Below are 128,458 nucleotides of genomic sequence, written 5' to 3'. Positions count from 1 at the left end.
CAGATTTGCTGAGCAATCAATCACATATTTGCTAAATGTCAGGAAAGATTGAGAAGTAGACATGTAATATGGCTTAATATTTCAAACGAAAGTAATAATAAATGTAAACCAATTTATTTGTATACTATATAGTTCAAATGTAAGAAAAATGATAAACTAGACGGGAAAAAAATTGTAACTAAATTCATTTTAAAGTATACTATTTTTTGTTCACACAGTCGAATAATTTTTTAAAAATCATTAGTGGAAGTGAGATTTTATATGTGATAAAAAAATAATGAGAGAACGTAGATCAAAGTATGTAAACTTTTAAAATAACTTCTTTTTTCTCTGTGGTAGTAGAATAGATTGTACGAAACTTTCAGCAAAAACTTTTTTTTTTTTTTTCGACAAAACATTACTCAAACACAACTTTTTTTCTTGGAAACATTAATCCGCAGGGTAATATATACTCTGATCCCGTAAACGTGATTACTAAAAATTTATATTTGGACACACAATGGAAACTATAATTCTAATTTGAAAATTAATAACAAATAACCTGAACAAGAATAAATTATTTAGAAATATTATGATCTTAATAGTAAATAATATTTAAGTTTGTACTTTTAAAATCATTTAAGATACATATATATAAGGATATATGATATATAAAGGAAAAAAGAGGGACCAAGTTTGCAATACTAATTACAGATTTATATTCTTATATCCAGCAATAAATTAGAATAATAGCAAATTAATAATGTTATTTCACTTAAAATTTTAATTTCCACTTTTATATATAATAGCAAAGGGTCAGTTTAAATCTAACGGATGAGATTATTTTTGTTATCACATCTAACGGTTTAGATTTATTAATGATCTGAAAAGTTGCAAGCTTTTAATCTAAGAGTTGTGTTTCTTCGTCGTATCCTCCGATACCTATGTTCGCACCTGCTAGTTTCACACCTTTTTATTTTACACATTTTTGTTTATATAAAGTTGCAAAATTTTGATCGAACAATTGTGTTTCTTCGTCATACCCACAGCTTTCAATGTTCGCACCTATTAGTTTTTTCACACCTTTTTTTTACACCTCTTTGTTTATATTATAGACTTTTATGGACTTCTAAACAAGTTTTGAGTTATTGATTTTCTGAGTATTATTTCAAGCTTATGAATTAATAAAAAAAAATCAAAGAATCGTTTTTTTGTATTGATTCATTCATCTTCGTTAAAATTTAGAATGTTTTATTTATTAACATGCATCATTCATCTCTTCAATGTATTTTTTATTGGGTTTGTCACTTGGGTTATATATAGATTTATGGTATCTAACAGAGGTTGGTTAAAATATAAACCTATGATTTTAGAACAAAGTTAAAATGAAATTCATCTTCGTTAAAATTTGGAATATTTTATTTATTGACCCTCATCGTTCATCTCTTCACGATATTTTTTATTAGGTTTGTCACTTAGATTATATATAGATTTATCATGTATGGTATAAATATAAACCTATGTATAAACCTATGATTTTAGAATAAAGTTGAAGTGAAACTCCAACTTTACGTATAAAATTATGATTTTAGAACGGTTAGATATCAATCAAAATTTGCTTTATTTCTCTAACCTTTGGACGGAAAATATTGTTTAAATAAATATGTGAGTTGTCTTTACACCTTAAAATTGATATTGTGTTTTATATAATATTAGCAATTGATCCGCGCTACGTGCGGGAGTTAGATGAAGGTGTATTTCGGGTTTTTTTTTGTATATTATTTTTTGGTTATGTAAATTCATCTTTATTTCTGTTTTTGTATTTGATTTGGGTGTTTATGTTGTTTGTTGCATATTTTTTTTAAAAAAGTAGGTTTGGCAGTAAGTATAATTTTGAAACGACCGACATTTTCTTTTTTTTTGCAAATAATAAATAATAATATAATATAATAAATAACTACAACTAGTGGTCCCATACCCACTAGCCACCTAACTACAATCACAACCAACAGTGGAAAACAATAATCATAATGTCACAAAATTCAATAATCAAATAGCAGAAATCATAGAACCAGCAACCTAGCAATGTTCTAGTGACTCAACTCTAGCAACCTAGCAAGTCAGACAACATCAAACCGAGTCCCTAGAACATCAACCTCTTCATTGCCTTGATTCCACGATCACACTTTGCCTTTACCTGCACCACAAACACATATTGTAATGCATGAGTATTTTATAAACACTCAGTAAGGCAATCCTCCCATCTACTGGGCTATACACACAAGCAATAGAGTATCAATAACCAACACACAACAATCAACAAACGACAAGTAACAAACCAGGACCCAGCATCGACCGACGCCAACATGCATTGACCGATTCCAAATGGGGAAGCATCGATCGACACAGAAGCTGCATCGACCGATGCAAGTGTAACTTGCATCGACCGATACCCAATCCGCATCCTACTCCTGAGCCAACCGCACCCTACTCGGAAGATCTGCTCTATCTACTGCTTCCAAACCCAACGGTTCCTGTGAAACAGCACACAGACTCAAAGCACTGATCTCCCCTGCCAGAGACTCCATCTCCTACTCCTGAGCCGAAGCTACCCTCTTCCGACTCAGAGCGTCTGCAACCGTGTTAGCCTTACCAGGATGATAGGCTATCTCCAAATCATAATCCGCCACAAGCTCCATCCACCGCCTCTGTCTCAAATTCAGCTCAGGCTGAGTGAATATATACTTCAGGCTCTTATGATCTGTAAACACATGTAACTTTGCACCATAAAGATAAGATCTCCAAATCTTCAGGGCAAAAACTACAACACCCATCTCCAAATCATGAGTAGGATAGTTGCCTTCATGCACCCGCAACTGCCGCGATGCGTAGGCAATCACCTTCCCATGCTGCATCAGAACACACCCCAAACCAACTCTTGATGCATCCGTATAAACCATATAGGGTTCTCTCTGCTCAGGCAAAGCCAACACTGGCGCAGTAGTCAACATCTCCTTCAGGCTTGCAAAGCCTTCCCCACACTCTTCCGACCAGACAAAAGGAACATCCTTCCCTGTCAACTTAGTCATCAGACGTACTCTGCTCGCAAACCCCTGCACAAATCTCCTGTAGTATCCTGCCAATCCAAGGAAACTCCTGATCTCTGTGGCATTCTGCGGTCTAGACCAATCTCTGATAGCCTGAATCTTCTCTGGATCTACAGAAACCCCCTCTACAGAAACAATGTGACCCAGAAAGCCCATCTCACGCTGCTAAAAACTATACTTGCTCAACTTGGCAAACAACTTCTGCTCCCGCGGCTTCTCCATAACTGCCCTCAAATGCACTACATGCTCCTCAGGACTCTTAGAATAAACCAGGATATCGTCGATGAAAATGATGACAGACACATTCAGAAACTCCTGAAACACGCTGTTCATCAATCTCATTAATGCTGCTGGCGCGTTAGTCAACCCGAAAGGCATCACCACAAACTCATAGTGCCCATACCTCATTCTGAAAGCAGTCTTCCTCACATCTGCCTCATCTATCGGTATTTGATGATAACTCGATGCCAGATCTACCTTGGAGAACCAAGTAGCACCCCTCAACTGATCCAACAACTCATCGATCCTAGGAAGAGGGTACTCATTCTTCACAGTGACCCGGTTCAAACCCCGATAATCAATACACAACCTGAAACTCCCATCCTTCTATTTAACAAACAACACCGGCGCTCTCCACGGTGATACATTAGAACGTATGAATCCCTTGCTCCATAAATTCTCTAGTTACTTCCTCAGTTCAACTAAACAAATACTCAAGTATGCCGACATCAACTCACCGCCACCTGAATATCAACCCTCTTGTTCCTCCAAGAACCTCTAGTAACTTGCCAGTTAGGGAAACTTCCACAAGTTAGCTTATTCCTTCCGCTTGGCAATTCTCCACAGCAAATCATCAATACGAACGTAATAAAACAAACAAGTACCATACGTTCGCATATTCTGATTCACCGCTTCAAATGCTTTGCAGGCCGCTAACTCAAACCACTTGACTTATTCCCTCCAACAAGCTTACCAAAACCTTGAATCTAGCAACCCTGTCCATCTCCAATGAACTTCATCCAACATCGTCGCAACAATTAGTTTATCCTCCCATGAAGGCTTCTCGTGAGCTTATGTACCTGGCAACCATGCCCTTGCCGGCTCATATCTGCTGCAGCTCTCCTTCCCGGGACTCCAGCACCACCGGCCACTCAATCCTGGCACATCAGCCACACATTCTTGACCGCTCCGGCCATAAAACCCTAGCCCACCGGCCAACATAATCTTACAATCCAAGATTAAACCATCATCACTCTCGAGGTCTACATTTCGTCGTTATGTTCATACTCACGTTCTATACATTGCTTGCTCCCAACTCTTCCTCTCTTAGGTCGCAACCTTTGAGCCATACCGATCTCACTCTCATACCAGCGTCTTCGAGTTATACCGTCTCACTCTTGGACCACAATCCTCAAGATCTCGGTATCAGGGGAACTACTCATCCCCTCAGGGGAACATCATCCCCTCTGCCACTCTCGGAGCCCTGTCCATGCACCTGGCAACCATGCCCTTGCCGGCTCATATCTGCTGCAGCTCTCCTTCCCGGGACTCCAGCACCACCGGCCACTCAATCCTGGCACATCAGCCACACATTCTTGACCGCTCCGGCCATAAAACCCTAGCCCACCGGCCAACATAATCCTCCAGCTCTTACCATAAGGTGGAAAGTCCTCAACATCTGCAGCCCTCGGCTGCACCCCGCCACATGCGGTACAACTGGAGCCTGCACTGGTACCCCTCTCGGTAACCGCTCTAACAGCACGTCAATAGATCCGCCAAGCAATCATCTTGACCCTGGGCTCCACCTGCTGCAACCCCACACCTAGGTTCCCAGCACCCCCGACATGCTCACCGGCTAACCCCCTCTGGTCCCTCCTGATACGCTTGCGACTCTCTGATGTACCTCCTCGTGGAACTCTGGACCACACACTCGCTGGCCTCGTGACCCGCCCGACAATGACCACGACCACGACCAACAACTCAAACACCTTAACCACTGATCTTTCAAAAACAGAGGCTAACAAGCATAAACAAATCAATACCACACAAAGAAACATAACGATAACTCACCGTGGAATCTCATTGAAGGCTCGAAGAGAATGTTCTAGGACCCCATTCCACATACAATTGACTAACTCACATAATCAATCAAGACATGCAATCCCAAACATCACAACAGACACCTAGTGAACCCAAACCTAGAACCGTAAGGGCTCTGATACCAAAATGAAACGACCGACCTTTTTTCTTTTTTTGCAAATAATAAATAATAAATAATAATATAATATAATATATAACTACAACTAGTGGTCCCATATCCACTAGCCACCTAACCACAATCACAACTAACAGCGGAAAACAATACCAATAAATATCCAATAATAACCAAATAATAACCAATAATCATAATGTCACGATATTCAATAATAAATAATAATATAATATAATAAATAACTACAACTAGTGGTCCCATATCCACTAGCCACCTAACCACAATCACAACCAGCAGCGGAAAACAATACCAATAAATATCCAATAATAACCAATAATCATAATGTCACAATATTCAATAATCAAATAGCAGAAATCATAGAACCAGCAATCTAGCAATGTTCTAATGACTCAACTCTAGCAACCTAGCAAGCCAGACAACATCAAAGCGAGTCCCTAAAACATCCTTCTCTTCATTGCCTTGATTCCATGATCACACTTTGCCTTTACCTGCACCACAAACACATATTGTAATGCATGAGTATTTTATAAACACTCAGTAAGGCAATCCTCCCATCTACTGGGCTATACACACAAGCAATAGAGTATCAATAACCAACACACAACAATCAACAAACAACAAGTAACAAACCAGGACCCAGCATCGACCGACGCCAACATGCATCGACCGTTGCCAAATGGGGAAGCATCGATCGACACAGAAGCTGCATCGACCGATGCAAGTGTAACTTGCATCGACCGATACCCAATCCGCATCGACCGACGCATGCTCGACGTAACACAAAAACCCTAGAGTTTTACGCACCGTCCTCGCACTTGCATCGATCGACGAAGTTATGCATCGATCGATGCAACGTCGAGCATCGTGTTTTCCCCGAAGCTTCTCGCCGGATCTTTGTTCCTACAACCACAAAACACGATTCCCAAGCCACAAGAAAGCTTCCTAACGTCCATAGCAACGATCTAACAAGTCTAACATCACACAACAAACAGATTAAAGAGCTCTCTAGCTTAGATAAGGCATGGTCATGTACTTACCTTTGCCACAGAAGAATCTGAACCTCAAAAAACCAAGAACAAGCTCCTAGGAACCTCCTACAACGATCCCAGCTACATATCTCACCAAGAAATGCCACAAATCTCCAGAAATCACCAAGAACGCTCAAGAACGGTTTTCTCTCTTTTCTTTCTCTCAAAATCGGCTACCCACGACTAATGAGACAAAAGAACGATTCCAGGGTTTTCTTTTCCCCTTTGCCCAAAACGCAGCGTTTGACTTAAGTCAAAACGCACAAAATTGAGCCAGCATCGACCGATGCTCCAACTGCATCGATCGATACACATCCCAAACCGGGATTTCCGGTTCACAGATGTTACAAAATTTGAGATTATCTTATGTGTTTTTTAAATGTTTTTTTAAATAATTATGATGAGAAGTTAACATTGTATACTTAAAGTTGTTGTTTTGTTGTAGTTGTTAGTTGTGATTAATGTATTATTATTTGTCATTTTGTCATTGTCTAGTATTTGGCCTGTGCTTAGTGCATGAGTTTAATTAGGGTGTGAGATGTGTTTTTTTGGTGGATATTTATAAAGTGTTTTATTATTTTCTCTTTATATATTGGTTGCTATTTTTTTGGTGGTTTTGTTTCTTTTTTAAATGGTAATTTTGGCTTTCTTGCTTGTTTTTCTTGCATTAAGTACAATCTACTCTGTAGTTTTACATTTTTATTTTATATTAGTTATGTTTATTTTAAAATTTGGTTTTGTTTTTCAGTTATTTAAATTGCATATTTGTAGATTATGATGTATAAGTTCATTTCTGGATGTAATTGTATTTTTTTCCTGTTATCCGTTTGTTTTTTTTGTGATTGTGTTGTAAAGTTTGTAAGTTAGTAATATTTTGTAAGGTTATATATATATATATATTTTGCATTGATTGGACCCAAACATCCGTTTAAGCCTTTAAAAGTAGTGGTGTTTTGGGTCTAGATCAGGTTTTATTGATTTGAGGATGTATTTGTCCTTTTGGGAAATAGCCCGTGTCTTGTAGTTGTGTTTTTTCATCTTTGTCGTCTACCGGTTGTTGGACGGAATGGTGTGTATCAATATTTCGATCTTAAGGATAGTAGTAGGCTTGTAGATCTTATTTTGATGGGCGTTCTTCTTTTTAAAGCATTCATTGTGTCGATATAGAAAACTTTAATTTTTTTTGGCGTCTTTGGGAAGATTTTGTCTTGGCTTTGCATCGGTGGTGGATAATTGGTGCTCCCCTGGTTAGTTCGTTGACCGTCTGTGTTAATTGGTTAGTTGTATTTAGGATTATTTTTTATTGTTTATTTTTTATGTAAATTTGGTTTTTCTTTTTATTACGGGGCTCGTTAGTTTGGTTTGTTTGTTATTTATTAGTGTTTTTTCAGTTTTAAATGGTTTTTTTTTGGATTAAGTATAATCTATTGAATAGTTTGGTTTTAAATTTCTCTGAGATTGGGTTTATTTACAAAAATTGGTTGTGTTTAGGTTTAGTCTTATTTGAAATTTTTGTTTGTATAGTATAAGTTGATGTGTGGCTGTAGACATTAATGCTACATATTTTAATATTTTGTCATACATTTTTTGGATTTTTTATTGCATTATCCGATACGTTGTTGTAATCTGTCGTAAGTTTATTTTGGTTTGGCAATTAATTGTGTAAGGATTGTTTGTGAATGGTTTAGTGATTGTGTTATTTGGATATGGTTTAGTGATTGTGTTAACCAATTTGTTTGGTTTAGCATTATAAAGTTTATTAAAACTGTGATTTCAAAAAGTTCACATCGTTCAGAAATGTTTCAGGTGGCGCGGCTCCGGCGACTCCGTCCACATCTTTTATGTCTCCCAATTCATGCAGATGATCTTTCCTCTCCGGAGCTCAAAGACCTTCAAGCCTCTCGCATATCTCGATCTCAAAGGAGGCAAATGGTACTCACACATCTAACTCATTTTACATTTGCTTCTCTACTGAAATCGGATCCGTAATTTTGAAATTCCGGTCTTGAAACCAGTGATTGTAGTGTTTTCTGATTCAAAAAATCTTTAATTTGAAAAGTTTGGTAATTGTAGAATGAGTGGATTCCATGAGGTTGAGCTCAAAGTTCGTGACTATGAATTGGATATGTTTGGTGTTGTGAACAATGTTGTTTATGCAAACATGTTGGACGGTTAGTTTTAATGTTGCTGCTTTATATTGTTGAGAGACTGTTCATACACTTGTGGATTTAGTTTTCAGTATTGGAACATCTTGCCACTAAGTTTAGATTCTTGTTTGTAAATTATTAGTCGCTTCAAATTGTGTTGTTAAATTAGAGTTTTAGAATACCTTATTGACAGACTTTGTCAATGCATTATCCTAGTTTATTCCTTTTTTGCGTCTTAAATAATCTAATTGGAACATTGTGAATGTGGTTGAATAAGTGTGACAATATCTTGCTATAAAATTGAATAGTTTAATTCAGTTGTCATGTTGTTGCTTCAGATTGTGTCAAAGAGAAGTTTCAGATGTTATGCTTGACAGAATCTGGAATACATGATCAAAGTTATTTTTTTTTATGAAACGTGTTAAACAGATAATGAAGGTGGAGAGAGACGTTTGAAGTGGCAGAGAGGATTAGTGGAGAATAATTTGTTTTAGGGTAACTAAAACATGTGTTAATAATAATTTGGATCTTTAAAGTGATTTGGCCCAAAAGATTAGAAAATGTTTAGTGGGTAAATTAGAAAAAATTGGCCTAATTAAAAAGAAGGAGTTGCTGATGTGGCAGCACTAGGAGTGAGTAAAGGTAACTTTATATATATAGAATGTGTTTTTATTTATTTTTGACAACTTACATTGCCAATGCTTACATTTTGGACGGTTAGATAAAAAATGTTTTTGGCATTGCTTGTGTTCTTATAATCTTATGTTAAATTTGGTTAAACAACTTATCAATATTGTTTATATAATATTGCAATGCCAATGTCATCAAACGGATAATATTTTGTTTTTTTCATTTTTTTTTGTTGTATTGTTAATTGCATGATATCTTTGTTAGAGTAACTATTTTATCAAGTCCGGTGAAGTTTTTTTATTTTCGTTACCAATCAGTCATGATGATATGTAGTGATGATAGAGATATCAATATGTCAAAAAAAATTTAGTTGCCTACTATTATGAATAGATTTAAATTTCAAGCTTGTAATAAGTTTTTTTTTAATGTAAGACTTCCATTGGATATAAGACCATCATTATCGGTCATACTTATAAAAATGTATTAAGAATAAATTAGGATTAAATTTTAAGACATCCTATGATTTGAGGATGTAAAATGTCTCTGCCTAGACATTATTTCTTCTGTTCAAACATCTAAAGACACCATTATTTATTTTTTTATTTTTATTTTTAAAGACATTTATAGTAGATGACCAGTGGAGATGCTCTAAATGATCCAGGTTAGTTACCATTAATTTGTAAGACAAGTTTGTTTGAAATTTAGATTTAATTTAATTTCTTTTACTTTCTGGCTGCCAAACATTTTCATAATATATAGAAGCGTTTCAAATGAGCATGGAAATAGAGAGTGCCAAAGAAAAAAAATAGACGTATTCGTAAATTGTAGCATATTCTTTCTCCTTGATGTTGCTTTTGGCATTGCTTGTGTTCCTATAATCTTATGTTAAATTTGGTTGATTGTGTAGAGTTGTCTTATTAGTTTTATGGGATTAATGATTCACTGTGTTTGAAATATATGTTATGGAAAAAATAGTAAGGCTTTGTATCAAAAAAAGTTTATTAGATTTATCTAAAAGGAAAAAACATGAATCTTCTCTATTCATTAATGGGCGGTAGCTAGAAGTTTATTTCATATTTCCAATGGTAGCTTTGTTTTTCAAATAAAGCAAAAGAATGGTAATGTTAGGAGTCAAAAATAGCGGTTTGGAAATGTTGAATTCTTTTGAGTTTTGACTCTATAGGAACATCAATATTAGTTGAAATGCCAACTGACAAATAATACCATTAGAGGGACAAAAATGAAAAGAGAAAAATTAAAGAAAATAAATTCGTAAATTGAAATTAAAAAGTGTTACAGTTAGAGAATTATAATCGTTTTCATTCAAAAAAGTTGTTTAATAATATTAGTCATATTTCAAGTCTTTATGTTCATCTGCGGCAACGCACGAATCGACTTCATAGTATATATTAATATATATATATATATATATATAGAAAAATGTAAAAGAAAAAGCATAATTATTGTCTATGTTCTAGCAGCGACTACCTTGGCTTTGGCAAGATTCCAAAAACGAAAATTTCACCAAAAAGGAAACAAAAGCTTGCTAGCCACGCCTCTATCTCTCTTTTAAGGTAAGAGAAGATATATGGTGGAGAGAGTGAGAGACTCCACAATAATTTTTGGTTTCTTGGTGTTGTTATCTGCAATAATGTCTCGGCTTTTCTCCAAGCTCTCTACCCTCGTACGCTCTTGCTTGCTTTCTGGCTTTTTGTTCAATTTTCTAATCTCTTTTGCTTGTATTTTCTTAGATTATATGGTTTCGTTTCTAATTTTTGTACTTTAGATTAGATAGATAAGGATCGGAGGGTAACGAGGGTTTGAGATTTAGATCTATTCTTTAGAGATTTGAGAATTGACGTTTATGTTTGCTTAAACTTGGCAGATTCACAAGAGGAGCGTTCGTTCGTTTTCATCCTCCACGACCGGCCCATGTGCTTCGATTGCCTGCATTGTAAAACCCTCACCGGACGGCGGCCTCCTCGGACATCTCCTGTTATTCAACATAGGAGCTTCCAAGTTAGTCAGTACGGACAGCTCATTTCCCATTGAGCTTTTTGACGGGAAGTTGGTAGGAGCTTCGCATGGATGGGGACTTTTCTCCGATAGAAGAGATCGGTCGGTACTTATCAGCGACTTCCTAAACCCTTACGCTTCCAAGTCAAAACCAGAGATCATTCACCTACCTTTTTTCACTGCAATGTGCAATGGCCAAACCGAAGTCGTGTGCAACGTGGCCATGTCCTCTTCTCCTCCTGATCAAGACGACCAAGATTGGGTCGTTGGCATCAAGTTCTTGGGTAGACAGCTGAGTCTCTGCAGGCCCCGTCGTGACCTGCGTTGGACTAACATCCTAGCACCTTTTGAGTCATGGGATAGCTCAAAACTTATGTATTCCAAGAAAGACCAAAGGTTCTATTTGCTTGCTCCTGGAGGCAACTACTTATGCTCCTGGGATCTCAACTTTAAGGAAGACAAGAAGCCTAAGTTCCATGAGTTGGTGTTGCACAACCTTCCCGACATGCCACGTTCTCACTGGAAGCAATTGGATTCCTACTGCAGGGAGGATCATTGGGTGGAGTCACCTTCCGGTGAAAGTTTCCTTGTCAAATGGTAAGCTAAGTATAGTTTTTAGATATTATTATTACGGAATTTTCTGAAACAAAAAAACTAAACACCCATTTGGCTTGTAACGTGTATGCAGGTTCTGTGAATACTCCCCTAAAAACTCAAGTAAATGGTGCAAGTCACCGATAGTAATGGTGTTCAGAGAGGAAGAGACAAAAGATGGAAGGAAAAACATGCGTTACACAGACGACATTGGAGATCTGTGCATTTTCATTTCAAAGGGAGAGGATTTCTGCGTCAAGGCGAGCTCTTGCCCTGGTCTCCACGCTAACTCCATCTGTTTGCATGGCCGTGTGTTTGCAACGGTCAATCTCACGGAAAGAACCTATGGCTGCTACGAATATCCTCAAGGCACACCAAGCAGGATTCCTTATTCACCCTACTGGCTTCCTCCGTTTTCTCCTTAGCCCTCTGTTTGCTTCATTGAATCATTGGTGATTGGTCTTGTGGTGTCGTTGGTTCTGTCAAGTTTAATTTGAAGACTTCATTTGGTATTTGGTGTCACATGTAGTATATCTGATGTCACTTGTCTTACATTTCATATCCTCTTTTTAGCCTGTTTGTTCCCCAACTTTTTTATGTCCTTGAATTTGATATCTCTTGTGAAGCCCCAGCCGAGATTACTCAACCTTATCAAGTTTAAACTTATATATACTGTATATATAAATGGAATTTACTTAAGGTGTCCATGACTCCATGGCTCATATAAGCACTAAAATTAAATTGAATCAAAAGACGCAAAGACACGGAGACTACAATTAAGATCATAGTGAACTTGAAAGTAGGAGAGACAATATAATCAGAAATATGTTGAAGAAGTTGAATCACACATTCTTTCATGGCCCTGGATTCTCTGATTGCACAATTCTATCTTAACCCCAAAACAAAGATTCATCAGAAGCATGTCAGGATTAATATATATTCCAATAAATGCAACTTAAAGATATTAATATCCACGTTATTACAGCATAGAGAACACCATTTTGACCGAGACAGAAAATAATACAGTTTCTATGACTGGTTGAATACTTTCATTGCATATGGATTTTTTCTTTAAACTCTTTTGTAACTGCCACACCCCAAATTTATACTGTCCTCACCACATTGAATTTAATGTTTCGTATTGTCATGTCTTAACGAGTCTCATAAGAGTCCTAATTATACATTACAGTTATGTTTATAATCAGTTCGAATCAACACTAGCTAGACCACATATGTTAGTTTTAGATAACTGGTGTATGAAAAATATATGGTTCAGTCAGAATTTATGGTTTATGTACTTGTTGTATATTGTTCCGTCAACAAAGTTATTACAATCTTTTGTAACAACTGTGAGTGGGCCTCGGTAAAGAGTACCGAGTACGTATGGGTAAAAACGAAAAAAAATATATAGAAAAAAATGTATAAGAAATCATTGCTCTGTTCTAGCAGCGACTGCCTTGGCCTTGGCAAGATTCCAAAAACGAAAGTTTCACAAAAAAAGAAAGAAATAAAACTTGCTACCCACGCTTATATATCTCTCTCTTTTAAGGTAAGTGAAGATATACGGTAGAGACTCCACAAATACATCAACTTTTTAATTTTGGTTTTTCTTGGTGTTTGTTATTTGCAATAATGTTTCGGCTTCTCTCCAAGCTCTCCCCCCACGTAAGATCTTCCTTGCTTTTTGTTTAATTTTCTAATTTACTTTGCTTTTACTTTCTACCTTTGTCTACTACATAGATAAGGAATTGAGGATCGGAGGGTTGAGATATAGATCTATTCTTTAGATTAGAAAATTGAGGATTTACTTTTATTTTTTGCTTAAACATGGCAGATTCACAAGAGGAGCGTTCGTTCGTTTTCATCTTCCACGACCGGTCCGTATTTGTCGCTTAGTGTCCGTGCAGGACCACCGTCGGAAGGCGTCTGCAACGGACAAGTAGATTTGTACGACCCTGCGAAACAAGAGTTACTCAAGCTTACGGACAAAGCTATTCCAGAAGAAATCGTTACAGCCAAATGGATCGGAGTTTCCAAAGGATGGGGAGTTCACTCTGACCCACAAGAGCGTTGTGTACTCCTCACCGACTTTTTGAACCCATGGAATTGCAAACCAAACCCCAAACTCTTGACTCTGCCTCCGCTTAACCCTCTGCTCGCTTGCCAAACTGATGTGATCTGGAACGTGGCAATGTCCTGTTGTCCTGATGACGATGAGGACTGGGTTGTTGGCATCAAGTCCTTGGGTGACCAGATCAGTTTCTGTAGGCCCCGTCGTGACTTGCGTTGGACTAAGTTCCAGACCCCTTATGACTACTTTCCAACCTCGAATCTGACGTATTCCAAGAGAGATCAAAAGTTCTACTTGCCTGGTCCTGGAGGCCATCACTTGTTATCCTACGATCTCCACTTCGACAAAGCCGGCCAGCCTGAGTTCCATGAGTTGCAGTTCCGAAACTTTCCAGAGTCGTTCAAGTATGACTCGGAGATCTCGGAGCTGTTTCCTTCTTCTTGTAGGACAGAACGCTTTGTGGAGTCACCCTCCGGAGATGAACGTTTCCTCGTCAAATGGTATATTATACTCTATTGCTACTACCATATGAATTACATATACATTATTGCTGATTTGCTCGATCGTTGGTTTTTGTATGCAGGTACGCCAAGGGATGTTTGGCTAATTATTCGAGTAGAATAACATATGAAACGCAGCGCTTCATGGTGTTTAGAGAAGAGGAAACTATAGAAGGAAGATTCATGTGTTACACTGATGACATTGGAGATTTGTGCATCTTTGTTTCAAAGAGCGAGGCTTTTTGCGTCCCCGCAAGCTCTTTTCCTGGCCTTAAGCCAAACTCCATCTATTTTGTTGGCTTTGGCTTAGGCATTTACGATCTCACCACCAGAGATGTCTCTACTTTTCATGCTCCCAGACGTGCACTGAATCATATTGTGCAACCTTACTGGTTTCCTCCATCTTCTAGCTAGTTCTAGGATTAATTAGATTGCTTTGTTTGCTTCGGTTTTACTCTCTCTCTCTCTCTCTCGACTTGCTGAGATCTAAATATCTGTCATCTATATATGTTCCCTTTTGACTGTATTAAGTTTGTTATGATCAATGGAATAGTTCTTCTATAAACATTCTTTACATACACAAATAACACAATTCACTTCATTTGTTTATACCTGAAACAATTCTTGTTAGCCACCAAACCATCTTTCTTATTTACAGTTGTATTGAATGCGGAAAAAGTACCACCTTCATAAACTATATGGCTGTCACGTGTTTAACCATCCCAATTCCCAACTACAACTATACATGTATTTGAGCAAAAGAAAAAAAAGACAAACAATACATATGATTAACTCGGATAAGCAAAGAATATAAAGGGAAACAAAATCATTAGTCATTACTAAATCGTGATAAGAAATATAATTAAAATATCAATTTCTTTCAAACTCTAACACTTCATGCTGATTCTGCTACGAGGAGAACCGACTTTTCTAGTTTAAACTAGATTTTAACCCGCGATACACCGCGTATATATAATTTTATTATTATTGATATTTTATATTGTATTTATTTGTTAAATATTGGATGTTTTGTTAATAGATTATAACTAATTTTTCGGCTGTTTATACGGTAAAATATTTATACTAATTTTTTAATCCGTAATATACTTCATGACCATTTGTTTGTTATATTTAGTTTGTTTTGTTTAGTGTTTGAGATTCTGTTTTGATTTTTAATTATTATAACCAAAAAAGTAAGGGATCTAAATACATAATAAGTTATTATACGCTATGATTAAGTCACATTGTTCCTAATTATTTACTTATTTTACACAATTTTAGTTAAATCAACTTGATTTTATATGTCAAATATTCTAATATTAATATTGTTAAAAATAATTAAATGAGGATTTAACCCGTGTTAGCATAAATTTAATGATATTTTATTAATTCAAACATGTTCTCTTTACAGCTCATCTACTATATAACCATATCATATTGTATTTAAAACTTTTTTAATTGTACATATTCGTAAAATTTTAAAATTTTATTAAGTTTATATATGTTAATTATAATATTTAAATAAATGTGAATCAAAATTATTCTTATGTTAATAATCAAAGCTCACAGATATTGGAAAACAAAATGATTCAGAGATAGAAAGTGTGGTTAAATATATCATTATGTTTCCATATTGATTTTGCTGTAATTTTTTTTAGTTAGAATGGAATGTAAAAATTTTAGTAAACAAAATCTGAAATAATGCTATTTTTGAAAGTTTTTGAGGGGTTAATGTTGTAAATAAAAATTTAAATAAGGAAAACTAAAAGAGCATAACACAAAATTTACTTAAAAATGTTAATATAGACAGGGATCGATCTCTTTTGTTGTTACAAAAAAAAAATAGTTATCTTTTTAAGTAAGTAGATTTTGATTATAGGATTAAAATATTAAGTTTTAAAGGGATAGAATTTAAGATTTCTAGATTAGTACTTAACATAAAACTTTAAAATTTAGTTTTTAGAATTTGTCAAAGGTCTAGAATTTGGAGTTCAGGTTTTTAAATTAAAATTACCTTGTTAGTATAAAAGATAAAAGTTTTCCTAAATTTTGGTCTAGTAATGTAGACTCTTTACATAATTCTCTCATAATGATAAGTACTTATATCGGACTAATAAGTCCAAGATGTTGTTAATTTGGATTTAAGTTTAATTGAAAAATGAATTTTACAAATGCAACAAAAGTAACATAAGATGAAAAGAATAACCACTAAAAGTTTTTGCTTCTTACATGGTTTAAAAAATTATATGGATTTTGACATAGATTCTCTGATTATATAATTTGGAAACGGCAGAAAATATAATTTAAGAACCGCTAAGCATTCATTAGTTTTTTTGTTTAATTTCATTCATGTCTTAAGAATTAATACATTCATTCAGATGTCCACATCACACCCATAAAAGGATTCATGTACATGTTGTGATATTGCATCAGAGAACATATTTTGTACAAATGATCTAACGATTTATTGTTGTCTTTTGTTGAACCATAATTATCCTAACTCACACTACAAGATTAATTGGTATCCAAAACTTTCACACTTGCAATTGTTGAACTTTCATTGTCACGATGTCTCTCGAGAGCCCCAAAGCAGCTGCAACAGCTCTTGCAATATCAGATCAGATAAAACATAACATACGAAAATATCAGATCAGATAAAACATAACATACGAAAATATCAGCGGTGTCTGCTCGAGTGTGTCTTCACTTCTTGCCTTTTCCTTTCCCTCCAGTCTCCTTGTTCTGGCCACCGCTGCTGCTGCTTGGAGGAGAAGAGGGAGAGTTGCTGCCGTCTTTAGAAGGAGGAGAAGCGGTGAGATTGGGGCGTTGATGTTCTTCCACCATTAGTTCACCCTCCATATTAGTTTCTTCCTCGTACGTATCAAGAAACTCTCTGTAGGCTATTATCATTGCACTCGCTTTGACCACATAATATTTCGTACGTGTCAAAACTGGAGGCTGTCTCTTTACACCTTTTGGAGGAGGAGGCATAGGAGTGAGAACTTCGTGAATGAACTGAGCAGACACCCAACGGTTGTGTAATGGCACCAACGTCACGACATCTCTGGAGAGCCCCAAAGCTACGGCAGCAGCTCTTGCAATCTCAAGCACCATGCATTGACCTGAGACATATTGTTTCTCTTAGACCATTTGGTTGACGATGTTTCGGAATATAGCTACATTAGCTGCTCTCACCACCCTCATCACATTCATCCTTTCAACACCCATGTTTACAAAATGATAGAAATAAGAGCAAGCCTAAGAGTAAGTGGTTGTGTTGGGTGTGTTTGGACTTTGTTAGAAGAATAAGGTTTTTTATAATGGTCACTGACCTACATGTTTGTAATCAATCTTTCACATATATGTTTAAACATAGTCATCATTGTTTCGGAGAGAGCTTCAAACTAAAAGGATTCAATTCCAGAAAAAAATTGAATAAGTTATACATTTTGCTATATAGACTATAGAGTATGAGAGACAAGAGAGGAAAATCACACACTAAGGGCTTGATTGAAACAACATATACTAGAGCATTAGCATTATGAAGCATTAGCATTAAAGTGCATAAGCTGTATGCTCTGATTAATATAACACATTTAGTTGATTGGTATTAATTAAAAAAAAAATTTTAATGTGTTTCATTAAAAAAATTAATTATCACTCAGTGCTATATAATTTTTTAAAATAGATTTTACATTTAATAAATTTTATAATTGTTATAGATATAAATGTGTAATTTAATAATTTTTAATTATATATATTTATAATGTTACACATTAATTACAAATAATTAATATATATTATATTTTTTATAAAAGTTTATACCTATATTTAAATTTTTAATTTCAATAACTTTTTCAAATATATAATATAACACATTAAACTAAAATAAAACAATAATATATATTATAAATGTTATATCCACATTAATATATTAATGTATTAAATAAGTTATTGTATTATTTTAAATAATAACATTAATTAGTTTCTCATATATATTATCTTATAACAAATAAATTTATCTTTTATAAAATCATAATTTCTATTTTTACAAAATAAATTAATTATTTAAAATTATTTTAATATATATTAATATTTTAGAGTTAAATGTTTGGGAAATACTTCAAGTGAAAGCATATAGGAAGAGACCATATGAGAGTATCTGCAGCTTTTAAATGTTCAAGCTCTTCTAATAAATGTTGATTGGATGATAAAATTAAAAAAACTTCTTTGCTCTTCCAGTCAATACCTAAAAATTGACTCATTTAAAATTAGGGAATTTGACAAACAAAACAATGCCACGTGAGAGAAATCACTACTCATGATTCCCAGTTTTATAGCGGTTCTTTCAATTACTTATACACAAACCTATTTTGATCGATAGATACGGCCCATTTCAAACAAGGCGGTCATTTGATTTTGACCAATATACGTTGTATACAATTTGTAAACAGAACATTCGACTAATTTTTTAATATAATTTTTAACTATGTATTGTCAAAAAAAAATTAATATAATTTTTGAATGTATTGTCAAGAACTTAACCAACAATGAACACATAACCACAAAACATTTTTTTTTTTTGTTAAATCATAACCACAAAACATAGTTCATACTATTTTACTATTTTGTTATATAAATCTGTTTATAGGACGGATTATCGCTCACTGTATATAAATAGATAAGAACATCGGTTTAGAAATTAAATGTATTGTGTTCATATATAATGGTACATCAGGTTCATAATCGCTCTTGAGATGAATCAAATACTATGTATGTGTTTTCTATTAAGAGTACTTCCCTAATCAGTAAAAAAAGAACACGAAAAACATAATTTCACTTGGATTGATTACTCAAAAAATAACAAAAAACACTATTGTCGTAAATGTTGATGGTGATAAGGTGAAGAAGCTTGAATTCGAATTTTCCGTTTATGAAGAAAATTTTGGAGAGATCTTTTCATTGACGCCTTCGGATTTGGAGGAAGCTGGTAATGATTATGATGAAATTGGGTCGACTTGTTTGGAAAATCCGACCCGTTTATTGAGGACGACTTCTCTTCCATATCTCTGTTCGCCATCGATATTATGGATTTAGCCTGCATTCATTTACATAAAACATTAGTCATTACAAATTCACCGAATAATTTCATTAAAAATCATATGAATGTGTATATAATGTATAAACACATACCTGAAGATGGGTAACATCCGAAGAAACAAACATTTTTCCGTTGTAGAAAATTGTTATTCTCTGAGATTCTTCCTTTGGTTGTGCTTGATCTCGTGAGATGCTTGATTCTATCACACTTCAAATCCAATAATTGTGTAAAACTAATCAGAATATATAATGTATTAATAAATTCTGATTTCTGAGAGTGCTAACAAAAAAAATCAAAATTTAAAGAGAGCGAGAGAGACTTACGAGGTATCATCAGAAGAATCAGAATCATAAGTAGAAGAGGGAAAAAGACGAAGTTCCAAGTCGCAAGTTTGCTGCATCGTCTTCATGTCGCAAGTAAGATGATGATAATTTTGTGTTGATCTGGATTGAGATAGATATATAAAGTGTATTTATAATATATGTTGTGTTTGTTTTGTGATGATGAGAGAAAGAGAGGACACGGAAGAGACGGTGGGAAACAGAACACGGATTTTATAACGGCGGATTCTTAGGATAGATTGACAGACAGACAGAACACAACTTCTTCTATCTAATTCTCTCACGTGGAAAATGCTTTTCCTATTTTTTTTTTTTTAGTTTGTACAACTTTTAAGGTTTTGGGATTTTTTAAAGACAAACAAAAAAAAAAGTGAAAGCTCTAGTTCCGTTTTTGTTTAATGCTTTATCGCAAATTTCTTCTTTTTATTATTTTCTTTTTCAAATAATCAATACTTATAATTCAGTCCATGTGCTTGACTTTAGTGTTTTTTGGTTAAACTATAAACTTATTTTTTTGTAGTATTTGGTTATTTATTTATTAATTAACTGGTGTACTATTGTGCGACCTAATTTTTTCCTTGGTTTGTGTAAGTGTCGACGGTGGAGTCACTCACAGCCACCACCGCCACCGGTGTGTATATTATAATGCATATATATTTTCTGACTTATTTCAGGCGGCGTGGCGTATCTCTTTATTTAATACAGTAGTATCTGCGATCATTGCTCACGCACTAATTAAAAAATTTTGGCGGTGTTCTTAACATAATCTTTTTTGATTGAAATTAAGTTAATTGGTCCATAAAAAACGTGTGTAAAAATACTTCAATTCCTAGTTATTCGTTAAATGTAAACATCTGTGCCGGAATGTAACGTTCCAAATCCAAGGCTCCAAGCCCTTAAATCGAAAAAGCGAGTATTTTGGGAAGTTACAATTTTTTTTTCTATATTAGTTAAATTCATTTTAGACTTCAATAATATAGAATCATATTTGCATGTTTTTCTCTTTGTAAAATAAACGTCCAAAACTTTTTACTGTATGACATTTTCGTATCTAACTTTTTCGTACCTAACTTATTTGAGTCAATATTAATAATCTTCATTAAGGCACGTGTTTGTGTCTCTATCATCCCTTATCCTTTCCATATATTCTTGTTTGATTCTCCTGCAAGTTTTTAATTCTACGTCAGTTTGTTCATGGCTATGAAATAAGTCGTAAGGATTCGTACATGGAAAAATAGAAGAAGCACATTAGCAGAGTTAAGCGGGATTGATGATCTTATTGATCAATGATCAATTTGGAAAGACTATATGTTACAGAGTCTTTAAAATTTGGAAAAAGTAAATTTAACTAAACAAAAAACTACGTAACATATTAGGAGATTTACATATTTATATCTCAATATTTTATCTTCAGCTTGACAGTGAAAAGCGCAAAAGTCCAAACGTGATAGACGATCATACGTTGTTTTGTAAATACGTCCGCGAACTGAGACATGAACCAACCGTATTGCTGATTTTATCATAACAAACGAAATTGTAATTTATTTGCCGTCAAAAAAGTAACTAATGTTTTTTTTTTCTTTACCTTCTGCGGCCGTAGACATAAAACTAATTAAACACGTGTGTCGTGAGCAGCTGGTCATGAGATATATTATATCAACGACCTTAAACCTTGTTGGTTACCTAAGCACCATTCAATTGATTCAAAATTTGACAAAATATCGTTTACTTTTCACAAAATAATCTTATTACGTGCCTATAAAGCAAGCAGTTGACGGAAACAAGTCAAAAAAATAATCATCGATATTCAAAATAAAATTAGTCAAATTGATAATCTTCATTAAAGCACATGTTTGTGTCTCAATCCCTTCTCCTTTCGGTATTTTCTTCTGCAAGTTTTTAATTATACGTCCTTAATTATTCCACGGCTATGAAATAAGTGGTAAGGATTCGTGCAGTACTGGATTCGTGACAAAAAAAAAGAGCACATTGTCAGAGTTAAGCGGAATTGTACGTATTTAATTATTGATCAATGAACAATAATACACATACAAGAGTTAGATGTTAAACACCCTACCAAAATAAAGAGTTAGATGTTAAAAAGACTTTTAAAATTGGAAAAAGGAAATTTAACTTAACACAAAATTAACATATTAGGAGATTTACATATTTATAGCTCAATTTTTTATCTTCAGGTCGAACAGTGAAAAATGCAAAAGTCCAACGTAATATAGAGTGTTTGAAATTGAACTTGCCTAAAACTTTTGTAAATACGTCGTCCGCAAACTGAGACATGACACGATCATATACGTTGTTTTGATTAGAATATATCAGTCTCCATACACCATATTAGTAAATATATATCAATATATGCATAGAAACGCATGAAACCAGAAACCGTATTGGTGATTTTATCATAAACAAACGAATTTCTAATTTTATTTGCCGCCAAAAAAGTAACTGACATTTTTTTTTGTTTTCTTTACTTTCTGCGGCGTAACATAAAGTAAAACCAATTAAACACGTGCCTCATGAGATATATTATATCAACCACATTAAACCTTGTTGGTTACCTAAGCACCATTCAATTGATTCACAATTTGATAAATATCGTTTACTTTTCACAAAATAATCTTATTACGTGCCTATAAAGCAAGTAGTCGACGAAAACAAGTAAAAAAATAATCATCGATATTCAAAATAGTCAAATGATAATTTTTTCATTATAGACAAAACTATAATTTATTTGTTGTCAAAAAAGTAAATAACGTTTGTTTTTCTTTTACTTTTGCGGCCGTGAACATAAAACTTAAAACACGTGTGTCATGAGAAGTATGATATCGACGACCTTAAACCTTGTTGGTTTACCTACGCACCACTCGATTGATCCACAATTTGATAAATAGTCTTATTACGTGCCTCCAAAGTAAAGTAGTCGACGGATTAATTAGTACTATTAAGTGTGCTGACATACCGACAATATAAAAAACAAAAGCACGTTGAAAAAAAAAAATCATCGATATTCAGAATAAGTTAGTCAAATGATATATACAATATATCTCTACTTCTGCAAACGAACAAAACATGTGGTTGGTGTTGTGCAAAGCAACAACTTGTCGACATATACTAAATCCAGAAGTATCTCACATCAGTATCACAAATTGACATGAAGTTTGCAATTTGGCACGCTTTGACTCCGTTGGAATACATCATTATCTCGGTCTGATGTTATCTTAAAACGTTCATTTATGTGGCTGAGTTGTTTTTTCTTTTTATTTTTCTTTTCTTGCTCTATAAAATATTTTTCAGAATTAAAGATGAAAATTTTACTAAAAGAATTAAACACAAAAACTCATTAAAAAAACAAAACAAGAACTGGAGATTGAGTTCTGTTTTACTATATGCACGGGAATATCGGTTCAATATGAAGTGTTAGCTTTAATGAAGTACCAGAAAGATCAAGGACTGGGATGTAAATAAAAAAAGATCAGTTGATCAGAGCAGCCACGGAAAGAATGGAGCATCTATAATTTAGTTTATTTTGACAATCTTGTTAATAATGGGTCCAAAGTTTGTTGGCAAAATAAATAAATCCAAAATATACATCAAAAACTCATTTATAGTAATGAAACTTTAGAGGACAACAACCACAAAAACTCATTTAAAAAATAAATTAAGAAATCCTCTCTATCAAAATACTAGTTATCAAAATATATAGCAGCCATTTAAACTCTTTGATGACCCAGAAGAAAATACACATGAAACTACTATCTCAACCTAGTTAGTAAAACAATTTTTTTAGAACTAATTAAGGGTAAAAGATTATCATAATCGATATGGTTAAAGTAAAACCATCGATATACTTTAAAGTGCAGATTTATTCTCAGATTGTAAACACATAAAGATTAGGATTTTAGGAGATGGGAAGAAGTATCACAAACAAATCAATGAATAATGCAACGTTTAGTTTCTATCTATCAACAAGGTTCTCAATTGTTTTAGAAAAACCAAAGTCTAAACAAGTCAACTCAAACTTGAAACTAGAGATTTTCAAAACCAATCCTACCATTCGATGAATGATCGTAAATTCCAATCTCTGATGATCTGCTAGCCCCTAAATCAAAGGAGAAATTTGGTGATTCCACTGAACAATCTCTAAAACCATATATAGCCTGAAAAGAATCTGACTCATTAGCAAAGTTAGAAACCAAAAAACAGGGTGTGAAAGAACATAATTTGTTGTCATTTTCAGGTATGAATAGAGTTGGTGTAAAGAGCAGCTTAGTGTGAATTCAGTGTTTTGAACATTTCCAGAAAAGAGTAAACACACAAACTAGGCAAATGAAAAGGAATGGTGTGTTTTAATGAATACCTTAAGAGTGTGTGTGTGTGTGTGTATGTATGTATTCATGACCAAGGCCAATTAGCATCTCGCCACGCAAAGCGACATCCTCCAAAACTACTACTACAATTGTCCGCATTTGACCCATCTAACCCACGGCAACGAAGTTCTTGATCACGTTTCTCTGAATCCTCTCTGTATGATGGGTTCGAGTATCTCGGGTGTTGGATAAAAGGTACATTCTTCCACCACAGTTTAAGTGCCTTAAAAACAACAAGAAAAAATGACACATGTGAAACTCAAGCTATCAAGTTGACCAACGTTTTGAATATATGTGCTTCAAGATTTGAGTATATGTTCACTTACATGCCAATAGATCCATACCGCAACCTTATGAGGCATCAACCAGAAGAAAAGTGCAGGATCAGACACTAGTGTTGTCGGTATTCTTTTCGCCTTTAATGTGGCAGAGAAATAGTTACCGAGATGAGGATGCTTCGATTCAATGGAGACAGATAACTCCTCTCCAGGTTCATTAGCTCTGATTTTCCAGTTCCCAAGCATATCCTGAAAAGGTTATGTAACTTCACTTTTAAGAACCGTTTGATCAATCACTCAAACTGATATAATAAGAGAAAAAACATACCATGAAAGGACTGACTTGTAATGATTTAGCAACCAAGTCAGATTCAGGTTCGAATACAAATGTCACTCGTTCCCCCCATGGCGTATTTGTAACCTACAAAACCCCTCTTAAATCATATCAATAGAGAGACAGTAATACCACAAAGCCAATACAACAAGTAAGTGACTACACATTTTCTTCTTCATAAACATATTTGTACATATAGCAGATTTAGTCAGAACTCTGAAACAGTGAAGAAGTTCATCCCATATCCAGATTAGGTACCATCACGATAGATCATATATATATTAGTTCATAACATGTATCAACACAGACTAGTGTTTTCTTACAGATATGTCAGCTACCACAGAATGGGTGAATCAGACAAGAGTGAGAAACTGAGAGACAAATCAAGAAACAAAGCAGGACAAAACATATCTATTATATATATATATATATATATATATATATGTACCTGAGCAATGCATTTAGTCAAGCGCTTACTCGACCCATCCAAGTCGTAGCAGTAATACAAACTCAATGGGTTTTGTTCATAACCAACGCTTGGTGGTATTGTCAATAGATAACTACATACAAAATTACAGATTCATCAACATTACTTCTTCTATCACAATTACATTCTCTGAAATGATAAAAAGATTCACAACAAGAGTGTTTCAGACCAAAACACACAAACCTTAAGAACCAAACTGAGATTTTAAAACCCAAATCTTACAATTTAACTAACTCATTCTGAGTCTATCTGAAAATGAGATTAATCCTTTTGTGGACGATTCAACAAATTTTGAAACTTACATAGGCCCGGTGGTGCGAGAAACACGGCGAGCTTCATCGGCGGAGAGATGATCCGGAGGCGTGGTGATAGCTTCATCGAGGTCGAAGAGAGCGTAACGAACAGAGTAACGGAACGAGTGGCGTACAGGACGGAGACGGTCGTGCCATACGGTGCCTTGGTAGAAAGAGACATTGGGATCTACGGCGAAGCGTGAGGGGAAGAGACGGTGGAGAAGGAAGCGAAATGGGAGGAGAAGAGAGAGTAAGAACGAAGTGAGTGAAGAGTAGAGGATCGAACAGAGGAGATAAAGCAATTCCATATCTCTACGATACCCTTTCAATGTCTGAGATAGAGAGAAGAAGAAGATAGACCAAAAGACAAAAAGAGATTTAAAAAAAAAAAGTTTATAATAATAATTAATCGAAGATGCACCCATTAGGGCATCCTTAATGGGAGAACTTTTTTTTGTGTTCTTAAATTAAATATATTGTGAAAATAATCTAAGATCAGTTGTTAAGATCATAGGTTAAAAAAATGGGGGAACTAATTTTGGTGTTCTTAGAATAAATATATAATAATATAATATTGTTAAACATTTTACAAAGATGTAATTTATTATTAACTATAGACCAAAACTTGAATGTGAACAAAGATACAAACCAAATTCAATGATCCTTGGACAAAAAAAAAAAGCTAAACTTGAGATACATATCGAGTTGCAGAGTGAACATTCCAAAAAGCTAGTTTTGCCAATTCAATGAGATTAGACCAAGAGATATCAATGATGCAGCAGCATCACTTCTTGTCTTCTACTTTTCTCAGCTGCAAAACACCATTAAACCAGACATAAAGGTTCAGTAACAGACCTGAAAACTCTACGCATAAAGAAATGCTATTGATGCAAACACAAATAGCACAAAACAGGATTAAAACAGCAATCTCAGTCGAAAGATGGTGATCTAGTGATTATAATAATCATTGTATAATCATTCAATTTGGACAGAATTTCATCATTGATTGCATATAACAAAAGGATCTCAAAACGAAAACACAAGAAAGAGAGGTCAGATGGTAGTGCATGTCATATTATCAACACTGTATTTCTGATTTGCAGACGTATGGAAATTGTATCCTCATTCCTCCGATAAAAACCAAAACTTTGAATCAAATTCACAAAATTGAAAACACAAAAACAATGAATTTAGATCAGAAAATATGGCAAATCATTCACTCTGCCGAAGCAGATCAGACTGGGTGTCACAAAACATTAATGCCATCTCATCATCTCCATCAAAAAAGCTTTAAAACACGATTAAAACCTCACCACCAAGGCTTTTTGCAGCATCCTTTAAGCTCCCAGAGAAGTATTGTTGGAGTACATTTAAGCTCACATTCTTCTCTGTACTGCTTTTCTTCTTCTCTGATCTTTTTGTTCCGCTAATATCCTAAAAGCACAGCAGCAATATCATAAAGTGCCAAAGCTACGAGAAGAATCCAAGTAGTCCATTCAGGCAATAACGTGAAGAAGTAAGCAACCAAAACACCAATCCAAACCAAGTAGCCTTGAGTGACCAAAATCGAAAACTTGGACATGAACACAGCGAAGACACCAACGACGGAGAAATTGAATAAAAGTATCAGAAACGTGATGCAATCAATCGGGAATCTAAAACGATCGATCAATAAAACTAAGATTTCTCCACCTAAGTTCCCTAAAACGATGAAAGCTGAGAAACCCATGTAAAATTTCAAGAATTTAACACATCTGAGGTAAAAGAGAAGGACGAGAACGAACGTTGCAACAGTGATTGCAGCGACGAAGACGAGTGAATTCAAAAAGGCACCTACGAATTTGTCCCATGAGGAATCCGAATCGCTCTCCGAGTAAGCAGCGGTGGCTATGGAGGAGAAAGAGGCGGAGGAGGAAGAAGAAGGGTCGGAGTTTAGGATACAAACAAGTAGAACAACGGTGAACATACAAATCGAGACAGGTGTGAGGATTGCGATGAGTTCTTCGCCTAGATTCGATTTCGAAGGGAATGAGAGAAATGAAAATTTTTCGTTCTCTCCAAATTTTTTCGACCAATCAGAACGCAGGAAAAAAATAAGAACGGTCCATAGATCAGTTCTATCTGAAGATCATTTTTTTTGCTCTAAGCACACTGTTTCGTTTTTTTATAATATTATTGGCTAAGAACATGGTAATTGTTATCCCGTTAAGGATGGCCTTAACGTTTTTTATCAGTGTATTAAATTATTAATACGAATTATGGGTATTAATAATCTTCGCTTAGCTGGCTATTTGCGTGGACGATAATAAACTGCACATTTTGTATTGCATTATAATTTTTATAATGTTTTTAAGTTTATCGAGTTATTGTCAACTTTTATAATTTTTTTTGTTCTCTAATTTCATTTTGTATTGATTGATCTTATTAATACATCCTTATTTGAAGGACTTAGTTAACTTAAAATTCAGAAAACAATTGGACTGAAAGTGAGTTCGCCCTAGCCCCTTTTTCTCTCTGGCACAACCACCGAGATCCGCTCTCTCGGCGGCGCCGAACCCGATCGGCGTCGCTGGGACTTGGTTTCTTCACCTCCTGTGCTTCCTCGTCCTTTGTAGTTCACTTGTTTTCCGTTTCAGTCCTCACAGAGATATGCTGAGAGTTCAGATCTCATCTCCGCCGCTGCATCAGCTTCAACCATCCCCTCCGTCTCCGCATCTGGCTACTCCCCTCGGTGAATCCTTTACATCGAGCCCTCACCGCTTTGGTATTCATCGAGAGATCCTCCAGGGTCCCCCTAGGCTCGGCCTCCGTCTATCTCACCATCCCTTTAAGCCGTCAAATTCCACATCTTACCGCTCCTTGGATCCAAATCCTCTCACCAAGTACTTTGCTTGGCTGCAGCGGGACGGAAGCTCTGTATTGACGCCGGCACCGGTGAACCTTTTGACGAAGAAATCCCCTTCCTTGGTGGCCTCTGCTTCTCTCTCGGTAATCCTCTTTCCCAGGTTTATTCCCCATTCTTATACTCAAACCCTGGAAGATAGTTTACTTAGGTTAAACTATGGTACATCCCTGACCTGGTACCAAATCCGACCCCATTTCGTGAAAGACATAGTCCGTTCAATCCTGTTAGTTCTGATGGTGTCTATTGGATCAAGTCGAGTCCATCTCGGTAACAGAACATCTGAACTCTCTAGGTTGACGGAAACCCATTTGTGTCAAGACCAGTGTGTACCCGGGTTTGGTCGAAGCTCTACTCTGTCCCACCCTAAGCAAACCTTGGTTAGTTTAGTTGTTTCATTAGTCCGAAGACAGCTTCTGAACATTAAACCACCACTGTTACTAGTTTGGCTCAAGAGTCTTTTGAAAACCTCTTTAATCGCGTACACTAGGGATGATCCCGCTATTGGAGTTTATTTGGTGCAGCTTGGCATTATGATCCCAACTCTATGGAGTGGGGGTTACCGATGCTTCACCAACTCTCTACCTATACCCCACCATATTCCAAAGATCTTTAAACCGCAACTCAACTACTTTATGAAGCCCTTGCATAATTCCTTGAAGACTAGTGGCATTATGACCCTCTCTCCAAGGAGGAGTTACCACAACCTCTCCAAGTTCCCCCCTATCAACCTTGGACCATCAACTACACCTGTAGTAACCGGTTATCAGAGTATCAGCTCCCCTGCTCGACCCTTTGGCAACACAGCTTTGCCATTCTCTTTTCCGCCAAGTCTTCAAATCTGCAAGACAGTGGCTCCCTACTCCTTTGACTTGTTCAAGGAGTCTGCATCGGTTGGTCTTGATCTCACAGGTTCCATGCTGCTTTCTAGCATATGGCTCATAGCTCTCAAGCTCTTATCCTCCAATGCTCCTATATATCCTTGTACTTGTATTGTTTTATGTTTTGTTTTAGCTTACCCTCTGTTGTACCCCAAACAATCCTGGCCTTGTATGTTATTTTCTATCTAATGGAATGATAACACCTCTTTGATCAAAAAAAAAAAAAAAAAAAAAAGTTAACTTAAAATTCAGGAACTAGGTTTCGAATTTAATCGTTACTTTTATTTTTAATCTAAAGTATTATTTTTTTACTTTTAATTTATTTTATTTTGGTTTGTTTTTGAAAATAGATGGTTTGGCCTCAGTTTAGAGCTTAAACCGATATAACCCAGATACATGGAGATTTAGGTTTCAAACTTTTGATTCATGGAGACATAGGTTTCAAACTTTTTTATCGGAGATATCTAGATCGTGGTCAAAGTTTGGGCTCTATCTAGCTAGATATGATAGTTCTTAGGGGGAAATAGCTCGTTTTCCCTTTATTTAAGAGAATACCACAACAACATTTTTCTATGGGAAAATATCATAGGGTCCACGTTTTTTTGGAGTAAAAAGACATAATCACCATTTTTTGTTTTAGTGTTAGATAGAAAGAGTGAAAGATTTGGTGTGATTTTTTTAAAATAGCATGTAATATTTATATTTTACATGTTATATTGAACTAAATAACGTTTGATTGTAAACCTAAACCGACAAATAATCTTGTTTTAATTGTAAAATCTAAACCTTGACCATCTCATTTGTGAACTCAAACCGACATAATTTCATTATAAATGTAAAATCTAAACCCTAACCATCTCATTTGTGAACCCAAACCGACATATAGTTTTGTTCTAATTGTAAAATCTAAACCCTTGGTGAGATTCCCAATACTCCTGGGTTCGAATCCCCATGGCTGCAAACACCTTAAGTGGGCACCGCAGAAAAATTTAACATTGGGCTATGCGGCCTCGAGAAACCACTCTTGCTGCCTTCGGGACGCACGCCAAGCCTTCGGGCTAGTGGGCTAGTTAGGGCCCACTGGGCTTTGGATACCTGGATTATCAAAAAAAATATATATATATATAAACCCTAACCATCTCATTTGTGAATCCAAACCGACATATTAATTCGTTCTAATTGTAAAATCTAAACCCTAACCATCTTATTTGTGAACCTAAACCGACATATAATTTCATTCTAATTGTAAAATTTAAATCTTAAACATTTCATTTGTGAACCCAAACTGACATAGAATGTCGTTCAAAAAACAAAAATGACATGATATTTAAAAAAATAACATGTAATATATATAATGGGTATAAGAGTAATTGTATATGAAAAGAGAAAATACACTGTGTGTCCTATGGTAGTTTTTTAATTACTTTTGATTTTTGTGGTATCTAGTGCATATTCCTTAAATAGTTTAGCCGATGAACTATGAAGATTCTGAACCAAATACTCTACTTCCCATAAAAATCTTAACAGATTCATACTATTAGCCCTAACCTGAGTACCGTGGCCTCTCTCTATCTCGGAAAAGTCAGAGTCGGTGGCCGCAGTCGCAGAATCGCAATTGAGAGTTTGGACATTTCTTGCGCAGCCGCCAGAAAGTAGAAGTGTAAAGCAAAGAACCGCGCAAACAACAACGCAAATTATAGTCTTCATCGCCGTTCCGCTGGTGTTAATCTTATTAATCAGCTTTCGAACTATTTATCGTTTTCCCGGCAGTCTAAAAACCTTCTTAGATTTCTTCCACCGTCTGGAAAGTTTTTTGGTTATTGCATTCAATAAATTGTCAAGAAAGTTGAATGCAATGACCGCATAAAATACAACTACAAATCTTGCTATCCAGTTACTTTTTAATGGTTTTAGTATCAGAGATGAATTTCCTGTTTAGTTGCAACCTCTTTTCGAAGTTTGTTTGCATGTGTACCTACTACCTATGATAATCAATAAATAAAAAAAACTGAATGTCATTTAATTTGTGACGGGTTTCGTGACTATTGGTACTACTAATCAAACTGTATTATGATTTGGCCGCTTCATTTGATGTGCTTCACCGTCGTTTAAATCAACAAAAATCTCAATGTAGTGTTAATGTATAATTCGGGTTCCGGGTGGTTAGGCGAACCCGAATTAATATTAATCCCAGTGTTACTCTGCAAGCTAGTTCATTAATATAATGTTTTAATGTTTCTACATTGTTCTCAAAATTAAAGTATATATTCATTTTATTTTAATTGATGATCATACGTTCTTTTAGAGCAAATATAAGTATTATTTTTAACAGAAGAATAAACATTGAACTAGTTTTAAATGATCTTCGATTCTTTAACTATTGGAGCTATAAAAAAATTTTAGAAAGACAAAATTATTTATATTTCTGAAGATATATCTCATAATATAATTATTATATTATAATACGTTGTAAATTAATATGTTATTAAATTAATTTCGAAAATATGTAGGGGATAATATATATCAATTTAAAAAAAAATATTATTGATTTTTGAATTTATAGGAGCAAAATTATTGTATATAAATAAATTCAATAGCAGTGACAGTTTTATGTAAATTTTTGGAATACTAAAGACCAGTAATAAATTTGGGTAAAGAGTTCTCTAAATGCGACACATCAACATTTTCTCCAATATGCTTCTCTATTAATATATAGGAGATTTGAAAGATATGTAAAATTATTTATTTGATAATTTTGAACTCTATGTTTTTTTAGCTTTATTTGTTTTATCAGTTTACATTTCTTTATTTTTTGTTTTAATTGCTAAAAACATAAATACATTGTATAAAACACTCTAAATTTCCAAAATAATCGTATAAAAATTGAAAAATATATAAAAAAATAATAATAATTGAGGACCACTCTTAAAATGACATATTGCTAACTAATTAAAATTAAATATTTGAATTCATTTAATTAATTATTTGAAAATTTTAACATAATTCAGACATATTTATATAAATGAACATGTTTACATATTTAATTTTACAAAATCAATCATTACTTCATAAAAAACCAAAATTTATCAAATTAATAACCTTATTTCTTAGACATATTACTACTCAGTCAATCAATAAGAAGATTACCAATCAATCTCAAATTTGAATACAACTAAACAGAAAATTATCACACATTTCATTTATAACTCACTTCTAATATATATTAATAATAATGAATATATATATATATATGTATTTTTCATAGAGGCAGATTGTTAATAAATACTATCGTTTTATAAAAAAACATATTTTATATTAAAAACTAAAGTTATTAAACATTTTGGCAATTATAATAAATTATATATACAATTAATTTAATATTAAATGTACTTACGACTTATTTTCTCCGCACAATGAATGTACTTACTACTTGTAAAGGAAAAACAAATAATTATGAGTGAAAAAAATACAAGAAATTTTTAAAATCAAGAGATGAGACAATCTAAGACTCTATTAAAAAGATTTAAAAAACTTTATTTTTAAGAAAAATCCATAACCTTTTAGTTAATTCAATAATCCTTTACAAAAATTCATTCTTATAATATATGTTTAGTAGTTTTTAAAAAATACTCGCAAACGGTTGGTTATTAAAAATTTGGATCAATTGAAATATTCATATAAATGAATGAAAACAATGTTTTCTAAGTAACTTAAACATAATTGCAATTACATGAGTGGTAAATGATTGCAAAGTTTATCCGAGTCATGTGATCATAAATATTAAATATACCAAATGTTGCAATGGTTCAATTAAACGGTTAGGATAATTTCTTCAATATATTTTAATATATAAATAATTTATGAAGAATTATACTCAGAGACCAAATATAATTAAATATTACAACGATTCATAAAATAAATCAAAATTTCAATAGATTTCTTATAGTAATGAGGAGCCATTTTAACAATTTAGAGAGTAGAAACTGATATTAAAAATCATCGATTCATCATATTATGAAAAAAATTATGTTAAAAAAAGTTTGAAAATTTCTCAAAAGAAGAACAAATATATATATATATATATATATATATATATATATATATATATATATATATATATATATTTCTAAAGACATGTATATTTGAACTAAAATGAAAGTTTGAAAATTTCTCAAAAGAAAAGCAACATATTATGTGAATATTTGAATAAACACAATTGTTTGTAAAAATCACAACTGTATATATATAGGAGACACAATTCTACAATGAACATATGTAACTATATATACTTTTTTTTTTAATTACAACATATTTTTTTATGAAAAAGTACGACGAGAAATCACAAGTTGTTGACATTTATTCAAATTGCTATTATTATATAGATTAGGTTATAAAATAATCTTTGTCTTGCTACGGTGTGTGGATGATACCAATTAACAAACCGCATATTTATATTGCATTCGAATATGATTTAAATAGTTTTGAGAGGCATGCATGTGTGAGGTTATTAACCGATCGGAGATTGAAAACAAATAGAACACTTTTGCGTATCTTTGATGTTTGATTGAAAATAGAAAGTAAAAGAGAGACGAAAGAACGACACCAACGATTTAACGAGTTCACGCTCCTTAACCAGAAACGCTACGTCTCGCCGGAAATGATACTCCGGAATCCACTAGATACTTGTGATCACCGTTTCTGTTACAATGCTCTCAAGCTTTCTCTCTCTACTCTCTCTCTAATCAAATCTCTCTAACCTCTCTGTAACTAACTCTCAGATACAGAGATGAAGATAAGAACGAGATCAAGAGATTAAAACCGCAAAGACCTTATAGCTCCCATTGACTTCGACGACTTCAACAGCTTTAGTCTTCCGTCTCACGTGTAGCTCACGTGCATCACTTGAAAGCTATCCCTGAGCTAACCCTCTCTTTTACCGAGAGTCTTCTTCACACTTAGATACAATTCTGAAGTAACCATAAGAACCATACTTACAAATCTCCACCTCGGTTCGAATGGTCTTCTGTATCACTTCTTCTAGTACTTGGATTCCCCTCTGGTTCCTGAGTCCACCCTCAGTCTTCTGATACTCGGAGCATTTGAAGTGCTCCCTCCAGTGTATCCACTGAAACAACCTTGGTGAAAATATCAGCTGGATTACATTCACCTGCAATCTTTATCACCTTCACAATACCTTCATTAATGATATCTCTGATGAAATGCAACCTGATATCAATATGTTTTGTCCTCTCGTGGTGCACCGAATTCTTCGATAATGCAATCGCACTCTGCGAGTCACTGTGCACCTCCACATACTTCTGCGGAAACCCGAGTTCTTCAGCCAACCCTTTTGACCGTATAGCTTCTTTCACCGCTTCAGTGAGAGCCATATACTCGGCTTCAGTTGAAGACAAAGCTACTACTTTCTGAAGTCTTGGCTTCCAAACAATAGAGTTTCCTCCTGCTGTAAACACATATCCAGTAGTGGACCTGCGACTATTGCCATCACCAGCATGATCTGCATCGCAGTATCCCCTTAACAAGAAATCTCCTTGCTTCCTGAAACATAACTTCATCTTTTCAGTGCCCCTCATATACCTCAAGACCCACTTAGCCGCCTGCCAATGATCCTTGAGTGGTCTACTCATGAATCTACTAATCACCCCAACAGGATGTGCAAGGTCTGGCCTCGTGCCTATCATAGAGTACATAATACTACCAACAGTATTTGCATAAGGCACCACTTTCATCCTCTCAAACTGTTCTTCCAATTCCTTATCAGTTGCTGCTCGAAGATTGAAATGAGCACCCAAAGGAGTCGCGACTGACTTGGCTTTATCCATCCCAAAAGTTTTAAGAACTTTCTTAACATAACTCTCTTGAGACAGAGTCAAGGTTCCTGCAACCCTATCTCTTTCAATTTCCATTCCAAGAATCTTTTTAGCTTCTCCTGAATCTTTCATCTCAAACTCCTGACTTAGCAACCTCTTTAATTCCTCTACATGACTCTTGTTCTCAGAAGCTATCAGCATGTCGTCTACGTATAAGAGTAAGTAGATACGACTTCCATCTTTAAATTTCTTCCAATAGAAAAAGCTATCATAAGAACTTCGTTCATAGTCTATTCCCTTCATGAACTCATCAAACCTAAGATTCCACTGCCTAGGAGACTGTTTCAACCCATACAGTGATCGCTTCAGAAAACATACCTGCTCCGAGTGAGCCTCATCAACAAAACCTTCTGGCTGAGCCATCATTATTTCCTCATCAAGATAGCCATGTAAAAAAGCTGTCTTCACATCCATTTGCTGCAACTCCATATTAAAATGCACCACCATAGACAACAGATACCTGATGGAAACATGTTTAACCACTGATGAAAATATTTCTGTATAATCAATACCTTCGGTTTGAGAGTAACCCTTTGCCACTAGTCTAGCTTTGAATCTAGGAGCTTCCACTCCAGGAATTCCTGGTTTCCTCGTGTAAATCCATCTGCAACCTACGACCTTAGCTCCTTTTGGCTTATCTCCTAGATCCCATGTTCGGTTCTTCTTCATCGAGGACATTTCCTCCTTCATTGCATCATTACACTTATCCCAATCCGGATCAAGCAGAGCTTCCTTATATGAACCAGGTTTAGACCTTCCTCCATCTTCTGTATAATAAGCAAATCCCACCATATGCGAGTCAGAATACTTCTTATTAGCCTTGATAGCTCTTCTCCCTCGATCTCTTACGAGTTGATAGTCACTTAAGTCTTCTGACTCTGAATCTTCACCTTCCTCCTCACCTTGAGTACTACCTGAACCAAAGGGATTTGATGGAGTCTCATGCTCCTGTGCGCGTGAAGCTCCACTTTGATCAACACTCTCGTGTGTGACTCCACCTTGATCTAACTCATTTTCCTTCAAACCCAAATTCTCCAAATCAACCTCGGTAATATCCTGCTGTTGAACTTTGTCATGATCTTTGTACATTACCTCTTCTCTGAAAATCACATTCCTGCTTATAACACATTTACCTTCATCTGGTAACCAAACCTTATACCCCTTCACTCCTTCAGGATAACTTGTAAAGAATCCCTTCTTTGCTCGTGGATTCAGTTTTCCCTGGTCAGTATGTATATAAGCAAGACACCCAAATCTCCTTAGTCCACTTAAATCTGGTAGATCTGATGTCCATCTCTCCTCTGGTAAGTCAAAGTCAATAGCAGTTGAGGGTGATCTATTGATCAAATAAACTGCAGTCGAAGCTGCTTCTGCCCAGAATTTATTCTCAAGGCCATTTTCGCTCAACATACTGCGAACCTTGTCCAGAATGGTTCGATTTAACCTCTCAGCCACACCGTTCTGCTGGGGTGTGTAAGCAACCGTCCTATGTCGAACTATACCTTCATCTCTGCAAAACTTGTCGAAATACTGATTACAATACTCCAACCCATTATCTGTTCTGAGCTTCTTTACTTTTTTCCCAGACTGAACCTCCACCATTTTCTTCCAGTCGACAAACTTCTCAAATGCTTCGTCTTTCCGTTTCAAGAAATATATCCACACCTTTCTCGAGTAATCATCAATAAAAGAGATGAAATACTGACAGTTACCGAGTGAGGGAGGGTTGTGTGGTGAACCCCATAAGTCTGAACGCACATACGGCAGCTTTTTCTTAGACACATGTTGAGCTTGAGTGAAACTCACCCTATGATTCTTACCAAATACACAGTCCTCACAGAATTTAAGCTCCTTGACCATTTCCCTGTCCAAACAACCTTTCTTAACTAGTACTTCAAGGCCCTTCTGGCTCATGTGCCCCATTCTGCTATGCCACAAAGCAGTTTCATCTTTCAGAGGCTCAGATACATGAGACTCTGGTATCTCTGCTTTTCCTTGCAGAATATACAATGTGCTTCGCTTCAGACCTCTGAGCAATGTAGAACAACCAATGATTATCTTCAGAACTCCATTCTGTGACTTAAACCAACATCCTTTGTCCTCCAAGGTTCCTAAAGAGATCAAGTTTCGAGACATGGACGGCATATATCTCACATCCGTAAGAATAACAGATGTTCCATCTGAGTTTCGTATCTTAACACTACCAACACCTTTAACCTGAGATACGGTGTTGTTCCCCATCTTTACATACCCGGATGTTATCTCCTTGAAGTCTGAAAATAACTCTCTCCTTGGTGTCATGTGAAATGAGCACCCAGTGTCTAAAATCCATTCCTCAGTTTTATCCCCTGTAGCACACAAACTCTCTTCCACCGCCATTAAAACCATTGCGGGGTCACGATCAGGAACAGATTTAGATACTCCGGCTTCTCTTTTATCCGTGTTCTGAGTCTTGTTCTTGTTCCGTTCAATCCACTTGAAACATTGTTTCTTGAAATGTCCCTCTTTACCGCATATCCAGCAAACTCTCTTTCCATCTTTTGACTTGGACCTTGATCTACCTCTCCCTTTACCAGCCTGACCATTATATTTCTCTTCTGATCTTCCCCTAGCAAAATGTCCTTCTCCTATAGTCTTGCTATTCTGAGCCACTTGCCTCTCCTTATCCCTTGCAGCTACCATAACATCATCCAACCTTAACTTCTCCCTACCCGTGCTATACTTCAGTGTTTCAACTAAACTATCGAATCTTGCAGGTAAGGAACTCAACAGAATAATAGCTTGTACTTCATCTGATACCTCGATCTGCAAGTGATTGAGATCCGCTACAATCTTGAGAAAATCATCAATGTTGTCATCGATCTTCTTATTCTCCTGCATCTTGAATGTATAAAAGTTCAACTGAGAATAAACTCGATGTGGCAAGGAAGTTGGCTTAAACATCTTCTCTAATGTCGACCACGCTTCAGCTGTAGTATCGCATAGCTCGATGTTCCTCAAGACTTTATCCGCAATGTTTAGAAAGATTACGTTCTTTGCTTTATCGCACCTCTCCAACCTTGCCGCTTCATCAAATTCACGCTTTTTCTTCTTCTCAGGATCTTGTTCTTCCTCCTCCGTGAGTGGCGGAGATGGAGCTTTCTCCACCAGTACATCCTTTAACCCGATCACACTTAGATGAGCTCTAATCCTCGTCTTCCACAAAGAGAAGTCTCCCGAACCATCAAACACTGCAATCGGAACCCCAGACATCTTCAATCCGATCGTGCTTCGCCAAAACCCAGGCTCTCATACCAATTTGTGAGGTTATTAACCGATCGGAGATTGAAAACAAATAGAACACTTCTGCGTATCTTCGATGTTTGATTGAAAATAGAAAGTAAAAGAAAGACGAAAGAACGACACCAACGATTTAACGAGTTCACGCTCCTTAAACGGAAACGCTACGTCTCGCCGGAGATGATACTCCGGAATCTACTAGATACTTGTGATCACCGTTTCTGTTACAATGCTCTCAAGCTTTCTCTCTCTACTCTCTCTCTCTAATCAAATCTCTCTAACCTCTCTGTAACTAACTCTCAGATACAGAGATGAAGATAAGAACGAGATCAAGAGATTAAAACCGCAAAGACCTTATAGCTCTCGTTGACTTCGACGACTTCAACAGCTTTAGTCTTCCGTCTCACGTGTAGCTCACGTGCATCACTTGAAAGCTATCCCTGAGCTAACCCTCTCTTTTACCGAGAGTCTTCTTCACACTTAGATACAATTCTAAAGTAACCATAAGAACCATACTTACAGCATGTAATATATATTGTTCGTTTTCAATGTTATATTTTTGAACCAATTACAAACCGAAACATGCATGATGGCTAAGATTTTTCGCCGTAGACACAGCCAAAACTTAAAGACCCGTAAGGCTCAACTAAGTCATAGATCAATAGCTTCAACCTATGGCCGTGCCTATGTGTATTAAAATGAAATATTCGCCTACGGCCTTACATTTTTGTAAGAAACCTAAAGGCAGTCAGATGCATATTTTTATTTTATAAGAGTAGAGAGACTTAATGAGGATTTGCAAAATGGTAGCTAAACTAAACATATAGAAATAAATTAGGATGACTACACACTAATCTCTTCACCTCTTCTTAATTGGAATATAAGTAATTTAAGTTTTACATTTTGCTTCCTTCTGTTTATTATATAAAACCTAATAAAAACAAATGCATAATCAATTGATAAGTATACATTATATTATTATTCTTTCATAATAAATGGTTTCATCTAGTATTATTATTCTTTCATAATAAACATTATATTATTTAAAATTAACGAATGATGCACCTATAGTTATTATAGATTAAAATCAGTTTGAAATTCTAGATTTGTATTTTCAATTTTAGAAACAATATGTTCTATAATTAATATTTTTTAATATTTTAGTATTTATTTGTAAGATAATGAGATTAGTTTTTTAAGACATATTTTTCGTACCGCCTCCGGCTTCTATATCTCTAAGCACGGCTCTGCTTCAACCTTTTCTCTTACCTCGTTCATATTTCCAGGCCTCTAGTCTATATATATATATATATATAAATACATGAACACGAGTCCACATTGGTAAGCAAAATAAGAGGAAATATAAAGATGAGATCTTATATAGTCTCTTGCATGCTTTTCTTTCTCCTTGCTCTTCTTGTGTTTCCACATATAGATAAAGTCCATGGCGCACAAATGGAAATCCGTAAGCTTAGTGAGTATTTTGTTTTTCCTTTTGTCTTTAAATATTCGTAACTTATTACTGTTTTAGTTAATTACTAGATTTTAACCCGCGGTATACCGCGTACATATAGTTTTATTATTATTTATATTTTATATTCTATTTGTTTGTTAAATATTGGATGTTTTATAAATAGAAAAATAACCTAATTTTCCGGTCGCTTGTGCGACTAAATGTTTATATTAGTTTTTTAACCTGTAATATACTATATGACCATTTGTTTATTATATTTAGTTTGTTTTGCTTAGTGTTTGAGATTTTATTTCGATTTTTAATTATTATAATAAAAATAAGGGATCTAAATACATAATAAGTCATTTATATGATGTGATTAAGTCATATTTTTCCTAATGAATTAGTTATTTTACACAATCTTAGGTAAAACAAATTGATTTTATATGTCAGATATTATAATATTTATAGTGTTGAAAAATAATAAAATGAAGATTTAACCCGTGTTAACACATATTTAATAATATTTTATTAATTCCAACATGTCCTTTTTATAACCATATTATATGTATTTTAATTTTTTTTTTAATTTTACATATTCATAATATTTTAAATTTTATTAAATATATATATATATATATATATTATATTTAAATAATTAGGAATCAAAATTCTTCTTACGTTAAGAATTAAAACTCACAGGTTTGGAAAATAAAATAAAAAATATATCATAGTTTATGTCTCTATATAATATTGATTGCTGTTTTTTATTTTTGGTTGGAATGAAATGTAAAATATTTAGGAAACAAAATCTGAAATGATATTATTTTGGAAAGTTTTAGGGATTAAATTTGTAAATACGTTTTTTAATACATATAATTTCAAGGGTAAAACACCAAATGTACTTAAAAAATGTTAATATAGATTTAGGAAACAAAATCTTTCGTGATACTATTTTTGGAAATTTTTGAGGGGTTAATGTTGTAAATTAAAATTTAAATAAGTAAAACTAAAAGGGCATAACACAAAATGTACTTAAAAAATGTTAATGTAGATTAGGCTTTCCTTAGTCAAACTTGACTAGCTATGTTTATGTAGGTTGTTTTTTAAGTTAGGTTTTATTGAGGGTGCTTAATAATTCTCCTGACATTTGTTTAGTTTTTTCTTAATTAAAATTAAATAAAGAAGAAGAAAATAACAAAAGTAAAACAGACTCTCGAACATAGAACGATTTTATACAATTTTAAATGCTTTTATTTTATAATAAATCAAATCATTTTAAATCTTTTTAAGAAATGTATAAATCTATATACTTATTTAAGCAACCCTTTAAACAAATAACCTTACTCCATGTAAAATATTACACAAAATACCACTGTATTTTAATACAAAATATAACAACAGAATCTTAATATTAATTTGTTGTAACCTGAAAAATGGTTATCCATAAAAATAGTAATTATTAATTTATTAGATTACAAGAAATTATTAATAAAATAATTTCGAAATTATTTAATAAAATAATAATAATATTATTTTAAAATTATGTAATAAAATAATTAAACATATTCTATTTATTGTTTCAGAAATCTTAGGAAACAATAACAAACTATTTAGAAAATTATAAAACTTAAATTTATTTATAAAACTAAGATTAAATAGTTACATATCTAATTATTTAATAATAACAAATATATATTAAAATTAGGATACAACATTGTTCATATTTTTAAAATATATCTATATACTTATCTAAGCTATGTTGTTAAAAATTTAACCAGTTCTGATGTGACATATTACAAAAATGCTATTATATTTTAATTATTCTAATAACTAATAGAAGAAAAGTTTAGATTTGTTTACAAAATAATAAAACTCTATTTATTGTTTCATAAATCTTAGAAAATAATAACAAACTATTTAATTGGCTAAAACTTAATTGTTTATACACAATATTCACTATATAAACAATACTAAGTGTATCATATTGATAATATACATAACCTAATTGTAATTTTCACCTATAAAATTAATATACAACATGTTATACCAATAACTTCCATTTGTAAATTTGGTATATTAAGATCTCTAAACACGATCACATCAATTTGTAATACCAAATCACGGATCAATACATGTTTTGTTGGATTTTTTTGGCTTTACCGAATGTATAATTAACTAATTTGATATTGCACCAAACCAAAATAGTAGTACCAACTACGGGTCGAAATCAGAGTATGACCTTAAGTAAATTAAATATATGATTTTATAAAATGTATAGAATTAATAAATTTTCTACTATTATTTTGTAACAAACAAATCTAAATTTACATAAATATTTCCTCACGCTGGTAACATTATTCTACAAAATATTAACGTGTATTTATGAGTCGGGTAATAAAATGGGTAATGAGACGGGTAACGAGGCGCTCAAAAATTAAATCAATATCCAATACTCGATCATTATTCATGGATAATATAATTATTATACCCTTCACTCGACCCTAAAGTTGCGGGTACCTTTTTTGGGACAGATACAAACCGAAAAATGGATCCAATATGGGTATCGGTAGTAGTTTCCATGCCTACCTATTAGTAGTTTAATATGAATCAAAATTCACCATATAGTACTATATTATATAACATGTAAATGAATGATACAACATAAACATAATATTAACAAATAACAAAATAAAAAAAATTCTACGCGCTACCAGCGCGAGTTATTATCTAGTTTGGGTTTTATAGGTTTAGCCGGAAAAAAACGTAGTTATACCATAATCTGATTTGATATTAACTTTCGTTTATCCAGATCGAATAGATAGATAGACAGATCTCACTAGAATTACCAAACCTTGACACTCTAATAAGTAATATGTGTAAACTGTTTTAATTGGTGATATGGTGGTGCAGAAGAGACAAATCATGTTGATCAAGTGACGGTCGTCAAGGCCATATAACTATTCCGAAGGGTTTTCGGCCTTTTCGACCTTTTCGGCCACACAAGAACCCTTTCAACTGTCCAATCATTTATGCCACATGTAGGTCTCCCCCACCACCCCAAATAGTTTCCGGATCTGGTCACTGACCTCAATAAAAGTGTCAAAAAAAGTTGAATGCAACGATCGATATGTATGCAGCTAGAAAGCTAGCTATCTAGTTACCCTTAGATGCTATAAGTATCGAATATGTATTTCCTGTTTGGTTGCAACCTCTTTTCGAAGCTGGTTTGCCTCTGTACTACCACTACATATGCTAATGTATACTATAAAAAGTAGAAGCTATAAGCTTCTAAGGCTGTCCACATAGGATTTTAAATAACCTATCGGGATTTGACATGTCACTCATTAACATTTTTTAAAATTTTCAGAATTTTTTATATTAAGAATTATTTTAAAACAACCTATCAGGATTTGGCATATTATTCATTAACATTTTTTTTAAATTTCCAGAATGTTTTAGAAAAAGGAAAATTTAAAATTTGTGGAAATAAAAGAACTATGCACAATATCTCACATCGGCTAGAAAAGTTTTAGACAATGGTTCAGAACCAGTATAAATAAGATTAATATGCTTCCAACAACGAATGAGCAGGAAAGCTTGATTTATCAAGCGTCCAACTTTAAAAATTATTCGGTTTGATCCGGTTTTTTATTTGATCAAATTAAAACTTTAAAAAGTTTCAAAAAATATTATAATTTAAAAAATTTTAAAAGTTTAAATATTATAAATATTGAAACTTTTAAAAGTTCTTAGCTTTTAAAAATTTTTTATATATTATAATTTAAAATTTTAAAAGTTTAAAATATTATAAATATTGAAACTTTTTAAAAGGTTCAAATTTTACATTTCGAAACCTTTTAAAAGTTTTAAATACTATAAATATTGATGTAAAACATAAATTATCTTATTTATCTACGTTTGTGCTTTTTATTTCTTACGAGCTATAAAACATATTTTTGTGTATGATTTTATAGATGAGTTGATATTATTTCATTAATTTCTTTATTTTTGGGTCTAAGGAAGAAAGATTGACATCGCAAGACCTTGATTTGATGTTTGAGTCAAATTTTGGAGTTTAAAGAAGAAAGATTGACGACAAACACACATGTTTTATTAGCTATATAAGGAGTTACGGTTGTCACGGTTATGGTTTATTAACCATCGATTATGGTTAGAAATTTTGTTTAATCATACTATGCTCTGAGGTGAAGTTGTTGACGACAACAGATGCGTTCTTTCCTTCTTCCCCCAACCTTGGAAAATAAATACATGCATCTTAGTAAAGATATTATCATAGATTAATTTTCAACTTGAACACATTATAAGTATGTGAGTGAGCGTACATACCATGTCAAGTATTCAGTAGTTAGATCACCATCATTGTCGATAAAAATCCTTGTAAAAGAGGTGGAGGAGAGACAACACATATCTGCATCATGCAAATTAATTGTGCTGGTTATGCAATACGTTCATATAGCAAGATTAAACTTGGACAGATAGATAGCAGAATAAGCAATGTTAGTTATAGGATTGAGATTACGAACCTTTAATTGTCCTTGGGTTCACAGTAGTAGCGAGGAGCACGACAGGTTTAGTGAAATGTTTCGTCAACCTTTTCCAGAATTTAAAATATTATAAACCAAGTAAAGATTTTGGTTTGAGAAGTTTCTAAATGCGTGGATCTGAAACCAAATAAGTATATGGATAAAATTGTCAATAATTAGGTGCATGTGTTGAGTATGCTGGTGTTCATGAATTTCACAAATTTTATTAGAAAAGAATGATTTTGTTCTTGGAGTGTGATGGGTTAACAAGTTGTGGGTAGTAAAAAAAAGTTTTTCAGTAGAAGAATGTGAAGAAGTTGACAAGGAAGAAGAAAAAAAAGAGTATAACGAAGAACCAAATGGTAAAAGTTAGATGACAATTAACACAAAATTTGACAATGAAAATGACAAGAAAGAATATGAAGAATAAGAAAACATTGAATAAAAAACACGAAAACATAGGTGGTAGCGATAAATTAAATATGAAAACGAGTTAAATTCATGATTATAAAATTGTTTCGTTTTTCTGGTGGTCAAAGAAATGGTTTAGGATATGTGAGTTCATCAGTTTGATTTGCATTGTCTAGACGTCGAGTTAAATTCATGATTTTTTTATCAGATTTGATTTTATAAAACAACTCTTTTTTATATTTTAAAAATTTGTGTATATGATATTTATTTTTTTCCTTAGTACTAATTTTAATTTTATTATAAGATAATATTTTATTACCGTAATCAATCATATATAATTTTTATCATAATATATCAAATAAAGTGTGGGTTCAAAACCTAGTCAATAAATAAATAAAAAAACCTCTTTATCGTCTAGGTCGATGATAAAAATCTGAATGTGATTTTGTACTACTAATGAAACTGTGTATTATTGTTGGGCCGATAAATATATATACACGAGATCTCAAAGCTTGAGTATGTAAAATTCGGTTGGTCCGGGGTGGTTAAGCAAACCAAGTATTAGTACTCTGCAAGCTTGTTCATCGAGTACTATAATGATCCTCAAACTAAACACCTACACGTGTCGCTACGTTCGCAAATATTACACTCGTCATATTTGGATTGGTTATTCTACAATAGAGATGTAACATAAGATCAGGCGATGAAAACAATGTAAACATGTGGATTTGATTGCACAAAATAATAATAATCGAATTTATTTTTTTTTTAAAATCAAAACCAAAAGCAATTCGATTTCACAACCCTTTTTGTTCTGATTCTTCGATTTCTCCGTCGGGTCAGTGTTGTATCGCCATCTCTGTTTATAAACAAACACACACACACACACTTGTATAGTTTTAACTGTTTTTAGAAAAATTGAGCAAAAAAAAAAATGTCTTCGATCATCCATGGAGCTGGAGCTGCTACGGCGTTATCTACGTTTAATCCCGTCGATTCCAAGAAACTCACAAACCTTTCAGGTTCGATCTGCATTTCTCTGAATTGTTTTTTTTTTTGTGAGAGAGATCTTAAAGTAGTTTTGAATAATTTTGGTGATGGTAGTGAGGAGCCAGAGATATATAGTGGCTGGATCTGAAGCGAGTAAGAAGAAGAGCTTTGGCTCTGCTCTCACAGTTCGTCACTCTCAGAAATTGATTCCCAATGCTGTTGCGGTAATGCCTTTCGTGTTTCGATTTTGTATTTTAGGTTTTTTTTTTCCTTCGCGTGCTTTGAATCTGTAATGATTCACTGGTTTTGGTTTTGTTCTTTTTGTAGACGAAGGAGGCGGACACATCTACGAGCACTGGGTTTGTTTTTTTTCACATTTTTATGCTTTGCAAATTGGGTTTTGATTTTTACTCAATTTTTGAGCTGATTGTAGCATTTAGATACTACTGCTAGTAGAATTCTCGGATTAGATCTCATCAATGCCTTTGGTTTCCCTTGCCTCTGCCTTGTTTGTTTGAAAACATTTATTTCCAATACTTGTGAATTATTTAGACTGTTCCTATAGTTTTTATTACATGGTGTTGGGATTCAAAGTTGGTTATAGTCAAGAAAGTTTTTAACTATGTGCCATTTGATTGCGATGATTTAGAATCTTGGCCAGTTCTACATTAGACATATATAGGTCTCTAGAAACGTTAGTTTTTAAATCGATAGTTGATAGTGATGGCAAAAGCTGAATGTGTTGCATTTCTTTGCTTCCTAATCTTCCTATTGAAGCTATTAGTTGTCGTTATCATGCTAAATTGTTAGGGTGTGAACCATTAAGTTCCTTCCGTGAACTCATGCTACTCTCCCCAGAACATTTCAGTTTTCGCAAAAAAAAACATGTGGTCAAACATATTCTGCAATTAGTTTGGCTTGTGTTACATTCACAATTCATGAAACTTTCCATAAATCATGCGCTCTTTTCTTTTCTATTGTTATTGTTTCCCTTTGGGATCTTTGTTGTTTCTATATATTCACATAAAGCAATCCATGATGTATCCATTGTCACAACTCACAGATAGACATTTCCATGCCATATTCAATCAATTTCATTGTCATGTTGATGTCCTCTAAGTCACAACACGAGTATAACGGATGTTTTTTCATATATATGAACTTGCAGACATGAACTATTGCTTTTCGAGGCTCTTCAGGAAGGTTTGGAAGAGGAGATGGACAGAGATGCAAATGTATGTGTTATGGGCGAAGATGTAGGCCATTACGGAGGCTCCTACAAGGTAACCAAAGGTCTTGCTGATAAATTCGGCGACCTCAGGGTTCTCGATACTCCTATTTGTGAAAATGCATTCACTGGTATGGCCATTGGAGCCGCCATGACTGGTCTAAGACCTGTCATTGAAGGTATGAACATGGGTTTCCTCCTCCTCGCCTTCAACCAAATCTCCAACAACTGTGGAATGCTTCACTACACATCCGGTGGTCAGTTCACCATTCCCGTTGTCATCCGTGGGCCTGGTGGAGTTGGACGCCAGCTTGGTGCTGAGCATTCACAGCGGTTAGAATCTTACTTCCAGTCCATCCCTGGGATCCAGATGGTTGCTTGCTCGACTCCCTACAATGCCAAAGGCTTGATGAAAGCCGCGATAAGAAGCGAGAACCCTGTGATTCTTTTCGAACACGTTCTGCTTTACAATCTCAAGGAGAAAATCCCAGACGAAGACTACATCTGTAACCTTGAAGAAGCTGAGATGGTCAGACCAGGGGAACACATTACCATCCTCACTTACTCGCGGATGAGGTACCATGTGATGCAGGCAGCAAAAACTTTGGTGAACAAAGGGTATGACCCTGAGGTTATCGACATCAGGTCGCTAAAACCATTCGACCTCCACACGATCGGAAACTCAGTAAAGAAAACACACCGGGTTTTGATCGTGGAGGAGTGTATGAGAACCGGTGGGATTGGGGCAAGTCTAACAGCTGCCATTAATGAGAACTTTCATGACTATTTAGATGCTCCGGTGATGTGTTTGTCTTCTCAGGACGTTCCTACACCTTACGCTGGTACACTGGAGGAGTGGACCGTGGTTCAACCGGCTCAGATCGTGACCGCTGTTGAGCAGCTTTGCCAGTGAATTCATACTAATCCGGTGAACCATTATTTATCATTTACCTCTCCGTTTCGTTTCTCTTTAGTTTAGCTTTTTTAAAGAATTTGTCTAAGTGGAATTGGTTTTGTTGGAGTTTTCTCTCCTTTGTTGTGTATTGGAATATTTGTTTTGTAACTCAGAATGTTTTGGACCTTTGGTTGTTAATTTACCTCCCACTTTTGTTATGTTAAACCTTTAGAATTTTTCTTTACACTTGTTAGATTCCAAACAAAGAGCTTTATATTCATGTTGCTAACTAGAACAAAATTTAAAAACATTAGAATTCTCTTTACACTTAGTTATATAAACACATACACAACTCATTTCTCTGTGAATCCAAACAAAGATTTTATTACAATGACCCCATGTTAAAAAAGGAAAAAACCAAAACCTTCTAGTACCATGTACCAATAACCAACCAATTTACAAAAATGAAAAGTAAAAGAAACCCCTAGAGAAAGCTTTTGCATTCCAAAAAGGGTTCTACTAAAAAGAACCCCCCCAAAAAAGATAAAACAACAGTTTACAAAAATTATAAAAAGGCAAACATTGATTTTAGTGTTTCTTATATATATTACCACTTGGCTGATTTACATTTAGCAGCTCTTCCTGTATCGTTCAAGAAGGAACCAAAAGTCTTGATGACTTCTTCGTAGGTTGGCCTTTTGTAATCCACTGCTTGCTCTACAACTTCTTCCGGTTTCGCCCATTTCCACTCCGCAAACTCTGAATCCGCTTCGTTGTTTGCTAGATTGATCTCTCTTTCGTCCTCATCGTTTCTCAGTCTCACTAAAAACCTGTGTTGGAATTCATAAAGTTTTAAGAACAATGAGCCACATTCTCTTCTTTGAAGAAACTAGGCAGTATCGAAGACTTACCATTTCTGAGCTTGACCATGCCATTCACCGCCCCATAGTCGGTTAACTTTTGCTTTTACTGCAGGTGGGAAATCATATGTCAACCAATTTGGGACCTGTTTTAAGACATTGAAGAACCCAAATTTTTTGTAAATTCTCTTATTCATATTGGTTCTAGCATTGTATTGTATCAAGTGTTTGAATAAGTGACCTCAGAGACGATTTCAGCTGAAACAACCCCAGTTTCTTCTTGTAACTCTCTCATGGCTGCTGACATTGGATCCTCCCCATCTTCAATGCCTCCCTGTAATTAATAAACTCGGTTTAGTGAGCTTTTAAAAACTCAGAATACTCAAGGTTTTACCATAAACACAAAGCAGAGATGACAGTTTCAGTTCGTCGATCTAGTAACATATTTTCAAGATTCTATATCAAATTCTTGATCATCTACATTTTCTCTAAACAACAAAAGTATAGCACCATGAATATTTTAGATTAACACAAAGGACAAAAAAAATAGCAAAAATTCAGCAACACACACCTGTGGCATCTGCCATGCTCCAGGAACATTCAATCTCGAAGCTACAAATATCTGTGAATCATAATTATGGTCAAACAACTCAGTACTAACTATACAAGTGACAAAAAAAAAAAAAAAGTAATTAATCAGAGGAGCTTAAGTAAATGATGAAATGTTTACCAGATTATCCGAGTTGATTAGACAAACACCAACATTGGGACGGTAACCAGGAGGTAGATTCTCCATTTTGCTGAAAGTAAAATTTACCACTTAATAACTTCATCTAAACACGGAAAATTATTACTACATCATTATGTTTATGTTTCTACAGTACTCTTTGGTTTATTTATAAGCAGATCACAGAATCTTGAAAAATTCTCCTAAATCATCTTTATTGGCTGAATTTGGATCGAAGAAAACATATTAGAAACAAACAACCCTGTTTCTATATCTCTAGTCACTAATCAAAGATAATAGAGACAAAAATATCAAGAAATGTTTTCAAATCTAGAGAGTAATCATAAACTTAAGTGAAGAGATAAAAGAGTCAAGAAACATAAACAGAGTTGGTAAATTTTCCAGTAATTCAAAACGCAAACAAACACATATATATATAGAAACAAATCAAGAACATACAGATCTGATAAACAAGAACGAAAAGAACTAAAAGAAAAGAATCGAACAAAGGAACTAACCTTGTTTTTTTTTTTTTTCTTTCTGGTAGCTTTGACTTTTGCAAAAGCAAGAAAAACAAAAAAGTGTTTTAACCCAACGAAGCAGCAACGAAGAACATGTGTGTATGTGTTTTCAAACACAAAACCACACGTATATATCTTTTTACATTAATATATATACACACAGAGAAGAGAATTGGATTCGGTCTTAAAAACGCTGACGTTTCGTTCATTATCAGCTCTGACTATTTGGCATCTTATTCTAACTGTTTGTATTGGGCCGGGCCCACCGACGACTTATTTTATCATAAATTCCAGCTGCCACGTGTATAAACATAATGTCAAATTAGTTTTGGTTTTTGGTGTAATTTTTGATGATAAGACGTTTTAATTTACAGTTTTCTTTGTTTTATATATGACCCTGGTTGTAATATCAAATTAGTTGACAAAAGAATAAATACAGTTTAAGTTTGTTAACTTCTCATGTAAATTTAGTTGACTTTTTTGATAGGGGAAATAAATATTAATTTCTAAATTAGAAAATATGTATTTGCTAAAAAAATTATAAAAAAAGTTGTATTTGACGGGATGAAAAAAGTGTGATGTCATTGACACTTTGTGATAAGGACAACCACCAAAAAAAAAAAAATTACATTAGCAAGTTGGCAAAAAGAAAGAATGATTTGGGAAAATAATTATAGGGTAATGATATGAAAAAAGATGGCGCACGTTAATGAGATGAGGTGGAAAGTAAAGTAAGTTAGCACACACCATCACGAAATGTGTAAAAAGAAAAAAAGGCGTACGATAAGAGGAGAAAAAGGTGGTGAGATGGATGGAGTCAATGAGTGGACAGAGAGACGAACGTGCGGTGGTGGGGAAGCCATTGGAGTTGACTTAATAGTGAATTTAATCATTATTTTAACCTTTTTTTTTGTCATTATTATTTACGACAAAAAAAACTGTTATTATTATAATTTGTCTTTGCACTCAATCACGGATCAATGAATAAAGAAAGCTGCCACCATCTCTTTATCTCTTTTCTTTTGTTTTATCGGATTTATTTTATCGTAATCAAACAAGTAACACGTATCTTCAAGGGGAAAAATGTCATTAAAATTACGAACTTTTAAATTTTGGCCATTTAAAACATGAATTTTGTTGTAGACTATTTAAAACATCAACTTTCGTTGACTAGTTTTTTTAAACATGAAGTTTCGTTGACCAGGCCAAAAAAGACATGACGTTAAATCCGATAATTGACCTACAAACAGACGTTACTATGCCGTTAATCACTCTGTTACTAACAAAACGACGTCGTTTTAATTCGAAAAGTGTCATTTAAACCATGAACTTTTAAATACAGGCCATTTAAACCATGAACTTGTAAATATATGTCATTTAAACCATGAACTTGTAAATGTATGTCATTTAAACCATGAACTTTCAAATTTATGTTATGTAAACCATAATACATAAAAATGGTGATCAATCTTTCAAACTCTAGTGCAATATCCTAAAACAAGATGATCAATCCTTCAGACTCTAGTGTAGTGTCCTAATAAATGAAAAAGACTCAAGAAAAAAACAAAAAGACACAAAATACATGACAAAGATCAAAAAAGAATGATGAACTGATGTTCTTCTCTCTCTTTCTCAGAATCGCATCATGAGGCAGAGTCGAAGAAAGAAGAGATAAACTAAACTAGGGTTAAATGGGTTAGCCGATTAAGCTTATATACTTCTACAGTTTCTAATAAACCAATCGATTCGATTACCGAGTCAAACCAAAATCCGGTTATTCAAATCAATTGCACCGAACGATTAAGCTTTCTCTCTTCGATTTGCTCCGATAACCAAAATTTTTAGGTTGTCTGGTTTTTACCGAATGCCCAGGGCGAGTTCATGGTTTAAATGACATAAATTAAAAGTTCATGGTTTAAATAACATACATTTATAAGTTCATGATTTAAATGGCCTATATTTAAAAGTTCATGGTTTAAATGACATTATTTCAAACTAAAACTTCAATTAAAACGATGTCGTTTTGTCAGTAATGGAGTGATTAACGGCATAGTAACATCTGTTAGTAGGTCAACTATCGGATTTAACGTCATGTCTATTTTGGCCTGGTCAACGAAACTTCATGTTTAAAAAAACTAATCAACGAAAGTTGATGTTTTAAATGGCATACAACAAAGTTCATGTTTTAAATGGCAAAAATTTGAAAGTTCATGATTTTAATGACATTTTCCCTATCTTGAAGTTACCTTAATACTTTTTCCACGAGCAGTCAAAAATATATTTATTGATTTTTTTAAAAGTAAACATTACTTCAACTGAATTTTAAGAGTCTATTTGTGACATTGTTTTGAAAAAAGAAGATAAATGAAAATAATACTTTCAAGAATGTTTTTTTTTTTCTTTCAAATTTTCATAAATACAAAAAAATCTTGGTTGCAAAGTCATTGTTGTATAGGTACAAGATTGCATGCCTCTTCCATCATATATACGTGATTTTTTCTTACAAATGTTTAAGATTGCCTCTTCCATTATATTTACTATTTACCAACCTTAAAATGAAAACAATATAAGGGCATCACAACTGTTTCAACTCTTTGGTAATTAAAACTACCCTAATTTAGCTAAAAAGGTAAACTCATTCATCTTCCAAAGAGGTAGAAAGTTGTAAACTCTACAAGCTATAAATAACTTTTTTTTGTTTGCTAGCTAATATATATTTTGTTTAAGAAAATGAAACGTTTAGGTTGCAAATTAAAGATTCTATGTACTCTCCCGGTCCGCTACCTTGGTCTTCCTCTAGTTACCAAAAGGTTATCTGCGGCTGACTATCTTCCCCTCATTGATCATGTTAAAAAGAAAATCGGATCTTGGACTGCAAGGTATCTTTCTTATGTAGGGAGACTGAATCTTATAAGCTCTGTTCTCTGGAGTATCTGTAGTTTTTGGATGTCTGCTTATCGATTACCTCAGAAGTGTCTGAATGAGGTTGATAAGTTATGTGCTGCGTATCTCTGGTCCGGCTCTGATATGACCTCGACTAAAGCTAAGGTGGCGTGGGAATCTATTTGTAAGCCGAAACAAGAGGGTGGTCTTGGACTGAGATCCCTAAAGAAAACAAATGTAGTGTGCTGTTTAAAATTACACTGGCGGATAATCTTTGGTGGTGACTCTTTGTGGGTCCGATGGGCAAGAACGTATCTCCTTAAGAGGGAAACTATTTGGGGCCTGAAGGATAATAATCAATCAGGTTCATGGATGTGGAGGAAGATCCTTAAATGCAGGGAAGCTGCTATACCCTTATGTCGAATGGATGTTATGGTGCTGAAACTTCTTTTTGGTATGACAACTGGTCAAGGATGGGCCGTTTAGTGGACATTGCAGGAGATCGAGGTTGTATTGATATGGGGATTAGTCGTACAGCCACAGTTCTTGAGGCATGGACTACGCGTCGCCGGCGACGGCACCGTGTCGATTACCTTAATGAAATGGAGAAGGTCCTGGAAAATCAGTGGAATAACCGGAAGCAGGGGAGAGATGTAGCACTTTGGAAGGGGAAAAGGGATGAGTATCGTAACTCCTTCTCTACTAGGGATACTTAGCAGCATATTCGACACACCTCGAACTCTGTACCGTCGCACACCGCGGTCTGGTTCACTCATGCCACTCCTAAATACTCTTTTACCGTCTGGCTTGCTGTTCAGAATCGTCTTTCTATAGGCGACCGGATGCTGAGCTGGAACAATGGTGTTGATGCAACATGTGTGCTCTGCAACACCGCTGTTGAAACGAGAGATCGTCTTTTTTTCTCCTGTGCTTTTTCAGCAGAGGTTTGGAAAAACCTTGCTTCTCCCGTTTATAAGACGCACTTCTCAACGGATTGGCTGACCACCATTACCTACGTTTCTTCTCACGGACTCAAACGTGTCGATGCCTTTTTAGCCAGATATACTCTGCAGACCTTGGTGTACACACTATGGAGAGAAAGAAATGATCGTCGCCATGGCTCATCTCCGAGAACTCCAGCTCAGCTCATCGTTTGGATGGACCGTCAGATCAGAAACCAACTGCTAGCAATCCAACTCCTTGGGGATCATCGCTACAAGGAAGGACTGCTCGCTTGGCTCGCTACTCGCCCAATATGATCAAGCTTTAAGTTAACCGTTTAAAAATGTAAACATGTTACATTAAACTCTTGAGACCACTGCTGCACTTGATGTAAAAACGATTTTCTTTGAATCTAATTTAACATTATTTTCAAAAAAAAAAAAATTAAAGATTCTATGTAATTGGTCCCATTAAAAAAAAATTAAAACATGGAAGCAAAAGACTAACTCGAACTTTAGTAAGCTTCCGAGGTTTATTAGTTATGTCGATAAATAACCTTTTTTTTTTTTTTTGATAAACCCTATCGGCTGATCCGGTCAACTCCGGTAGAAACGCACCGAAGTGTTTCAGAGTAGACTTCTCCCTGAAGGGCTACCACACTGTCTGTCCCGAGTTTGGAATGCTTTCCGACTAATGCCAGGGATAATCACGCCGCCTGCATTTCTGACTACCAGGTAAACTAATTGGGCCAAGGCCCAACTGATAACTTGCTACCTAAACAAATAGAAACATTCCTTAATGAAAGTTCAAAGCATTTCAAATTTCCATTGGTTATTCTTCCAAAAAGATAATGCAAAGACTTGTGGATAATCATACCATCTTCTAGTGTCAAACTTTCCATTCGTCCAAAAAGACTTCTGGTAATCATGTTGAATCCAATCTTAAGTGGATGCTTTAACTATCGTTGGTGTGTGTTTTTAACACCAAAAAATATTGATGTGAGACTGTGAGAGAGAACTCCAAAAGGATAAAGAATACGACCACTTGTGGTAAAATACGAACTAGAACCATTAAAACTAGGTTTGCCAAAAATTCAACATTAACAAGAAAATCTGATACTTTAATCTTGATTTCTTCTTTTCGCACTACAACAATATATTAAATTTCGGATGAAAAACAACACACGTCAGTTATTATCACACTCCAATTCTGATGATCAAACACAAGTCATTTCAGTGTATTCGCACATTCCCTATATATTAATAGAGAAGTATTCTCAAGAAAATGCTGATGTGTCGTCGCTACAGAGCTCGACATCAATGAATTTATTGTCTTCATTTTTATGGATATTTACACATAATTGCTATTGAAATGATTAAGGAATATTCCTTTTCAATTAATTAAAAAATTAAACATTTTAATTTTAAAAATATATTTTAATCATTGTATAACATATTTAATTATTATAACATTAGTAGATCTAAAACATTTTCAAAACCCGAATTTATTCACCTATTAAAAAAAAACTGATTATAATTCACATATTTAAAATTTCCAAAATAAGTATATCACAATAATCATTATTATATGACTTATTTAATACCATTGGTATAATATTTCACGGGTGAAACATATTCTTACACCAAAAATTAAACAAAATAAAAAATCTTGCATAGATTGAAAAAAAGCGGATTATATATTTAGTTGATATATAGTAATTTGATCTAAACATATTCTCACGGATTATATATTTTGTTTTTACACAAACAAATTTTAGATCCTATAAAATAATTTTACTCATAGCCCTAATTTTATCTGCATATATTTATCCCGCACATAGTGCGGATTGTTACCTAGTATCCATTAAAGAATATTCAAGACTATAAATTTCATCACGGTCCCTCCATTGTTTGTATGTAAGTTAGTGGTTCGTTTTTGTTTTGTTTCACTGAAAAGAGTTTCTTTTGGAGTCAAGAGGCAAAAAGATTTATGTTAAATACAAATTAAGTAGGCTATAAATTTTTATTTTCTCGTTTGATCATTTGAAGATTGACTTATTTACAAATGATTATCTTAAATTCGTCACGATTTAAAGGAAGTTTAATCTCTGCAAGTTGGTATATAATTTGTAATTATTATCTCTACCAAAAAAGTGTTGAAGCATCGACTGAAAATGATATTATTTGGAGGTATGATCTTGAGACATGATGAGAACATGTTTATTCAGCTTTAAAATATTCTGGGCCCCCAAAGGCCCATTAAACACATCACATGTTGTCATTAAGGACATGCCTCCCGCCCCAAGTCTTTCAAAGTTAATGTTACTTTGCTTCTTGCCCGTCATATGTGACCCAACTTGTTCAGTTTTTTATCTTTAATGATATGAATCTTAAACTATTCTACCTAAGAATTAACTTCTTTTTTTTTTGCAGCAAAGTTTGGGACATGAATTTTGGTAAATTATTCAGACATAGTATATATATGCGAGAGGTTTCTAATTAATTACTGTACTAGTCACTTTATGGGATTGGTGTGTAACACTCGTCTTGAAACTACCTCGATATATAAACTGCCGCGGAAACTAATTTCCCACATTAATTAATCCGTCTCTAGATTGTGCGGCAATGTACTATATATATAGTTTCTGATCTACGAAATATTGACTAATTAAAAAAGTTTAAGTATCCAAGTACATCTTATGTGGAGTACTTTGGTTTTATATGTGTATTGTATACGTAAAAATGAGGTCTCACTTGTGAGATGAGATTTATCCAAATTAGGAAGACTTTTTAATGTTTACCCCTTTTTAACTTGTCACTGGCTTTGCAAAAGAAAACATTTGTTGTAGGTCAGGCGTTTGGCTAAGTCTTACACGAGTGAGCCTTTTTGAAATTTGCATCGTATTCCGTTTGCAATTTTTCGAGTTCAAGTTGGTTATATAGTAATAAAATACCTTAGGATACAAATGCGGTTTGAATATCCTTTAACGAAATATATCCAAAATACCTGAATTTAATCGAATGCGAAGGGAATAATGAAGGATTGAATATATATTCATAACACCTAATATACTCGAAAAATAGTAGATATATTAGTGATCATCTAACAATACTATAGTTTAAAAACTCGAAAACTATAGTTTTTAAACTCGATAATATTATAGTTTAAAAACTATACATAACATTTGATTTATACAGTAAAACTAGGGTTGTGGAAAAAAATACAATAAAACTAGGGATATCATCTAACAAAAATAAATTAGTATATATATATATATATATTACTATATACTGTATATAATATTAAAAATATATATTTATACAGAGATTACAGAAAATATTATTTTATTTCTTTTATCAGGTTTTATACTGAATAATTTTAAAATAATTTTTTTAATAAATAGTAATTCATAAAATATTAATGTAGAAGTTTTAATGTATACCATGTAATCTCTGAAGTTTGAACTGATATCATTAGCCAAATGACTGTTTGATTACGACAGACTATAATCTAGCTACACGAAAAAGATCACAAAACATTATAATATATCGATGGTCAATTCAGGTTTACATGTATATCAACATACGTTTGTGGTCAATTTCAGTTTACATGCATGTCGACATACTTTTCTTTAATACCATATATATATATATATATATGTATACATAATTTATACTCCTTTTGTTGTTACATAATAAATAATAATTTAGTAATTCTTATTATTGCTATTGTTGTTTTTACTTATTGTTGACAAAATTATGTATGTATTAATAAATAATGTGTGATATAAATTCTAATAACAAAACGGAAGAAATATCTTAAAATTTTATGATAAATATATAGAAAGATGAAGTTACGTTGCTATATAAAGTTTGAAGGAAATGGGGAACATACGTGAGACCAGGGGGGGAGATGGTTTATAGAGAATACGCTTTGGGTTTGAGACCTCGCATTTAGTTTCCCTGCCACGAGAACACATCCCATGCGCCACATATATGAGTTTGTATTCGATTTGTAAAATTATATTATAGTAAGATTGTTGATATGTATGACCTTAAAATGTACACGTATCGCTGGTGCATATATATGAAACCCTAGCTCATATTAAAAATGTATTATATGTGTGTCTCTTCTTCGTTCATAGAAGACAGTAATAGCTCTACAGCCCGACCTTTTCGCAAGGGCCAAACCGCAAAATCTTTCGTATCTTTATTTTTTATTTTTTGTTGTTATATTTTCTGACATATTGCTTTACAAACAAATGAGTATTCTCTGTCAACAACGTATGTCTAGAAGTTTGTCGACGGTCGACCTACGAAATTTGTTGAATACTTTAACAAAACTAAAAACTGTTGAATTATCATTTATCATGTGTGCAAAATACTAAATTATACACACACAAAAAAACACCAAAATTACTGAATCGAATTGATATGTTTTAACTTTTGGAGTTCAATCTACAGAACAATACTGGTCCGGATTGTAGTATAGTATGTACTATGTAAATAATCTATACTAGAATTAATTATGCCAGTATATATGGTGTTGATCAAATTCATAACCTTAATGCGAACATTTTATGGTTATTCCGAAATGAGAAACACAATGTCAGTTACATTGGATGTTTAAAACATTTAATAACTGCATTGACAGTATTGTTAGCTGTTGTTTGGTGCGTTTTTTTTCTCCGTGAATATTTTATACATTTTTGTGTCGTGTTGATCCAGGAGAAACTCAAGTTCCCAGGACACAGGAAGTCTAGATTCATCAGCTGCTTCTCCTCTTGATTCGTGGCAAATTTCTCCAGTGTCACGTGTCCTCTCGTCTAAACTTACATAGAGACAAAGATTGCGTTCAACGACTAATTAAGTATTATAATTATTATATTAAATGCTATAGAGTCACAATGGGAGCTCGAAGAGGCAAGCAAAGTAGTATATGGGTCGTTTACATAGACATAGACCTATAGTCCTCTTTAGTCCAGGTACAAAGAAAGAAACCCTATGGAGCCTGAGGTCGAACAAGCTGTTGCCACGTTCACTGACACGTGCTACATCCACAGGCCGAAGTATTAAATCTGTTGTGTTTATATTTATTATAATATAGGATCAATCTCACTGTTGTTTTACGAGCTCATTGATGAATGTAGTCTTTGTGAATATATGCAGTGCATGCATGAGACATTCCATTGCTCAATGTATTGTGTTAGCTCCATCATTTTCCACGTAATACAAATAAAAACAGAAAATAAAAATTAAGACAAATATAATCACTATGTTTTGTGAACTATCATTTTAAAAAAAACTATCAACTCTTTTAACCTTAATTGCATTGGTCTCCGAATTTTTTAGTTATATATGAATTATGATGATAGCCGACTAATTTTTACAGTTTTAACTTCTAACTACACTGATCGAACAATATTTTAATATTTGATTTGTCGATAAGCACTTTTTCTCAGTGAATTTTTTTACATGTATCATTTTTAAGTTCTAATACATCTTGTCCTCTACCAATAGTTATTCTGTTATTCTAATACATCCTCTACCTCCAAGATGTTATTCTAATACATTTTCTCCAAATTACGTGAAATGTCACTAAATAACATAATAGTCATCTTTATAAATAAAGAGAATTTGTTAAAAACGCCCCTTTTGATATACTCTTTTTTAAAAATACCCTCTTTTCTGACCATTTTTATTTTTGCCCTCTTTTAATTTTTAATGACCATTTTACCCTTATATGAAAATTATTTTATTCAATAAAAAGAAAAACAAAATTTTCCCGCCAAAAAATTTCCGACATATTTTCCCGCCAAAAATTTTTCGAAAAAATTTTTCCGCCAAAAATTTTTTTTGTCAAAAAAATTTTGTTAAAAAATTTCGACAAAAAAAATTTCCCGCCAAAAAAAATTTACAAGGTTTTTAAAAGGTTTTATAAGGTTTCTACCTTATAAACACCTTGTAAAGGCTTTTACAAGATTTTTTAAAGAGTTTTAAAAGGTTTTTTAAACAACTTGTAAACGCTTTTACAAGATTTTTAAAATGTTTTTAAAAGGTTTTTAAAAGGTTTTCAAATAGTTTTTAAGAAGATTTTTAAAAGGTTTTTAAACACCTTGTAAACGCTTTTACAATGATTTTAAAAACCTTGTAAAAGTTTTTATAAGATTTTTAAAAGGTTTTAAAATACCTTGTCAATGCTTTTAAAAGCGTTTATAAGGTGTTTAAAAACCTTTTAAAAGCATTTACAAGCTTTTTAAAAGCATTTACAAGGTTTTTAAAAGGATTTACAATGTGTTTAAAAACTTTTTAAAAACCTTGCAAACACTTTTAAAAGTTTTTTAAAAGCGTTTACAATGTTTTTAAAAGGTGTAAATTTTAATTTTTTTGGCGGGAAAAACTGTTTTTTTGGCGGGAAAAATAATTTTTTCGGGAAAAATTTTCGATTTTGGCGGGAAAAAAAAATTTGGCAGGAAATTTTTTTGGCGGGAAAATATTTTCGATTTTGATGACTGTACATTCTTGCTGTCACTCAAAAAAGGGTAATTTGGTCATTTTGTATATAAATAGGGGTAGTTTTAAAAATGATCAACATGAATGAGTATTTTTAAAAAGGAGTATGGAAAAAGGGGCATTTTTGGAAAAAGGGACAAAGTAAACGTAACTACTACAAAGTTAAAACTAAGAAAATTAAATTTCTTTATTATTATTATTATTATTATTATTATTATTATTTTTATTTTTATTTTTATTTGTCAACGTACGAAATTTATTTCTTAATAAAAAAGTACAAAAAAAACTAAAATAATTGTAGTTTAGGAGGGAGTGTGTGACTTTCACAAGTCCATGAAATTACGGAGGAAGCTGACGCCACCAACATATAAACACACTCCCGTTGTGACCTTTTATCCAAACACAACGACCCTAATTAAAAACATTATGACTCTTTTCTTTTGGGTTAAAGAACATCATTATGACTTTTTAGTATTCTAGTAGTATTATATACTCTACTTACGATAAAATTGTTTACGAGACAGGAGTCAAAGAAAGAGACACATCTGCCACTAAATATGGACTATGTTGGTCTGAGACAACAGAGTCTGTCTTCACTTCGACGTCATGTGTTATCTCCCGATATCTTTGGCGTACAGAGTAAATGCGGCTTTTTTTATAGTGTTCATAATACGTGACTATAGAATTTGTACGTAACTGAATTTTAGTATCTATTTCACCTAATCTTAAGTTTGTAGGACTTATCTCGTCTTTTGGGAGGTTAAATATAGGACTTATCTATAGACAAATATCAATATATCGTGATGATCATTCGTAACTATGTAAATCAAATTAGTATACAAACTTGAAGACAGCTTTCTTGAGTGGTTATATGGTACCACAACAATAAAATAAATTGACCACCCGTCGAATTATTAGTTTTATCCCTTCAACATTAATTGACTACGAATCTTGCAGGAAAAGACATTTCCAATGTCTCAAAGACATTTCCAATGTCTCAAATCCAAGCAAAGATGGGATCGCCTTTCCCGTTCATTCATTGGATCATGATCCTATCATCATGTTCTTACATTTACGTTGTTTGAATGGAAAAACTACAAACGATGGGATAAGTTTAACATAAATAATCTCCGAGCCATATTATGTTTTAATGTTGGTTGGGTGACTAAATGCCAGCATCGATCCGAAGACAAACATGTGGTTAAATTGAAATTTACTCGGCACATAGTTAAACAGTAAAAGCGGGACTTTACACAGTATGAAAAGCGTACGCAACTATGAAGTTCGTCACTAAAAGAGAAATCTTTGTTGCATCATTAGCATGAGTGGTTCAGTTAATCAATCGAGGGTACTGCTTTTTCGTGACCATCCCTCCAATCATCTGTCATGAGTTTATCCAATTTAAATTGATTTTCTACTTTCTCTCCGTTTAGAAATATATCTACTAGTACTTCAAGAGTTTTGACCCAAAAAAAAAAATTAAGAAAGTCAAGTAGTTCAAGAGAAGCTCTACGAGTTATATAATAATACTACATATCCGTCATCATCTAATTTACCAAAATAAGTTACAAATTTTCAGTTCTAATTCATTTTTGGCAAACCAAATTTTCCTAAGCATTTCCGAATTTGTCGCTGTCTTTTAATTGGAAGATTCTCAGTTCTTAATTATACTAGTATTACAAATGAATCGGATAATGAATCATTTGTCGACAAAAAAGAAAAGGAATAAAGAAGATAACAATTTATATATGTCACATGGACGGCGTTTTGTTCTTGGAAAAATGATAAAAAAAAAAAAAAAAAAACATAAAAAAGAGCATTCAGTTGACAGCCGATATTTTAGAATGCTTCCTTAGTTCCTTCCTTAATTACACTTTTTGCTGAAACAGATCCAATAGAAATGAATTCAAGCTACCCTCGCTAGCATTTAGTCACCCAACCAACATTAACTAAGAAAATAGTTTATTGGGATATTTATCTTTCTTTTTTCTTATAAGTATGGAGGTGAGCCTTATTTATCTTACAATGCATAATTCATGCTAGCGAGGGATAAATATGCTAAAACGTGCTATTATCTAGTTTGTTTACTTGGACAAACATTATATTGCGATTTTCTTAATGTTCACCATCTCTATTTCTATATAGTGTAAATACTTTTTGCTATTGAGTGATTTGAGGCTATTACAAAAACGAAAAAAAAAAAGACGAAAATAAAAGAAACCGTTCCTACTTCCAAAAGCACATATGTTTTGTAACGATGTCCTACAAACAGGACAATTTATCGTTTTGTTTATATAAGAAAAAAACAAAACAACAGTTTGGACAGGGACAATTGAAAGTTCATCTTTTAATCAAAAGGTGACCAATGAGTTATTTATGGTCCTTACTCACACAATGGTCGGCACAAACTGTCCCCGCATCGAGCTTTTAGACAGCTATTTTGATTGCCTTACTCGACAAGTCGTTATATCTATGGTGATTTTTGCAACAATCTGCCTTTTCATTAATGATTTCTGTTTTGAGGGTCCATGAGATATGTATCTTCATTTTGTAATGTTTAAGGCAAATTATAGTGTCTTCAATTTTTGTAAATACTAATGGCAAGAATCCATGACTTGATGATGGTTTAGAGTCTAGATATGTGCTATAGATGGTGGCTCTTTGAATGGTTTTTTTTTTCTTTTCGGGTACGTGTAATAACTGATGCAGCAACCGTTTTTTATTTTAGCAAATCAAGATATAAACTATTTTCAACAATCTATAGCAGCGAAGTAAAATTTTGTAGTAGTTCGAAATATATAATATATATGCCTAGCTGAATCAGACCATGACATAAACCCACAAAAAAAAAAAACGATAATTTTATGAGTTTGGTCGCGTGCAATACAAAAGCAATGAGTTTGACGTCTTATTATTTGTGTGTGTGTGTGTGTGGTAAACTATCGTTTTATAGCGGCCCCCAAAATGTTTATCGAATTCATTGATGTCATTATAATGTTATCACGTGTTACATTTGGATCAAGGACCAATAAATCACCCTTAATACAGTATATATTTATATATAATCTAATATGTTCATTAAATTATGATTTTAAAATATTTTCGACCGTAATACAATTCATCAGTCGTTTGATCTACGGTTGTTTTTACAGTTTTCCTCTAGTTATGTAAGTTCCGACGAGACAACAAGGACCCTATTCACCAATCACTCTCGCTATTGAAAGTATTTTGTATCTTTCCTCTCCATTAGACTTAATCGTTATGATATTTCCTTACAACACAGAATACTAAAAAGCTTATGGCCAAAACAATTCATTTTGAAAAGTTCAAACTAATACCGTTTCAAAACCATTATGTGTGCAAATGGTCTATGCCATTAGAAGAATAAATGTATTGATGACACATGTGTTGATTAGTCGTAGTTCCTTAAGAATAGTAGTTCAATAAAAACTGAAGAGAAGTAGTATATTGACACACTAATTAATGTAATTAACAAAATTTTCAATTTTATATTAATACACCAGAAAAAAAATGCAACAGAAACCAGCTGAGCAAGCAAAACTTCTACTTACACAAGCTTCAAGCTGGCTCCCACCGCTTCGAACCAAATAAAAATCACAAAAAAATATCTTCTCAATAAAGAAATAAAAAATCTAAAATCTGCCTAGCTCTGCACAATAAACCAAACCCTAACCGGTTTCGGTTTACTTCATACTAAGCCTGGTTTAACATATCAGCTGAATTCACAAACGTGCCGTGGAAACCATACGGTACTCTTGACGGCAATTTAACGGTTGCTTCTAGCTCCATCGTAACGGCGTTGACAATTTGAAGCTCCGATTCCCAACCCTCCTCGTCGTGAACAAACGACATAATATAACCGTCATCTTCTCCGTCAGATTCTAACCCTCTTGGTAAAAAAAAAGGTTCACCACCGAATTTTTTACCGCCGTAAAAGTGGTTTTTAACTTTTCCGGTAGAAAGATCAACTTTAGCGAAACCCGACACCTTAGGCCACGGTTCAGCTATCGCTAGGTAGGCATACCGGGTTTTTCTTCCGAGAAGATTCCGGTTTACCATACCAGCTTCTAAATTCATCTGATCCGAACCGGGAATTATAGTTCTTCGCGTTGATTTCCCGGTTTTGAGATTTAACCGGATCTCAGACAAAACACTATCGAGCTGCTCATCGCACTCGTTAAAGATTGAATCCGCCGGAGTCATACAAGATCCGATCACCACAACCTCGTCAGTCTCCGGTGAGTCCCAAGCGTTCCAAAGATGGAAACAAAAAGTCTCCGGCGACTCAACCCATACCATCTCCGACGCGTCTTTAGCGTTTCTCGGCAAAATCCCAAACCGGGAAATTTTCTCTGCGTCGTACTTAACCGGAGATTTCCCGAGAAACATATCGGAGAGTTGAAACACAACTTGTTGATCCGGAATCACTACAAAATTCTCGGTGATCGCGAAATCGTGCATCATCGTCGGACTCGCGAGTGGGATCTCAACGTCCGGCGATTTCTCACCGTCCGGCGAGAATCTGAAGTATTTCAAATACGGTTTCTTAACGACATCGTAGCTCAACGCGAACATCTCCTTCGTTACCGGATCGATTTTAGGGTGAGCGATCATGGCGGAGTTTAACTGACCGTCGAAATCGAATCTTCCGACCGTCTCTAAATCGCCATTGTCGGTAATACGGACCTGGTAAGGCAGATCATCTTCGGACATAGCTAATAACCGGTCGTGAAAGTAAACCAAACCGGCGTTAGCAACTCCGGTTCCGTTTTTGTGATTTAATAAACCGAATAAACCACGTGCGTAAAACAGCATCAGCCGCGCGATACCGGAGTGACCGTGTAGCTCACCTATGGCTTTAGGAAAAATCGGCGAACCGATTTGTTTTTCCTGAACCAATCTCTCGGTTTCCGTAAACCGGCATGAGTAACTCGCCTCTCCGTTAGTGATTTTAACGGCGTGAACCATACCGTCACCGTCGAATAGGTGATGACCAGAAACTGGTTCGAAGAGTGGATTAGCGCCGTTACGGAGGTAAACGCCGTCAATGCAGTCAGGGATTTTTCCGTCAACGGAGAGAGACGATTTAACGGGTTGTTCCGGCACCGGAGCGTAGTTACCGGAGATCTGATGGCGAGGATCAACGGTTTTAGGGAGGGGTTTAGAACGTTCGCGTTTCAGCAATGCGGTTTCGGCGAAGTCGAGAGCGGCGGAGGCGGCTCGTTGGAGAGGGTTCCAACGTGAAGTGTCCTTCTCGGGAATTATGGGGTTCGGAGAAGGGTAATTTGGGAAATTCAGTAGAGTTGTAGTGGTGTCTGAGATTGATGAGTTTGTTGACGAGAGCTTACTACGGCGTCCTTGTTTAGTGTTGGTGAAACTAACGGAGGAGGACGGAGAAGGAGCGTCGAGATCGGACGGTGCAAATGAGAGATTGAGTTTGGTTGGGTTTGGTGTTAATACGTAAGAACAAGCCATGAGAGCTTAAAGAGTTCAAAATAAACAAGATTGAGAGAGGTTTTGAGAATTTCAGAGAGAGAGAGTTTGAGTTTATATAGACTTTGCTTTGAGGTTGGGACTCAGAAATATTTGTATTTTAATACTTTGTTTCTTTTTTTACTTATATAATAAACAAAGGAAGTGATCATATTAATAATAAATACTATATTTATTCCTCGAAGCCAATGCCGAAAGTACTAAACTATTTTTTTTAATTAAAGAAAGTTGAGGAAATTAGTCTACAAAGTAGTATGTAACAAATTAGTAAAAATTATCACTAAGAGTTTGCATGGTAAATTACAGTAATAGCAAAACTATCGGGGAAATGATTCTCAACTTATCACTTTGACCATGCACGTGAGGTTACGTCATTATTGAATATGTCCGTTTCTTTTACATAAAACTATTAAATATATTTTTCTTTACTTATTTCACTTGAAAATATTGTAGAGTTATCTAATTCGCTTGTAAGTTGTAACGAACAGATTTAAAAGTATATGTAACATATGAAAACATACAGTAAATCGACACGCAACAGGCGATATGTTGATTCCTTGATGATTCGGGCGTGAGAACTTCCAGAAAACTCGAAACTATCACCTGCATGCGAACTTGTGAAGATTCAAATCGTCTAGACTTTAAAATACAGACGATATTTTTTCTTTGATCTAACCAGGACAAGATTGTTCTAAATTTAATGTCTAGTTCTCATCTTTACATTTTTTTTTATATATTAATCAAACTACTTAATGCATGTATATACGTAAAATGGTCATAATAAGATAGAACTAATTAACCAGTATGGAATCTATGCATTTTAATTTTAATTGATAAGCTGCAGATAGATTGGTGTCATTAATTGAATATATAAGGGTGTTCAATATCTCTAGCTCTTTAGTTTTTGGTGTGAGTATCCCAAATATGAACTAGGTTGATTTGAAAGCCTTTTCATACTTTCTTGTGATGATGGATTGAATAAAGATGATATCTAGCATGGTGTATAAAAAATATAGCATGTCTAGTATCCTATAAATCTGAAATGTCACAAAGGAGTGGTGTCGTAAATAATAAAAAAGTGTTGAAAATCTCAGTTTGACCTTTTAAACCTGAAAACCGTGCATAAGAACATTACACGCATGTACATGTACTAAAACTTGAACTTTCTCTAGGTAGTCAAAAGATTTGATTTGAAGCTCGTACTAATCTCAAAGTATCTATTACAATATATCTAGTTGGTTTTGCTGAATATATGAAGAGAAATCGAAGATATCTACCAACTTTACATGCTAGCGAACGATACTATAACATCTTTCTTTTACTGGAACAATTCTTTGTTAATTTTTCACCGGAAAGTCATGTATATATAGACATAGATTGATCAATAACAATATGTGGGTGAATTATTACGTTTATTGAGAGTATATTTTGTAAAAATTTGAACTCTTACTGGAATATCGGATAACAATTCTCCTTTTCTCATACGGTTACGACCGGAGTCGCATGCATCGGCTAGGAAATTTAAACTGAACGAAAAAAGCAATGCGAAGAATCTTCCGCAAATCGTTTTAAGAATATAAATACAGTTTTATTTTGGTCGGTCCACGTGATATTATGTTGGGCAGGTGGGCCGTAGCATATACAAAAAAAAAAAGACTTACAATTTTGCTTGGGTCCACTCGACTAAATTTCTACGTGACTACTAATTTGGTCGTTGGGTCTCTATATTTTTTTTTTTTCTTTTTTCTTCCTTAAATTTCAAACCCAAAGACATATTTTTCTGGTTGAATTACAACTGCAAGAATATATATATGGAGTTAATGACGCTCTCACTTTCTCAAAAGTAAATGTTACGTGTCGTTAACTTTATTATAATTCATGTTAATTAGTAATTTTTAAAAACCATGTAGATAACAATATACTGTAAATGTGAATGAGGCCAGAGAAAAAGTTTGAAGACAAAAAGTCATCAAAGAGATGGGTGCATGAATCTGATGTCACCCTTTCTAAACTTAATTCCCAGTTGCATATTAATAGTCTACTAAACATATCCAAATTCTGTCAATGTTTTACTAAACATAACCAATTATGTATATATATATTGCAATGTCAGAATGATTATTCTATGTGTAGACCAATCTATCTAGGTATGCCTTTCGGCGTTTATTCTTACGTCGTTTCGGTGAATCTTCTAATTATATGTACTTGCAACATAAGTTTTCTCTGCGTGGTTGAGTAATTTCTTTTATATTTGTTTGTATTAATTAGTAACTAATTTTTTTTTATATAGTAACTGAATTTTTACACTATATATGAAACCATTTCGACGTTTATATTTGTATTAGTGTTTTCTTTCGGTTACAAAATAATTTATGTTTTGGCATGTAATATGAATATATGATGTTGTTCGCACGTTGAGGAAACTTATAACAAGAGTAGAGATCTCTAGAGACAATAGAGGTGTGCTGATGAATAGGTTGTGAGATTAATGTTACTGTCGTATATCAACACTCTTGTCCTACCTTTCCCTTCTTGCCTACTCCCTGTTTTTGTTTTGTCTTTCAAAATTATACTTTAGAATTACGATATTTAATAAGTGGGATTCTTTTAAATCCTTTTTTTCATGTGATTATATTTTTAGAATCAAATGTTAAAAAAGAGAAAGTTTAATTAATGTGTCACACTCTCTATAGTGTAGTACTAAAAACATCACATGATGCATGCACAAATTTAATTATAAAACAACATTTCATATAGAGTTATGTATAATGTATGTTTTAAGAAAATATGAGATATACATATATGTATGTGTAAATGGTTACCAAAAAAAAAAGTTTACCAACATGCTAAGTAAATAACGATTTTAGACGATAAGCGTCTTCTCCTAGATGTAAGCAAATGTACAACTATCTAGAGAAGAAGTTCTATCGTAAAACGTTTAACAAACCCCATAGAAGATCATGGTCAATTGCCTAACACATTCTTTCCATATATATATAATAAATTAATACGAACGGTATATATTGTTTTCTAACGATCCCACATAATGTTTCACTTTTGAAATTAAGTACATATTATTCTAGTCTTCACACGATAAATTCTTCAATCATGATTAATAATATGAAATTATGAACCAATATGAACGCTTTTAAATAGCAAAGATATATGTTTTACCATAATTTGCATGACCTTTAATTCAGAACTTTTAGTTATATGTCTAACAATAATTCTTGGTTATAAACTTATTCTGCAAAACTTGTATAATATCATGCATTGAAATTGATGCATGTAAAGAACACAAGTGTATACACAAAATCACACAGAGTAAAATTTTATGAATTTTCAACTTGAAAAAATTGATAATAAGTGGATCTACTCATGGCATTTTTGTATTACTTTATTCTCTTCACCTTTCAATTTCGACCTGATTCGTAACATGGAAGAGCCAACCATGTCCACTTGAGTCATGAGTCACGTATGATCATATCCTATCATGCAGATGCAGATATGTTTTGTCACATTAATGAAGCTACACGATCTGATCATGAACTGACAAGAGGGTGAAGTATGCAACTAAATGGACATTGATACATGCATAGAAATATATAGAAGTGCATGTGTAGTGGTGCAAGTAGATGTATATAAAGCTGTTGTCGCAGCACATTACATTAGAATTGAGAATCATGTGTAGGGTCAATTTTTGGGTTGGCAAGAGGTAATTTGTACTTGAATAAAAGTCCCGTTGGTTCTTAGTTGAGATGCAAACCTAACTTTATTAAAATTTGGTAAAAGTAGGAAGACTTGTATGATGTCCATTTGCTATATATACACATTCACGACCCTTTGATTCTTGTATAGCCAATATTTTCTTGAATATTTTCTTAACATTTTTTATTATAATTATGCGGGTTTCAAATCACTACGTAATACCAAAAAACATGTTACATGGGCAGAATCCAAGCTAATATAAAATTCTTCACTAGATGCTTAATTACCATCATTTCGTGCCCTTTATTTTGACAGGATGCTAAAAACATCACGAGTCTTTTTTTTGTTTTCTTTTCTTTTTCTAGAAAGATGATAAAAGAGATATTTCAAATCATAAATCGATTTAAATATTATTAAATAATACATTATACCAATAATAATTAGATGATCGTCGGCAGGAATATGTTCGTGTTGTAAAACTTGGTTGTAGTAATGTTGGTCGTACCTGTAAGATTTAAGTTGTGGTTGTGTACTCCTAGCAATGACTACTCCTATTTATCATTTCTCAATATTCAAAAACAACAATGATTATATCAACCGTGAATTTCAAATTTTATGAAATATGTTATAGAAAAAATCCATTAAAAAGTATAAATTAAGAGTGATAACAATATAAATAATGGAAGATTTATCCACTCTATATACACCAAGTGAAGCAATTCCAAAATCATTCATCCATATATAATATATATGCATACAAGTTGTTCACAAGTTTGTCCTCTTGATGAGTAAACAACATGACAGATCATATCAGTGATCAGAGAGGCTTTCAAATTTGCTTTTGCACCGGATACTGCCACTGTCTGAATCACTCCAATTTAGGTGGACTTGAAAGCAACTTTGAAAAGTTAGTTTCAATCAGTAGTTTTTGTATGCATAATGGCACTGTCTTTTATATATATATATATATATATATATATATATATATATATATATTATATTTCAACTGTATATTAATGTTATTTTGTATTTCTGATGATTTGTTCTCTATCTTTTGTCCTATTGTATGGAATGTTCGGTCCTGTATATTTGATGCCATATAGTAATGTGAAAACTTCATTGTAAATCATTAATATGATGTTTAAGGGCGGGTTTCGTACTTTCCATGAATGGTCTCTCAATTTTTTGTATGTGATTTCAATCTTTAACGCCAATGACAAGTATATGTATCTCTTTTTAGTTTAAGAATTGTTTTTCTTACACTTGTTCCAATATATAATGTGTCTTCCATTAGGTCTATTTTATTCTATATCATCTTGTTTTCACTCGTCTCTCAGTAGAAAACAATCACAAGATTGTGTATATGATATAGTGAAGTGAACAATCAGAATGACCTTTTTTTTTATATAGAAGAGAGAATCCGAATATCAAACTCGGATTAATTCTCATGATTGGTAGTAAATGAATTAGACCACTAGAAACAAAGGAAACTCATGTTTTTAAACTCTCTATTGTTAGGGTTTAGTGATGGTATAAGCTCGATGGTACATATAGTTTAACAACCATAGTTTAAAATTATATGTTGACTACAAAAGAAAAGAAAGGAAGAAATAAAAGAAATGGGCAGACAACTCGTAAAAAAACAAAAGATCTCATTGGCCAACTTTGCTTTCAAAGTAAAAAGAAATCTCATTGGTGTGAATATGACCATCCAACAAGTGGCTTCATCGTTTGGAGACAAATTGTACTATGTTTCTCTAAACTTTTGATTTTAAAGGCATCTTCCACTCATTTCGTAGTGCTTCATGACATAGATTTTTTTTTCGTCTCTACCTTTTTTCATCTTTTTTTTTGTTCATAGTGTATGTCTTTTCGACTTAGTTCATTTGGCTTCACCATTTCGACTTAGTTCGTTTAGCTCATTGTCGGCAGTGATGAACGAACCTTATTAAATGTTTCACAGTTTATCTCTACAACTCATCGATCTAAACCCTAAAATCACCCTGATAATTCCTATAAGATACACAACAAGCTATTGTGGCTACTGCATTGTAGTATAGCATGTGATAATGTGTTTTAGGGTATATTTCATACGTTATACAAATACAAGTATACGGGCGAAGGACACATTTAAATATTTTACAACACAATATGATATATCTAACAATCTATGTAGCAAAAAGAAGTATTGAGCTTAATCAGAGAATTGTTGCAAGTACGAAATTTCGTTTATTGTTAACATCTGGTCAAGTTTTTATTGGTCTATCCCCGCCGCTTTTGTTTATACGCGGGTCTTCTTTATTTGTAAGGAGTGCATTTTAGAACCCTAATTCACATAAGCTTACATATATAGTTGACATGTTGAAGGTTTGATTGGATTATTATAGGTCTTTAAGAAGGTTTAATCATGCTACTGCTTGATCCATTAGATTTGACCTAGCATCAAAGATTTTAATCAGGTAGATATGGACTCAAAATACCTTTTTCAGGTGTTAAAGTAAACATTTGAAACCAAAGATAATAAATAGTACAACTTTGATTTTAATTCAAATTTAGCTCTCCAATAAAAGTGTTTATGCTTAGTTTTTTGTTTTCAGTTTCGGTACCTTTTTTGGCAACAGAAATAAATCCACGTCTAAATTATTAAGTTCCAACTTGATTATTATATATCTCCTTTTATTCGATTTGAATTGAAATGGTTTGTAGCGTTGAACACTCCCGTTATATATGTATACTTTATAGTTTATACACACACCTTAGATTGATTACCAAATATTAACACATGGTGAGCATCAAAACACACCAAAATAGGGGATAATTCGGTTAGCCACATGGACTGCACATACGGCTATAAAGACTAAGTTGGTACAATAAATTAAAACTCACCAACTTATCATTACAACTTGTCATTAGAAAGATCTCATGTCTATATCTATTACTACTTCAAAGAGACAAAATCATTTACATAAATATTTAAGAATCCGACATATACATGCATTATTCAAGAAAATTCCGATACTGGATACTGTTGGCACATGGAACGATCTTTATGCATATCTTTTCGTGACCATTTTCTGATTTTTTTTTTTTTTCATTTTTTGTGTGCTTGATTACTTAAAACTTATGAATGATTGAGAGTAATCGAAAATATACAACATTTAATGTTTTGGAGAAAAATATTGAAAACCAATACACTAGTATTTGTTTTTGTCCATTATAAATAATTGAGAGAATCCTATGGTTGTAAAGAACTCACCGGAAAAACTACCAACGGCCAATACCTACCAAGCAATGGTCATAATCGTCAAATTTATTGGTCGCATCTTCTTTTTATATTATTTTTTTTTAAAAGAAAGTGAAGTACCACCCTACTTGCATAAAAAGATTCGTCCAGAAAAAATATCTCTGCAAAATAGCAAGATGGTCATATTATTCATATTCATATATTATACAGTTCATTAGATATAACATTATAAGAAAACATGATGTTTTCTTACGATATTAGACACCAAAGGTTTGGAAAGGAAACTTTTCCTACCAAAAAATTTCAATTATGTGACCAAACATAACATTGGAAGGAAATAAGAAGTAAAAATCCTACCATAGAGTACATAAAAAATCGGAAAGAAATCTCCTTCCAAAATTCTTCAAATTTGGTTGTCGAAAGAAATTTAGAAGAAAAACAGAAGGAATATCAAAGGAACAGAACCATAAAGAATTTAGAAGAAAAATGTCCATTGCATCTATATTAACATTTTTGAATTACATTTTGTGTTATGTCTTTTTAGTTTTGCTTATTTAAATTTTTATTTACAACATTAACCCTTCAAAAATTTCCAAAAATAACATTGCACAGAAACTCAATTACTAAAACTTCTTAAATTGACCAACATTTGTTACGTTTGTTGCCATAAAATCTTAACAATATCTATACATTTCACATTTTCCAAAAACAACTCTAACCATTAAAGGTTTAACCCATAAAATCTTCAAAACTATCTTTAGAGATACTATAATCTCTCAAATTTAAATGATACAACCAATTTTCAAAGTATTTCTCTGTAGTCTGTATAATATATTCATATAACTATTTAAAGCGCACCAATACAAAATAACAGTTATTTTAAGAGCTCACTGATCAAATGTTTAAACGGATTATAATTGAAATTAGTCCGATCTATAATTAGTTAAATAGAAATATTAATATCATTTGATACTTATAATTGTTTAGTTGCACTCAATAAACAACAATAAATTTTTTTACTAAATTATTTATGTTTTACGGGTTAAATCTAGGACGACCAAAAGTTTAATCACACAACTTTAATACTCAATAAAAACCATAAAAAACAAAACATTGTTATATATATATATAATTGAAATACCTAATAACATAATTGAAATACTAAATTATAAATTATAAAAATTTAATATGAATATATATATATATTTTTTTTTCTCGCGGTGTACCGTGGGTTAAAACCTAGTTCCCTTCAAAATATAATTCGAAGGAAACAAGTAGGATTTTTAAAGGAAATATCGTCATAGGATTTTAAAAGGAAATTTTCCTTCTACTTCCCTTCAAATATTATCTAATAGGAAATATTTGTAGGAAATTGAAAAATAAAGGAAAAATAATTTTGATGTCGGCACGTTAAAACAAGCGGGATATAAAGCGGGTGAGTGGTGGGTGAAATAGTAAACTTTTTTGGTAGGAAATGAGAAGGAATCAGATCTTTACTTCCCTATATAATTTAGTTCCCTACACATCCATTCGTATCTAAAATCACAACAACAAAACAAACAAGCAAAAAAAAAAAAGATTACGCTTCAAGCAAAAATATTTTATTATAAAATTAGTTTGTTCTAAAGAGAAAGCATGAATAATTTCCGCTCGTGGTTGGATATGGAAAGATATGCGGGAGGCTTTCCGAATGGGATGCTTACGAGGGAGTATGCAGCAGGACTCACTGAATTCATGAACGTCGCTTTGAATCAAGAAAGCTGCTTAAGAAGTGGTAAGATGTTTTGCCCTTGTCCATCTTATAACAATAATAATTTCATGGACAAAGATTTAGTTTGGATACATATTTATAGAGATGGAATAATGTCAAGTTACAAAGTATGGTTTTATCATGGGGAAAATGATGCATACCATGTGGGTAGTACTAGTGGAAATGTGTCGGAGAGAGTTGAAGAATCTAGATTGGAAGAAGAGGATATAGGAACAGCTCAAACGGTTCATAATGCATATAGAGAAAATATGCAGGCATATCCAGAACCTATAAATAGAATAGGTTCTTCTTCTTAACTTTATAACCCTAATACAATTCTTCGCCGTTTCTGAAGGTCACTCATCGGTCCCGACTCTGTGAGTTTCAGATTTCATAAAGACAAAACCCATCCTTTTCGATTAAGTATTTTGTTCTCTAATTAAGCCTCTCACTTCTTCTTCTATCCCATCTCATGGCTAACAAGAAAGTTTAGGAGTCCCAACGGAGATTTCTCGTTTTTTTCGCCGCCGTACACTCCCCAGTATGTTATTCTTGAAAGTTTGTTCTAAATTTAGATTCTTTTCTGAATGTTGTGGGAACTAGTTAATTGGGTGTGTTTATAATTTACTCATTTTTGTTGATGTTTACCCCAAAGTAAATTTTTGTTGATGTTTACCCCAAAGCAAATCTACTAGTTAACAGAGATTGTTTATAAATTTAGATTATTTTCTTGAAAGTTGGCAGAAAAATTATTTGCTGATGTTTCATTTTTCACTTAACAAAACCTCTAACACTGAAATTAGCTTTGCAATTAATTTTCCCACTTAAGATAGCACTCCACTTAACTTGAGTTCTTAAATTTTCAGCCACAAACACGGCTGGATTATGAACGTTACATGGCAGAACAGCAACACAATTATGATAGCAGTACACCTAGCTACTCATTCAATGATCATTCAAGGTTTCAGCAGCCACACAATCAACCGATGCCTAGTACAAGTGTTGCTCTCGGTTCCTATTCACAAGTAGGTGAGAGTGATGATGATGGCGTTGTCCCTATATTAGCCGATGTGAATGATTTGTTGATCGCCCCAGGATGCACACACCTCCCAGTTCTATGTCCAGACCGTGAAGGAACATATATATGGTAAACGTTTTATTTTTTTCCATTACTCAGAATTTGTTGAACATCTTCCAAGTTTTCTGCTCATTGGTTGTTCAACTCCATTGCAGGTTTAGACATGACAAAACTGGGAAGATAACAAAGCAACTGTTAAAAGTGCTGAAATCTGATCTCCCAAAACCATATCCAACTTATCGGTCTCTCCCACTAGAAATCAAGAACCGATGGCTCAGAGCATTTGCGGTAAGTATAATCTTCAATTGGTAAATGTTTTAAGTGAAAAATTCTGATTAGTGGTTTCTAACAAATCTTTTGCTCATTTTCAGCAAGAGTTTAACTGGAACTCAAGCATAACCGAGTATGTTCGCACACATTACAATAAGCAAGCAAACGCTTCTTTTAGAGCCAATATGCGTGACTGAAAGAGAAAATGGAAGCAAGCAGGTCCAGAGAACTTACCACAATTGATGAAGGCAAAGAAATGTTTGTTTGATGGTTATATAAAGATATGGACAAATGAAAAAACCATCAAGTTGGCAACCCAATATTCTAAGAACCGTGGAAGTAAAAGAGGAGGTTTAGGTGTTGCTAAACACAACAACGGTGCAAAAACATATGAAAGACGTTGAGATGAGATGGTAAGTGGTTCTGTTATAGTTGTCCTACTCTTACATGTCTTAGTTACGGTTCTTAGTTGTTTCAATTATATGTTGCTTCTGGTTTCCACATTTGATTACTAACTTCTACTTAAATATGCACTTCTGATCTTTGAATTAGAATTTGATTTCTCATTCCATTAATATTATTGACTAGTTCTTCTGGTTTTAATTATTTGTTTGCATGTGTGTTAGACAATTGAGCTGGGAGAGGCACCCAATATGATTCATTTCATGGAACAAATTCACTTAGACAAGAAAACGAACACAATTAGTGATATGAAGACAAAGCAGATTCTTGAGAAGGCTACAAGAGAGATGGAGATCGTCCAATCTCAATGCCAGTCTCAAACTGAAGGTGATGACTCGGCTCAGCCAATCTCTCTAACTCAAGAGGAGATAAATGCTATCATGCGTAAAGTAAGTAAATCTTACACATCAAACTTATGAACTCTAAGATTATCAATTATGGCATGCTTCTAACAATCAAGATCTCCATCCAATGATTGTCAATTGGTTGTTCACAGGTTGTTCCCAAGGTAAGAGGAAAACTCTATTGCTTTGGTAACCTTTTCAATGAGGACTCATGTATGGTTCAACCACGCCAGATTCCTAAGTTACAAGAGGAGATTCAAACTTTGAAGGCACGTGAACTCCAAAAAGATGCTCAGATCAAGTACCTCATGGAATGCAACAAGCTCCTCTTACAAAAGTTTCCTGACCTACGGCCACCTAACCACCCAGTGATCATGGAGGAAGATGATGAAACCCAGCCATAACTTTTTCTGTAATGATTTTGTAAAATAACATGATAATTTTTGTAAAACGAATTGCGAATTTATCTATGTATGAAGTGTACAAGACTGGGTAATTTCATCGTCAAATGTTAAACTGCAATAAAAAAAATCTACAATTGATTATGAGAAATTGAAAAAGTGAATCAGATTTTAAAATGACCACAACAGGCGAGTTTCGAAGGAAAGGAGAATACAAATTTCGAAGGAATTTAGAATGAAAATTTCGAAGGAAACTCAAATGAAAACCTGTCGAAGGAAATGAGAAGGAAGATATCGAAGGAAATGAGAAGGAAGATCTCGAAGGAAATGCAGAGGAAACATTTCGAAGGAAACTGGAAGGAAATATTTTACTACAAAAATATAGAAGGAAAATGGTCATCATTGTCCTTCATGTTTCCTTCCAGTTTACCTTTGACATTTCCTTCGAAGCGTTTTCGAAGGACATTTACTTCGAATTTCCATCCAAAACCGATTTCTTTCAGGCGATTACCTCTATTATTTTTCAAAGGAAAATGGTAGAAAACAGGTGTTTCCTTCTATTTTTTTTCGTAAACTGTGATAGGAAATTGAATGTTTTCTTGTAGTGTAATATGTTCGATGGACGAAAAAAAAAGGAACATCTTCGAGTTTGACGGAAGATGAGATTATATGTCCTATTCAAAATAATCTCCACAGCATATAACGAGATGATCACATGATTCATTAGCGCATCTCAAATTTTATATTCCATGTTCTTTATCAAATATTATAACGACACAGTTGATGAATCATCTTTTAAAAACATAATTTCGTTTAAACTAGCTTAGATTTCAATTAGTAATCTATTAGAATAAATCCCACATCAAAACTTGGAAAATTTGAAACTAATATATTTAGTAATGAGTGTCTCCTGCCAACTGGTTTTGTGATGGACTCCATATTTACTAAAATAACTAGGTTTTCACCTGCGGTAAATCGCGAGACTAAATTATAAATTATTGTATTTTAAATAATAATTTTTAATTTATTTAGTTTTCAAATTCCTAATTAATTAACTTTTATCTAATTAATTTATAATTTTGTTTAGAATGTTTCTTCTTCTTCTTCTTGCGTTTTATACAGTTTATAACCTAATTACATTAAATTTCTTATTAGATAGAATATAAAATCTTAAAACACTTAGTTTTGTTTTCTATAATTAAACAGAGGTATATGCATATATGATATGTTAGTGTATATTTTTATGTGTATACATTTTTTTTTGAATATTAAGAATGTGTTGTAGTATGTGTATTATTTTGTAATTCATATACTAAATAATTTATAAGTTAATTTTCCAAACTATGACTACAAATCTATAGTATATGAAATAAATTAATAGTTTTAGTGTTTGTTCTATAGTCCAAACCCACCATGCTAGGCGGATCACGCAACATGTTTAAAGATTTTTAATCTACAAAAACTCATCATACGAAACCCGTAAAAGTAAAATTTAGTATGTGAGGCTCAAAGTCACATTTTGTCAAATCAGTTTTTCAAATTTTTAAAGAACAATACCTCTTCATTCACCTACTTATAAAATCTATATTAACATTTTTGAAGTACATTTTGGTTTATGCCCTTTAAGTTTTACTTATTTAATATTTTTTACAACATTAACCCCTAAAACAATTCCATAAATAACATTGCAGAGAAACTCAAATACTAAACTTTCTTAAATTAACCAACATTTGTTACATTTATTGTCATAAAATCTTAACAACATCTATACATTCCGATTTTTCTAAAAACAACTCTACCCATTAAAGTTTTGACCTATTAAATCTCAAAAACTATTTTTATGGATGCTAAAATCTCTCAAATTTAAATGATATACAACATATTTTCCATAACAAAAGTTTACAATCTCCATAATTATATTAACATTAATAAATTTCCTAAACCGAAAATCTAATTATAAAATGTCACATTAAATATGTTGAAAACCCCCATATAATTTGGTTTTTTTTTTTTTTTTTTGAGTTTTAAGTACCAAAAAATTAAAATTATATTAATTATCATAAACTATATATATTGACATGAAAAAATTATAAACTATAAAAATATGCTAATTTGGTAAAACCATCTGAACCAGATGTCAAGAACATAAGTAACTTAAATATTTTAATCAATCCCTTTATATATAAAAACACAAAACCTTTCTATCGCATAAATTTTAACTAAATTCTGATAAGCCTAGTTTCAAGTTTATTAATTAAAGAAGAAGTATAAAAAAATATGATGGAATTTTTTTTGTATGAAAGTCTATCACCTTTAATTCCATACTAAGTAATAACCCGCACATAGTGCGATATAAAATAATTATTTAATGTTTTTACTGTAATTTTTATTTACAAAATCTATTATATTTATGGGTAATTGAAATATTTAAAATTCAATTGTATAGTATATATCTATAAAAAGAATGTATAATAAACAATTTATTTAAATTATTTTTTTTACGCAAAAACTTATTTTGATTTTAGTGAGACGGGTTGGCATTAATCTCATATAGGGAGTTAAGTGGAATTTTTTTTTGTTAAACACTTTTAGATGTGTACCAAGAGATAAATGTATTACTAGATTATACATATACCACACGGGTTAAAACTTTGAAAACACTACAAAAATCATATACTTTGAATACTTATATCAAATACCTGTAAAATTTTCTATTTTTAAAATTAATAAAACAATAATAAAATAATAAATAAATACAATATAAATTTTAAATTTTTAAAATTAAAAATATTGTTCCGCGGTGTACCGTGGGTTAAATCCTAGTAAAGAAATAAAATATATATACATTTACAATTATGTTTGTTATCTTTAAAAACACTTCGTTTCTATAAAAAAAATTGAATATAAATAGAACTTAGTTTGTTTATTAAATTAATTATTTAATGTCAATGGCATGCCTGTAAATAAGTGCCAACTTCAGGATTTATTTTATAAATGTCTCCAAAAATGTATATATAGATCTATAGATTATTTTTACATTTTATCTATGATGTGATTTTTAATCATGAATCTTTATAAATTATCTACATTTTTTTAATCATAAACATCTACATTATCAGATGAATACCCGTACTTTATTTATAATATTTACAAATTCCTTTCATTTGTTAGTTGTTTTTAGTTACCTTCAAAATATTTCAGAATATCTAACACTTGATTGAAAGTATTTTCTTTTGTTGCGCATAATGTTAATAAAATCAGATGAATTAAGTTATGTTATCTAAAATTGAACTTGAAAATTTCAACACTATCTAAGCTTCTAGTATAAAGATTTTTTTTTTCTTTTCAGCTTACATGTTTCACTAGTTGTACAAATTTTTTTTTTTTCGAATCAAATTTAACATTTTATGAAAAAAAAAAAGAAAAAAAAGAACTTGAAAATTTTATCAAGAGATAAAAATGTACTTTTGTATCACCAAATGTAACAAGGCCATTTATTTAATGGGCCAATAATATCACGTAGGCCAACTAATAAGCCCGTTTAAGTAGAATACCCGCAAAAGGAAATATATTCGTATATTCCTTTCTTTGTTAATTTACAGTTCTTTCACGTAATCATTCTTTATTAACTTCATAAGATAATAATTAATACAACTTACTATAAGAGAACTGTCATTAGGACATCTACAGAAAAGATGTGCGGCAGTTACTTAAAAATAACTAAAGAAATGGATACACACACATTTTTTAATATATAGATGTATTATCAATTGTTATAAAACAAAAGCATATATTATAATTTTGGCCCAAAACGATCACGTCTTCTCTCTCGATTACCAAAAAAAAAAAACAAAAAGGAAGAGCTGAAAGATTCGCGACGAAGCAAAAACAACAGTGTTGTGTTGTTATATCTATCGCCGCCCTATGTTCTGTAAGAATATGAAATTATCTGATCATTTTTGTCTTCTTTATGTTCTTTAGCTTCGATCACTTGTTTCTCTGTTTCTTTCACCGACTTGGCTTCTTCTTGTGGGTTTTTTTTTTGCCCCTTTTTCTATTAGGGTTTTGATTCTATGAATTCGAATTTGGAATTTTTAGTTAGTTCAATCAATTTCTATTACAGAATCTGGAATTTGATTAGTCTTAGTGTTAGTGATTATACTGATTCTTCATTTCAGGTTGAACAAGAGTAGATGAACCAAAGTTGGAAACTTTGAGCTTTTCCCGATGTTTTAAATAGTAAATTACTGGTCTTTAGAATCTGGAGTTGAGGCAAATTTGAGTGTGAAGAGAAGAAGATGCAGAGGGTAAGGGTTTCATCTCAAAGAGCAGCTGTGCATAAACTTGGTGATTCTCAGATGACTTTATCTCCCAAGTTTAGAGTAGCTGCATCTGTTCAATCGACATTGTTCGATAGGTCATCGGAACTAGAACTGTCTCTTAGTGGTGAACCTTTGATTCCGGGTTTACCAGACGACGTTGCGCTTAACTGTCTTTTAAGGGTTCCAGTGCAAAGCCATGTGTCAAGTAGATCCGTGTGCAAGAGATGGCATCTCTTGTTTGGTACTAAAGACACGTTTTTCGCTAAGCGTAAGGAGTTCGGGTTTAAAGACCCGTGGCTGTTCGTCGTTGGGTTTAGTAGATGCACTGGTAAAATCCAATGGAAGGTTTTGGATTTGAGGAACCTCACTTGGCACGAGATCCCTGCTATGCCTTGTAGAGACAAAGTGTGTCCTCACGGTTTCAGATCGGTTTCAATGCCTCGTGAAGGTACTATGTTTGTATGTGGTGGTATGGTTTCGGATTCTGATTGCCCTCTTGATTTGGTGTTGAAGTATGATATGGTGAGGAATCATTGGACTGTCACTAACAAAATGATAACCGCGAGGTCGTTTTTTGCTAGTGGTGTGATCGACGGGATGATATATGCAGCTGGTGGGAATGCTGCGGATTTGTTTGAGCTTGATTCTGCTGAGGTTTTGAACCCTTTGGATGGTAAATGGCGGCCAGTGTCGAACATGGTCGCACACATGGCGTCTTATGACACAGCGGTATTAAACGGGAAGCTATTGGTGACCGAAGGATGGTTATGGCCGTTCTTTGTATCCCCACGAGGTCAAGTTTATGATCCGAGGACTGATCAATGGGAAACAATGCCAATGGGGTTAAGAGAAGGATGGACAGGGACGAGTGTTGTGATATATGATCGGTTGTTTATAGTGTCGGAGCTAGAGAGAATGAAGATGAAGGTTTATGATCCGGTTACAGATTCTTGGGAGACGATTAACGGACCGGAATTGCCTGAGCAGATTTGTAGACCGTTTGCGGTTAACTGTTATGGAAACAGAGTATATGTGGTTGGCAGGAACCTTCATCTCGCGGTTGGGAGTATTTGGAGGTCGGAGAAGAAGTTTGGTGTGAGGTGGGAGGTTGTAAAGTCGCCAGAGCGTTATGCAGATTTAACTCCATCGAATTCGCAGATTCTTTTTGCTTAAAGGAGCTGGTTGGTTTGGATTACATAAAGTTTGTAAACCATATTGTTATGAATAAGTAAACATGTCTCTTACAAGCACCATGATGTTTGTACTATTGTATCATATGCATATGTGTGTATAACTTATGTCCGAATGAAAGTGTTATATAATAATATACATGGATTGAAAATGTTGTTCCAAGTTTGTTCAGACAATATACAAAAAAAAAAAGTACATTGTTTTGCTAATAAGACTGTAATTTTTTCAGACATACTTCAAAAGTCTGTATCACACAGTATATTTCATACTACTGATTCAAAAGTTTGTATTACATGAATACTACTAAAATTCTATTAGGGATTTGATCAAACTCTCTTAGCCATAGATTCTATTAGGGAAAATTCTGATATAATCACTACAAAAAAACATAGCAGTTTCCAACGGCCAAATTTGTTGGAAAATGGTCGGAAAGAGGCATTTCCAACCATTAAGTAACGACACTAAATTGGTCGGAAATGTTGGTCGGAAATTTGTTTGGTTAAATATTGGTTGGAAATTTCCGACCGAAACGTTGGTTAGAATTTCGTTGGTAAAATCGGTCGGATTTCGGTTAGGAAAAGACGGACTGATTTCTGACGGTATAAATCGGTCGAGACTATATTACCCACGGTTATACAACCGTTTAAGTTTCTGACCAGTTATTTTTCGACCGATTACTGAAAATATTCCGACCAAAATTTTGTCAAATTAATTTAAAATACATATAATGAAAATTAATTAAAAATCAAAAATGCTAAATTAATTAAAAATCAGAAAATACTAAAAATATATATATATATATATAAGTTATTGTTAATAATCCATTTTTTGGATATCTTACAACAATAAACTTGTTAGATTAAAACACTCAACTCTAATTTTGAGTTTCATCATCATCTTCGTCTTCATGTGGACAACACTCCGGGAACTTGTTGAGAAGCTTCTCAGTAACATCCTTCAAGTATTGGATTGTCTTGGTATTCTCCTCTTTCTCCTTAATTAACTCAGAAATCTGGTTGTATGCTTCTTCTAACTTCTTGTCATTATCCAAGCTGGGTAGGAAGAGAGTATCTAACTCTTCACGGTCTGGAATTCTTTAAATTAAAAATTTTTATTGGTTAGTTTGTTATTAACTACTAAAAATTATGTAGATAGAAAAGACAAAAATTGTAGATGCATTGTGGAAATTGCAGCTTTTGGATGCAGTTTGGATCATTGCTTAAACCAACATGATATGGGATCGTCTTCCCTTATTGCATAAGCCTAAAGAAAAATGTTAAAGTTGTTGTGGATAAAGAGATTGCAAGATTTAGCTGGTCTAAAATCCACAATTTGCACAGCTCCGCCCGGCGGCTTCAAGAATCTACCATCGCACTCCTTCATTTGTATTGTGTAGTACTTTTTGACTTTGGATTCCTTACTAAACTGCTAATTACATTTGTAATTAGTTAGAGGTAACTAACAAACTATTGTGCTTCTCATCTACCAATTTTTTACCAACTCACAAATAAGAGAGCTAAAATCTATCAGAAGATAGTTATGTATATAATACTCACACATTATGTATAATACAAATTAATTAATTGTGCGTTGATCATTAATTATGATTTTCGTATAATATATAACCAAGTTGGACTAATACTGTTTACGAAATGGACAACAGCCTAAAAGAAACTTAAATAAATAAAAAGCGTCGAAGATGAAATCCAATCTTATCGAGCTTCTAATCAAACCAATAAGCATTTTTGCTTTTCATTTCTCTCATTAGCTTATCTAGTTATCTTATCATTCATAGCCTCAACTCAATCATAATACAAAGTATACACATATTGACAATACACTATACGCATATTGACATATACATTTGCTATTTAATACGATGGCAAAATGTTTTTTTCTTTTTCTTTTTCTAAAGGATGATCGGATCGAGCTATGAAATAAAAAAAGCTATTTATATAATTTCACTCTGAAATTTAAAGGTGTGATAAGAAGCTAGGATTATGAACAGTCTTTTTCTTTTGTGTGTGTTCAACTTATGTATTTTATATTCTATGTAGATATTTTTGTCTATGACTTATAACTGTAAACTTATTAAACTCCGTAGAGAATTCTATTAATGAGGCAGGCCTTATATATGTACAAGAGGAGTAGCCTCCAAGCAATATAGTTACAGACTTGACATTATCGACATAAAGGAAATATTCTATATTCCTATTCTAACACCCTCCCTCAGTCGGAGCAGGAGGTGGCCGGATGTTCAGACTGGATCGAAAGTCGCAAAATATGGTTGTGGGAAGTCCCTTAGTGAAGATGTCGGCGTATTGGAGAGACGACGGAACATGAAAGACTTTGACCTGACCAAGAGCCACCTTTTCCCGAACAAAATGTATATCAATTTCGATATGTTTGGTGCGTTGGTGTTGTACAGGATTAGACGACATGTAAACTGCACTAACATTATCGCAAAACACAAGGGAGGCTTTGGAAAGAGGACAACGTAACTCAAGAAAAAGATTACGTATCCAAGTAGCTTCGGCGACCACATTCGCAACACCTCTATATTCTGCCTCAGCACTAGAGCGTGACACTGTATGTTGACGTTTTGATGACCAAGAGATAAGATTATCACCCATGAATACACAAAACCCAGAGGTTGATCGACGAGTTGTAGGACACCCAGCCCAATCCGCATCAGTATAGGCGATAAGATCGGTTGAGGATGATGCATAGAGCTGGAGACCATGCTGGATAGTACCCTTAACATAGCGAAGAATGCGTTTAAGGGCATTGAAATGAGGAACTCGTGGATCATGCATGTACAAACAAACTTGGTGGACATCATAGGATATGTCAGGACGAGTTATAGTGAGATATTGTAATGCTCCAGCAAGACTACGATATAAGGTAGGATCATCAACCGCATCACCAACCGCTTCAGCAAGCTTTGACTGCATATCAACCGGTGTGAGGCATGGTTTGCAATTCGTCATCTTAGCGCGGTGAAGAATATCAGCAGCATAGTTCTGTTGTTGAAGAAACAAACCAAAGGAGTTATGAGTAAAAGTGATACCGAGAAAGTGATGTAGTCGACCAAGATCAGTCATAGCAAACTCGTTGCTAAGGGCCTTGATGATGGATTGGACGAGTGACGGAGATGAGGCAGTAAGCAGAATGTCGTCAACGTACAATAGGAGATACGCAAAATCACGACCTCAAGCCATGACGAACAACGACGGATCCGCAATGCTCTGAATAAAACCAATACGGCGTGCATACGTAGAGAACCGCTCGTTCCAAGCGCGAGGGGCTTGTTTGACCGCCGGAGAAGACAGACATGATCAGGTTTGTCAGGATCACGAAAGCCTGGCGGTTGGTGCATATAAACAGTTTCCTTGAGATCACCATGAAGAAAAGCGTTTTGCACATCGAGTTGATGGAGCGGCCACTTCCGTGTCGTAGCGACATGAAGAACAGCACGAATAGTAGTAGGTTTCACCACCGGACGAGATGAAGATGGTATGACAGTGTGTCCGGTGTGAGTAACAAGGGCAGAAGACCCATTACCAACTGTAAGATAGGGAATGGTGCTCTTATTAAAAGGGGGACGTAGCGTACCTGGCTTAGCCATGACGTGGTTCGTTGCACCGGTGTCCATGTACCAGCTTGACTCAGAGGGGTCTTGAATGCTCATGGAGCTGATCGCACTTGATAATGCAGAGGGAAGATAAGCAGAGGATTCGCCAATGGATGGAGTGGGGTTGGCGAGATGCGTTAAGTGAGCTTCGCCTCGTATATGTTGTTGCGGGTGTGACCCAAGAATGCTGCGTGAGTGAGCTGGATGGTGATGTGGAGTGTACGGCAGAGAGGACGGTGGTGGACTGGCGGCGTAGCTAGGCTGGTATGGTGACGGGTAAGACCAACCATACGGACCCGAAGCCCAAGGCGGAGAATATGGCCATGGGTTGTTTGGTGGCCATGTTCCGTTGTTAGACCAAGAGTTGTTGGAGTTGTTAAAGCGTCCACGTCCTCTGTTGTTGCGACCGCCTCTACCACGGCCGCGGCCATTGCGTCCATAGTTACCACCGTTGTGATTGTCAGAACCTTGTGGAGGAGCAGATCGTTGGTGAGAGTTGGCGTCCGTGTATAGTACATCCGGTGAAGAAGAGTGATCAGTGTGACGCGATGCCGGTTTGACGAGTTTGTTGAGACGGTCCTCTTCCATACTTAATATTGAGCGAGCTTTGGTAAATGACGGGAACGGTGTTTGATGCTTGATCACGTTGATTATACTATCAAACTTGTCAGATAAGCCGTTCAACATATGCATCACCAACATACGGTCAGAGATCGGAGAATCGAGATTGGAGAGAAGATCGGATAACGACTTGAGTTTGTGACAATATTGTTGAACAGTTCTGTCACCAATCTCAAGCGTACGAATCTCGTTTTCAAACTGGAGGATTTGAGCTTCTTTGTTGTCATGGAAGAGCGACTCGAGCTGAAGCCATAGGTCACGGGCTTGCGATTTCGCCTTCAAGATCGTGTCAAGTAAGTCTTCAGACACAGTGCCATAGATCCACATCTTGACCAAGCCATCACGTTCCTTCCATTGTTTCTCGGTTTCGGGTGTGGATTTTTCCGAACCGTCAAGAAGACCGATCACGCCGAAACTAGTACAGTGGGTTTCAAAGATCTCACGCCAAGTGTCATAGTTGTGTTTGTTGAGATCAAGGATCACGGGAACATGGGCACGAATCTGGCTAATACCAAACGGTTTGTCCGTGGATGTGGGGGTCGATGATTCTGAGAGTGTCATCGTGTGGGAGAAGAAAGAGAACAAAAAAGAGGAAGAAAAGGGTAGAGAGAGAAAACGAGAGAGAGAGAGAGAGTTTGGCGGAAGAAGAAGAAGAAGAAAAGTGCGGAGATGGATCGAGTTCTAGTAACCGAGAATAGGGTTAGCTAGGGTTAGCTCTGATACCATGTAAACTTATTAAACTCCGTAGAGAATTCTATTAATGAGGCAGGCCTTATATATGTACAAGAGGAGTAGCCTCCAAGCAATATAGTTACAGACTTGACATTATCGACATAAAGGAAATATTCTATATTCCTATTCTAACAATAACTATATGAAACATCTAAGTGGTTAACTTTAAGTCTAACCAACGATCTCTAAGTCCAATAAAGATTCAATGCAATACATATATATATATATATATGTATATATGACACTGAATGTAATTAAAATCAGATATACAATGTTGCTCGATAGTACAACCTGCCGACATGACCTATATAGCTCAAATTAAAACTCACTGAAACATGGTCTAAACCTCAAATTTAAAAATTGACCAAATTAAAATTTATTTTATATGTTTTTTTTTGTTAAAATAATTTAAAGGAGTCCTAAATTATTGTTCCATACTTTTATTTTTACTGATATTATCGAATTTACCTTTTTATTTTATTTTAAGTGATATTTTTATGAATTTGACTTTTTTTAACCATTTATAATTTTATATTAGACAGTTTGTTTTAATTGGTTGAATTAGTTTTAATTAGTGATATTTTTATGTGACAGAGGCCGATTAAATGAAAACTTATATGAATTTAAATCTATGTGAAAAACCTTAAATGCCATTTATAATGAAACAGAAAAAATACTAATTTCTCATATTGCTTATAACTTTTTTAGAAATTATTCAAATGAAAAACAAACCTTGGCTACTGAATTTGATGATGATTTGATAAGTCATCCCACAAATTAGTGAAATTTTCTATTTATATTGTATTTTCTTTTATTTAAAATTTTACTTTCTTCTTTTGACTTTAGAGATAATCCAAAAACCATCTAGTGCTTGTAATAGTTAAAGTCTAGTTAGAGATTGATGTATAAATAATTCTATAGATTGCTTTATTGAAACATTGGTTCCAGTATGACAGATGATTAGTAAAATATAATATGATGAATAAAGTTTTGACATTTTAGCAAAAAAAAACAGAAAATATTAATGATAGATTTATAAAATGTAATATAAGAAAGAGTTCTAATGTATCTACATTTTTATTTTATTTTTAAATACTGTAATTACCAATAGTTTTTTTTTTTACATCAGTGACAAATGTACAAAAAATTTCAACTCACCAAGTTCATGGGTTGAGTTTAGTCAACTAATAAACTCATTTACCTTTGGACCTATTAGGTAACGAATTGAGTTGGGTTATCTATTTTGACACTCCTATAGATATTGTAATTTGTAAAGTATATATTTTGCATGTATATCACAAACCATATATTACACATTCTTGTCTAAATCCCAAGTTGTTAAAGAAGCAAACAAGATTAAAGAGAGTCAAATGGAAAAAGAAACATGTCTTTAGAAAAACACTACACACACATGCACATGCTCTCTCCCATCTTCTCCCCCCTTAACTTAGCCTTTCGTCTATTGTATATTGACATTTCAATTTATTTTTCTAAAAATAATGCTTATCTTTGTTATCTCCTTTTTGTTATTTTACTTTCACTAAAGTATGTTCCCAATGGTGATCCTCCTCACTAAGTTAATTTAAAACAATATACATATCTATATATATTTTGAACGATATACCATGTATTTTGGTTTAACGAGTGTTCAAAGTATATATATCATCAGATCATGTATAGCATCTACATTACTATACATATATATATATATAATCTTTTACGAAAAACCTTTGAGTATTTGGCTATAAAGTAGGTATTTATTTTTAAAAATTCTTATTATTTATGTGATACTTTCATATGTAGAAAAAAATTAATGAATAAAAAAAATCTTGCCCATAACGTAATTAATACTTATTTTTTTAGTTTGGCTTTACACATAGATAACGAAATAATATACGTCTTTTATTTGAGCATACAAAAGCTACTATTTTAATAGTTGTGTCTCCTGTTTTTATTTTATTTTTAAAGAAGAATATTATTGTGGAGAAGGAAAGAGTAGAGAGTTAGATATGACAATATCATGTATATTCTTCAAGTTGTAATGGTCGTGATCTTTATCAACATACAAACTTAATTCGAATATGGGAAATATAGAATATGATGGATTGACCACATTGGTCTTTACTCTTTAGATTTTGTAGATTCATTGCTGGAATTAAAGCAATGGAAAATACACAAGCATATGCTTTCTTCTCTTTTCTTCCCTTCTTTTTGCTTATTATTTTCATTTCATTTTTAATGATATTTCCTACTAAATCTTTTTAGGAAAAATGGTATTCTGGATACAATTTTTTAATGTGTTCATATTATCATATTCATGTTTTCTCTCTAGTACATTTTGTTAACTTTTCTTGTTTAAACATTAAAGCTATTTTCTTTTACTTTTTCAAGCTTTCAGTTTTCAAATTTTCTTTTACCAATCAGATCACATGCTGACATGAATATAATAGTAATATGACTTTATTTACACACAGAAAAAAACGGCAATACTTATTCAAACTACTTCATAAAAAACAACGAATTATTGATAATAAATCTACCATAAACACCACACATGGTCTAACCATAAAACAGAGCTTTAGACGGGATCATTTCCTCTATACATCAAGCACGACATCTATGGAGTTAATCTTATTAGCATAAGTAGATTCAATCCGATCAATGACACACTTTGACGTAAAACCGGGTCTGAATTTTTAAGGTTCAAACAAGATACTTAAGTGTCACTACGACAACCGCCAAATAAGAGTAAACAAAACGAGTGACAGCTAAATGTTTTCATGATTTGATTATTGTTTGAGATATTTTTGGACCGCAAATCAGTGCTCGACCGGATTGGAGTTATGGTCAGTTTGGTGCATATACAATATGTTTAGCAGACAATAACATTGGTTGGTGACCAACTATGGAAAAACATTGGCTTAACCTCCGCAAACAGTTATGGTCAGTTTGGTGCATATACAATATGGTATTTTTTTTTTTTCTTAAGAATTTGTATTTTATTTGAAAAGCTAAGATCTAATTAATTTTAGTTTTCTGAAAAATCTACCAAAAACAAAACATAAAGCTGCAACCATTCAAAGCCTTCGATCACTTTCTTTATAACGTAAAACGTATATGATCTAACTTTCTAATTTAAGAAATATATATCTTTATATACATATATACGTGTATATATATGTGTGTGTTATTTAATAAACGAGATTAAATGTTTTTTTATTTTATTAGGTTTGGGTATTTGCGTCTCTGTTTATTACTAACTTACAACTTTTATTGAATTTTTGGTTTCTAATCGAAGGGGGTGTTACAATTTTATATGAAAGATCAAATAAATGGAAAAGGAGCCACAGATTGATTCCTAACCATATTACTTAACTCGAAAGGTTTAATTAGTGGATTGTTAGTGACATAATTATCAATTATTTTGTTGAGTAATCAAACATGTGCTCTCTCTTTGCTTTCCCATGGAAAGACCAATCTTTTTGCTTCCCCTCTGTCTCTTTTTACGTCGAATTTTCCGTTTGGCTGATTTTATAATTGTCATAAGTCATAACCACCAACCTCACTAGTCACTAATTCATTAGCCATCCATCACATCCATCACCATAAATAGCAATGTTCGTTATTTTGTTGGAAATAATATTATCAAAATTTTCTTTCTTACCAAACTATTGGATAAAGTTTGAAATATATCTTTATTTTGTAGTCGTCGAAGTTAAGAAAACGAATATTCAATTCTGTAAGAGAAAATAAAATATTTCATTTTACTCTGCTCCGGTATAATATAACTGATAACTACTGTCGTAAATAACAAAACATTTTTCTTCTTGTAATCAATTACATTGAAAACAAGCTATTAGCATCGTGATTTAAAAATTTCAGACATACCTATACAAATTGGTAAGTTCATCATGCGTAGACTATTATATTCGATTGGCTACACGATTTAACGACCAATTTTAATTTTAATTTATAACTTTGATTACATTAGAATCTCGAGTTGAGATTAAGGAAAATAAAGATTAGTGATTAAATCAGATCGGAGGAATATAAGATGTCATAAAGCGCACCACTTGCATCAGCTCATTTGTCCTATTCCAAAACAAGCACACACGCATATTCATGCTGTATATAAATTTTGTTAATGTATGTTTTTTAGGTGTATATATGATAGGTTTAACAAATAAACAAGTATGGTTAGTGGAATTCATCTTCCAAAAAAGTTACTAGATTCTTGGGATAGTTACGTAAAGATAAAAATTGGGTCAGTTTTGTTGCATCATTTCATAAAGCTACTTTACATATGTTTTCAGATCTCTAATGTATTTAATATTTATTTAAAAATTCAGAAATTAATCAAAATTCGATATATTAAGTCATAAGAAAAGCAACAACCCAAATTTCCAAAAAATCTCGTAAAAACAATTTAACCTTTATACATGAGCAAATTGAAGTTGGATTACAATCATCATCCGGTGCATAGTTAAAGATTGGAGTGTTTTTTCAAAGTTTTTAATATCAAAGTGAAAAAAATTGTGTCGAGAAAAAATAAAATTTTACTAGCAACTAAATTTTTGGTTTGGACCAATTAGGCTCTAAAATGTATATATCGACTATGTTTAGTTTTTATTCTTGACGTACCTTCTTTAAATCGATTTTTAAAAAAAAAAATTGGATATTAATTTATAATCGATTAATATTATGAATCTTGTTTCTGAATTCTTTTTAAAATAAATGATGAACCAGTGTACAACCCAAATTTTTCGTTAATGTTGTTGGAGCGGTTTTGAGAGAACTTGTTGAACTAATAAACGTTTACTTTTGTAGGTAGGTGACTATACATTCTGAATTGAATGTCAATTAGTTTTATATATGCGTAAGTTAAAATCGAAATTCAGCCTAACCTAGATAGATTATCACATTTAATAAAGGTCATACTCTAATTTTTATCTGAATATAAGTCTAACAATTTAGAACAAAAAAGTGCGAAAGGAACTTTTATCTCACAAGATGCAAAAAATATATATATTTAAACTGAAGATAAGAGCACTATCCTTCTTATCATAATGAATGTGTGATTTCTACTCTTTTATTTCCCATTATTTCTTTTTTTTTTTTTTTTTTTTTTTTTTTTTTTTTTTTTTAATAATAATACCTTTATTCATCTTCTTTCTCCAAGGAACAACATTTAAAATACAATATCGATCTAAAAGATGAACTGAAGAGAAAAAAAACCCAGTAGGTGAAAGAGTTAAAGTAGAAATTGAAGAGAAGACAGAGCAAGTTACGGCTAAAAACCAAACCCAAACCCAAGAAGAAGGACAAGCTTCATGCTAAGGTTGTATGAACTGAAACCATGCGGAGAGATAAGTATCATGAAGTTGCTGAGGTGGTGCTGCCACTGAAGAATGCAAAAACACATTTTTTCGATCCAGACCAAGTAACTTAGCACGAATGATGAGCTGTATCTCTTTGACCAAAATAGCTGCCGATTTTGCATTGCTAGTGTGAAGTCTTGAATTTCTCTCTTTCCAAATGAAGTAAATAGCGGCTTGGAAAATCAGTTTATAGATTACATTGAGCCTGGCATTAGACGTAGGAGATCTAACCCATTGCACAATATCATCAAAAAGAGACGGGGGAGAGAGATTATGATGCACGAAGAAAGCAGTCCACACTTCCTTGCTAAAAACACAGTCAAAGAAAAGGTGTTGTTTCGATTCCATAGCTGAGGAACAAAGGAGACACTGACCCGGCACACTTAGACCCCAACTCCTAAGTCGATCCCTTGTTGTTAGTCTATCCCGAAGAATCACCCAGAGAATAAATGTGTGCTTAGGAATTCTTTGGCTAAACCAAACAGACTTAAACCACGGAACTTGAACTGTTGAACGAGGATGCAGGCTGGCCCAAGTTTTAGAAGATGAGAAAAATCCTGGCGTATCATTATGTGAGTTACGCCACAAAAAATAATCTGAATCTGTTGGAGAAAGTTCTGGTGGAGTTGGTGGTAAACAAGCCCGCAAAAGAAGTAAAAGTGGATGTCTTCCACGAGGCAAAAGCCAAGAGCCATTTGAAATGGCCTGAGAGACAGAATTTGTTGAAGGAATTCCAGTAACCATGGGACCATTTACACCTGTTAAATCAATTAAAGGGCCAAGACCAGTCCAATCATCATGCCAGAACAATGCTAAAGAACCTGATTGCACATGACAGGAAATGTGAGGTCTAGCTAGAGAGCGTAGCTTGACCAACCTCTTCCCATTATTTCGTTCACCCAACTCCCAAATTTGGGATCCTCCAGTTCCTATTGCCCAAAGCCTAAGACATATTGTTAAGATTAAAAACCCATCATAGTGGGCAATTCAATCTTTCCCACCTTTGCCTTTCTCTGAAGAAAGTGGCTTCTTTAGGCCACTTTTTCAATTTTATTTTTATTTTTGGACTGACATAGTTGGCAATGTGTTGGAAAGAGACAAGCTAAGATGTCATTTTTTTTTTGGCTTGGGTCCAAAATGTTTTATGAAACCCATGTTGCCTCACAAAGAATGTTTTCGACAAACAGTATCTCATTTTTACAATAGACTTCCATAAGATAAACCTATTGCCAAACCTACTCCCATCCCATTACTAAAATATTGAGTAAAATGAAAATAATACATTACTTATTATTAAAATGAATTATTATACCTTTTACTATAGAAGACCCTATGTCTCACAAAATAAAAAGAAGCAGGCAGAGTAAAGTATTATTATCTCTAAATTATAAATTAGTAATTATTCTTCTCCTACTTGGTCCCATATCTCTCAAACCTTCATCTCTATATCTATCCCCACATTTCATTGCATTGATTCTCTTACAAGCACTTTCTCCTTCAGTCTTTATCTCCCTCTCTCCTCCTCCAGTTCTAAAATGTTTAGAAGAATTGCCATGACCATGACCATGACCAACTCTATTGTTCTTCTTCTATTTTCCTTAACTTTCTTAGGTATCTTTCCTAATAATTGCTTATTTCTGCCTAACAAAAGAAACCATTATCTCAAATACAATTTTTCATGACAGTTATTTAATTTCTATTACATTTTTTCACAGAATGTGGATTGTTGTTTCAAAGGGTCTCCTCTCTTGGCATAAACTACGGTCAAGTCGGCGACAATCTTCCTCCACCGGACAAAGTTCTACAACTCTTGAGCTCACTCCATATCAATAAGACAAGAATCTACGACACAAATCCTCGAGTCTTAACCTCATTCGCCAATTCCAACATCGAGCTCTTCGTCACCGTCGAAAATGAAATGCTTTCCAGCTTAGTCGACCCTCAACAAGCTCTCCAGTGGGTAACTACCCGTATAAAACCCTACTTTCCGGCCACCAAGATTGGTGGTATTGCCGTCGGCAACGAACTATACACTGACGATGACTCAAGCCTCATAGGGTTTGTTACATACATCCTCTCATTCCTATGTTATCCTTTTCAAATCTTGGCACATTTAGAATCTACCTTATTAACCAAATCATGGTAGTATCGTCTTGTTGAGATCGATTTAGATCGTGTTTTGTTTCGGGATCCACTAGTTTAAAAGAAAAAAAAAGTATTCAATCTTGTTATTGCTATTTTTCGCAGATATCTTGTGCCTGCAATGATGAGCATTCATAGTGCTTTGGTTCAAACCGGGCTAGACAAGTACATTCAAGTATCGACTCCAAATTCACTATCAGTCCTTCAAGAATCTTACCCTCCCTCCGCAGGATGTTTTAGGCCGGAAGTAGCCGGCGTAATGACGCAGCTCCTAACTTTCTTGCGTAACACGAAATCCCCCTTTTGGATCAATGCTTACCCTTACTTCGCTTACAAGGATTCCCCAACTAAGATCCCATTAGACTACGTCCTCTTCAACCCTAACCCTGGAATGGTTGACCCCTACACCAAGTACCACTACGACAACATGCTCTACGCTCAAGTAGATGCTGTGATCTTCGCCATGGCTAGGCTTGGCTTTAAGGATATTGAAGTTGGGGTCTCAGAGACAGGGTGGCCGTCTAAAGGTGATGGAGATGAGGTTGGAGCCACCGTGGCCAACGCGGCGGTTTATAACAAGAATCTTCTGAGGAGACAACTTCAGGGTGAAGGAACGCCATTGAGACAAAATATGAGTTTTGATGTTTATCTCTTTGCTCTCTTTAATGAAGACCTCAAACCAGGACCAACCTCTGAGAGAAACTATGGACTCTATCAGCCTGATGAGACCATGACTTACAATGTAGGTTTACTATCATCTTCGTCATCAACATCATCATCGACATCTACTTCTTCAACTTCTATTATTTCCCTCACTTCCTCTGCCTCCACGGTATGTTTCAACATTTGACTTTACCTACTCTGTTTCTTTTATTTCTGTCTTATAAATATCACATTAAATCCCATAGAAAAAAAGCTTTGATTGAGAAACATTTTTTAAAAACAAATTCTGACTGTAGAATACTGTGACGTTTTTTTCTTCTAATTGTGACGTTTAATACTTGAAAAGTTAGGCGCTTTTCTAGAACATATTCCTCTATCAAACATATTTCTTAGTTAATAACGATAAAGTTAGATTTTTTTTTGGAGCGACATGATTAGTACTTATGATATTTATGATTATCCTCACCATCTGAATTTTTAAAAATACTAACTATTTGAAACTTGTGGTCTTAATTATTGTTACTTATATATGTTAGTATTTTATTTTATAAACAGGCTATAAAGAAGGGAACGCAACAGTTGATACATTGGACATGCATTTATTCGTTGGCCATTCAAATGCTAATTAGACGACCGTACTAGAAGCAAAAACAAATTGAAAGAGCTTCTATCTGTAAATAGAGAGAGAGTCCACTAATGCGGTTCATTTTTTCAACGAGAAGAATTAAACTATTCTCAAAAGTGTCTTAGATGATTCTTTGAAGGAAAAAAAAAAAAAATCAGAAAATTTGTTCCGAGTAATTAATTAATTAACTTGAGGAGGGGATGATGCAGTACTGCGAAGCGAATCCAATGTATAAAGAAAAAAAACTGACGATTCATATTATAGTTATGTATTTGTATTTGTCTTATTAGTAAATAGTAACGTGTTAATTAGTTTTCATCATCTAACATAGAAATGTTTAATAGTTGGGTCTGTCCATAGACATAAAGACTTATATATACGACAATCAATTTTAATTATTTTCAAGAAGATACAATTTAAAAACAACATATTAAATCAAACTACAGAAGCTGGTTGGTTAAAAGCTATATTAATCAAAAGTTTATCTAACTCTAAGTATACAATAATGATTCTTTATTTTTATTTTTTTTTAACCTTTCATTCCATTTAATCTCCATCGAAGTGGCCAGATACAACCAGTGTCTTCCATAAAAGTAACACCTACACAAATAAAAAAGTATACAACAACATACTTAAAGAAACACGCCGAACCAAGTGATCAAAAGAGTTGGAGCTGATGGGTTAATCCTTTGCCTTAACGTCAAAGGACCCAAGTGAAGCCTCAGAGTGGTCTTGATCTCCCGAAGTATAAGTGAGGCCGGTTTTGCAGTAGCAGAGTGGAGCCTGGAGTTTCGTTCTCTCCAAATTGCATACATACAGGCTTGGTATGCCAAACGAATAATGAAAGCCACATTTTTATCCCTGGAGGGATTTCTCAACCACCTAGCTCTAGTATCGAAATCAGTAGGAGCAGATACCTTAGCTCTTAGAGTGAAATATCTCCAAATCTCTTCCGCAAAGGAGCATTCAAAAAAAGGTGTTGTTGAGTCTCGTCATGAGTATTACACAAAAGACAGACCGAGGGAACAGAACAACCCCATCGCACAAGTCTGTCAGGGGTATTGAGTCGTTGTCGCGAGATGATCCAGGCAAGAAATGAGTGCTTTGGGATTCTTCCCTTGATCCAAATCGATTCAAACCAATCAACCTTATTTCCCGAAGGATACAAGTAACTCCAAGTAGCTGTTGTTGAGAACGTATCTGAGGCTTGAGCATCACCAATTTTCCACAAATACCTATCATCCTCAGCTTCTTCCTGGGTTGAGACTGCAGGAGGAGGGTTGGGAAGACAAAATTGCAGCAACTGAATTATGGGATTACGACTTCCGCTAGACGAGATCCACCAATGACCATGATTCACTGCATCAGCCACAGTCGCATTTAGGGGCAGGCCAGAAACTCTGGGTCATGTGTCCCCCGTGATATCGATCAATGGTCCCAGAGAAGTCCAATTATCTGTCCAAAAACTGCAGGTAATTCCCGAGCCAACTTCGCACACTATAAAGGGTCTTGCGAGTGGTCTTAGCTTGCAGAGACTACGCCAAATCCAACTCCCTGCAGCTGAACTATTAACCTCCTAGAAGTTATGTCTTCATATTAAGTGCAGCCGGACCCAAGACACCCACAGAGAACCTCCCTTTGCAAATATAAGCCAAATCAATTTAAGAGCCAAGACTTTTTTCCAATTCACCAGGCGTTTCAACCCTAGTCCTCCACTCTCCTACAAAGTGCACACTGTCTCCCAGCTAACTCTCGCACCCCGAGCAGAATCTGGAGATCCCTTCCATAGAAAGGCTCCACACATCGACTCGAACTCTTCCATAAGACCATTCGGGAGAATGAAGATCGAAGCCCAAAAAGTGACGGTTGAGTAAATCATGGATTGAATCAACTGAAGTCTACCCGCAAAGGATAGCTTCCTTACAGTCCAAGAGCTAAACCTTCCTCGAATCCTGTCTAAGAGAGGTTGATAATCCTGCCTGGTCATCTTCTTTGTGGACAATGGAACTCCCAAGTATCTAACTGGGAAAGAACCCTGTACCAACCCAGCTCTGGAAGCAATCGACTGATTCTCCTCAAATTACCTCCATCGAGAAAAAGAGCAGTCTTATCCCGATTAATCTCCAGACCTGATTCCTTTTTTAAACTCCCCCAGAATGGATAGGATATCCTCCAGGGAAGACTCCTGACCATCAAAAAGATAAGAATATCATCCGCAAAACTTAGATGAGTGATTATTGGAGCTAAACACTGCGGATGAGGACCAAAGTACTGATTCAAAACTCCTTTATCTAGCTTCTTTGAGAGGACATCCATCGCAAGAACAAAGAGAAGAGAAGATATTGGGTCACCTTGCCTCAAACCTTTTTCCCCCGGAAAAAAACCAATGAGTTCTCCATTAAATGCTATACTGAATGACAGATTCATGAAACATTGCTGAAGCAAGTCAATAAACTGAGCAGGAAGGTCAATAGCTATCCGAATATTCAAGAGAAACTGCCAGTTGAGATTATCATATGCTTTAGCTAGATCCACTTGTAGACACCCCCGAGTAGTAGGACCGCTAGAATGAAAGTCATTCACTAGCTCTGAAGTGAGGAGAACATTCTCACATAAATGTCTACCTTAGACAAATCCTACCTGATTACCTTGCACTGCATCCGAGATAAAGAGCTTCAACTTTTGCTTTAAAAGTCTGGCTAAACAGTCTGATTTTATAAACAGTCGTGCAGCAAGAGATAGGTCTAAACTGAGGAATAGTGTCTGCTCCCTGAAATTTTGGAATGAGAGTAATGTCAGTAGCATTGAAATATCCTGGTAAATGACCTGAATTGAAGAAAGCCTGAACTGCTTCAACCGTCTCTTGCCCCACTATATGCCACGCTTCCTTGAAAAATTCCACAGGAAACCATCCGGGCCCGGAGCTTTCGATTTAGGTATAGTGACAACGGTCCTCATGGTCGTGGAATAAAGTTGGGACCGTCCATATCTACTTATATGCTTCCTAATTAGCATTTGAATGGCCAACGAATAAATGATATTAAAGTCCGATTAACCGGAAAAGTGATGAACGATCGGAGGAGAGAAACACCGTTTTATTAATCACATCCAAAAGTTTGTTACAAGACGTTAAGTCTGATTAATTCTCATACACAAGCTTATAAGCTCAATACTAAACCAGACTCTAATCCTGGTTAACTGAAATAACCGGTTCAAATCATAAACCATCAATGCTAATACACCCCCCTCAAGTCTTTAGCTTCGAACTGTCTGGTTAGGAAGATAAAGACTTGATAGTGACATGAGCTTGAGGAGATGATGGAATGGACCTGGATGAAGCGGCTTCGTAAGTATGTCAGCATGTTGGTTCTCGGTTGGAACATGTAATGTCCGTAGAGTTTCTGCTTTCACTTGATCACGAACAGTATGGCAGTCAATTTCAATGTGTTTGGTGCATTCATGGAACACCGGATTCATAGCAATGTGGAGAGCAGACTTGTTATCGCAGAACAACTTCGCAGGACAAGTAACTTTGATGCGTAGGTCTTTGAGAAGTTGTTGTAGCCATATGATTTCACAAGTCGCATACGCCATAGCTCGATATTCAGACTTTGTACTACTCCGGCTTGTAACAGCTAGTTTCTTCGACTTCCAGGAGATAAGAGAAGTGCCAAGGTAGATACAATAGCCTGTAATTGAACGTCGAGTGTCCTTGCAATTTCTCCAATCAGCATCTGCAAAACCATTTAAGCACAACTCTGTATCTTCAGAATACATCAGACCTTGACCTGGATTAGCTTTGAGATAGCGGAGAACTTTATATGCAGCCTGCAGATTTACATTGGTAGGAGCGGATATGAACTGACTGAGTTGGTGTACTGCAAAAGTAATGTCAGGTCTCGTAATTGTTAAATATAAAAATCGACCGACAAGTTCTCTATAAGCCTTCGGACTTGGAAGTAGGGTGCCCATATCTTTAGTAAGATGTATAGTAGGATTCATAGGAACAGAACTGGGTTTGCAATCCAGGAATCCAGCATCAGTTAACAGGTTCTGAGCATACTTTCTCTGACAAACAGAGATTCCCTTATCTGATCTAGCTATTTCCAAGCCTAAAAAGAACCGTGATGGACCTAAGTTTTTAATCTTGAACTCTGACTTTAGAAGATCCTTTAAACCCTCTACTGCCTTGTCATTATCACTTGCTATCATGATATAATCTACGTATACAAGAACAGCAACAAAAACATCTGATCCCGCTTTCACAAACAATGTATTATCAGCTGGAGACTGGATATAATTGGCACCAAGTAAAACAGAGGAGAGGCGTTTGTACCATTGGCGAGATGCTTGTTTAAGGCCATATAAGGACTTAAGTAGGCGACATACTGAATTGGGAGGCAACGTGATGTTTGGTGGAGGTGTGTAACCGGGAGGCAAACGCATGTAAATCTCTTCTTCAAGGTCGCCATGTAGGAAAGCATTCGATACATCCATTTGTGTGAGACTCCAACCCTGTTTTGCAGCAAGACCAAGTATAAACTTCACACTAGTTAACTTAGCCACAGGTGAAAATGTATCCAAATAATCGACCCCTTCTTGTTGAGTAAAACCCTGTGCCACCAAACGAGCTTTATATCGCTCCACTGTGCCATCAGAATTATATTTGATGGTGAAGATCCATTTGCAACCCACAACATTTTTACCCTCAGGTAATGATCCAACTTCAAAAGTCTTGTTCAGTTCGAGAGCCTGTAACTCGTCATTAGCTGCTTTTGTCCATTTCTCTGATTTCATAGCCTCAGCAAACGACTTTGGTTCTGTTTCAATATTATAAGAAAAGATATAGGATTGAAATTCTGGAGTAAATTTATCACAGGATATAGTAGAAGTAATAGGAAATGGAGTTGTAAGTTTAGTGGTAGGTGGTAAAGTATAAGTGAAAGGGACTAAAGAACAGTGATACTCAGACAAGTAGCTAGGAGGCTTAGTAGCTCGTTTCGGCCTAGTAACAGTTAGAGAATCACTCGCAATGTTAGACTCAGCTACATTATCGATGGTGCTAGAATCTAAATGCCTATTAGATGTAGAAGATGATGATGCAGCTGTAGTAAAAGATAATGCAGATGAATGATCAATCAAATAACTTTCAAAATCACTAGCAGACTCAGAATCAACAAAGTGTAAAGGAGGTGGTAAAGGCAAGATATGATTTGGAAACATGTCAACAGAAGATGAAAGAAATTCACTAGTTTTAAAAGGAAATTGGTTTTCTTGAAAAAAAAAATTTCTAAAAATGGAAATCGAATTTGACTGTAAATCAAGAACTTTGTAACCTTTAAAACCATTAGGATATCCAAGAAAACACAAGGTGTAGCTCTAGGTGAAAATTTATGTCTATCTTTAGAGTAAGTTGAGGCATAACATAAACAGCCAAAAGACTTTAGAAGACTGTAATCAGGCAATTTCTTAAGAAGAAGTTCAAAAGGAGATTTATTTGCTAGCAATGGGGAAGGTATCCTATTGATTAAGAACACAACTGTCAAAATGCAATCACTCCAATGCTGTAAAGGTATGTTTGATTGAAAGAGTAAAGAACGAGCTACATTAAGCAAATGTTGATGCTTACGTTTGACTACTGAGTTTTGTTATGGTGTGTATGCACATGAGAAGTACTGCATCATGCCGTTTTCTTTAACAATGTCATTGAAGGCTAACTCAGGAGCATTATCCGACCGTATAGCTTTTATCTTTGAACCATATTGAGTAGAAACGAGTTTAATAAAAGTTGGAAAAACAGTAGCAACATCTTTTTTATTTCTTAGCATATAAACCCATGTAACTCTAGTACAATCATCAACCAAGGTTAGAAAATATCTAAAACCTTCAATAGACTCAACACTAAACGGACCCCAAATATCTAAATGAACAAGATCAAATGGATTTGCAGCTAGATTATTATGAGAAATATATGCTAATCTCTTTTGTTTTGCTAAAGGACAGATTTTACATTGCATGATATCTAAAGACTAATGTTTCAAAGAAGGAATATGACTAACAAGCTTATGTAAAGCAGACAAGGATGGATGCCCTAATCGTTGATGCCAAAGAGCTTCATCTTCCAATATTGAGCCAGAGAAAGAACAAACCGAAGGAGTAGATGGTGAGAGGGATACTTGCTCTGTTTCCAGAATGTATAAGTTGTTAAACATTTTACCTCTCCCAATCATCAAGCCCTGAGAAAGTTTCTGAATGAAACAACATGAAGGAAAGAAATAAGCAGAACAAAATAACGTTTTCACCAAACAACTAACACTAATCAAATTAAATTTAAAATCAGGAACATGTAAAACATTATACAAAATCAATTTCGATGTAATGCAAATGGTACCTATATGTGATATAGCAACCCTAGCACCATTCGGTAGTGTAACCGTAGTATTAGACACAGGAGATAACTCACTAAACATTGCTAAATCAGAACAAACATGACTAGAAGCCCCACTATCTATTATCCAAGCATCATGAGGAAGTAGTTTCGGAAGAGAGGAAAGAGTATGTTCTTGAAAAAATAGAGTATTATCTCTATATTTAAGACTAGTAGAAGGAAAAGAAACGGTACCAGAAGACGAATCCTGAGTCATCAAACCAAAGTTAGTAATTGTTGCAGCCGCAGTATGTGGCATACTAGACGTAGTCGCATTCTCTGGAACCTGTACTTGACCCTGGAGTTGAGATATAAGTTGTTGCATCTGTTGTGGTGTCAAGTCTTGTATCTTCAAATTTGTACCATCATTCATACCATAAGGCATATTATGTTGAGGCATACTCTGTTGTGGCATATAAACTGTACTACCATCATTTGCAGATAAACCATAATCCGGATATCCAGCACTCTCAGAATAGACATTAGAAATAGCATTTTCCTTCTGCATCGCATCGTATGGAGCCATTGGCATTCGTGGTTGAGATTGCATCATACAAGGATGAAATTGAGAGACTGGCATACGCGGTTGGAACTGGTTCTGACCATTGCCTTTGTAGTTGTATCCCATGGAATTAGTTTTGTATCCTGGAGGGAAACCATGTAGCTTGAAACACTTCTGGATTGTATGTCCTGTATTCCCACAGTGTGTGCAAACCGGCTTTTGATAAGACTTGATCGTGTTATAAGCTGTTACATAGGCACTCTCCATATCACCATCAGACTGTGAACCAGTGTTAAAGGCCACATTGTCAACTCGAGTAAGAGGTTTAACATGATTATGTCTCTCATCTTGAGTAACCATGTTAAAAGCTTCCTCAATCGTAGGGATTGGCTTTAACATCAGAATATGACGCCTAGTCTGATCATAGTTCTCATTCAAACCCATAAGGAACTTCGTCACTTTACTACGCTGCTGTAAACGCTCCCATTTAACTGCAGCATCACATTGACATCTTCCACAAGTACAAACAGGTAGATCAATATAGTTCTTGTGCTCCTCCCACAATGTGAGCAAATCAGTATAATAAGTGGAGACATCATTCGAACCTTGCTGAATCTTGCTAAGTTTCTGTTCAATAGCAAATACTCGTGGTGCATCATCTTGCTTAAAACGAGAAACCAAATTGTTCCAAATACCCTCAGCAGTAGCTATAAAAAGCAAACTCTGACCTATCTTCTTATCAACAGAATTTATCAACCAAGTAGACACTAGATCATTGCATCGAGTCCAAGCATCATAATCTCTATGATTTTCTGGAGGTCTAGTGATCGTACCATTAATGAAGCCTAGCTTGTTTCTGATATTCAAACCCATCCACATTGATCTTCGCCAAGAGTGAAAATCCAAAGCCGTAGATAAACGATCCGAGACAAGAACCAAGCCAGCATGATCAATACTCTGCAACGAATAAGGATTGGCATATTGATCTGTTGCACAGCGTGGTTGCTCAGTTGTAGGCGGCGGCGGCGGTGGTGGTCGATTGTTCGGAGCAAGCGGTGGAGGAACTAATGAACTCATTAGAAGAGATGATTAAGGAAATTTCAAATAGCGATATCGGAATCAAAATTGCAACTAGATCCGATCACCCAGGACTCAATCAAAGAGAAAATAAAAGAATCAGGACCAGAAACAAGATCCGAAGAAACAAATCACAAATCGTGATAACAAGGAGCTGAATAAAACGAGAAATCGATGGAAGTGGAAGACTCATTTCCGATCAATGAATGCGGAAGCAAAAGAAAATCAAAAAGGGAGCTCTGATACCATATTAAAGTCCGATTAACCGGAAAAGTGATGAACGATCGGAGGAGAGAAACACCGTTTTATTAATCACATTCAAAAGTTTGTTACAAGACGTTAAGTCTGATTAATTCTCATACACAAGCTTATAAGCTTAATACTAAACCAGACTCTAATCTTGGTTAACTGAAATAACCGGTTCAAATCATAAACCATCAATCCTAATAAATGATTCTTGATTCATAAGTGACGATCGTGTTTCTTGTTTAAATCGAAAAGAACAATGTCATTAGGCATCTAAAATCCACATTCATTGCAACAATTCATGTATATATAATGGTTGATTTCATATTATATACTAGTGTACATATATTATATTTCATAAATTAAAGGAAGAGAAATAACTCCAAACAAAAAAGACTATATATATATATATATATTACTAGTTCTCTACGGTTACGTGAGGTAGAAAATAAAACTAACAGGAAACATTTATCATTTGTCAAACATTACTTTTTTATTTTCTTTTTGGTTTAAACATTACTTTTAAGTACAGATTATATAACGATATCAGATCTTTTTATATACAATTTCTTGATTGGTTTACACCGAAGGTGAAGGCTCTTTAATCTTTTGGACGTGGAATCCATAAACCTTAGACATACGATACCTTCCTTTTTCATCTCGATCACCGTCAACATTCGAAACTTATGTTGTCTGCTCTTATACACATGCATGCATTATACATGTATGGTATATGTACGTACGTGCACTCACATGACACTACTCATACATGCAGACATGACACATGTATGAAAAGGTGTACAGTGTACACTATACCTGTGTGTGGGATATTCATTCATTCACCAATTGATCTAATCAATAATAGTTTTATTTTTGTTTGGACGGTAAAAGACTAAAAAGAGTAATGCTCCCTTTTCCTAACGGCAGAAAAGGAGGAAGTTAAAAATAATCAAAAGTGAACTACTCTCATTATTTTATTAGGAAGCATATAAGTAGATATGGACGGTCCCAACTTTATTCGACGACCATGTTTTAAGTCGTCAGCATTTTGACAATAGTCATTTGGCCGTCCCTTTTCAAAGGAGCTTTCTCTCTTTTTATGAATTTTCTATTTTCTGCTTTTTTCATCTCGACTCAATTGTTACTTATTTTTATAACCAACATGTTTATTAAAATAATGAATATCGTCATCGCTTTTCCTAATCCTTTCTGGTTTTGTATAAATTCATCACGGTTTAACTTACAAATGCTACCAGCTATATCGAGTTTTACACTTGAATGATTATATTGTTCATGTCTAAAGTAATACTTAAGCGATTACATTTTGAATGATGTTAACTCATTAGAATCTAGGAGTATTCGAACATCAATTTTATTACAATTTCAGATAAATAACGTTTTCTACTTTTTGTTACACTTAAAATGGCGCCATCATTTGGATCTGGACTTTTTTGTATTGTTATTTGTTTTGAAGTTTAATATTAATGGAAACATTGAGTGTTTTTGTTTGTTTGTTGACAGCACAATGAGTTGTTACCTATACACTACTAGGTTTTAATGGCTAATATTATAACCATTCATTCTACCTGGCATCAAGTTAATTCATGCGACTCTTTTCCTACGAATTAAATTTTAATTTACATCAACAAACCCACCCCATCAGTATTTATTTAGACCACACCCATCATGTGAAAATGAGAGAGTTCAGTTTATTTTGTCTAAAAGGCATACGCAAATCATTAAAATCCATGAAGTTAGAAATACAAGATCATATAATGTTACAACTTACAAGAGAATCTGTTTCTCGATCGTTCTTCATACTTATATTGTGAACTGAAAATATCACGCCAGGTATGTGCATTTGGTAACATCCAATTCAGAAATATATTCATAGAATATAATAATTCAAAAGAGAAAAGTGAGAATTTTTTTGTAGATGCACACATGATTGAATGAATTATTCGTAAGAGAGACAAGTTAAGCTCATATTAGTTATACAGAGGTGTCAATCAAACTCAACTCCATGTTAGCACATGGATACCTTTGGCAACTTTACGGTGCAAGAATAAAATCGTTAGATTCTTTATAGTTCATGTATATATCAATATATGTAACACTGAATCTTCTATTTCAAAACAAAATAAATATAATCAATCTGGATGAAAATTGAAACACGTTTTGATTTTCTAGTTGGACAGTTCTGTTTTTTTCCCTCTTTATGGGGAACAATGGAACATACAATATTCTACCAATCCGAAAATGGCGACGATAGTCTCTCATTTTTTGTGGCTCGATGAATGAGTCGAAGATTGTTGACTATCTTTTTGTATTTTATTCTGAGTAGAGAGTAGGACCGTGACTGGAAGATACTCATACGGGAAATGAAAAGAAGTATAAGGAGAAGAAAAAAAGTCTCTCTATAGATAGTAGAAGAGCTCACTCTCAAGTCTTAACTTTATATTTTTTTCTCGTTTCTCTCTTTTTCCTTCCACTAATTTTATCGTATACACACCAATGTATTCAAAGGAGATAAAAATTTGGCACATTTGTGACATTTGAATGTACAATTATTGTGTTTGTGTCTTCTCAAACTACATCCTTTTTAACTATAACGACATCAAATCTACATATCACTTATTCACCACCAATCAATATCTTTGAATCATATTATGATATGATGTTGTTATGAAGAGTACTGAACACTAATTAAAAATAAGATGATGGTTGGAGAAAATGTTTAAATATAGGTAGGAATACTCGTAAAGTCTTCCAGATAAATTTTTATAACACACTAACTAAATACCCTTTAATACATGTGAAATTGTCTATGAGTCAAAAATGGTGTAAGGGTATCTTTATAGGGAGATCAGTTTAGAGTGTTCTTAGAGTATAAATATTGTGAAAATAATGCAAGATCAGTAGTTAAGAACTTTTGTTAAGAAGTTAGTTATTGGAAGAATATGTTTAAAATCTTAAGATTTAACAATATAATATTCTTAAGCATATTACAATTATAAAAATTTATAAAATAACATTTTAATTGCAAACTTATAAAACTTTTACAAAAATTCAAATTACAATACCAAAATTTTTATGAAACAAAAAAAAAACATTGTAAATAAATTTTTTTTTTAAAAACAAACAAACATATATCTTAATTAATTAAACAAGACAAACAGTTTATTTAATTAATACATAGATTAATATCCAAATTTATTCCATATATTCTCAATCAAATCTTCCTTTAATTTGTGATGTGCTTGTTTATCACGAATTATTGTATTGCCATCACCTAAACCCTCAAGATTTGTAGGCATATTTACTGAAGAGGTAAGATCCAGAGTAGTTCCAGTTCCATCTTCTTGTTGGAATTCTTGTTCGTCATAGAGTGTGTATGAATCTCGTTCATCTTCGACAATCATATTATGGAGTATGAGACATGCTCTTATAAAATATGCAATTTTACCCTTTGACTATAAAAGATATGGATTTTTAATCATGGCAAATCTAGATTGCAGGACTCCAAATGCACGCTCAACATCTTTTCGTGCACCTTCTTGACGTTCTACAAACAATCGATAATTGGGGTGCTATGGTTGTGGGATGGATTTAACAAATGTTGCCCATTCGGGGTAAATACCATCCGTCAGATAGTAAGCCAAATTATACTCATTTCCGTTGACATAGTACGTAACTTTGGGAGCTCGGCCGTAAATAATGTCATTACATACTGGTGATTGATCAAGAACATTTAAATCGTTACAAGTACTTGGAGCTCCAAAAAATGCATGTCATATCCAGAGATCTTGTGAAGCTACCGCCTCCAAAACAATTGTTGGCTTACCGGTGCCTCTTGAATACATTCATTTCCAAGCGGTTGGGCAATTTTTCCACTTCCAGTGCATACAATCGATGCTTCCAACCATCCCGGGAAAACCCCTCTGTTCTCCATAAAAGAGTAGCCTTTGAAGATCCTCTGGTGTTGGTCGGCGTAGGTATTCAGTGCCAAACAAGTCAACTATTCCGACGACGAAATGTTCCAAACATTTACGAGCAGTACATTCAGCAAGACGTATATATTCGTCAACTGAGTCCGACCCAGTCCTATATGCTAATAGTCGAATTGCTGCAGTACATTGTTGTAGCGGTGATAGACCATTCCGGAAGGTTGCATCCCTTTTTGGCTTAAAATATGGAACTTCTTCACTGAGACGATTCAAAATACGCAAGAACAACGGCTTGTTCATTCGAAACTGTCAGCGGAATTGGTGAGCATTGTAAGTCGGATTATCAGAAAAATAATCATTCCACAAACGTTCATGTCCTTCTTCGCGTTTTCTATCGATATATGTACGTGGTTTCCTTTCAACCGGAATTTCCTCTTCAAATTGGTTACTAAATTGCTCTTGAAAGAATTGGTTTAAATTATCATTATTGGGATCATAATGGTAGTGAAAATTGTTGGAAGAAGATGCCATAAAAGCTATGTGTTAATAAGATGAACAAAGAGAGAAGAGAATTGTATGTTTTTGGTGAGAGAAAGAAATTGGTTTGATTTTGAATAAGATGAACAAAAGAGAGAAGATGAACAAAAGAGAGAAGAGAATGTATGTTTGATTTTGATGATTTACACTCTTGTGCTCTTCTCATATATATATATATATATAGTGGGAACAATCGGATAAACATACAATTCTTGTGATGGTGCAGCCTTCTCTTTACCTTTGTTCCTTGATTTTTTCATTGCCTTTATGCCAGCAGGCCTGCTCTCGTGCTCACCCACAATAGACCCTGAAGATGGTGCAGCATCATCGGCTTTTCTTTTGTTAGAGCTGGTTGTCTTTGGAGTGGGGTTCATAGGCTCCAAATTAATCCATTTCTGTTCAAAGCGAATCACATTCCAAGCATACTCCAAACCAAACTTCCTCTTGTACAGCTTAGTGTAGAGTTGGTGAGCATTCTGCAGAATATCCAAATCATTCATGCCACTAGCTTTCTCACCCTTTGCCTCTGCATAAGCTCCACCGAACTTACTCACTTCCCTGCTGATTTTTTGCCATCGTTGTCTACAATGGTCAGGGAGCCTTGGTTCACCACCACCAAGTACATGATCACTTGTTGCATAATAGTCACCAATGCGCTTCCAAAAGGACCCAAACTGTTGATCATTACTAGCATCCTTCGATGTGTTTAACCAGCCGCTTATTAGGACTAAGTCATCTTGTGCGGACCATATCCTTCTCTCCCTACGCTGTTATGCTGTCTCTTCTGTTTGACTAGGAGGTTGACTCGGCTGTGAACTAGTTTGTGAACTAAAAGAAGGGATTTGAGAGGAATCAACGTTTACATTGGAAGCAAAGCTGTCAATATGGGAAGTTTAGAAGACTAAAGTAGGATTGAGACTGGCTATTAGGAGTATTATTTGATTCCATAGCAAGCAGATTTAAAACGGAAGAAGGTGAGGAAGAGAGATTATTGAAAAGTTCTTAGAGATTGGTAAGAAAGAAGGAAATAAGATTGGTTAATATAGAGAAGTTAAGAAGATCATTAAATTCAAAGTTTGGTGTTGTTAGAGAATTTTAATTCTAAATAACCATTACCTACTTCAGTCAAATCAGAAGTAAATAAAGGTCATTTAGTGTTTTAAATATGTAAACCATAAAAGTTTGGTTTCGTTAAAGCATTGAACTCAGTTTACAACTATAGTCTACACTATCACAACTAAACAACCAACATAGACCATCGGAATCACCATCACAATAACCAAGCAAACAACACTTTAAAGGCAACTACAATCACTTAAAATCTGTGAATAACCAATTACTACACAACTACACAAACCAATCAAACATATTATACAATAGACAAACCAATCAACCATCCGATACCATCACAACTAAAGTTCAGTTTCGTTAATGCGATAAACCAACCTAGACCATCGCAATCACCATCACAATAACCAAGCAAACAACACTTTACAAGCAACTACTCAAACATATTATACAATAGACAAACCAATCTTTAAACCAATCACTCAAACACCACTCAAACACAAACCATTTAGACTATAGTAGCAATTGAAACCAATCTTTAAGTGATTCAAACCATTAGACTATATTAGCGATTCAAACCCATCTTTAAACCAATCACTCAAACACCACTCAAACAAAAACCATTAGACTATAGTAGTGATTCAAACCATTAAACTCAGACACCACTCTTCGAACACAAACCACTCAAACATATTATACAATAGACATTCCAATCACTCAAACACCACTCAAATCTTTAAACCAAAATGGTCGAACATTGCATTACATATAGTGAGTTTGACTTACCTTTTACTTTCGAGTAAAGAATGTTGTTGATGGTGGTCCGATTTAATTTGCCCTGCTTAACCTCACCTACATGCCTCATAAACAAACCAAAATCGATTAATGTTTATCGGTGTAAAGTTGATTTCAATTAGAGGGCAAAATCGATTAGAAATCACTCATACAAATCGATTAAGATTGATTTTCAATACAACACACGAAATGAGATTAGGTTTATAACACACAAAATCGAAACCCTATAACATGATACTAAATCGAAACCTAATTCAGAGATGAGATTAGGTTTATATCGCTGGAGATTACCTTGTCTATATCGCCGGAGATGAGATTTGCGAGGCAGAGGAGACAGAGGAGACAGAGAAGACGAGGAGATCTTGAGCTTGGCGAGACAGAGGAGATCTCTTGACTTGGCGAGACAGAGGAGACAGAGGAGACGAGGAGATCGCTGGACTTGCGAGACAGAGGAGACAGGCAAAATTACCTCTTGAATTTGGTGTTTTAATGGCCGGAAAACACACCGGAATCGGAGACGATGGTGATGAGAACACAAATCTCTCGCCGTTTCGCCGTTTGGGAGAGAAGAAGAAAACCCTAGGTTTCGAGACTGAACAAAATGAAAAATGAAACGAAGGTTCGGTTGGAAAATAATTCTTTCCAATCCGCGAGAGACACATCACACAAGATCAGGCCCAACAACAGTTCTAGAATAAGATCAATGAGCCTGATCTTAAGTCCACTATTCCATTATTTTCATTTTTAAACGGCCTAAGAACACACCAATCTGATATACCGATAAAGACGGCCTAACAAATAGGAAACGAACAAGTCTAATTTTATCACTTAGATGGGTATAAAAAGAAAACATTCGAATGTTTTACTTGGTTGATGGCTTTATCATACTTTCTTAAATTGCATTATTTGTTATAGTAATTTTTCTTTTCTCTTTTCTTTTTCTGTAAAAACCTTTTTTTGCAGGTGAAATTTTATTTAATGGGTTTGGCTCGGTATGAAATATAAAAGCCCAATAAGCTTAAAAACTAGGCTTCTTCTAGTACGTTCCAGTATCCTCCAAAAGACTCTCTCACTCCCTTCGTTTTGTGTCTGTCAGTAATATAAACACACAAATTTGCAGCTTTTCTCTGTGCAGACTCTTACGTTTCGTATCCTCCTCTGTAACAAGGCTAGGCTGCTCTCACTGAGATTTCGTATCCATGGCGGAAGAGGTAGGGCTTGATTTGGAAGAACTCAGACAACTCCAGAACATAGCCAAGAGACCTCGTGTTCTCAATCTCATCAACTCCGAGATTTCCAATTTGGAGAAGGTACCTATTCCACAATTTTTTTTACCCCTTCATAAATCGTTTTGTTATAAGTAGGTTGCTCTTATCTAGAAATGGAACTTGGGATTTGTTTTGAGAGTTTAGAGAAGAACTGTTTCATTCTTTGTATTTGTGACATGTATGTGTGTCTGAATAATTAACATGGAGAAAGGGGATGACTTTACTTTTGGATTGAGTTTGTCAAAATAAAAATATCTACTTTGGTTTCTGATTAGATTGAATCGTTCTTTTTGTAGCTGAGAGACTCTGCTGCAATCACTTCAAATGCAAAGCCAGAGGTACCGGTGACAGTTCCTGCACCGGTTTCTACTTCGGTTAAGCCGGTTTCTCCGTCAGTGAGCTATGTGACCCTTGGAACATTCAGCTGGGATCAAGACAATGAAAAAGTCAAGGTATTAACTAATCAGTATTTTCCTTAATCTAGAGTAGACTCAATTTAATCCCACAAGTGAAGGTTTTGGTTATGTTAATGAGGTTTTTTTTTTTTTAAACAGGTGTACATATCTTTGGAAGGTGTTGATCAGGACAATGTTCAAGCTGAGTTCAAGCCAATGTCTTTGGACATCAAAATCCATGATGTACAAGGGAAAAATTACCGATGTGCGATCCCTAAGTTGCATAAGGAGATTGTGCCTGAGAAATGTAAAGTGCTTGTTAAGCCTAAGAGGATAGTTATCACGATGTTCAAGTCTTCCCGAGGAAACTGGCTTGATATACACTACAAAGAAGATAAGGTAATAATACAAAAACTCGAGAACTAAGCTATTGTCTTAGTATAGTGGTGGAGCATTTGTCTGGTGGAAACTAAACTAAGCTATTTTTTTTTTGTTTGGTTCAGATTAAACCGAGTTTGGAGAAAGAGAAAGACCCAATGGCTGGAATCATGGGCTTGATGAAGGTAATGATCTCTTTCATTCGTGTGGTTTTCTGAGATGTATGTTTGTGCATCTTCTCGCTAGTTGCTTATGATTCTTTTTATGTTTTGATGTGAATAAAACTACAGAACATGTATGAGGATGGAGATGAAGAAACAAAGAAGACAATAGCCAAAGCTTGGACAGATGCTAGGTCAGGCAAAGCAGCAGATCCTCTTAAAGGACTATGAAGCTTCTTTGACCAGTAATCATCATTCACTAGTTCGTCTTTTGTAACCAAGCAACTGTGCTTTTATTTTCTAGTGTGACAGTATCTTTGAAAGAACTTGACAAAAGCAAAACATCTGTTTCTTTGAGTTTAGGCGAATGTTACATTTGCTGTTTTGGATATTAGTTTCTTATAAGCAAGCATTCGAACTTTTGTTTGATATTCCTAAGCAACTAGAACTAGAAGCCTTTGTTTTCGAAGTTGAGCTGATCAAATCTTGCATGATTCTGAGATGTTTGAACTCATGGCATTGAATATTAGATTTTGGCAGCTAAGCGTTGAAATAACTTCAATTCTGAGACGAGGCCCTACCCGTCAGTTAGATGGGCTAAACGGGCCGCACCAGCCTGTACATGCACTCCTACCTAATTGACCGATGCAACTAACAACTACTTATCTTTCAGATTTAAAAATACGTAAGACGTGGCTACTTGTAAGTTGATTAAAGAAAAAATAGAGTCCGTTACGCCGTGAAATTCGAACAGTTCACAACATCCAAAAACAAATTCGATAAAACAAAATGTTCATAAATCAAGAACCAAGTTATTTTAATCAAGAACAAAATTGTACTAAACAAACAAATTACCCAAAACAGACATGATCAAAATGGTAGTAATAGTAAAACTCATTGATACTAAACAGAGAGTTGTGACGATTGTCTCTTACCATCATCAGTGTATCCCAAAGAAGGTGGTCGAACTGGTTTAGGACTCTCGACAGCAACATCACTAGCTGAACTCTGCTGAACCAAAACCGGATAAATGTCGGTAGAAACCGAGAGACGAGAAGGCGAAGCAGGGGAAGAAGGCGAAGGCGAGACCGATGGCAGTTCGGAAGCCGGAAACGAAGCCATAGAAAGAGTTCTAGTGATTGAAGGATTCACTTCAGCTACTTCTTCAATACCTTCATCGATATACACAACATCTTGCATAGTCAACTGATGGTACTCGACGATTTCTCTCAAGAACCTGTTCTCTCTAGCGTAAATGGAGTTCTCGTGAGCTAATCTTGCTTTCTCTGCCAACAATGTCTCTAGCTGAAGCCTGATTAGGTCATCATCAGCTGGATTGTTGTTACCTTTATCCCGGTTATCTCTTAACCGTTTGTTTTCTTCTTCCAGTTGAGAGCACCGTTCCTTAGCGAAAGCTAAATCGGCTTTAACCGTTTTCAACTCACGGAGGAGAAGCTTGGCTTTAGCTGCTGTAGCCATGGCTACGTCACGTGAAGCTTTGAGTTGAGACTCGTGTGGGTTTGGTTGTGTTAATGGTTGCCATGGACTGCTTGATCCAGAGGATTGGTTATAATTGTTGTTGTCTGAATCGAGTAGATCGGATCCTTTACGTCTGATTTGAGAAGCTACGATCGTACGACCTTCCCCGAACGCTTTCTCGAAACTGTCTCCGATCTGATTCAGAGAGGTTGTGATTTTGTCTATGCTTTTGCGTATGGTTGGATTCGAGGGCTCGGGAACGACGTCGTTATGTTGCTGTTGTTGTTGTTGTTGTTGCTCTTCTTCGTCTTCGAGGATTGATTTAGCTTTCTGAGCTAAGATCCCCCAGAATCCACGACTTTCGCTCTTATCCTCGTAAGCCGTGAATCCTTGAGCCTGAGATTTGGTGACTTTTTAGGTTTCTTGCAAGAAAAGTAATCTCATGAAAAGAGAAAAAGAGAGAGAGAGAGAGAGAGATCAGACCTGAGAGGAGGCACGGATTGCTTGAGCGGCAAGGGAGGAATGAGAAGAGAAAGATTGAGAAGATCTGAAGGATCCGCCATTGGAGTGACCTTTGAGATCACCATGATCGTGATCAGGTGGTTGATTATAAATGTCTTCTTTGAATGTTGAAGCCCTCGCGATCCCTTGTCTTCTCCGATACGCCATTTTTTGTTTGTTCTTCCTTGTTTTGATTCTTTCTCTGTTTTTTTTTAGCTTTTTGTTTTTTTTGGTTGATGTTGTTATTAAGAAATTTTGTTTATCGCAATTTTTACAACCTTTGATCCTCTGGTTTTACGTAATTCACGTTCTTAATAAGTTAGATTAATGTTTATTTAATCAGAAAAGGATACAAACATCAAAACGTGGCTTCTAAGGAAATGGGTTGACTCCTAAATAGTAAAGAGGCATGTTGTGAGTTGATTTTACGGGCTATAATAGTGATGGGCCAATGGCTCACAAAAGCTGAGTGTGTGAATCAATGTTGTGATTTCTTTTTGATGATTTTGACTTACTGATACTCTAGGGGAATAACTGACGACTATAAGACAGGCTAAATAGCATACTTTTGTCTTGTTTTTTTTCTCTTTATACTTCTTTTAAGTTTTGTAATGAAAACGGTCGAGTGGTAGTGCTATTTTTATATTAGCTTTTTTAATCAATTATAAAGTTAGGAAATTTTTCAAGAAGATGACTTGGAACCCATAAAAAGATTGATTTGATAGAGGTTTTTCTAATTCGAAGGTTCCCAACTTTTCAATGCAAAAGAATGTCAAAAGGTTTTGGTAAAAGGGAAAAAAAAAAAACATCACGCAAGAATGTCAAAAAGCTTCGGTCTCACCTTTTCCCATGAGACAGAAATTGAGGAGTGGTTACTGGATGACCAGTTTAGAGTTGGATTTTTGAAGTTTTCCTAGGAATTAATTTACCTTAAAAGTTTAATTGAAGAGATTCAGTATTAAATTTATTTTTCTGTGACCAATTTTCACGGTAGTCGTCACTCACTATAGTAATATTCTTGTGAAGCATAATTTATTGAGTGTTGTGATTTAATTGCAAACTTTAAGTGATTGATAAATATTATATTGTTGACCAAATTTTGAATTTTGCTATATGTTTACTAACTAAAACATTAACTTTTTCGAGTTTTAATGTTATTTTTAGATTTTGAGTTTGAAATATAAAATGTAGGAAAAACTATTGTTCCTTAAAAAAAAGAATTGTACTATTGCCTCTATCTTTATTAATGAGAAAAAAATCAAATTCTTTAAATGAAAAACAAATATATTTAAAATGTCATGATTGAGTCATAGATATAAAGCTTGGTGTAAATATAAACAGTTTCGTACATATTATAGAAGGAATGTCACCCTTTCCATTTCTCTTCTTAAGTAAAATGTTCCTAGTGTAATTTTTCATGGTGTAGATATTTCCCTACAGACACCGGAGAAATGCAAATCTACAGACAACGGGCCAAACATGAGCTGGCTTTGGACCCGTAGTTGCACTAAGAAAAGCTGCATGCAGTCACATCGTGCTCTTTTCCATTTAATGAATATAATTTCACATGGAATATTTGGATACAATTCTGTTTTACAAAATTGTAACGTGGCAGAAAATTCACCTATATATATTTCGATATGAATCATCTAAGAACAGAGCCAGCCCAAATATCAAGCTGGTGAAACATGTGTTTGCGGCCCAGTTCTAATAATTAAATTTTCGGTTCTTTTTTGGTCAAAAATCTCTTATAGCTCTACTGGTTAAAGACTAGGTGGAGAAGTGATAGGTGGCGGGTTTGATTCCTACAGTTGCAGAATGATTTAAAAGTATTTTCTTTTTAGTATGAATTAGGCCATTTTTAATTTAGGCTTGTGGCCTTCTAATTGTTAGCGGGCTCTGTCTAAGAACACCTATAAATTGATGTTCAAGTGGTAACTTTGGTTTTTTTTTTTTTTTTTTTTTTTTGTCAACAAAAGATTAGCTCAAACGAGCCAATTTGGTGGAAAATTGTTTACATACAAAACATGATGCGGAGAGGTACGCGCTTGGTGTGCCAGAGAGTCCGCACTTACATTTGCGTTTCTAGAAATAAAAGATAGGGAGAAAGTCGAGAATTCTGTCCTGTCTACCTTGATGTCGTCTAGGTACGCCGAGAAAGCTGGCCAGTCCGAAGGAGAAGACACCATCTTCACCAAGTCTGAACAGTCTGTGTAGAACGCCACATCTCTCAAGTCATGTCCGATCATACACCGCATTGCCCAAATGAAAGCTTCTACTTCAGCATGCAAGGGAGAGAGACTTCGTCGAAAATTAGTAGCTCCTTTTATCAGCATTGGGTCCTGGACCGATGAACAAACCCATCCTGCACCAGCAAGCGGGTCACTCGGTTTCCAAGATCCATCTACGAAACAGCGATACCCCGTAAAAGATGTTGGAAGATTTACGGCGGGCCTCCTCTGACCGGGCTCTGGTGCGTTTACGGCTGAGGTCAAAACCATAATATCACCCTCCACCTGTGCCTGTTGCCATGTCATAGCCTCACCTTCCGCGACCAAAACAATTTCCTCGGGCCGCTCGTCAATATTTTCATAGACCCGTGCATTCCGAGCTTTCCAAATATACCACATAAGCCAAGGAAACGTTGAAACCTGAGATGCTGGATTATTTTGACCCAAAAAATGATCAACATTTGCAAACACGGACTCCGTGGGGAAAGAGTTCGGCCCCACCGGTACATGTGCTAGAGCCCAAACCTGGCGAGCTGGAGGACAAACAAAAATGGCATGATTTATTGTTTCCTCCTCAGCACCACACCGGACACATCCCGGATCGCACGCAATGCCCCGCCGTGCCAAATTCGCCGCCACCGGGATACACCCTGATAAGACTTGCCACATAAAATGTTGAATTTTTGGTGAACAAGGAACCCTCCAAACACTAGCCAGTAGGGAAGTAATCTCTGGACCACATCCAGAAGCCTGAAAAGTCCGAGGAACTTCCTGACGGGCCAAGTGATAACCAGACTTCACCGTATACTTTCCCGTTTTTGTAAAATGCCAACCGAACTGGTCAGCATTTTGAATGCTACGTAAAGGTATCGCCCTTATCAATTCAACATCCGTCGGATCGAAAAGCTCATTGAGCAAGTCCAAACGTCAAGTATTTGTTCGACGATCAATTAATTGAGTCACGGTTAGATTGGGGTCCATATGCGGGCCCGTGCATAAAGCTGGTCTCGGGAATTGAGCTGGTATCCAGGAGTCATTCCATACTGAGTGGTAACTTTGGTTTTATTATCATTATTAGACTATATTAATATTTTTAGGAATCAAAGGTGTAAGTACTAAAATGTGTACATATTACATAGTTTGAAAGTGTGATATATATATATATGGACAAGATTGAGAGAAAGTGTATGATTGGAAAGTTTAGTTTACATTAAAAAAAGTTCACATAATAAAATCATGTCATTTTAAAATTATTATGGGTAAGTTTTAAAAGCATCTCCACTGGAGAGTGCTCATCAAAAAATTAATCAATAAAAAAATAATATAATGAGAAGAGAGAAGAAGAAAAAAGGAGAACCGATATTCAGATTACTTTCAGAAGAAACAACCGATGTCGTTAAATTAATGGTTGATATTAATAAAAAATAAAAATATATAAATATAATAAAAATAAAATATTTTTTAGAGCAACCTTTTCCCTTGCTGATGGTCTAAGTGAGTTTTTAATATAAACTAGGTGCTTCCCCACGCAACGCGTGGGTTGTGCTAGTTGGCACTTTCTTGTTTTTTTTTTGTTTTTTCGTTTTCTCTTTTGTATTATTTCGTTTTAATTAGGCATATACGGGTTTTGCCGTCACTTATATTTATACACTATATGTTTATACCATTTCGTTCAAATGTGTATAATTGTGGCGTTTATTTTTTATGAATTATGAAGATGTTGTTTCTTGCTTTTGAGGATCCAATCTTATCATTGACTGATATTGTTTCCAATACATTTATTGTATTATATATTTTCTAATTAACTGCTTATGTAAACCCTTCATACGTTGATGTTGCAATAATAAGTTATTTTTTTAAAATATCTTCCGTGTAAGTGATTATGTTTGTATGCCCATGTTTTGGTCTAATATCAACAAGATCGTTTCTGTTTTTCTTTAGTTGGCTTTGAAACCAATATATTGAGTTAAGCAAATAATGGGTTGAATTATGGTGTTAATAAGTAATTTAAATTCTTATGTATATATATTGTATATATATGACTATAAATTTAGCTAACTAAAAAATTATGTAATCTTTAAATACAATCTTGAACATATATATATATATATATATATATATTTATTTGTGGGAGGAATGTATGAAATTATTGGATAGAAGTTATTTTTGAGTTAAATGACTTTTAATGTCTTTAAAGTGAGTTAACTATTAATAAATGTTTATATGTGTCTTGACTTTTTTTAAAAGGAATACCAAGTGTTTCCTTTCAAATTTGAAGCGATATAGTATTTTAGTTTTCTTATATGATTTTATGAACTTCAATGTAAAAGTTTTTCAAAGTAATAAGTACACTCACTGATTGAATTATAAAATTTGGAGAAATGTTTATTTCGTTTAATCATCTGCTCTTTTAAATAAATTAAATAAGTATGTTGTTATTCCTACAAATATGACAACATATATTATAGTTTAACCATGGAGTTAAGCAATGGAAATGGAACTTGTGATTGCAAGACAAAATGCTTATATGTTACACATTGATCATTTAAAAATGAATAGGAACATCTAATTCTCAAATAAAGTTGATTGTTTTGTTAAAACCAACATATGTGAATTTAAATTTAACTATACAAATTTAAAAAATAAATATGAATAGATTAGAAAGGCAAGAAATATAAAAGAAATATTTTTTTATATAAATAAAATAAAAATTGAAAAAATGTTAAATATATAAAATATTTTCTACATTAAAATATAGAATCAAACTCTTACAAGTTACAACATATATGAGATATATAACAACATTTGATATTTGTAGGAGAGGAGGAGAGAATGTTTACTATAAAATGATAATCCAAATTAGATAATGGAGATGAATCTTTAAAAAATAGAACAATGTAATATCTATATATATATAAACCTTTCTAAAGCTATGCTCAGTTACTGTGATCTCAATATTAGATATATTATTCATATTAATCAGAAAAAAAGAAGTCACGTTCGGAGGTTTTGGTGGAGGAGTTAACCAAATCTGAATTCTGGATAACCAAAATTAATATATCTAATACTCAATGATCAATCTTGATTGCACACTCTCTCACGTATTGAGATCAATGTAGCGTCCAAAGTCTAACATATGTCTCTGTTTCAAATCCACGTATTTAGCCAACCAAAATATGAATATAAGTTTAACCAACCAAAATAAATAAAAATATTAAAATTTAACCAAAAATAATTTCTCTTGAAAGATAATAAGTTAGTAGGAAGAATGAATTAATGTACAATTATTGGATAGGAGTTACATTTGAGTTAAATGGAGTTACATGTCTTTAATTATAAATATATATTTTAATTTTTTATAACCTAAAATAAAAGGAATACCAAGTGGCTGAATCAAAATTCACATGATTTAGTTGTTTGTTGATATAAACTCAACACTTACACATAATATTTCAAAATAAAAAAAATTTTACTTTTTAAGTGACAAACTAAATTAGTTTTCTTATAAAATTATATGAATTCTTCAATCTCAATAATTTTTAAAATCCCAAGAATAACTTATACTTTTTGGTTTTCACTCATCAATTTAATTTATAGTGCTAGATTTCATACTAATGGTTTCATCTTTAGAGAATTTAGTGAAATGATATTTTTAAAATTATATTTTATTTTTATATTTAAGTTCCAGTTGAATATGTTTTGTTTTTTGGATCATTTTTTATTTTGATTAAAGACACAAAAAACCAATTGTTTAATTATGTTCTTTTTGTTTTCAAAAACCTCAAATCATAAAAATATATATATATATATATATATTATATTGATCTCTGCAGATTTATCAATTGGATCACAAAACAAAAAAGTCTTTATAAATGGATAAATAGATAATTATATTGATCTTTAAATATTATATTGATCTTTATAAATTATTAAAAATGATACATGAATATGTGAGATAACCAGAGACATAATAGATAATTACATACGGATCATTTCAACTTTATGATCTTATTGTGTGGTGAATATTGTAAGGAAGTATGAAAATAATGACTTATAAGATGTTAATATAAAATAGAAAATGGAGATAAACATTTTAAAAGATTAAAATAAATATATAAGATATACATATCATACAAACTCTAAAACTAAGCTTTTACAATGATATTTGATTTGATTTTTTATAACCCATACAACAACAATAACAAAAAAAATACAAAACAAAACAAAACAAAAAAAAAGAGATTTGAGAGTAGTGGAAAAAGATGAGAGAATGAAAGAGTGATAGACTAAGAGAATAAGATAATGAGTATTTATAGGAAGAGAAATGATGAAAAATTACATTTAGAAAAATGAGAGTTACAATTCTAATTTATTCTTTTGTTTTAATACAATTGATTAATACAACTTAGTGGAGAAATAAAGTTAATGCATAATTTATAGGGAGAAGCTATAAAGATTTCAGTTTTATATTATGTGAGTTAAATGTGAAAACTTATTGTGTGGTGAATATTGTAAGGAAGTATGAAAATAATGACTTATAAGATGTTAATATAAAATAGAAAATGGAGATAAACATTTTAAGAGATTAAAATAAATATATATAAGATATACATATCATACAAACTCTAAAACTAAGCTTTTACAATGATATTTGATTTGATTTTTATAACCCATACAACAATAATAACAAAAAAAATACAAAACAAAACAAAAAAGAGATTTGAGAGAGTAGTGGAAGAAGATGAGAGAATGAAAGAGTGATAGACTAAGAGAATAAGATAATGAGTATTTATAAGAAGAGAAATGATAAAAAATTACATTTAGAAAAAATGAGAGTTACAATTATAATTTATTGTTTTGTTTTAATACAATTGATTAATACAACTTAGTGGAGAAATAAAAATATATAATTTATAGGGAGAAGCTATAAAGATTTCAGTTTTATATTATGTGAATTAAATGTGAAAATTAATTGTTTTTAAATTTTTGTTTTAATATAATTTTTTTTTTGTTAAAATTGCATTGCCAAGTGGACTAATAAGGAGAGACTGAAACTCTACTTTTATATATATGATTATTTTATTATTAATTAAACAGTATCAAATTTTTTAAAAAATGTAATTTATTCTCTTTTTTTTATCTCATTTTCTTATCTCAATTTTTTGCTCTTTGTTTTAATGTGGTTCCGGGAACGTGTTTTTTCCGCCTGCTTTATGATATGCTCAAATTAATCCCTAGAGCTACTCTCTCAAATTAAGAGATCACTGTAGTACTTAGGGGTCGAATTCCACAAGGACTCAAGACTACACAATAAATTATAGAGTTTTTCAATTATGCTAAACAAATTAAATTGAATTAAAATAAACAATGCAAAATATTAAATAAAAGCTGTGAAAATTCAGAAGATCAAAAAGCTAGGCTTAGGGAATTTCTCAGGAAATTATGAATAATTAAATCAATCAATAAATTAGGATTCAAGCAATTAAGAACAGATTTAGAACTCTAAACACTTTTGTAAATTAAATCAGTTCTCACTGCAAATAATATCTAAATTTAAAACCAGAAAATCCAAATCTCTTTGTAAAATTCTAGGTCAAAAATCAGCAATAAGATCAGGTTTAGATAAGTTCACAAAATTATTAAATCAAATCTCTTTGCAAGAAATAATTTTGCTCATCAAAAGGTTTTATCAGGAAAATCAATTATATTCTCATATCAATTTATTTTCCTAAAGTATTAATTCTAGGTGATCAATCAAGAATTAATATGAAGAACAACCTAAGATGAAGATCTAGATAGATAATGAATCCTAAATAAACAGATCTAATAATTCATAAAATCTCTGTGAAAAACCCTGAACCTAACAAGCAAACTACTCAGACATAATCAATGAAGAACAAGACATGATTCTGAATAATAAGCAATAGAGATTAAAAAGAATAAGACGGAGTTCAAGAATTCTTCTCTCAAAGCAGTTCAGATCTCTCTCCCAAAAGGTCTCAAAATCTCTCAGGGTTGCAGGAAAAATAAAACTTGATAGAATACAACTTAAGGGTTTGGAAAACCTAAAAACTATATATATATATATGTCCTAAAACACGTCAGGGACTAGTCTTGCAAATATGGAAAACTTCGGGCAACTTTGTAAAACTTCCAAATTTGGCTCTCTCGTCGGTTTGGACTGGGTGTCGATCGATGCTAAGGCAGTGTCGATCGATGCTAAGGCAGTGTCGATCGACACCATCTCCTCTGATAGATTCCAAGTTGATTTCTTGCGGATTATTGCTCCAAACTGATCCAAATTGCTCCACTTTGCTCCTTTCATGCTAAAAACCTGTAAAGACTCAAAAACATCCTAGAAACAAATGAAAAGACACTAAAAGACTCCTTATATCATGGTTAAAAACCACAAAAACCATGATATATCAACTCCCCCAGACTTAGCCTTTGCTTGCCCTCAAGCAAAACATAAACTTAGACCTGTGAAAGAGGTTTGAAAACAGAGAACTCACTCAATTGCATGATGATTCTTATTCACACTCTTCATTTACCTGACTCAAGAACTTACTTTTTATACTTAACCATGATTAGCATCAACATTCCTTACTCAAATCCCACAATCCTTTGGAATCTCTGAAATCTTCATTGTCATCTCAATATATAAATTAAAGCAAGTACAGGTGAGTTCTTACCTTGGGTGTATCGAACAGTGGCATATGGATTCTCTTCAGGCCAAGACATTCTTCTTACATCTCCTTTCCTCTCCCTTTTCTCACTTCAAAATTTTTTTTCTTTTCTCTCTTTTTCTGATTTTCAAAGGTGTAAGCGAATACCGGGGTCATCGGTAATTTACCTACCCCTCGCTTCCAAGTTTTGTGTGATCATTTGACTCAAGAGTAGAATAATGAGGTCACTGGTAATTTACCTACCTCTCTAAACTGATCAAAATCATCTCATCTTTTATTCTCTTTTTCTGATTTTTCTCTCTCTTTTTTTTTAAAGCACTGAAGGGAAGAGAGAGGGGAGACATACTTTGAAAAATTGCACTGTCTTGTATGGCCTGAAGAAGAAGTCTAGTCCACTGATTTCCAACCCCAAAGTAAGAGATTAAGTCCGGTTAAAATCCTGATAAAGGTTGAGACAACGTTAGATCAATCAGATATCCATTGAATAAGGGCTTTCAGGATTGTTGATAAGGCTCATAGTCTTTCTAAGCTTCAATTCTGAGATCAAGCATAAACAAGTAATCATTAGAGTGTTAGCCAAATAAGAGAAATCATTAATCAAGATCATAATTCCCAAAGACAAAAAGAAAAATTTTGAAAAATTTGACTCAAACTTTATGGTTTTGACTGACACAACTGAAACTCAAAAACAGAAATCATAGTTAGTAACTAACCTCCCCCAGACTTAAACAACACTATCCCCAGTGTTATCAAGTAAGAGGAAAGCAAAAATAGAAATAAAATAAACAAAAATCAAAATCAAAAGAAAAAGAAAAAAAAACCTACCAGTGGGTTGCCTCCCACTAAGCGCTTGTTTTCAGTCATTAGCTTGACTGTATTGGAGCTCAGGCATCCGGAGGAGCAGAACATGGCATTGAAGTCCTCTTCATCCAAGGTGGTGTATAAGCTTTAGGTGCATGAGGCTTGCCAAGGATGTGAGGAACAGGACCAGGGTGGGATTTAGGGATTGGTTTGCCTCTCTTATGTCCTGCAAAATCATCAACAGAAGAAACAAGCGCTCTACGATAATCTCGTGGCTTGGTTAACTGCAAAACAGTTTTTATCTCTTTGAAATTCTTATTGATGATAGGAGGAAGTTTAGGAGAAGGAGAGGTGTACCTTTGCCTTACCTGAGGGCTCTGGAGTGTGGATTGATGACTCTTCTGTTTGGGAACAGGTTTCTGACTTGGAGCATCAGTTTTGGACAAGCTTTGTCGTGGTCGTGGAGGGGTGTCGATCGATACCCTCTTGGTGGCATCGATCGACACTGAGCCTGATGCTTGTGTTGCAGAAACTTTTTCAACAGAAAAAGTCTGTCCATCAATAGTAGGAGCCCTCCTCAGCTTATCCATCTCAAAATTCAAACTCAAACCATCCACATTCAGTGCTATATGTCCCTTCTTCACATCAATGATGGCACCAGCTGTAGCCAAGAAAGATCTTCCTAAGATGAGAGGATCTTTAGGCTCTTGATCATACTTCAGCACCACAAAGTCAGTGGGAATCATGAAGTTGTCAACCTTAACTGGAATATCTTCTAAAACACCTTCAGGAGTTCTTCGGGAGCGATCAGCCAAGATAAGAGAAATCTGAGTTGGCTTGAATTCTGTCATTCCAAGTTTCACAGCAACAGAATGTGGCATCAAGTTGATGCTAGAGCCAAGGTCACAAAGTGAGTGAGAAAACCTTCCTGCAGAGATTGAGCAATCAAGAACAAAGCTTCCAGGATCTGGTAACTTCTTTGCAGTCCTACATTGAATGATTGCACTCACTTCCTTAGAGACAACCACCTCCCGCTTCCTCTCTTTCTTCCTCTGTGAAGGCTGGTTTAACAGAATTGCACTGACATCCTTAGTAAGCAGTGCTCCTTCTTCAGGGCTCAAACCATTGGATACCATTCTCTTGACATAGCGCTTAAGTGGTGGTGAAAGCTTTAGTGCATCAATTAAAGGCATCTCAATTATCACCTTATCCATCATAGCCTTGCATCTAGCTTCCTCCATCTCTTGCTTAGACTTTCTTGGCTTGGGAAAAGGAATCTTAGGCTTGTAGACCCTTTCAGCAGCTGGAACCTGAGATTTTGCAGTTTCTGGGCTCGTCTGGGATGAGTGTCGACCGACACCCAGGTGGTGTCGATCGACACCATCATCTGAAGTCGAGGATTTGGTCGATTTTTCACCCAGTTCGGCAGAAGCAATTTCAACATCATCTTCATCCCTCACAGATATGGCATTACAAGCATGCTTGGAGTTTGACTCAGTTCTTCCAGGAAGAAAACCCTCTTGTCGTTTGACAGACCCATCAGTCTGAATAACCTGATTCTCCAACTTCTTGACATGAATGTTCAATGCTTCAATCTTTCCATTCAGCTCAGTGTAGACATTGTCAATCTTTCCATTGAATGTCACTGTCAAATTCTCTTGACCTTGTAGAAGCTGCTCAAGCATGGCCTCCATTCTACTCTCAGAAGAAGTCTTAGGAGGTGGAGACTGATAAGATGAATTCCCATAGGTTCTTGTATAGCCATTGTTCTGTTGCTGCTTCTGGTCACCATTGTAAGGTCTGTTTCCTTGCTGATTACCGAATCTCTGTCCCTGATACCCAGCTCCATACACATAGTTTACATTCTCCTCTGAATTCTCTGGCTCTGGCTCAAATGTCTCAACTTCAGCAGCAAATTGGACTGACTTCTTTCCCACAAGAAGATTGTGCACTGAATCAAGCTTAGCATTAACAGAAGCTAGCTGATTTGAATCATATCCTCCATGTAATCTCTTCCTTTCAGCATCTGCTTTCTTAGTACTATTGCTAGCAGCTAAGTTCTCAATCAACAATTCAGCATCTTCTGGCATTCTTGTCTTGAAATTCCCATGACTTGCAGCATCTAAAGCCAACTGATACTCCCAGTCACACCCTCTGAAGAAGATACTTAGCAATTGAACCCTTGAGAAACCATGGTGTGGACAGTCCCTTTGGTAAGCTTTGAATCTCACCCAAGCTGCTTTGAAGGCTTCATCTGGTCTTTGCTTGAAAGAAGACAGCTTGATTCTTAACTCATCTGACATTGCATCATCATAGAAGTGGTTGAGGAAGGCCACCTTGACATCACGCCAGCTTGTCAATGATCCAGCAGGCAGCTGTTTCAACCACTGAGATGCCTCTCCCGTAAGTGAGTAAGGGAAGAGTTTGCAGAAGATGTAGTCCTCAGTCACCCCATTAGCCTTGATGCTAGTCACCAGATCCTCAAAATACTCAATGTGATCCAAGGGCTTCTCATTGGGCAAAGCAGAGAGTCTTTGCCCAACTAGTTGAAAGTACGCAGGTTTCAACTCAAAATCATTCCTCTGAAAAGGGGGAGGAACAATAGCAGACCGGTTCTCATACACTAGATCAGCCCGATTGTAGTCAACAATGGTCCTGATCAGATCCCGGTTGTTCTCCTGTCGTCGAACGGGGTTCTGTACGTGGTTGGCAGCTCCACGCACGTCTGCAGGTGGGTGTCGATCGATGCCACCTGGTTGGTGTTGATCGACACCAAGATCCGGATCATCAACGACACCAGCTTGCTGGTTCACAACAGCCTGCTCGTTGACAATAGGTTCAGGAATCACGTTTCCTTCTGCATCAAGCTTTTGGCCCTGCTCATTGTGCAAGTGGCCCTCTTGATCCCTCAAAACACCAGCCTCATCACGCATCAGAATGATCGTATTAACCATCTTCAGAGATTTGGCTGCTTTTCTGTTCTCACGCTCAAGTTTTCCCAACTCTTGGTTTGAAAGCTTCAGAATTGGACCAGTCTTGTTGCTCCTTGTGTTAGGCTTATTAGGCATACACCTGAAACACACAAGAGAGAAGAAAACAAAAGCGTGTTAGTTTGAAAATACAAAGAAAAATTTAGACAAAATCTAAAACTCAAATCTAATGGTAGATCAAAGAGTCCCCGGCAACGGCGCCAAAATTTGAAATGCTCAAATTAATCCCTAGAGCTACTCTCTCAAATTAAGAGATCACTGCAGTACTTAGGGGTCAAATTCCACAAGGACTCAAGACTACACAATAAATTATAGAGTTTTTCAATTATGCTAAACAAATTAAATTGAATTAAAATAAACAATACAAAGTATTAAATAAAAGCTGTGAAAATTCAGATGATCAAAAAGCTAGGCTTAAGGAATTTCTCAAGAAATTATGAATTATTA

General features: G+C 34.2%; 18 protein-coding genes, 1 long non-coding RNA gene, 3 other non-coding genes and 2 pseudogenes across 31 annotated transcripts; 10 read left to right on the top strand and 14 right to left on the bottom strand.

The window, feature by feature from the left end:
* The first annotated feature begins 8,133 nt into the window (after window positions 1–8,133).
* Window positions 8,134–9,279, top strand: LOC147924086 (uncharacterized). Of its 2 annotated transcripts, XR_015585833.1 has the most exons (3): window positions 8,134–8,279; window positions 8,421–8,518; window positions 8,924–9,279. It is a non-coding gene; the product is annotated as an uncharacterized LOC147924086 (long non-coding RNA). The 2 variants fall into 2 exon arrangements; XR_015585832.1 differs by lacking the exon at window positions 8,421–8,518 and having other exon boundaries at window positions 8,137–8,279.
* Window positions 9,280–10,552: 1,273 nt separating this feature from the next.
* Window positions 10,553–12,363, top strand: LOC104757360 (uncharacterized). Of its 2 annotated transcripts, none has more exons than XM_010480092.2 (3): window positions 10,553–10,808; window positions 11,010–11,737; window positions 11,829–12,363. In XM_010480092.2, exons 1-3 carry the CDS (start codon window positions 10,713–10,715, stop codon window positions 12,157–12,159), a joined length of 1,155 nt encoding a protein of 384 aa, XP_010478394.2. In that variant the 5' UTR covers window positions 10,553–10,712; the 3' UTR covers window positions 12,160–12,363. The 2 variants fall into 2 exon arrangements, with proteins under 2 accessions (XP_010478394.2, XP_087350170.1); XM_087494044.1 differs by having other exon boundaries at window positions 10,567–10,698.
* Window positions 12,364–13,188: 825 nt separating this feature from the next.
* LOC104757359 (uncharacterized) lies at window positions 13,189–14,870 on the top strand. Its single transcript, XM_087494322.1, has 3 exons — window positions 13,189–13,399; window positions 13,569–14,305; window positions 14,389–14,870. The coding sequence occupies exons 1-3, from the start codon at window positions 13,367–13,369 to the stop codon at window positions 14,717–14,719; spliced, it is 1,101 nt and encodes a 366-aa protein (XP_087350448.1). The 5' UTR covers window positions 13,189–13,366; the 3' UTR covers window positions 14,720–14,870.
* A 4,129-nt stretch (window positions 14,871–18,999) lies between these two features.
* Window positions 19,000–19,950, bottom strand: LOC104757358 (protein TIFY 5A). The gene is made up of 3 exons (XM_010480089.3): window positions 19,730–19,950; window positions 19,499–19,613; window positions 19,000–19,403 (listed from the first exon to the last, which is right to left on the bottom strand). The coding sequence occupies exons 1-3, from the start codon at window positions 19,813–19,815 to the stop codon at window positions 19,179–19,181; spliced, it is 426 nt and encodes a 141-aa protein (XP_010478391.1). The 5' UTR covers window positions 19,816–19,950; the 3' UTR covers window positions 19,000–19,178.
* A 3,728-nt stretch (window positions 19,951–23,678) lies between these two features.
* Window positions 23,679–26,001, bottom strand: LOC104757357 (uncharacterized). 4 transcript variants are annotated; one of them, XM_087495819.1, is made up of 6 exons: window positions 25,531–26,001; window positions 25,190–25,301; window positions 24,736–24,828; window positions 24,456–24,656; window positions 24,120–24,352; window positions 23,679–23,930 (listed from the first exon to the last, which is right to left on the bottom strand). In XM_087495819.1, exons 1-5 carry the CDS (start codon window positions 25,944–25,946, stop codon window positions 24,155–24,157), a joined length of 1,020 nt encoding a protein of 339 aa, XP_087351945.1. In that variant the 5' UTR covers window positions 25,947–26,001; the 3' UTR covers window positions 23,679–23,930; window positions 24,120–24,154. The 4 variants fall into 4 exon arrangements, with proteins under 4 accessions (XP_087351945.1, XP_010478389.2, XP_010478390.2 ...); XM_010480087.2 differs by having other exon boundaries at window positions 23,679–23,919; window positions 25,531–25,999; XM_010480088.2 differs by having other exon boundaries at window positions 23,679–23,861; window positions 25,531–25,984.
* A 104-nt stretch (window positions 26,002–26,105) lies between these two features.
* LOC104757355 (presenilin-like protein At2g29900) lies at window positions 26,106–27,758 on the bottom strand. Of its 4 annotated transcripts, none has more exons than XR_762411.3 (3): window positions 27,306–27,758; window positions 26,835–26,955; window positions 26,106–26,332 (listed from the first exon to the last, which is right to left on the bottom strand). XR_762411.3 is itself a non-coding variant. In XM_010480084.3 (3 exons), exons 1-3 carry the CDS (start codon window positions 27,485–27,487, stop codon window positions 26,289–26,291), a joined length of 339 nt encoding a protein of 112 aa, XP_010478386.1. In that variant the 5' UTR covers window positions 27,488–27,755; the 3' UTR covers window positions 26,106–26,288. The 4 variants fall into 4 exon arrangements, 2 of the variants coding, with proteins under 2 accessions (XP_010478386.1, XP_010478387.1); XR_015587075.1 differs by having other exon boundaries at window positions 27,355–27,665; XM_010480084.3 differs by having other exon boundaries at window positions 26,835–26,947; window positions 27,306–27,755.
* LOC147924085 (small nucleolar RNA Z196/R39/R59 family) lies at window positions 26,444–26,532 on the bottom strand. Its single transcript, XR_015587987.1, has one exon. It is a non-coding gene; the product is annotated as a small nucleolar RNA Z196/R39/R59 family (small nucleolar RNA).
* Window positions 26,569–26,654, bottom strand: LOC147924084 (small nucleolar RNA Z195/SNORD33/SNORD32 family). The gene has a single exon (XR_015587983.1). It is a non-coding gene; the product is annotated as a small nucleolar RNA Z195/SNORD33/SNORD32 family (small nucleolar RNA).
* LOC147924083 (small nucleolar RNA snoR4a) lies at window positions 26,714–26,799 on the bottom strand. Its single transcript, XR_015588021.1, has one exon. It is a non-coding gene; the product is annotated as a small nucleolar RNA snoR4a (small nucleolar RNA).
* A 17,801-nt stretch (window positions 27,759–45,559) lies between the features above and the next one.
* On the top strand, window positions 45,560–48,223 carry LOC104757354 (pyruvate dehydrogenase E1 component subunit beta-2, chloroplastic). Its single transcript, XM_010480083.3, has 4 exons — window positions 45,560–45,907; window positions 45,990–46,099; window positions 46,203–46,234; window positions 47,044–48,223. The coding sequence occupies exons 1-4, from the start codon at window positions 45,820–45,822 to the stop codon at window positions 48,014–48,016; spliced, it is 1,203 nt and encodes a 400-aa protein (XP_010478385.1). The 5' UTR covers window positions 45,560–45,819; the 3' UTR covers window positions 48,017–48,223.
* Window positions 48,224–48,330: 107 nt separating this feature from the next.
* On the bottom strand, window positions 48,331–50,313 carry LOC104741604 (nudix hydrolase 25). 2 transcript variants are annotated; one of them, XM_010462487.3, is made up of 6 exons: window positions 50,104–50,313; window positions 49,589–49,658; window positions 49,430–49,480; window positions 49,100–49,192; window positions 48,910–49,004; window positions 48,331–48,828 (listed from the first exon to the last, which is right to left on the bottom strand). In XM_010462487.3, the coding sequence occupies exons 2-6, from the start codon at window positions 49,652–49,654 to the stop codon at window positions 48,606–48,608; spliced, it is 528 nt and encodes a 175-aa protein (XP_010460789.1). In that variant the 5' UTR covers window positions 49,655–49,658; window positions 50,104–50,313; the 3' UTR covers window positions 48,331–48,605. The 2 variants fall into 2 exon arrangements, with proteins under 2 accessions (XP_010460789.1, XP_010460788.1); XM_010462486.3 differs by lacking the exon at window positions 50,104–50,313 and adding an exon at window positions 49,743–50,023.
* Window positions 50,314–53,507: 3,194 nt separating this feature from the next.
* Window positions 53,508–54,248, top strand: LOC147924082 (uncharacterized). Its single transcript, XM_087496610.1, has 2 exons — window positions 53,508–53,676; window positions 53,824–54,248. The coding sequence occupies exons 1-2, from the start codon at window positions 53,508–53,510 to the stop codon at window positions 54,246–54,248; spliced, it is 594 nt and encodes a 197-aa protein (XP_087352736.1).
* Window positions 54,249–63,882: 9,634 nt separating this feature from the next.
* LOC104757352 (putative 9-cis-epoxycarotenoid dioxygenase NCED5, chloroplastic) lies at window positions 63,883–66,036 on the bottom strand. The gene has a single exon (XM_010480080.3). The coding sequence runs from the start codon at window positions 65,937–65,939 to the stop codon at window positions 64,158–64,160; it is 1,782 nt and encodes a 593-aa protein (XP_010478382.2). The 5' UTR covers window positions 65,940–66,036; the 3' UTR covers window positions 63,883–64,157.
* Window positions 66,037–74,443: 8,407 nt separating this feature from the next.
* Window positions 74,444–77,365, top strand: LOC104757351 (uncharacterized). The gene is made up of 6 exons (XM_087497066.1): window positions 74,444–74,683; window positions 75,526–75,806; window positions 75,893–76,025; window positions 76,109–76,420; window positions 76,634–76,858; window positions 76,966–77,365. The coding sequence occupies exons 2-4, from the start codon at window positions 75,556–75,558 to the stop codon at window positions 76,202–76,204; spliced, it is 480 nt and encodes a 159-aa protein (XP_087353192.1). The 5' UTR covers window positions 74,444–74,683; window positions 75,526–75,555; the 3' UTR covers window positions 76,205–76,420; window positions 76,634–76,858; window positions 76,966–77,365.
* Window positions 77,366–80,932: 3,567 nt separating this feature from the next.
* Window positions 80,933–82,878, top strand: LOC104757350 (F-box/kelch-repeat protein At1g30090). The gene is made up of 2 exons (XM_010480079.3): window positions 80,933–81,145; window positions 81,393–82,878. Exon 2 carries the CDS (start codon window positions 81,513–81,515, stop codon window positions 82,707–82,709), a length of 1,197 nt encoding a protein of 398 aa, XP_010478381.1. The 5' UTR covers window positions 80,933–81,145; window positions 81,393–81,512; the 3' UTR covers window positions 82,710–82,878.
* Window positions 82,879–84,818: 1,940 nt separating this feature from the next.
* On the bottom strand, window positions 84,819–87,783 carry LOC147924081 (uncharacterized). The gene has a single exon (XM_087497323.1). It carries the CDS (start codon window positions 87,541–87,543, stop codon window positions 85,828–85,830), a length of 1,716 nt encoding a protein of 571 aa, XP_087353449.1. The 5' UTR covers window positions 87,544–87,783; the 3' UTR covers window positions 84,819–85,827.
* A 5,030-nt stretch (window positions 87,784–92,813) lies between these two features.
* Window positions 92,814–94,337, bottom strand: LOC147924080 (uncharacterized). The gene is made up of 2 exons (XM_087496609.1): window positions 94,294–94,337; window positions 92,814–94,035 (listed from the first exon to the last, which is right to left on the bottom strand). Exons 1-2 carry the CDS (start codon window positions 94,335–94,337, stop codon window positions 93,048–93,050), a joined length of 1,032 nt encoding a protein of 343 aa, XP_087352735.1. The 3' UTR covers window positions 92,814–93,047.
* Window positions 94,338–94,443: 106 nt separating this feature from the next.
* Window positions 94,444–96,843, top strand: LOC104757349 (glucan endo-1,3-beta-glucosidase 11-like). The gene is made up of 4 exons (XM_087494271.1): window positions 94,444–94,703; window positions 94,808–95,150; window positions 95,340–96,066; window positions 96,453–96,843. Exons 1-4 carry the CDS (start codon window positions 94,628–94,630, stop codon window positions 96,537–96,539), a joined length of 1,233 nt encoding a protein of 410 aa, XP_087350397.1. The 5' UTR covers window positions 94,444–94,627; the 3' UTR covers window positions 96,540–96,843.
* A 5,327-nt stretch (window positions 96,844–102,170) lies between these two features.
* LOC147924079 (uncharacterized) lies at window positions 102,171–104,528 on the bottom strand (annotated as a pseudogene).
* A 4,109-nt stretch (window positions 104,529–108,637) lies between these two features.
* Window positions 108,638–109,943, bottom strand: LOC104759522 (uncharacterized). Its single transcript, XM_010482432.2, has 3 exons — window positions 109,882–109,943; window positions 109,466–109,816; window positions 108,638–108,980 (listed from the first exon to the last, which is right to left on the bottom strand). Exons 1-3 carry the CDS (start codon window positions 109,941–109,943, stop codon window positions 108,638–108,640), a joined length of 756 nt encoding a protein of 251 aa, XP_010480734.2.
* A 2,217-nt stretch (window positions 109,944–112,160) lies between these two features.
* On the top strand, window positions 112,161–113,752 carry LOC104757348 (uncharacterized). The gene is made up of 5 exons (XM_010480075.3): window positions 112,161–112,431; window positions 112,686–112,841; window positions 112,944–113,183; window positions 113,288–113,347; window positions 113,453–113,752. The coding sequence occupies exons 1-5, from the start codon at window positions 112,321–112,323 to the stop codon at window positions 113,552–113,554; spliced, it is 669 nt and encodes a 222-aa protein (XP_010478377.1). The 5' UTR covers window positions 112,161–112,320; the 3' UTR covers window positions 113,555–113,752.
* Window positions 113,753–114,101: 349 nt separating this feature from the next.
* On the bottom strand, window positions 114,102–115,675 carry LOC104741596 (uncharacterized). The gene is made up of 2 exons (XM_010462481.3): window positions 115,286–115,675; window positions 114,102–115,198 (listed from the first exon to the last, which is right to left on the bottom strand). The coding sequence occupies exons 1-2, from the start codon at window positions 115,469–115,471 to the stop codon at window positions 114,227–114,229; spliced, it is 1,158 nt and encodes a 385-aa protein (XP_010460783.2). The 5' UTR covers window positions 115,472–115,675; the 3' UTR covers window positions 114,102–114,226.
* A 1,391-nt stretch (window positions 115,676–117,066) lies between these two features.
* On the bottom strand, window positions 117,067–118,203 carry LOC147924078 (uncharacterized). Its single transcript, XM_087496608.1, has 2 exons — window positions 117,379–118,203; window positions 117,067–117,108 (listed from the first exon to the last, which is right to left on the bottom strand). The coding sequence occupies exons 1-2, from the start codon at window positions 118,201–118,203 to the stop codon at window positions 117,067–117,069; spliced, it is 867 nt and encodes a 288-aa protein (XP_087352734.1).
* Window positions 118,204–127,208: 9,005 nt separating this feature from the next.
* Window positions 127,209–127,309, top strand: LOC147924077 (small nucleolar RNA R71; annotated as a pseudogene).
* Window positions 127,310–128,458: the final 1,149 nt, after the last annotated feature.

The sequence above is a fragment of the Camelina sativa genome, chromosome 17, assembly GCF_030686135.1.
Source record: "Camelina sativa cultivar CO46 ecotype springtype chromosome 17, ASM3068613v1".
Classification (NCBI taxonomy): Eukaryota; Viridiplantae; Streptophyta; class Magnoliopsida; order Brassicales; family Brassicaceae; genus Camelina; species Camelina sativa.
Note: the sequence above shows the minus strand (reverse complement) of the source record. Positions and strands in the feature narration are given on the sequence as shown.

What these genes read in the sequence shown, in the direction of transcription:
- LOC104741604 (XM_010462487.3), bottom strand. Translation starts at nt 49,654, where the DNA reads ATGGAGAATCTACCTCCTGGTTACCGTCCCAATGTTGGTGTTTGTCTA. An exon ending in TAATCAACTCGGATAATCTG is followed by an intron (nt 49,481 to 49,588) that starts GTAAACATTTCA and finishes TATGATTCACAG; the next exon opens with ATATTTGTAGCTTCGAGATT. An exon ending in CAGCTGAAATCGTCTCTGAG is followed by an intron (nt 49,005 to 49,099) that starts GTCACTTATTCA and finishes GTCTTAAAACAG; the next exon opens with GTCCCAAATTGGTTGACATA.
- LOC104757354 (XM_010480083.3), top strand. Translation starts at nt 45,820, where the DNA reads ATGTCTTCGATCATCCATGGAGCTGGAGCTGCTACGGCGTTATCTACG. An exon ending in TGATTCCCAATGCTGTTGCG is followed by an intron (nt 46,100 to 46,202) that starts GTAATGCCTTTC and finishes TTCTTTTTGTAG; the next exon opens with ACGAAGGAGGCGGACACATC. An exon ending in GACACATCTACGAGCACTGG is followed by an intron (nt 46,235 to 47,043) that starts GTTTGTTTTTTT and finishes ATGAACTTGCAG; the next exon opens with ACATGAACTATTGCTTTTCG.
- LOC104757359 (XM_087494322.1), top strand. Translation starts at nt 13,367, where the DNA reads ATGTTTCGGCTTCTCTCCAAGCTCTCCCCCCAC. An exon ending in TCTCCAAGCTCTCCCCCCAC is followed by an intron (nt 13,400 to 13,568) that starts GTAAGATCTTCC and finishes TAAACATGGCAG; the next exon opens with ATTCACAAGAGGAGCGTTCG. An exon ending in GAACGTTTCCTCGTCAAATG is followed by an intron (nt 14,306 to 14,388) that starts GTATATTATACT and finishes TTTTGTATGCAG; the next exon opens with GTACGCCAAGGGATGTTTGG.
- LOC147924080 (XM_087496609.1), bottom strand. Translation starts at nt 94,337, where the DNA reads ATGGGAGTAGGTTTGGCAATAGGTTTATCTTATGGAAGTCTATT. An exon ending in TTATCTTATGGAAGTCTATT is followed by an intron (nt 94,036 to 94,293) that starts GTAAAAATGAGA and finishes AATATGTCTTAG; the next exon opens with GCTTTGGGCAATAGGAACTG.
- LOC104757358 (XM_010480089.3), bottom strand. Translation starts at nt 19,815, where the DNA reads ATGAAGACGATGCAGCAAACTTGCGACTTGGAACTTCGTCTTTTTCCC. An exon ending in GATTCTTCTGATGATACCTC is followed by an intron (nt 19,614 to 19,729) that starts GTAAGTCTCTCT and finishes TTGGATTTGAAG; the next exon opens with TGTGATAGAATCAAGCATCT. An exon ending in CGGATGTTACCCATCTTCAG is followed by an intron (nt 19,404 to 19,498) that starts GTATGTGTTTAT and finishes AAATGAATGCAG; the next exon opens with GCTAAATCCATAATATCGAT.
- LOC104757360 (XM_010480092.2), top strand. Translation starts at nt 10,713, where the DNA reads ATGGTGGAGAGAGTGAGAGACTCCACAATAATTTTTGGTTTCTTGGTG. An exon ending in TCTCCAAGCTCTCTACCCTC is followed by an intron (nt 10,809 to 11,009) that starts GTACGCTCTTGC and finishes TAAACTTGGCAG; the next exon opens with ATTCACAAGAGGAGCGTTCG. An exon ending in GAAAGTTTCCTTGTCAAATG is followed by an intron (nt 11,738 to 11,828) that starts GTAAGCTAAGTA and finishes ACGTGTATGCAG; the next exon opens with GTTCTGTGAATACTCCCCTA.
- LOC104757352 (XM_010480080.3), bottom strand. Translation starts at nt 65,939, where the DNA reads ATGGCTTGTTCTTACGTATTAACACCAAACCCAACCAAACTCAATCTC.
- LOC104757357 (XM_087495819.1), bottom strand. Translation starts at nt 25,946, where the DNA reads ATGGGTGCATCTTCGATTAATTATTATTATAAACTTTTTTTTTTTAAA. An exon ending in TCTCGCACCACCGGGCCTAT is followed by an intron (nt 25,302 to 25,530) that starts GTAAGTTTCAAA and finishes TTTTGTATGTAG; the next exon opens with TTATCTATTGACAATACCAC. An exon ending in TACAAGTCAGTCCTTTCATG is followed by an intron (nt 24,657 to 24,735) that starts GTATGTTTTTTC and finishes TAACCTTTTCAG; the next exon opens with GATATGCTTGGGAACTGGAA.
- LOC104757351 (XM_087497066.1), top strand. Translation starts at nt 75,556, where the DNA reads ATGGCAGAACAGCAACACAATTATGATAGCAGTACACCTAGCTACTCA. An exon ending in CGTGAAGGAACATATATATG is followed by an intron (nt 75,807 to 75,892) that starts GTAAACGTTTTA and finishes ACTCCATTGCAG; the next exon opens with GTTTAGACATGACAAAACTG. An exon ending in GATGGCTCAGAGCATTTGCG is followed by an intron (nt 76,026 to 76,108) that starts GTAAGTATAATC and finishes GCTCATTTTCAG; the next exon opens with CAAGAGTTTAACTGGAACTC.
- LOC104757355 (XM_010480084.3), bottom strand. Translation starts at nt 27,487, where the DNA reads ATGTTCACCGTTGTTCTACTTGTTTGTATCCTAAACTCCGACCCTTCT. An exon ending in GCTGCAATCACTGTTGCAAC is followed by an intron (nt 26,948 to 27,305) that starts GTTCGTTCTCGT and finishes TTAGGATATTAG; the next exon opens with CGGAACAAAAAGATCAGAGA. An exon ending in TGCTGCAAAAAGCCTTGGTG is followed by an intron (nt 26,333 to 26,834) that starts GTGAGGTTTTAA and finishes GGTGTTTTGCAG; the next exon opens with CTGAGAAAAGTAGAAGACAA.
- LOC104759522 (XM_010482432.2), bottom strand. Translation starts at nt 109,943, where the DNA reads ATGATCAACAGTTTGGGTCCTTTTGGAAGCGCATTGGTGACTATTATG. An exon ending in ATTATGCAACAAGTGATCAT is followed by an intron (nt 109,817 to 109,881) that starts GTACTTGGTGGT and finishes AAAAATCAGCAG; the next exon opens with GGAAGTGAGTAAGTTCGGTG. An exon ending in GCTGCACCATCACAAGAATT is followed by an intron (nt 108,981 to 109,465) that starts GTATGTTTATCC and finishes GAATCGTCTCAG; the next exon opens with TGAAGAAGTTCCATATTTTA.
- LOC104757350 (XM_010480079.3), top strand. Translation starts at nt 81,513, where the DNA reads ATGCAGAGGGTAAGGGTTTCATCTCAAAGAGCAGCTGTGCATAAACTT.
- LOC104757348 (XM_010480075.3), top strand. Translation starts at nt 112,321, where the DNA reads ATGGCGGAAGAGGTAGGGCTTGATTTGGAAGAACTCAGACAACTCCAG. An exon ending in TACACTACAAAGAAGATAAG is followed by an intron (nt 113,184 to 113,287) that starts GTAATAATACAA and finishes TGTTTGGTTCAG; the next exon opens with ATTAAACCGAGTTTGGAGAA. An exon ending in GAATCATGGGCTTGATGAAG is followed by an intron (nt 113,348 to 113,452) that starts GTAATGATCTCT and finishes ATAAAACTACAG; the next exon opens with AACATGTATGAGGATGGAGA.
- LOC147924078 (XM_087496608.1), bottom strand. Translation starts at nt 118,203, where the DNA reads ATGTGGCAAGTCTTATCAGGGTGTATCCCGGTGGCGGCGAATTTGGCA. An exon ending in TTATTTCTAGAAACGCAAAT is followed by an intron (nt 117,109 to 117,378) that starts GTAAGTGCGGAC and finishes CTGCAACTGTAG; the next exon opens with GAATCAAACCCGCCACCTAT.
- LOC104741596 (XM_010462481.3), bottom strand. Translation starts at nt 115,471, where the DNA reads ATGGCGTATCGGAGAAGACAAGGGATCGCGAGGGCTTCAACATTCAAA. An exon ending in CAATCCGTGCCTCCTCTCAG is followed by an intron (nt 115,199 to 115,285) that starts GTCTGATCTCTC and finishes ACCAAATCTCAG; the next exon opens with GCTCAAGGATTCACGGCTTA.
- LOC104757349 (XM_087494271.1), top strand. Translation starts at nt 94,628, where the DNA reads ATGTTTAGAAGAATTGCCATGACCATGACCATGACCAACTCTATTGTT. An exon ending in ATTTTCCTTAACTTTCTTAG is followed by an intron (nt 94,704 to 94,807) that starts GTATCTTTCCTA and finishes ATTTTTTCACAG; the next exon opens with AATGTGGATTGTTGTTTCAA. An exon ending in TCACTTCCTCTGCCTCCACG is followed by an intron (nt 96,067 to 96,452) that starts GTATGTTTCAAC and finishes TTTTATAAACAG; the next exon opens with GCTATAAAGAAGGGAACGCA.
- LOC147924082 (XM_087496610.1), top strand. Translation starts at nt 53,508, where the DNA reads ATGGGGATTAGTCGTACAGCCACAGTTCTTGAGGCATGGACTACGCGT. An exon ending in GGGGAAAAGGGATGAGTATC is followed by an intron (nt 53,677 to 53,823) that starts GTAACTCCTTCT and finishes GTCTTTCTATAG; the next exon opens with GCGACCGGATGCTGAGCTGG.
- LOC147924081 (XM_087497323.1), bottom strand. Translation starts at nt 87,543, where the DNA reads ATGACACTCTCAGAATCATCGACCCCCACATCCACGGACAAACCGTTT.